General features: G+C 36.5%; 16 protein-coding genes across 20 annotated transcripts; 1 reads left to right on the forward strand and 15 right to left on the reverse strand.

The window, feature by feature from the left end:
- Positions 1-87: 87 nt before the first annotated feature.
- LOC116128265 lies at positions 88-5,655 on the reverse strand. The gene is made up of 6 exons (XM_031413984.1): positions 5,441-5,655; positions 4,816-4,883; positions 3,353-4,718; positions 1,408-3,207; positions 833-887; positions 88-420 (listed from the first exon to the last, which is right to left on the reverse strand). Exons 1-6 carry the CDS (start codon positions 5,568-5,570, stop codon positions 264-266), a joined length of 3,576 nt encoding a protein of 1,191 aa, XP_031269844.1. The 5' UTR covers positions 5,571-5,655; the 3' UTR covers positions 88-263.
- A 1,447-nt stretch (positions 5,656-7,102) lies between these two features.
- Positions 7,103-9,634, reverse strand: LOC116128793 (very-long-chain 3-oxoacyl-CoA reductase 1-like). Its single transcript, XM_031414551.1, has 3 exons — positions 8,830-9,634; positions 8,634-8,703; positions 7,103-7,432 (listed from the first exon to the last, which is right to left on the reverse strand). Exons 1-3 carry the CDS (start codon positions 9,474-9,476, stop codon positions 7,178-7,180), a joined length of 972 nt encoding a protein of 323 aa, XP_031270411.1. The 5' UTR covers positions 9,477-9,634; the 3' UTR covers positions 7,103-7,177.
- A 7,606-nt stretch (positions 9,635-17,240) lies between these two features.
- LOC116128851 (very-long-chain 3-oxoacyl-CoA reductase 1-like) lies at positions 17,241-18,717 on the reverse strand. Its single transcript, XM_031414624.1, has 3 exons — positions 18,032-18,717; positions 17,688-17,757; positions 17,241-17,601 (listed from the first exon to the last, which is right to left on the reverse strand). The coding sequence occupies exons 1-3, from the start codon at positions 18,664-18,666 to the stop codon at positions 17,329-17,331; spliced, it is 978 nt and encodes a 325-aa protein (XP_031270484.1). The 5' UTR covers positions 18,667-18,717; the 3' UTR covers positions 17,241-17,328.
- Positions 18,718-24,697: 5,980 nt separating this feature from the next.
- LOC116128305 (very-long-chain 3-oxoacyl-CoA reductase-like protein At1g24470) lies at positions 24,698-25,823 on the reverse strand. The gene is made up of 3 exons (XM_031414017.1): positions 25,210-25,823; positions 25,051-25,120; positions 24,698-24,958 (listed from the first exon to the last, which is right to left on the reverse strand). Exons 1-3 carry the CDS (start codon positions 25,821-25,823, stop codon positions 24,698-24,700), a joined length of 945 nt encoding a protein of 314 aa, XP_031269877.1.
- A 1,528-nt stretch (positions 25,824-27,351) lies between these two features.
- Positions 27,352-28,259, reverse strand: LOC116128802 (60S ribosomal protein L3-2-like). 2 transcript variants are annotated; one of them, XR_004127818.1, is made up of 2 exons: positions 27,857-28,259; positions 27,352-27,777 (listed from the first exon to the last, which is right to left on the reverse strand). XR_004127818.1 is itself a non-coding variant. In XM_031414562.1 (2 exons), exons 1-2 carry the CDS (start codon positions 28,050-28,052, stop codon positions 27,491-27,493), a joined length of 435 nt encoding a protein of 144 aa, XP_031270422.1. In that variant the 5' UTR covers positions 28,053-28,256; the 3' UTR covers positions 27,352-27,490. The 2 variants fall into 2 exon arrangements, 1 of the variants encoding a protein (XP_031270422.1); XM_031414562.1 differs by having other exon boundaries at positions 27,905-28,256.
- Positions 28,260-35,942: 7,683 nt separating this feature from the next.
- LOC116128587 (very-long-chain 3-oxoacyl-CoA reductase 1-like) lies at positions 35,943-37,211 on the reverse strand. The gene is made up of 3 exons (XM_031414338.1): positions 36,598-37,211; positions 36,425-36,494; positions 35,943-36,333 (listed from the first exon to the last, which is right to left on the reverse strand). Exons 1-3 carry the CDS (start codon positions 37,209-37,211, stop codon positions 36,085-36,087), a joined length of 933 nt encoding a protein of 310 aa, XP_031270198.1. The 3' UTR covers positions 35,943-36,084.
- Positions 37,212-49,681: 12,470 nt separating this feature from the next.
- Positions 49,682-51,180, reverse strand: LOC116128859 (very-long-chain 3-oxoacyl-CoA reductase 1-like). The gene is made up of 3 exons (XM_031414634.1): positions 50,411-51,180; positions 50,262-50,331; positions 49,682-50,128 (listed from the first exon to the last, which is right to left on the reverse strand). Exons 1-3 carry the CDS (start codon positions 51,022-51,024, stop codon positions 49,865-49,867), a joined length of 948 nt encoding a protein of 315 aa, XP_031270494.1. The 5' UTR covers positions 51,025-51,180; the 3' UTR covers positions 49,682-49,864.
- A 1,235-nt stretch (positions 51,181-52,415) lies between these two features.
- On the reverse strand, positions 52,416-54,936 carry LOC116128476 (very-long-chain 3-oxoacyl-CoA reductase-like protein At1g24470). The gene is made up of 3 exons (XM_031414197.1): positions 54,289-54,936; positions 52,828-52,897; positions 52,416-52,745 (listed from the first exon to the last, which is right to left on the reverse strand). The coding sequence occupies exons 1-3, from the start codon at positions 54,897-54,899 to the stop codon at positions 52,497-52,499; spliced, it is 930 nt and encodes a 309-aa protein (XP_031270057.1). The 5' UTR covers positions 54,900-54,936; the 3' UTR covers positions 52,416-52,496.
- Positions 54,937-57,324: 2,388 nt separating this feature from the next.
- Positions 57,325-63,045, reverse strand: LOC116128462 (regulator of G-protein signaling 1). Of its 2 annotated transcripts, none has more exons than XM_031414185.1 (11): positions 62,628-63,040; positions 61,970-62,090; positions 61,789-61,852; positions 61,582-61,666; positions 60,922-60,995; positions 59,825-60,016; positions 59,274-59,362; positions 58,907-59,142; positions 58,504-58,628; positions 58,055-58,176; positions 57,325-57,942 (listed from the first exon to the last, which is right to left on the reverse strand). In XM_031414185.1, the coding sequence occupies exons 1-11, from the start codon at positions 62,702-62,704 to the stop codon at positions 57,718-57,720; spliced, it is 1,410 nt and encodes a 469-aa protein (XP_031270045.1). In that variant the 5' UTR covers positions 62,705-63,040; the 3' UTR covers positions 57,325-57,717. The 2 variants fall into 2 exon arrangements, with proteins under 2 accessions (XP_031270045.1, XP_031270051.1); XM_031414191.1 differs by having other exon boundaries at positions 57,804-57,942; positions 58,038-58,176; positions 62,628-63,045.
- Positions 63,046-67,650: 4,605 nt separating this feature from the next.
- Positions 67,651-70,530, reverse strand: LOC116128549. The gene is made up of 9 exons (XM_031414278.1): positions 70,422-70,530; positions 70,178-70,303; positions 70,063-70,106; positions 69,697-69,966; positions 69,437-69,497; positions 69,035-69,159; positions 68,761-68,823; positions 68,551-68,675; positions 67,651-68,124 (listed from the first exon to the last, which is right to left on the reverse strand). Exons 2-9 carry the CDS (start codon positions 70,260-70,262, stop codon positions 67,983-67,985), a joined length of 915 nt encoding a protein of 304 aa, XP_031270138.1. The 5' UTR covers positions 70,263-70,303; positions 70,422-70,530; the 3' UTR covers positions 67,651-67,982.
- Positions 70,531-71,148: 618 nt separating this feature from the next.
- LOC116128278 (myosin-11) lies at positions 71,149-77,363 on the reverse strand. Its single transcript, XM_031413992.1, has 6 exons — positions 74,571-77,363; positions 73,272-74,277; positions 72,527-73,179; positions 71,853-72,006; positions 71,689-71,770; positions 71,149-71,567 (listed from the first exon to the last, which is right to left on the reverse strand). Exons 1-6 carry the CDS (start codon positions 77,334-77,336, stop codon positions 71,465-71,467), a joined length of 4,764 nt encoding a protein of 1,587 aa, XP_031269852.1. The 5' UTR covers positions 77,337-77,363; the 3' UTR covers positions 71,149-71,464.
- Positions 77,335-78,521, reverse strand: LOC116128286. Its single transcript, XM_031413998.1, has 3 exons — positions 78,336-78,521; positions 77,926-78,222; positions 77,335-77,834 (listed from the first exon to the last, which is right to left on the reverse strand). Exons 1-3 carry the CDS (start codon positions 78,396-78,398, stop codon positions 77,361-77,363), a joined length of 834 nt encoding a protein of 277 aa, XP_031269858.1. The 5' UTR covers positions 78,399-78,521; the 3' UTR covers positions 77,335-77,360.
- A 6,238-nt stretch (positions 78,522-84,759) lies between these two features.
- Positions 84,760-86,554, reverse strand: LOC116128255 (E3 ubiquitin-protein ligase AIRP2-like). The gene is made up of 5 exons (XM_031413977.1): positions 86,467-86,554; positions 86,320-86,386; positions 85,973-86,207; positions 85,590-85,866; positions 84,760-84,831 (listed from the first exon to the last, which is right to left on the reverse strand). Exons 1-4 carry the CDS (start codon positions 86,530-86,532, stop codon positions 85,656-85,658), a joined length of 579 nt encoding a protein of 192 aa, XP_031269837.1. The 5' UTR covers positions 86,533-86,554; the 3' UTR covers positions 84,760-84,831; positions 85,590-85,655.
- Positions 86,555-91,073: 4,519 nt separating this feature from the next.
- Positions 91,074-94,263, reverse strand: LOC116128556 (E3 ubiquitin-protein ligase AIRP2-like). Of its 3 annotated transcripts, none has more exons than XR_004127784.1 (6): positions 93,886-94,263; positions 93,298-93,460; positions 93,151-93,217; positions 92,804-93,038; positions 92,421-92,697; positions 91,074-91,094 (listed from the first exon to the last, which is right to left on the reverse strand). XR_004127784.1 is itself a non-coding variant. In XM_031414287.1 (5 exons), exons 1-5 carry the CDS (start codon positions 93,972-93,974, stop codon positions 92,487-92,489), a joined length of 765 nt encoding a protein of 254 aa, XP_031270147.1. In that variant the 5' UTR covers positions 93,975-94,263; the 3' UTR covers positions 92,412-92,486. The 3 variants fall into 3 exon arrangements, 1 of the variants encoding a protein (XP_031270147.1); XR_004127779.1 differs by lacking the exon at positions 91,074-91,094 and adding an exon at positions 91,591-91,662; XM_031414287.1 differs by lacking the exon at positions 91,074-91,094 and having other exon boundaries at positions 92,412-92,697.
- Positions 94,264-95,155: 892 nt separating this feature from the next.
- LOC116128498 (probable LRR receptor-like serine/threonine-protein kinase At1g67720) lies at positions 95,156-100,531 on the reverse strand. The gene is made up of 15 exons (XM_031414210.1): positions 100,453-100,531; positions 99,732-100,269; positions 99,036-99,547; positions 98,792-98,924; positions 98,359-98,430; positions 98,208-98,276; positions 98,007-98,078; positions 97,769-97,837; positions 97,157-97,329; positions 96,818-97,071; positions 96,528-96,654; positions 96,357-96,422; positions 96,088-96,274; positions 95,880-96,012; positions 95,156-95,656 (listed from the first exon to the last, which is right to left on the reverse strand). Exons 1-15 carry the CDS (start codon positions 100,529-100,531, stop codon positions 95,339-95,341), a joined length of 2,802 nt encoding a protein of 933 aa, XP_031270070.1. The 3' UTR covers positions 95,156-95,338.
- A 3,676-nt stretch (positions 100,532-104,207) lies between these two features.
- Positions 104,208-106,566, forward strand: LOC116128564 (E3 ubiquitin-protein ligase AIRP2-like). The gene is made up of 5 exons (XM_031414304.1): positions 104,208-104,300; positions 104,768-104,930; positions 105,087-105,153; positions 105,252-105,486; positions 105,615-106,566. Exons 1-5 carry the CDS (start codon positions 104,218-104,220, stop codon positions 105,820-105,822), a joined length of 756 nt encoding a protein of 251 aa, XP_031270164.1. The 5' UTR covers positions 104,208-104,217; the 3' UTR covers positions 105,823-106,566.
- Positions 106,567-117,525: the final 10,959 nt, after the last annotated feature.

The following is a 117,525-nucleotide window of genomic DNA, read 5'->3' on the forward strand; positions in this document are numbered from 1 at the left end:
AAAACAAGCCACATTTCTTATCAGCCATCAACATTAATTTTCCTTCAAAACAAGAACTCACCCCCGTTTAAATACAAAATTTCCCATATATTTAACGATTCAAAAAAGAAAAAAAAAAAAAAAAGAATTAGAAAAACATGGCTCAGATTGAATGCCATTCTCTTTGAATCTCACGATTAACAGGAAAACAGAAGAGAGACCTCTGCAGGCGACGCGAAAAAGAGAGCATAAACTCTCGTGGGACAAAATTGAAAAAACCAAACTTAACAAGCAGGAGCTGACTGTTGGTCTGCCTGGCTATCTGGAACAAATTCGAGAGGCTGGTTTTCTGTGTTCTGCATTTGTGACTGAGAAGCATTTAGCTTTGCGGCCTTGTAGCTGCTTGAGCTTCTAAGGATTTTTTCCAAGGTCCCACTAGAGCTGCTCCAAGATGAACCAATACATATTGTTAGATAAACACAAATTACTGGAAAATAGAACTTAGACAAACAGATTTGTTTTAAACTTGACCACGGATTGGATATGAATTTTTGTTCTTTCATTCTATTTCTTTTTCAAATTTTTAAAAAATTTCAAAACACGTTCAAAGTTTAAACACAACCAAAATTTACTATTTAAACAGCAGAAACATATATGTAAAATATATTCACCAAACTTTTGCATGTAAGCAGATTCACCAAATGCATAATTATTATAACCAGAAAGAAGTCTTATAGGGTTTAGACTTTTGATTGACAAAAAGTTAACCTAAATGTGCAACTAAATTGCCAACATTAGCACCAGGAAAAAAAAGAAAAACAGATTGATCTCACAATGATAAAATTAAACTTACAATGAATTTGTGATGTTTCTTCCACCACTTTCTTTCCTTTTTGAGCCACTAGTTCCTGCAACAAATTTGAAATTAAATAGAAGAAATTAGCTGCAACTACCCACCAGGGAAAAGAAAGTAGTAATAACCACAAAAAGACGAAAATATTGTACATTAGAATATGTTTCATGTCAAAGAAGACAATGTAGTCAGAAACCACTCTACAAAACACAGCTTATGAACTAAGCTTTCAGGAGAACACTTTGACAAGATTATTAGTTATCTACAAGTTCTGACAGTTCAAACAATGTCAACCAAAGATGTTGGCAGGGACTGAAACGAAACAACAGACAATCTCTCAGCTAAATTTTAAAAAGGAGACACATAATCCACCATTAACAAAAAGAACAAGTGTACAACCTAGTAAACATCTCACCAGCTGTGCAGACAGTTTTTAATCATCATCACTTATTGATTATTCATCTTATAGTCTAAGAGCAGTGACAAAAGAACAATGAAAACCATTGGTCAATAAACTTACAATACAATTAGTCTGGTAATATTAAATACATTCAAAATTCAAGATGTTAAATTACCATTCTGTTGCGCACCGCTATCCCCATCTGAGTAGTCAGATGACAAGGAATTATCAGATGGAGTTCTGGTGCTGGCATCTGAATTATATACCCCATCTTCATCATCTGAACTCTCATAACTATCTTCCTTAAAAATTGAGCCTGATGTAGCTAACAAGCTCTTCTTATGTTGTGAGCTATATACTACTTCCCCATTATAGTATTTACTGGAAACATCTCCAACGTCCAAACGAAATTGATGCCTGTCACCCCTTTGACCTTCGGGAAGTATGTTTTTAGAACTAGACAAGCTAGAGTCTGATGCAGCAATGTTTTGTTTGCTTTTATCTGAACGAGTATGTGTTGCAGAACCATTGACAGCATTGGGCCTTGTAGCTTCCTCTTTTTTTGATAACTTACCAGAGTTGTTTTTAGCCTCACTTCCAGAGACTCTTGCCAGCTTTGTTTTAGGATGAATCTTTGGGTTATCACCCTCACCCTTTGACAATGATCTCTGTGGTTCAACACTGCTAGAGTCAACAGCTTGAACTTTTCCTCCACTCCTTTGGTTCTCAAATAACTTCAGTGTATTTTGTAAATCGGGTGAGGGGCCATTAGAGTGTGCATCAAGTTTTTTCTTCTTCTTGCTGGCTTTTACCTCTTTCTCTACTCCTTTTTTTTCCGTCACCTTTTGAACAGGCATATTGTGAGAAACATCAATCAGATGCTGTTGTTGGTTGGGCACAAAATTATCATTAACGATAGTCCTATCACTTTCACAGGATGCTTCCATTTTATTATTAGCTTCATTTGAACGGCCACTTGTAGGGAAATTACCATTTTGATCTTGAAGAGGACTTGTTTCAATGCCAGTATTATTTTCAGATTCCAGATTTGATCCATTTAGCTTGTTTTCAGAACTTGTCTTCACTAAGCTTGCCTTCTTCGTCAATTTCAATGATGCATCCACCTTCGCGTCCCTAGTGCCATCAGTTGACAGCGTCACATTCTTACAACTAACATTTTCATCTTCTTCTAGCAATTCTGGTGGGTTCTTAGCAGCAGAATTTCGTTTTCTCTTGGTTTTCTTTCTTGATTTCTCATCCTTATTTTCCGCATTCATTGGGATTTCGCTGATATCCTTCAAGGATTCCAACACATTTCGAATCACATTATCAGAATCCATGTCATTAGCCAAAACAGAATTATTCACTGCTGTCATTTTTGGAATTTCTTTCCCCTTGACTGGGGACATAAAGCTTTCCTCTTTCTTAGATTTATCACTTGAATGATCGGTATGAATTGTCTCATGTGGCTCGGTTGAAGAAATGCCAATCCCAGAACCTGTTTTATGCTTCGTAACCGATGAAGAAGGATCCTGAGATTTTTTGGACTTCCTTTTTTTCTTTGAAGATTTTGGAGGTTCTAACTTTACATTGGTATCCCGGTCCACATTTCCATTAGCATCAACCAAATTAGAAGCAACTACTACTTCATCACTGCCTGAAGGGGTGACCTTTACTGGGGGCATTGCTTCTGAATCTTTACTTTGAGACAATTCTTTTCCTTCTGCAACTCTGCCAGTTTGATCACCTCCAAATTTCTGACAATCATGAACAATGACATTCTCACACTTGGTAACCCCTGAATTCTTATTAAGACTACTAGCCTCTTGGACAGGGAGGGGAGGATTGCCTTCTGCTTCACCGACATGATGATCCACTGAAATTCTCATTTGTTTTGCTGCAGATGGAGCTGTTAATTCAGGTGAAACATTCTTGCTTTCAACATTGCCGACACCTTTGCCACTTGTATCAACTTCTACAAAATGGAAACCAGTATGAATATCAGCAACTCATGTCTTTGTTTTCTCACAAATAAAGAAACTGAAGTCGAATAAAAATTTGATTTAATCAAAGACAAAAGCCACATAAAATCGCACATCAAAACAACAAAAGGACCTTACCTAATGAACAAGGTACTTTATTGTTTTCCCCCTCTTCTTGCAGGGGAACATAAAGATTTTTCTTCAAAGGCACTGAATATGGTTCAGAAATCGTGGCACCATGGACACTTTGTGAAGGAAGAACTGCTGCATCATGTTCGTTTTCCAAATTCCTGTGATGAACTCCAACAGTGTCCCCAGGGTGCACCCTCCTCTCATCTTGTGCAGAAGAAGGAACTGCAGCTACAACTTGATCAAGAAATTTTGATGATTTCTTTTTTCTTTTCTTTCTTCCACTGCTTGCATCGGTTGTCAACAAATTGTCATCCTTCGACATTTCAGAAGATAAATGGTCCAAGGTAGTGTTTGTGCCTTTTTGTTTGTTCCCAAAAGAGCACTGAGAAATTGTAATCTCTGGCACCAAGGTCTCTCTAGTAGAATCACATGCCAGAAGCCTGTTTTCTTTTGAAGAATTTCCAATCTCATCTTTCCTTGCAGTCTTCTGCTTTTTATTAGCAGCAGGCCTGGGTGAAGCTTCTTCCAATGATGTATTGCACTTCGCATTAACATCAACATTCTTAGAAGTATCGCACTCAAAATTTTTTCCTGAAGCTGCAGTTCCCTCATAGAGAACATCAGTCATCAGCAGCTCCCTGCCTGATTTCTGGTTGATATCAGAAGCTGAAATCCTGCAATGTTCATCAGCATTATATTTGCTTCCCATTTGCATATCACGAGTAACTACTGTACCTCTACCGTCAGTGACCAAAGAGTTATCCAGGACCATGTCTTGCTGTGATTCATCTTCATCAGATACATGAGCTGGCACATTCTCTTCGTTTGAAATATGGTCACTTACTTCATCCTCCCTCCTCCTTTTTGCTTTAGGTTTTTTCTTCGTCACAGATACAGTTTCTGGAGCCCCTTCCATTGCATTGAATTGCACATCATTAATTCCATTCCTGAAGTTGTTTTCCTTACATTCAGTACATGTTATGCTATCTTTACTAGAACGTTTCTCCTTTAACTTCATATCTGACCTATTATTGTTATCCAGAGCCAAGATGTTGCAAGTACTCTGAGTAGAAGGTTTCTGTTTTCCATTCTGGTCTCTGTGAACTTGTGTCAATGTTGAATCATCAATATTGGACAACCTTCTGGGAGAAGCATCAGCCAGAAGAGCAACCCCATCAGCTGAAGGATTACCTGTGATGCCACAAGAGGCTCCTAGGTGTCCAAAATTGGATTTCCCAGTATGCTGGTTTTCACTCTGCTCCTCTACAATTGAAGCATCAACAGAAAGAAACCAGCTTTTGCTGACTCCATCAAATGCACTTTTTACAAACATGGAATCTGATAAATGATAAAAGTGTCCTTTACGTTTAACCTGTTGAATTCACAAAACCCCAAACCCCATAAATGTAAGCCATGTAATCAACAGGTAATATAATCAACAGCCTTAAACTGCAAGATAAAGAAGTCACCTTTAAAGCATGAATTTTAATCCCACTAATGTTAGGAAAGCACAATGGGTATTCATGCAGTATTCTCCCTGCACCATCAATAGCATAAATAAGTCATTAGAAACAGAATCTAAAAGTTGAAAGTAGTTAAACAAAACATAAACGTTTTAAGGATTGCAAGCTATTCATAATGTAATTCAAACTTTGCTACACAACTAATTCTCAAGTCTTTAGATTGTAATAAGACAACAGAAGCTATCAACTCCCACAGATAAAATTTTTCTACTGATTCTAGACCTTGGCACAAATTTTTTTCTCAATATCTATAAAACCCAGTAACTAAATTTCTAATGACAACTTATCTACATCTTCAAATATGAAAAAATATTCTTCTTCAATTAAAATGACTTATCAAGATTGATTAATTACTACTTACTTAACACTTCAGTCTCACAAGAAATACTTTTAAACGGAAAGATAGCACAAGCATCATCTGAAAATTCACTCTTTAGTTATATTTCTCTAGTTACTCCACAAAAGAGATTAAAAAAAAAGGCAAAAATTAGGAGTCTTTTCGTATTAATTATAATCATGGAATTGCCGCAACAAGAACACTTTGGAAACACAAAGAATTAAGTGTAAATACTTTTGAGGTCCGAAACAGTGTCGGAACCGGAGACGATCATGGCCAAGTGGGTATCGAGGCTGGTGTCTATGAAGACAGTGTTGTAGGTAGTGGTTCCGCCAGAATCAGAAATAGAAGTGGGTTTCTCCATTGATAGAATCAGATAGAAAAAAAAAAAAGTGAACAATGTATATATGAAGCGAGAAGTGCCGAGGAGAAGAAGCTAAATGCTTGTGTAGAATGGAGGGGTTTTGTGTTGAGGGTTTGGCTTTGGCTATGGTGGCATAGCATCAATTGGAAGGAACCGCGCTCCTTACGTCTCCAAGTCTAAAGTGCCGAATCGGGTCAGACATGGCCCGACCGTCCACTTGGCCCAGGCCCGGGTCAACAGCAACATAATTTTCTTTTATATCTGAGATATTCTATAGTAGCTAAAATTGCATTCCTCACACATTGTTTAGAAGTGCAAACATTAAAAAATAATTTTTCATCATCTTTAAATAAAATTTCTTCTTGTGAGTATATTTTCTATTGTATTATAAGCTGTTTTTTAAAACCCGGCTTAGCTCGACCAGTTCAACCGGTTCAATGGGGACCCAAGGCCTTTACCGAATGAGTTTTTAGTTTTGATTGTTCATGATAAACCCTAGAAATTAGGACGACGATCGGCGAACAATTAGTGACTAGAATGTTGGGGTTTTTAAAGAGAAATGATCAGTGAGTCGAAAGGTGACAACAAAGGTGATTTCCAGTGTGAAATGACTAGAAATCGCAAAAATCGATCACCGAAAACAGCGGGTTGTTGTTGACTTGTTGACGATTGGTAAGGCGAAAGAGGGTGGGGTGAGATGGGTTTTGGTCAGGAGGCTGAGAGAAGAGTATTTGTGGTGACGCTGGAAACAAGCCCTATTTGGCATAGGTTGTCGACACTGGCGGTGCAATTTAGGATGTTTTTGTAGGATTTTAAACCTATAGGAACTTATGATAATTTTTAAAGGTGTTTTTGCTAAATTTCAATTCTTTTACATGATAAACCGTCAGTCAAACCGATTAACTCGAGACCTGGCCACTTTGCCAGATTTCACCCCAGTTGGGTTTTAAAACACTGGTTATAAGAACTAATCTATCAATTTTGATTTTTACATTTTTATGATAATTGGTATAATAAAAATTCTATTGGGTTGCATATAGCTGCATCTAAATTTTATTTAGTCCTCATTCATATATAATATCAAAAAGGGGGGGTGACCTTCGATGAAAACATGCAACTTACATAAGTCAATGATTGTAGATTGAGTCAAAATGGTGAGTGCTCACTACAATATGAAGGCTTAAATTTGGGCCATTCTATTTCTATCTCATTTGCAGACATTTCTAATTTGCATGAACCTGAGAAGCAACAACCCACCACGATTTCTTCCATGAATTCAAGTACCATGTATAACTTGTGATTGATGATGTACATTAAATATCTCAAGATACGAAAAAGGGTTTTCACTTTTCCATCTCAAACATCTACTACAGAATGGGAAGTTCAAGACTATTAAATAACTGCAAGGAAAATAAAGAGAAGTTTTGATCATAATACACAACTCAAAATTAACCATTAACACCAACTACAATTTGAGGAAAATGTGTGGAAGGAAGATAACTATTCCAACCATACAACTAGTTTTTTACTTTTTTAAGGTTATATCCACTAATCAGACTGCGTATCCTCGCCAACTTCCCCAACAAAACAATAGATAATAAAACTGTCTATTCCTTCTTCCTTGAATCTTTGAGTTGTCCTCTTTTTCTAACCCCAAGGTTAAACTTCAGACGCCAGGCATCGATACCACTCTCTGGCAGTAAATTCAGCAAATACCAGAGGAAGGAATGAGGCCAGTAGGGTGTGCAACGAGGTTCATAACCTATCCACCGCATAGCTGCCCGTGCATAACCATCAGTTGATGGAACAAAGAATGAAGATCTCTTGATTGACGCCATCTTGGTTGCCACATATAATGGAACCTGTATACAGATAACTCTCAGTTAGAGAAAATAAATCAAAAACAGGCAAATAGAAAAGTTAGTTCCAATAGCAAACTCTTGGTTTATGAACATCTTAATTGCTTAAGACATCACTGATTGGTGATAAGCACCGAAGTTTTTTCACATTAAACAGAACTGTCTACAGAATTTAATATCGACAAACTATAACTCACCCTAGACGTTGGCCCTACTTCTACCGGTTAGTAGCTAAAACCTCAAATGCTAAAGGATATAAGCAGGTGGGATAACAAAATGTCTATTTCCACAGCACATAACAGTCTCATTTATTTCCTCATCTTGTCTATTATTTCTGCCATCTGAAGTTGCAAAAGAGCAATTCAGTTGTAAGCAAGATTCAGTCTCACTACCCATCTTCATCTGATATGCTTATCATGAAGAGCATCACAACTATCAGAAAGCAAATCTAAGTAAAGCTGATAATCTGTTCAGTGAAAAGAATATGATTTACAGAGTACAGAGCCTTGTCAATTTGCTAGTAAACAACCGCTTCAGCTAATCTAATAAGACTTCATAACAAATGATCCTATTCATTTACTAGAATATTGACTGGAGAAAACACAAGAAAAGACAATCTCTAACAAATATTCTAATAAATGCTTCAAGTCGTGAACAGATTGAGCATCTTCATTTGAAAAAAAGAAACGTGACATTGTGAACAAAACAGCATAGTTGAATTAAATTAACCAACCATGACCAACATATCAGATTTTCAGAAAGAAAAGCAAGCTTCTACCTAATACTCCAACTAGCTAATCATCTTGTATATCTTTTTTGCGTAAAGAAATGCATGCTGGAGAGCTATTATTCATAAATATAGGTATGAACCAATCACAGCCACTTGATTCTAGAAAAACATAGAGTGCTGTTCTGCCTCTAATAAACAAAGATTTGATTGGTTAGCAGTTACTTAAGCAAGTCAAGTAGTGATGCAAAGAGTGGCTGAAATCTATAATCTGATATGAAGCTCAACAAGTTTCAACAAAATTGATCTGCTAACATTAAGCTTCTACCGAAAACATATATTAATTTGGAAACCACTCACATATAAAAACGTAAAAAAGAAAATTGATGCAGAAGAAATCATATTATTTTGCCGTACAACTCTTATACTTGCTACTAAAAGTGCTAGGATAATGACTTGAAACATTGCAAAAGGTACCTGACACTGCACATCAATTCCGCTTTTCTTATATTCAACATACAAACACCTTGAAAATTGATCGATATACCTGAAAATTACCACAAAAAAAAAAAAAAAAAAAAAAAATTACAAAAAAAGTTTTTCACCACTCGGACATTGAAAAAAATAATCGTTCTACAAAAATCAAAATGAACAAAAATAAATAAATCCTTACGCTTTTGTGGCGGCATAGACAGAATACAGAGGATCAGAAGGAATTATAATGGCAGCACCAGAACCAAGATTAACAATAGCACCTTTCTTCCTCTTCAACATCCCAGCCAAAACCGCTTGAGTAACCTTAGTAGTACCTTCAACGTTAACCTTAATCAAATTATTCAACAACTCCTCATCAACCTCGTGAAAAAACCTTGCATAAGGGTATGAAATTCCGACATTGTTAATCAAAACACCAACATCCAATCCCTCAATAACCTCTTTAATTTTATTAACACCCTCATCAATATCACCACTGAAATCAACAACAACACTCTTGATCTGGGTTTTGCCATACTTAGCCATAATAGAATCCGAAACATCTTCTAGTTTATCAGGATTACGGCCAACAAGGACAAGATTAAGTCCTTTTCTAGCCAACTCAAATGCAAAACCTTTCCCGATACCATCGGTGGGTCCAGTCACAACAGCCCACGAACCGTATTTCTTCAAATTCTTAGCAGGTCTTAGAAAGGAGACATAAACCCAGTAGAGAACACTAAAAGAAAACTTGAAAAGCGAAAGAGAACCAATAGTGAACAAAACAAGAACCCAACGTGGCTGAGTTTTGAGAGTATCAAGAAAACACTGCTCCATGATTGGCATGCAAAGTGTAATCTTTGGATCTTGAAAGAAAAAAACACGGATCTAAGAAGTGGGTATTGTTGAGAAGAGATAAATAATGTGAGTGTTGGGAGTATTGGTAATGAATTTCGGTGAAGTTGTTGAACGGAGAAGAGTCTATGATATGAGGATTAGGCAGAGAAGGATGGGGGAGGTTGGGGAATTGAAGTTAATAGAGGTGGGTGAAGTAGATGAGCTGAAAACCGCCGCATTTAACTAACGGTGCCAGACATTTAACTGGTCTGATTTGAAGTCAAACATGCTTTCGATTTTGCTATTTGTGTTTCTCAGTTTTTCTTTTATTTTTTTAATTTATTTTTTATGTTATTTTTAATCGCTTAAACCCCTGAAGTATGTTAACAAAAAGATCCTAATGTTTCTGAAAATAAAAAAATTTTCTCGGTCGTTACTCGTTAGTATATCATTTAAGAGTTAGTAAATTACCAAATTACCCTTATGCCATTCATTTTAACAACGAGAGAGTTTTTGTTACTTTATGATGATCTTATCATACAATCATACCTCATGGGGGAAAAGGTAATTAGACTTCGCAGTACCAGGAACAGCAATGGACGTTTAGTTCAAGGGCACACGTGTCAGGTAGTGGTGTGTGAAATTTACTATATTGGGTTCGGTTAGGTTTGGTTTGGTTTGGTTTGGTTTAAGTGATGCCATGCACTGTAATCAGGGAAACAGTCAGCTTTATTTATTTAGTACAGGTACAATTCATTAAAAATTTCATAAATAATATCGTCAAACATAGATATCATCGGGAATGCTTGTCTTGTTATTTTGGACAAAATTTTTGAAATAGGATTAGGCAATTGAGTTAGGTTATTATTACGGAAATAGGATTTGAATAAAATGTGTTTGGTAAAGTATATTGACTTTATTATTTATGATGAGTAAATTGTTAAATATTTATTTGATATATTTTTTTATAAATGATTTATTAATATAATATTTTGGTGTATTTTGTTAAAATAATTTATTATTATAACCTAAAAACTTATCAATTTACATTTTAATAATATTAAATATTTGATTGGTAATTTCATAACCACTAAATATTAAAAAAAAAAACTCATATTAATTTCAAGTACTAATCCAACTGTTTAAAAACATCACATTAATATATATATGACAAAGTTACTAATTATCAACCATTAGAATCGTTTGTACACATATATTCCATTAACAACTACAACATGGTCATATATGTTGCCCACAGTTCAATCGTTATGTTATCTCATACAGTCGTCATGTTGTCTATAATACTTTGTTACGGTTGACTCAATCCCTCTCCATTTTTGCCATCTTTTGCCCCGTTTTGGCCATCAAAATATATTTGCTCATTAGTTGTATTTTCAATATACCTTTGGAAGATAGGGTCTTCCATATTGTACATTCTGATAAAATTATGAAGTACATAACATGCAATAACAATCTTCTCTTGTTTGTCCAACGGGTAATTGTTCATTCCATTGAGAATACGAAACCTTCTTTTTAAAACACCAAAGGTTTCCTCGACAACATTGCGGAGTGATGCATGTCTGTAGTTAAACAACTCTTGTGGCCCTCTTCGGTTACGGTAGTGATCAGAAATATGGTAAGCCACTCGCCTATGAGAGGCGAGGAACCCCTCTCTATTTGGATAACTTGCATCAACCAAATAGTATTTTCCTGTAATAAAATCACACATGTTATTTGAATTCCAGGGCCTCAAAAGTGAAGCCAATATGCTATAATACGTCAAGAAAATACTTATACCTAGCGGAGGATGTGGGAATCCAGAATTAGGATTATCAAGAATTGAATTTAAAACTTTTGAATCATGCGCAAATCCTTCCCACCCAGTGACAACATAAGTGAACATCATCCTAAAGTCGCATATAGCCATTACATTCTGTGACAATGTTCCTTTGCGATTTCGGTACCTATCGCCAAATTCCTGTGGAACTGAAGCGTATACATGGTGCCATCAATGGCTCTAATACAGTCTTATCATCAAAATTGAATTTTAGTAATATTAACCGACTATCAACATTAATAACACAATGAACTTAACTATCCACTAATATAAAACATAATGAAAAAGTACCTTAAAGAAAGGTTAATATTTTCAGTTGGTTGATATTTCCAATGGAACATCACTGAAGTCAGGTGGCCTGATAAACTTTGTCTTCAACTCACATATCGCCTCGTAAACTTCACCAACATATCAAGAGATCATCTCACCCGAATGTTGGAAATCATCCATCATCGTTCTGATTGTCTCGTTTTTACCAACGATTGTCAAAAATATCATAACTTGTTCTTCAATACTCATTCTCTTGGTTGGTCGCAATTTCCCTTGCTGTACCAAAATGTAACATAAGTATGTAAAACAGTCTTTGTCCATGCAGCACTTATCAAAGATTCTATCATCATGACCATTGAGTATTTCCAACATGTAATCATGACCAGTTAATATGGATGTATGTCGTAGTTGAAGCCCATCTATTTCTAATGTGGCAACAACGCACAGTGCAATGGTTATATTTGTCAGTATTTCTTCTTCGTCATCTACGGTATGTTGTCTTATTCCTGTACGCCTAGACGACGCCATTTAAACCTGCACATTTGTGCACATTTGCAAAACATTGATCAACATTTAACAATTATTGTAGTATTTAGCAAAATATAACAGTCAATTTTTAATTCTAATTATAATCCCAAACTTATATGAAACATGTTATCTCACATAAAACAATAGCACAATGAATAAGTTCATACAGTAGCAGACATTTGGGGACATTTTCAAATTAAGGTGTTGAAAAAAAAAAGTTTGGTTTAGCCGTAAAAGGATAAGTGCCCACTGGCGCATACAAAAATGTGGTCAAACACTTAGCACATACAAGGTCATCTACAAATTGCGAAAGTCGTTATAAATCCAATTAGTCTTTTCCTCAGGCGGGAGTTTTACGAATACCTCCCGCCACCCTGGATTTTGATATAAGTACTTGACAACCAATATGTAAAACTCTATGGGTACTTGAATGACCGTCAAGATGTCAATACAATGGCTCATGGAAAACGGATCAAATGGAGCACTAGTGTTCTCTTCGTCCCCCTCATCTCTATTGCGATTACTACCCTCGATCTCACACTCCTCCTCTCCATAAGCACATTCGTTAATCTGCCAATGACATCCACAAGTGCCTATCCTGGGCCGCTTCTCTTCCTCCTATTTCTCAGTCTTGCATGACTAGATGTGTTTGGCCGTTTTTCTCCTATCGTTCGATCCGGATCAGGTTCGAAGTCACTATCATCAATGTCAAATTATCCCTGATTGGAAAAAGTGAAGTTCTCTACCAATTGAAACGTAGATGTGTACACATATCTCCCTGTGGCAGTTTGCTTCTCAAATATGACTTCATAAAGCTCCTTGTGAGGAAGTCCCTTGTGGAAGAATTGTTGCGCTTGTGGGTTTTGCTGGTAATGAAAAATAAACATATATTTATATCTGTCAGTCCCAAAAAAAATTCATAAAAATACGGTGTCGTTGATTAATATGAATTAAAAAATTTAAAATTTATCTTGATATATTCTTGCCAAAACTGTAAGGGACACGTTGGAGTTTGCGACTCATGATCCCAACCAAAGCCCATGCGTTGAAGCAATTTTTGCCGTGCTTGATATACTTTTCTCATGCAAAAGTACTTAGAGGCTAGTTGTGTCACGTTGAGTCTCCTCCCAGCCAATGATGATAAGTCATCCAACATTTCCTGGTAATCTGCTGTTTTTATTGAAGTACCGTGGGAAGTTTTCGCCTACTCAGACAACAGGACAAAAAATTTGTGGGTCATCTCAGCGGACTAGTTCACATTATTACTCATCTAATAATAGTACGGTGAGAATGATAACCAAGATTGGGACACCATACTAATCAGCAAACACACAACCAACACACATACGCACATTTAAACCTCATAAACTAAACACAGATAAATCGTTATCTTGTTTGATCCAACACTACTTGAAGCTGTCAATGCAGGGGAAGATACGAGCAATGTTGACCAATAGGGTGTATGACGAACTCCAAGTTCGAAAAAAGGTCGAAACTTCCTCTTCTGCTAAAAGTAGTAACTGATCTTGCGACGATGGGCCAAATTATACTGACATTTGTTCATATGATCGTAATTTGTTCTTACGATCAACTAACGATGCTGAATCTGCAAAACAAATATATAAGTTAGACAAATCCCAAAAAAATATTTGGAATAATCCCAAAAAAATTTACTCCTAAAATTTCTTCATGAACTCGCCACACAACACTCACCACACACTATTCTTTTTCTTTTTTCTTTTTTCTTTTTTCATTACCGATATTTTCTTTTTTGTTTTTTCATTACCTGTACAAGAGTATGGGTGGGCTCCTCCAGACAAGTGGGTTTCATGAGAAGATGTTGCTCCACCATATCATATCCACACACCAACTAGTAGTAATAATTAATAAAATATAACAGATTCATATAACAAAGCTTCAATGATAGGAGCCCGAACGGTGGCAGAAGCAAGTTCTGTTTAACTACCTACTTCATTGATATCATAATCGGTTGTCCTAACCTATAAACCAATCTCAATCCCAAGATTTGGTTGTCCTAAGCTACATTAAGACAATAATAAATAAAGTAAAACTCTTGCTTTACAAATCTAAGCTAGAAAGTGGAATTCTCGTCTAGCCCTAGCATGTCCACATTTGGTTACCACTTTATAACATGGAGTTTATAAAGAATTAAAGTTGAAATATAACACATGAATATAAAATGTACAAGTTGTTAGTCCCTTTCAAGATTTACATCAATTTGTTGTTTGTAATTTTAATGAATTATGGGAACAGATTGGTGGAATTATACCTAATTAACTAGTTTTTGCCCACTTTAAGATAGGTACATTTATGTTTAATTTTTGAGCTAAAAAATCATCATGTTGCCTGTATTTTTAGGTGCCAACTTGTGTAAAAAGAAAATGAAAGAGATAGGTGCCAACCAGTGTAAAAAGTAAGTGAAAGAGATAGGTGCCTAGATCCAGCAAAGAAACTCGCCTATGGAGACAACGTTGGAGGAGGGTGGCCGACGATGGTGGTGGCTGTTCAAGATCGTGCGACGGTGGACCTCGAAGCCTGAAACGTCTAGGCCATGGGTAGATCTTGAATGGTGGTGTGTTTGGAAGACAGTATGACGGTGACGAGTGGTGGTGGAAGCCGGTGGCCTGGGGTTGGAGGAGGATGGCCGGCGATGGTGGTGGTTGTTCAAGATCGTGCGACTGTGGACTTTGAAGCCCGAAACGTATAGGCAATGGGTAGATCATGAATGGTGGTGTGTTTGGAAGATAGTATGACAGTGATGAGTGGTGGTGCAAGCCGGTGGCTTGGGGTTGGAGGAGGATGGCCGGCGATGGTGGTGGTTGTTTAAGATCGTGCGACGGTGGACTTCAAAGCCTGAAACGTTTGGGCAATGGGCAGATCTTGAATCATGGTGTGTTTGGAAGATAGTATGACAGTGATGAGTGGTGGTGGAAGCCGGTGGCCTGGGGTTGGAGGAGGATGGCCGACGATGGTGGCTGTTTAAGATGGTCTGACGGTGGACCTCGAAGCTCGAAACGTCTGGGCAATGGGCAGATCTTGAATGGTGGTATGTTTGGAAGACAATATGATGGTAATGAGTGGTGGTGGAAGCTGGTGGCCTAGGGTTGGAGGAGGATGGCCGACGATGGTGGTGGCTGTTCAAGATCGTGCGATGGTGTACCTCAAAGCCCAAAACGTTTGGGCAATGGGCAGATCTTGAATGGTGGTGTGTTTGGAAGACAGTATGACGGTGATAAGTGATGGTGGAAGCTGGTGGCCTAGGGTTGGAGGAGGATGGCCAACGATGGTGGTGGATATTCAAGATCGTGCGACGGTGGACCTGGAAGCCCGAAACGTCTGGGCAATGGGCAGATCTTGAATGGTGGTGTGTTTGGAAGACAGTATGACGGTGATGAGTGGTGGTTGAAGCTGGTGGCCTGGGGTTGGAGGAGGATGGCCGATGATGGTGGTGGATGTTGAAGATTGTGCGACGGTGGTGGTCCAAAGCCGAAGTGTGTGGGCGTTGCAAGAGGTTCAACGGTCGTGGAGGAGGAAGAGAGATTCCCTGTGATGAGTGGTGGCGGAAAACAAGCAATGTGTGGTGGGTGGAACAGATTTAATTTATATGGCCGCTTTTGGGACAGAGATCTTAGGTAAGGAGAGCTACAAGATCTTGGGTTTGTTTCCTGATTTAGGTGGAAGATCGTTTGGAAATATATTTGGGAATTGAGAGGAAGATCGTTTGTGACGGTGGTGAATGAGTGAAGACAGAACAAAAAGAAAGACAAAAAAAAGTGAAGAAAAAAGAAGAAGAAAGCACTGCAAAATAGACAGACAATGGTCACAATTGTTAGAATCGAATTTTGAAGATCTTGTTTTCTGAATAATAAAACAATCACTTACTCTAAAAATAGGATAAGAAATAAGGTAGAAAATATTAAAACAAATGCACCCGATCAATATTCAGCAATACTAAAAGAAGTAAAAATAAATAAAATAAAAAATCAATCTAGAAAGCACCATGAAATAGACAGGAGCTAGTAGATTAGAATTTAAGAGAAAATATATGGGGCTACATTAATTAATGACTTGAAGGTAGGTGATGGTTGCTATAAACAATCCACACACTAGGAAGATAATCAACCCATGAATTAATAATGCATTTTAAGAAGCTCAAAATTTTGGTTGTCAAGTAATATAAAATTTTGATAATCTTCTAAAACTAATAATAATTACTGTTGGTTATATAAGTGGTAATCTGATTATCAGATAACTTGGTAATTTTAATTTTGATAAAATTTTATCCCTTATTAATAAAATTTTTGGACAATAATGTCCTTATTTTGAAATTAACTTATATGAACCTGCCATTATAATTTTACCCCTAATTAATTAGATTTTTGGACATTATTGCCCTTGTATTTAAAAGAAATTGTAGGCCACCCAAGACCCCCACCACTCGCTAGCAACCATCGTTAGCCATTTAGCAAACTTTTATGTGTTAGGGTGTTTTAACAAAATCTCAAATGTAGGGGGTTAAAAGAAATGATTCAAAAATAATAATATATTAATATTTAAAAATGAGGGCAATTTAGTAATTTATATAACATACTTACCAATTTATTCCTCCCAACCAAACATATCAATATAACATACACACTAATTTATTCTAACCTAACCAAACATATTTCTCTAAATATTTCCAGTAATCTTCAAGGTAATTTATCTTTTCATTAGTAAAACATTCTTAAAAATACAACATTCCCTGAAATAAACTTATCCTAAGTAAAGAATGATAAAATGTAAAGGAAATTCACAAAAAGCATGGGGTGACTGTGACTGTGACACTATCAAATTAATTAACTTTTTATGATTTTCCTTCAAACGCAAATATACTTATAAAAGAAAGACTAAGCCTACTTTTTCATATTATTCTCTCTCACCAATTATCTAACTGTTTGAAGATCCAGGAATCCTTATTTATAATGGACCTGGGTACTGGGTGTGGGTATTGTCAAGAAGCCACAAGTTTTTACATATTCTTAGAAGTAAACATGACCTAAGAGGAGATGAGTAAATAGCCCAATGTTATTGAAAGATAAGATGAGGAATATGTAATTATCTCCACTTAAAACAACATCAACCTTCAGTTACAGATGGATAAATTCAGGTGCTTATTACGAGATTTTTATGGCCTACTTCCTGAAGGGGATAGGATTAGGACTATCATTCAGTATGATGGTGATTGAATTTGACGGAGTCTTTTTGTTGTCCTCTAATGCGCATTCCACGAAAATATCGAAAAATCCACTGATTCAGTATCGCATCGGGGACCAGTGCATACAATAAGAACCACTGCAATGAATGAGGCCAATACGGCAAACAAAGATGATCGTAGCCGATCCATTTCATGCTTGCTTTACTATATGTTTCTGCCGATGGAATGAACAAGGAAGATCTCTTGAACTTCGTCATCTTCGTTGCAACAAATAGCGGAATCTGATATATCGCTCACACAATAAAAAATTTAATCAATTGGAGGAGCAAATTATCGATTAATTAAATTAAATTCTTTAATTAGTTACCTGGCACTGAACATCAATTCCTTGTTTCTTGTATTCTAGATAAATGCTTTTGGAGAACATTGCAATATACCTGTTACATATAAAATGATATATTAGGAGATGTAGGTGAAGTTTCATGCATCACAGCATCAGTAAAAATGGAGTTTTAGACGAAATCAAGGATGTTTGGCGTATCCAAATCCAATACGCAAGGCACAGAGAGAAATTAAGCTACTTAATATATCACTGAGTAATTCATTTTACCTAGCACAAATTAACAACAAAAAAATAGAACCATGTGTATGAATTTAAGCTCGATCCTTTGGAAAAACAGAAGTTCTAAAGGGAAGACTATTGAAACTTACGCTTTGGCGGCAGCATAAATGGAAAACAAAGGGTATGAAGGGAGACAAACGGAGGAACCGGAGCCGATATTAACTATGGCTCCCTTTTTCTTCTTCAGCATACTGGGAAGTGCAGACTTGGTTATCCAGGTTGATCCATCTATGTTCACCTTTAGAACACTGTTCATCAACTCTAAGTCAATTTCATGGAAGAATCTTGCATAAGGGAACGCAACTCCAGCGTTATTTATCAGAATTCCAACGTCTAAACCTTCAATACCGTCCTCCATCACCTCACATATCTCCTCCCCACTAGATTTTTCAAAGTCGATAACCAGACTTTTGATCTCAACTTTGTTATTATTGAATCTTTTGTGTATCTCATTTGATGTAGCTTCTAGTTTCGAAGGGTTTCGACCAACCAAGACCAGGTTAAGACCCTTTGATGCTAACTCAAAGGCAAAGGCTTTGCCGATTCCATCGGTGGAGCCAGTGATGATTGCCCATGAACCATAGTCCTTGAGATTCTTTGGGGGTCTCAAGAAAATGATCCATACCCTCCTGAAAAATCTCAGGATGAGTTTATAAAGCGATATGAAGCCTATGAGACTCACTGCTGCAACGATGAGCTCATGAAAATCCATTCCCATCATCATGCAAAATGAAAAAATTAGAAAAATAAATTAACTATGAAAACAGACTGACCACTCTGTTTGGCCTTCAATTTAGCCTTGTTCAAAGGTCATCTCTGTATAATGAGCCTTTATTAGCTTCCATAATTAATTTCGTTGACAGCGAAACAACCGACCAAATATATCTTATATTTAATTGCAACCATAATTTAAGAGTGACAGTAAAGTTTTTTTTTGTTTTTTTGTTTTTTTTTTTTTAATTAAGTCATTGTGAATGTATTATTTGCTTTTATTGTTGATGCAAAAAATACAACAATCAGAGCGATTGAATTGATCTTGACAAAATCAAAACCGATGTGGGTGTGATTATGGATAATCAGTCAGACATGTAACTGGTCGAATTTGAACTCAAACATGCTTTCGATTTTCCTATTTGTGTTTCTCAGTTTTTCTTTCATTTTTTATGTTATTTTTAATCGCTTAAACCCCTAAAGTATGATTAAATAACAAAAAAGTTCCTAATGTTTCTGAAAATAACAAAATTTTATCCGTCGTTAGCATGTCATTACTTAATCATTAAAACTTGCACTATCAAGAGTTAATAAAATTACCAAATTACCCTTATGCCATTCATTTTAACAACGAGAGAGTTTTTGTTACTTTAGGATGATCTTATTTTTCAATCATACCTCATGGGGGAAAAGGTTATTTTGCTGGTAGACTTCACAGTACGAGGAACAACTATGGACATTTAGTTCATGGGCACACGTGTCAGGTAGTGGTGTGACAGATTTACTACATTGGGTTTGGTTTAATTGATGCCATGCAATGTAATTAAGAAACAGTGGGTCCTATTTATTTAGTAGGGGTACAGTTCATTAAAAATTTATAAATAATATCGTCAAACATAGATATCATCGATATTCAACAATATCAAGAGAAGTTAGTAAAAAATAAATAAAATAAAAAATCAATCTGGAAAGCACCATGAAATAGACAGGGGATAGTAGATTGGAATTTAAGAGAAAATACATGGGACTACATTAATTAATGACTTGAAGATAGGTGATGGTTGCTATAAACAATCCACACACCAGGAATATAATCAACCCATGAATTTATATTATGCATTATATTTAATATTATAATATTTATAATTTATTACTTATAGTTTTAATCTTAATACACTTTTTTTCACCCTCTTTTCTCTTGTTCTATTTTTCTAAATTCTAAATTATTATTTTTTATAATGAGGGTGTAGATGAATTTACACGCACTTTAACTAATCTTCTAAGATTTGAAAACTATTAGAAATCGAGAAACTATGTAAACTTAGATTCTCCTTTGCTCATCAGGCCACCTATTGGTGGTTGAAATGTTTTTTTTATTCATTGTGATATTATATTAAATTCATTTGGTTTTATCAGGTTGATAGTATCACAAATTCTAAGTTCATTGAATAGGTAATTTAAAAAAGAAAAAAAATAAGTGTTGTGTGTGATTTTTCCACCAAGCTCGGGCTACTGCGAGGATATAGCTTGACCCAAGACCAATCCGACTCCACCAGTTGTCTGACTCAGCACAAGCTCGTCAACACATAGCTCGACCCAACATAAGCTAGTCGCGAATAACTCGAATGATCATTCAATCAATTCCCAGTTATCTTTAGATCCCAAATATTGCGGGAATGACCAAATCAACATCAATCTCTACACGATCACAACGCCCAATCACGAGAATATCAAAATTGTAGTTCAGATCAATTGTAATCCCTTTATTTTCGCTCTTTCTTTTGTACAAACCTTGTATATAAACCCCCACAAATGATGAAAAAGGGGTTACGAATTTGACACAGATATCTTAATGTAAGCTCTCATAGCAAATACAAAAAACAGTGGATGTACGCTCAAGAGTTTACCTCGCCGAACCACTTTAAAAATTCTCATTGCCATTTATTTTATTGCACTTAATATTTGTCTAATGTTGGTTACCCGTAATCACGAGCACATCCATTCTGGTCCCATCAAGGTCGATTAGAATTCTCCGGTTGGTACAGATTTCTGTATCAACATTTTGGCGCTAGAAGGAGGGCCTCCGCCAACATCACAGCAATTCCTACAAACAGTCGCGACAACCTACCCAATCCAAACCCATAATGGTGCACACCAGATCGAAGACTGCCACCGAAGACCTTGAGAATGTGGAAACCACCCGTGAGGAGGTACAATAGGACGCAACTGGACATCGACCACCCGTGTTGCCAACTAAGCATGTTGCGAATAACCAAGGGGCAGGGACATCAAACCCCAAAAATGGCCAGCTGGTGGAAATGATCAAAACAATAGTTGCATAGGCGGTGCAACAAAACGTGCCTGAGTTGAGGAATCAGCAACCACCTGCCCAGAATCTTAACCAGCCACGCTTCATCAGCACCACCCCAATGGGTATGAATTCCATAGGTGGCTAGTTTGGTTCATCGACGCCAAGAGGCGGCCAATACCCCCGACATCACAAGCCACACTCTACTCATGAGCGCGAGTCTCGAGGGCAAACTAATCCCGGGAGGCGGCCAAGGAAACAACCACTAGGGAGAGTGAAGACAATGGTCATCCCAGAGACGCTCGGTGATATCTCCATCGTCAACGTGTCAGTATTAACCCATGCCAAAGACAAGATTGATCCTCGCCAGCTCACGAGACGAGCCATGTGCGCCAATCTAGCAACGACTAACATTCCGATTATAATAGATGAGCATGATAGCACTTATCAGCCTCGCCAACATGACTCAACTTCGCACATCAATGGGCACAATAGAGGAGCTTCCCAAGCAACGGATTTGCAAACCCATTTGCTTGAAGTGAGGCTGAACAGAGCTAGCTAGGGCAACCACATTTAAGACAAAGATCATGTGATAAGAGCTTGAAAATGCATATTTAGATAGTGGTTTATGAGGATTAATTGTGGGAAATTAGGCTTAATTTGGTAAAGTTGCTTAATATTTTCATAATTGTCTTTTACGGGATCACAGGTGTTTTTGAGTGTTTTTTAGGCTACTAGAGCTTAAATGTTATGCTCGGATGAAGAATCATGTCGACAACGGAAAAAGTGACTAGTGGAAACAAACGGATCGAGAATCAAAGTTGAATTGAAGAAGTTATGGAAGTTGAAGTAAAGAGAAGATTCTAGATTATGTTCCAGCTTGAGCATGCCTTGGTATTTTGATAATATCTTGAGCTTTAGAACTTGGATTAAGACTATTCTTGGACTTTTGGAAATCTGATTCAAAGGGCTACATTTTATATGTTTACCACTTTTCCAAATTTCATCGTTATCATATTCAAAAATCATCATCTCTGAAGAACAATGGAATGATGCAGGAAGAAGAAGAAATTACTGTGCTGCGGCACACTCTGGCCAGTAGCTACTGTGCCATAGCACAGTCATAGAAGTTAAAAACTAGTTATCCGTTTTTAGGTAGGAGAATAGGGCTAAGAGTCCTAAACCAAATAGAGTTAAGAAAAATAAAACCCTAACCCTTGTGGGATATAAATAGAAGTCTTTGAACATTATTTGGGGGATTCTTTAGTGAGAAGAAGAGAGAAAAATCTGCAGAGAAGAGAAGTAACAGAAGTTTTGGAGCCTTGATTCACAATATAGTGAAGTTTTCCTTGTTCTTTTCTTATAAACTCATGATGATTGTTTTAATAAAGATGATTGTTTTAATAAAGATGATTGTTTCTTTCATATTTATTATGAACTAAATTTATTCTCTGGGGCTAAGATGTAGCCCAATATCTTGATTATGTATTGATCTTTGATTGTTAATGTTTATTAAGAATTCTTCCTAAGTTTTACTATTATTCCTAATGCTTTTGATTCTTAAGGGCCCAAGAATTGAATGAACTAATGGACTAAGTTGAGATTGAGAGATAATACTTAGTTGGTCTACGGTAGTAAAACCATAGGTTGAGCGAACGCTAGAGATATGTTACCGCGACTTGTGAGGTTTTGGTAAACTCCATAGAGCGTAATGATCTCTAATTGCTTAAATCTAATTAGAGATAATTCAGCTTAGTAATTAGGGGTTAATTTGATAATTGTTCGAGAGAAAGTTATTAGAAATTTAGGGAGTTTGACCTATAGGAAGAGCTTAATAAAACTAGTATAAGAGATCGATATATATATGAATAAGAGTTGGTGTGAAGTCTATGCCCTAGGTCTAGTCATCTTGTTTTTACCCAAAGGTTTATTTTAATTGTTCTATGTTCAGTTTTTTCTTTTTAATTTCAATTGTTAATTTAGTTTAGATCTTCCTTGGTACAATTTGGATTGATCAAATAGTAATAGAATAGTTTAATTGGTAATTGATAATAGTAATTTTCTTGGGTTCCATATCCGTAATTTTACACTTTATTATTTGTACGATTTCGTATACTTGCGAAAATCTATAACATTGTGTACAGAGAATACTCAACGATCTAAAAGCCCACCAAAATGGCATGGCCAAGGAAATATTAAACTTCTAGTTTCGAAGGGTTTCGACCAACCAAGACCAATTTAAGACCCTTTGATGTTAACTCCAAGGCAAAGGCTTTGCCAATTCCATCGGTGGAGCCAAGGATGATTGCCCATGAACCATAGTCCTTGAGATTCTTTGGGGGTCTCAAGAAAATGATCCATACCCACCTGAAAAAACTCAGGATGGGTTTATAAAGCGATATGAAGGCTATGAGACTCACTGCTGCAACGATGAGCTCATGAAAATCCATTCCCATCATCATGCAAAATGAAAAAATTAGAAAAATAAATTAACTATGAAAACAGACTGGCCACTCTCTTCGGCCTTCAATTTAGCCTTGTTCAATTAACTTCCATAAGTAATTTCGTTGACAGCGAAATATAACAACCGACCAAATATATCTTACATTTAATTGCAACCATAATTTAAGAGTGACAATAAAGTTTTTTTTATTTTTTTAATTAAGTCATTGTGAATGTATTATTTGCCTGTATTGTTGATGCAAAAAATACAATAATTAGAGCGATTCGATTGATCTTGACAGAATCAAAACCGATGTGGGCGTAATTATAGATAATCAGCAATATAATGAAAGTAAAAAACAGTAATATAAAGTACAAAAGGGTTTTTAAAGTGGTTTGGCAAGTTGTAATCTTGAGCCACGAAAATAATATATATAATTCCTAAAACAATTTGTTAACCTCTTCTCTATCGTTGGAGGGAGTTCATATACAAGTTTTTTTTTTTTTACAAAGGAAAGAGCAAAATTAAAGAAATTACAATTAAGATTGAAATGCAACCCCGATATTCTTGCTATTGAGCACTAAGATCGCGTCATTATTGTTGTCGATTTAATCCCTTCCGAAATATCTGAGGTCTGAGCTTATCTGTGATTTGCTTGAACAAGTGTCAAGATTGGTCGCGACGAGTTTATACTAGGTCGAGCTATATCTTGACAAGCTTATGCTAGGTCGGACAAGTATTGAACCGAATTGATTCTGGACTGAATTATAACTTTACGGAACTCTAACTTCTTCGAGCTCAATTAAAAAAATCACACGCAACACGTATAAATATGAATTACTAAAAGTATCTTATACTAGTTTTATAAAATTATGCTCCACGAGTTTACATAAAATTCGACCATTAATCTCAATAGATTGAGTCGACTTTTTATAAACACACATTGATTTTTGTATCGCGTTACTTTATATAAAGTTTGCACATATAAATATATAAAGCAGATGATGACTAACATCATTATTTAACAAAACATCATTCAAAACACACCTATATTTATATATAAAATCCTAATTTATAAACAAACTACTCCTGCATGTCAAACTTCTTTCATGGATGGATTGGTCAGTAACAGACCAGTAGCTTTATATTATAAAGGTGATGATGCAACTTTGGAATTAATTAGTCCAAACATTAGAATTTATTATGAGAATACTTAAAGCTTCTCAGTACAAACATTTTTTATGAGAATTTATTCAGCAGCTAATTAAGATAAGCCAACACACAAGTAATTATTTAGTTTATGTGATTTTCAGGGTTTCTTAATGATCTCCTGCGGATGCCTTCAGCAAGACGATTAGCGTCAAGGAAGGTGTCTGGGATATATTGAGACACACCCCATTGAAGTGCGTGAGCCCAGTAAGGCGAACACCTTGCTTCATATCCAATCATGCGAACTGAAGCTCGTGCAAAATGTTCTGCCGTTGGTATAAACAAAGACGGTTCCTTCATCGCTGCTATTCTCAATGTCATTCTTGTTATACAATATGCTGGCACCTGCAATAATATCAATCACCTCAAACGGTTTAGGCTCATTGGTTCACTATAATTTAACATTTTAACAGCAAAAGAATGGCATATGTATTTACCTGAACTTGCACATCAATCCCGTATTTTTTGTATTCAACATATAGAGATCTTGATAGTTGATCCATGTAACTGTACAATTAAAAAAACAAAAACAGTAATTACTAGTAAATGTAATTAAGTACAATATATAAAGTGTCTACAACAGTAATGAAACTTACCATTTGGTAGACGCGTAGAGAGTAAATAAAGGAGAAGAAGGAATGACAGCGGAGGAACCCGCCCCTAGGTTGACGATTGCTCCTTTCCTTTTTCTAATCATAATAGGAAGAACCGACTTGGTCATCCAGGTTACTGAATCTATGTTTACCTTTAAAAGACTCTGCATCACTTCTTCATCAACTTCATGAAAGTATCCAGCAGTGGGGTAATTCAAGCCAGCAACGTTTATCAAAATACCAATGTCTAGCCCTTCAATACCTTCCTCTATCAACTTACTAATCTCTGTGCCGCTGCTTTTCAGGAAGTCGATAACCACATCTTTAGTTTCAACGAACTTATACCTTCGGTGTATCTCAAATGAGGTAGCCTTCAGTTTTTCAGGATTGCGGCCAACCAACACGATGTTAAGACCCTTTGATGCTAATTCAAAGGCAATGGCTTTGCCCAATCCGTCAGTGCAGCCAGTGACGATAGCCCATGTTCCATATTCCTTCAGATTTTTGGCTGGTCTAAAGAATACAACCCATATCCCCCGGATTAAACTCCAAATGAGTTTTAAAAGAAAGAAGAAGCTTACAATATAAACTACTCTGAAAATAAACTCTATTGCCATTTTGTGAATTCTGAAGAGCCTGTTCCACTTCTTAAATTTGTACAAATGTATGTAAATAGAATATGATTTTTTATCTATTAATAATTTTGTTCTATATCAAAACCTTAATTTATTAAGTGTGTATAAAACATGTTGTATTTATTTATAATCTAGAATATCATTTAGTTTGTTTTTGTACTTCATTATTGGATTCAAGTATCATCAACCTTATTTGTAATTTAAAATTTCAGGTAATTTGTTTTTAGACCTTAATTATTAAGTTACGTGAAACTTCATTTAGTATATTTTTTATTTTAATTATTTGAGCGGGTCATTAGGAATTAAATAAAGCACTGATTAATCCTAATTTTTAAAGGTAAATTAAGTTAAAGAAATCAAGTTGAATATGATTTATAAGCTGATAATAATTTTGTCTTATATCAAAATCTTAATTTATTAAATTTGTATAAAATGTATTTTATTTATTAACGGCGTTATTTAAGCCTCACATAATCTCCTTTTATGCCCTAATAATAATTAAAACCATTTTAAAATTATAGTTTTCAAATATATTATATTTCATTATAAGATTATCCTTCTCTAAGTTTTTATTTATTTAGTTTGTTTTTGACTTAATAATTGGATTGGATAATTCTATTTGTGTATCGTGGGCCTTCTTTATAATTTAAAATTTTATTTAGTTTATTTTCGCACTTAATTATTAAGTTGGGTGAAATTTCATTTGGTATGTTTTTGCTTTTAATTATTTGAGATGGTAATTAGGAATTATATAAAGTAATGAGGGCTTGTTTGATATTTGAATTTAAATATAGTTTTTTGTTTTTGAAAATAAAGATACAATTACTCTACTGAAAATATGTCTAATAGAGATTAGTCAAGTTTTTCTCAAGAACAGTTTTTATATATAATCTTAAAAACTAATATGAAGTCTGAAAACGATTAAAAGTTGTTGTCATAGTTTCTATAGTCCTAAATTTGAAAATAGTTTTCTAATATTCAAAATTTTAAATCGTGTTTTAGTTTTTAAAAATTATTTTTGATCACAAGTCAAATGGATACTATATCTTTATATAATGAAATCAAATCAATCTATTTTTAATAATAAAATATATTTTTAGTAAAATCGAATTATTGATTTCTTTTATTTTATTTATTTGATTTCATTTCTTTAACCCACTCATATAAATATTTCAATGTATTTTTAATTTCAGTGTGTAAATTAAAGATAAAAATAAATCTAGTTTGGACCACCCTCATTTAATTTATATCCAACAAATCAATATACTAATCTTACAAGAAATATGTAGATTTTATTTATATAAAAACATGACTATATTCATTCATATAAATTATAATTAGAAATGTGATAATGTTTCCATGTGATGTCCAAAATATTTGATAATTAGGAGAATTTATCACGTTAATCCGAATTATTATGTATTCCATTATCCATAAACAGATCTTGATAAATGTAACTGTAAAATATATAAAATAATTATCCCAACAAAGGGATAGATTTGGTGTAGTATCGATCCAAGGATCCAAGAACTTTTCTAAATGTGTAAAGCTTCAAAATAGTGTCAACAAAGGAAGAACTCAAAATTTAACCTACTAATACCTGATGTTTAATTTAATGAACCAAATATTGAAAACAATGTTTGAGCTGATCAAGCCTTGATTCCATAGAACTTGGCCTTCTCCTGTGTAGTCTGGAACCGACCACGGCCGAACTTGGAGGATATATCAATAAACTTGAGCTTAATCTCCTCCATTGCAAGTCTCGATGTCTGCTTCAGCAATGACTGCCTCAATGTCACCACGCGCTTTTTGGGTCCAACGCAGCACCCCTTGATCAGCAGGAAATCTTCTTTCACGATACCATAAAGAGGGAATCCTGCCATCGGTGTAATATCCTTCTCAGTCCTGAAAACCGGAAAAGCAATCCTTCTCAGTCCTGAAAACGGAAAAGCCGATTAGTGAGACTTGAAATTGAACATCACTGTCTTAAAAGTGTACGTAACAGTAATTTGAACCTGTCACATTCGGTCATGGCAAAGTGAGAAGCTTGTAGATTTTCTAACCTTGCGAAGATCTGCTTCTCAAAGAAACCATATGAAAAGTCAACCTTCTGGGCAACGGTGAAGGCCTCGATATCTTTCTTCCTATCTTCACTTTCAAACTTCCTTGAGTACTTGGTGAAGGTCTTCTTCTTAGATTTCTCTCCACCATCTTATAAAGGAGTTCAACAACTTTTGGTCTCTCATTATTTTTCAGGAAACCAAAGATAAGCGTATTGGAAACTGCTTGGGACCTATTTCAGAAAGTTTTTCAGCAGCACTAGGTTTTCATGCCAAGAAATTTTATGAAATAGATTCAAAGCAGTTTCGAATCTCCTTGTTTTACACAATCCATCCTCGAGGGAATTCAAGCTTTTAAGACTAAATGCAGACTTATTATTTACTAGAGTATAAAACATTTCCACCGCTTCCAAAACACACCCATTCTTGCAAAGTACATCAAGGAAAATCTATGTCACAGAATTAGGTACAACACCAATAAGTTGCATCTCATCAACTAATTTACCTGCATCTTTGACCTTAGCTTTAAGAAAAAAGCCAGTTAACAAAGTGTTATATACAATGTTGGCCTAATTCCTTCTGAAATCATCTTTCAATAAACACAAAGAGCTTGATTGACCTCTTTATTCTTACAATACTAGTTGATTAAAGTATTGTAGCCGAACAACATTAGGTCTATATCCCTTTCTAGTTATAGAATCAAACAACTCCCTTGTATCACCAATTCTATCTGACAAGCAATAACCATTTATTAAAATGTTGTAAGTATAAACGTTAGGATCCACACATCTCGACAATGTGAGTCATCCCAACTTTGTAACAAAGGAATGCAATCAATCAGCATAGTTTGGTAGGATCGTCTTCAGGGAAAGCCTTCATTGTGTAAGCACATAACAGAGAATCAAGAATCAGAAACTAATAAAAAATATTCAAAAATGAACATTATGATAGCAACAATCCACAAACCTGACATTACAAGCAAAAAGAGTTTTGTTGCCTTGAATTACAAGGTATCCGACACACAATGATTAGCATAGCTATTCTAACAGAAAAGCTTGCTGTAAAATTACATTACAACAGAATCAAGATAACGTCAGAAAAACAATACAGCCAACTAACAGTCAAAATCAAGGGAAAAATGATAACTAGATATCAATATATTTTTCTTGACCATAAATTTGTGTTAAAGAGACAATAGAATAAGTAAAAATGGTTACAATAACCATGTGACACCAAATATACAATAGTTCGGCTGCATCAATTTACTTTGATAAAATTTTATTCTAGAAAAAAAAAAATCACAGCTGATTTTAAGAAGAGTATGGCGATTCATCAAACCATCATGCAGTAAAAATATACATCTCAATGAAATTTCTAAAAGACAATCAGCTGGCAAACAAAAATATAATCCTTCTCAACTACAAACATCACAATTTTATTTGGCCAAGAATCAAGCAAACAATTTAAAACTTCCACAGAAAAAGACTAGTAAGATCAGAAACCTTTTCCACTGTGCCGAGCAGCTCTATTTCTTAGGAGAAACCCCAAAGAACCATGTAGTGGTTGTTCGAACTTACGATAAGACATCCTTCCCTGATGAAGTTAACTACAATAATGATTTGTTGCTTTGATAGAATTATATTTCAATACATAAATAATAAACTTGAACCACACATATACACTAATAAGAACCTCAAATTCACAAAACTCATATCTAAATCATAATAAAAAAAAAATTAAATATGTTGAAATGAACAATAAACTACAGCCAAAAAATACAAATTTGATAGATTTCTCACATCTTATCTAAAAGACCCCTCTTTAATTAAGAGAGTTGAAAGGTGCATAGTACATACCACTAGCTCAAACATATGCCCATTGACGATTGGGATAGATACAAATACAACTTTAACAAGCCCAAAATAAAAGCTATCACTAAACAATAATCTTTTCTTACCATTTTGTCTTACAGCAGAAGAGATAAGTCAAAAAAGTGTAACACTGTAACCATTCTAAATGACTATCAAACACAAAATTAATATTCTGCAAAAGGCAAGCAAAACTATAACACAAAAAACTTAAATAAAAACCTCAAAATAAAATTAAGAAATGGTTAATTACCAAATCCATAACCTTAACAACACTTCTAAAAAACAATTAAAAATATAAAACTAAATTATGGTTTTTCTCATCAAAAGGAAAGAAAAACTGTAAAAAAAAAAAAAAATTGTTTAAAAACATCAAAAAAACAAAATTTTAAGGATAATTGCCAGATCTATAAATTCAACAAAAACTTTTTTAAAATTCTCGACCTAAAAATATTGATTTTTATAAAAATACTTATAACACCCACAAAAGTACATAAAAAATATGGGATTTGTTAAATAAAAGAAAGCGTAAACTTGTAAAAGAGATGAACACACGGACTGGGTTCATGCAGAGCAGGCAGACTGAACGATTGTACCTTTTAAATATAACGAGAAAACTGTAGAAATTGAGAGTGGCAGTGCCTTTGAAATTGGGGCTGGAGCTAGGGTATAGAGTGGATTTTATAATTTTTTGGTGGAGATTTGACGGCTATGATTGGTTCTGTGGATGTACATGAACCGTCTGGATCTTCGTTTCGCTATTTTCGGCTAATGCTTGACTAAGTTCCAGTTGGGTCGGCCTTGGCCCGTTTGTTTTTGGACTCATACGCATGCGATTTTGACCTCTTTCGTTTTTGTTAAAACATGAATTATCTATCCGAATATTCTCAGGAAAACGATAGAGTTATCGAAAGTTATACATCAAATTCGTAAACTGAATAACATAACAAAATCCTAACTATTGATTAATATTAACTTATAATAAATAAACGGTCAGGATTTAGCTACGTCATTCGGTGTACAAATTCAGTGTACACCCTTCGATAACTGTAACATTACTCATATACTAATATTAGGTTAACAATCTAGTCTCGTAACTTTTTCTCACAATCTTTAACGTGATAGTTTATTATTGGTCAACTCATAAAATAGGTCTTACATGCTTATATAGGTTCTAACTGCCCATTTATGAATTAACCTAATATTATTGGTATACAATAATATATGACAATAGAGTTTAATAATTCTTTTCGAGGTTTCACTAAATAACAATTATCTTCTTCAAAGTATTTGAAACGAGATATATCGCATACCATAATATATTACTTAGAAAAAGAGTTTTAAAATTCTTTTTTTAAGGTAGTAATTCTTCGCGACTTTATATTCCAACAAATATAATCAAACGGTTATCATAAATTTACATTTTAGCCTCCACCATAGCTAGTGGCGGACCTAGAGTTTTTATCTAATGGGGGCCTCCGCAGCTCTGCCATTGTTTGCCAATAAACTAGTGAAAACTTTTAAAAAACCATTAAACCTTGAACAAAGGAAATAATACAATATCAAGAAGCTGAAAAGAAAAAATATAATAACATAATACTTTTCTACTTAAATAATTCTATAAGAAGCAAAACTTTGAGCAAATGTGTTGAAAATAACATCCAATTTAAAGGAAACATAAGAAAAATTTTACGTGGAAAAACATCTTCAATGTGAAGAGAGCAAAAAACCCTAACTTAAACCCTAAATCCTAAACCCTAAATCTTGACCTAATTTGCTTTCAAATCAAATTCTTCTCTTGATGTTATTGATGTATGAAATTAGAAGGGAAGAAGCAAGGGCCGAATGGAAAAATGAGTTGAGTTGTATGCACTTTTAAAGTAATGTTTTATATGATTAAGTTCTTTAAAAAATTAAATAGTAAACAATTATGCTTGCTCTTAACACTAGATTGTCATGGTCAAAGTTCAATGAATAACTCGAATTGAATTATAATATGATTATTTAGTTTAATTATGTCATGTTATTGTCATTAATTAGATGATAGATTTGTGAAAAGAGTGTAACATAATCATTCGAAATTTATTAAAATCAAGGAAAATAATGATAATTATTAAGTAGATTATTAGTTTATAATTATATAAATTATTAACTTTTATTTCTATTAAAAATGGGTATAAGTTACAACATAGAATCTTTTACTAATAGAGAGAATTGACGTATATTAAGTAATTAATTAGGTAGAGGGATGAAAAATAGAAAGGTAAATACAAATGAAATAATGTTAGGTCATAGAATTAAAAATCACATTTAATAGTGATTTATGTGATATATTATATGAACTAAATTAGTCGAAAGTAAGAGGACATAAATGTCAAATTAATAAGATAGGTAGAATCCTAAAGCATAAAGAGAGATCCTAAAGAATTAAATTGTTTTTTTTTTTTTTTTTTTTAAATTTGAGGCCTACCCTCAAAGGGGGCTGGGTCCACCCCTGACCATACCAATTAGCAAGATACTATCTTATAAGGGTGTTCAGTTATGGGTATCCTGCATTTTTTAAAGGAACCAGAACTGACGGTTCCTTGAAATTTGAAACCAGAACCAGAACTGACGATTCCAGTTCCTAGGTACCCAGAATCGAAACCTGTAACAATGGTTCTGGTTCCGGTTCTGGTACCCTATAAAATTCCAATGACCCCCCAAAAGTTTTTAAAATGGCAAAAAAAACCCACCCTTAAAAACTTATAAATACCCCCCTACCTGGCACTTGTTAATAAAAATAAAATTACAAATTATAAATTCAAAATTACAAACTCCATTACTTTGTAAAGGTAGATTCTCAAAAGTCAAACCAACTTACTTTAAATGTTATGAAATATAAATATAAATGTATTCACATTACTTTTTCTACGAAAGTTTTTCTTAACCCCCTTACTTTTTAATTTTATTTTATATTAATCTCGGTTCCTGGTTCCGGTTCTAGTTCTTAACTATAGGAACCGAAACCAGAACCGCATAATAACGGTTCCAAAAATTTGGAATCGGAACCTACCCGTTGACGACCGGTTCCACGTAGGAACCGGAACCAAACCCTGGGTATCTGGCGGTTCCGGTTCCAACCGGTTCTTTTGAATACCCCTACTACCTTATACTCACAATTTGAGATAATTCGACCCCTTTGCCTCCGCCCACAATAAGACGGTAGCTTACTGGCCAACAATCCCTTGCAAAGTGCATGGTTTATAAAGGATTTATATTCTTGTCCAAGTTATAATACCACACTTCAAAATCAAATGTTTACAACTAGGCCAAAAACTATAATTGTTGGTAGAGGCGCAAGTTTTAGTTTCTATTAAATTCCCTCCAATGTGATTATACGCTTACCAAATTTCCATTGAGTTTAGTATGTATTTGGTCGGTGTGAGAGTAAGTACTTCCGTTAGTAATTTGAAATTCTTGTGGCTTAATGAATTTATACAAGCTAAGTTGGATTTGTAAAATTCACCTTAATGGATATGCCTTTGTAAATGGCATTAAACCATGGTATTTGGCCTTCCCATTCACTCAAACACATATATCTTAGAAGGTTTATGAAAAAGTTATTGTTACCTAAGTAGAGAGATTCAAGCAGCTTCAAGTTCCCAAGCTCATGAGGAATTAGGCCATCTTATAAACCACAGCTTTCTAGATTTATCTCCTTGGTATCCCACCTTCAAAAATATTGTAGTGACCCAAATTAATGAATCTCTCTCAAGTTTGTAAGATTCCCCAACTCAAGAGGAATTGTACCAGTGAGCTTATTGAAAGATAAATAAAGGGATTGAAGCTCCTTATTTCTGCCGAGGGTCTGAGGTATCACAGCAGTAAAATTGTTCATGAAGAGGCTCAAAAGCTTGAGATTGATGAACGAATATGGGATTTCTCCAGTGAGTTCATTCTGGGAGAGATCAAGACTAACAAAATTTGTCGAGTCGCCAAGCTGTTTCGGTATTGAACCTGAATGAAGATTTTTATACAAGAGAAAGAGTGCCAAGCAACTTTAAGTTCCCAAACTCATGAGGAATTGGACCATCTAAACCACAACTTGTGAGATCCATGTAAACCAAATTCACCAAATTGCCAAACTCCTTTGGTATCCCACCGTCAAAAATATTGTAGTACCCCAAATAAATCTTTCTCAAGCTATATAAAATTATGTTTTACTAGTTATCATAAAATTCAACCATTAATTTATATGTATTGAGTCCATTTTTTTTAAACACTGTCATTTGTGCATATTATATTATTTTAGAGTAATACTAGCCTTACAAAGAGGCATACAAAAAGCTATACAAAGAGTCAAATCTAGCAATTAAAAGAAGGGAAAAAGAGAGAGAGAAAGAGGCAATCATGAATTTCAAGGGTTAGATTTGACTCTTTGTAAGGCTAGTATTACTTTTATTTTAACAAACACATTTATTGCCAATTAATAAGATTAAGATGGTTAGTTTTACACAGGGCGGATCCCTCACATTTAAAAAAAAAATTATTTATATAGGCTTATAAAAAATTCTATTAATATATATATACATATAAGCTCATCTTCGTATTTTAAAAGAATGAAAAATATTATAGATATATCCAAACTCATAAAATACTTGTTATTAATATATATATTTCACGCTTACATTATATTAAAAGTTAAAAACTCTCTTTACTCTTTTTTATGTGCATTTTTTTTTTATGATTTTATCCCAAAAATTCTTTATTCTCTCATTCTCTCTTTCACTTTCTCTATGTTATTTTTTCTTAAAACTTTTGAAGACTGAAATTGTTGAAGCTTTCACTCATCAAGGTGCAACAATTAGCTTCGTTTTCTGTTTTCTCAATTTCAGTTATGTATATTACTCATTTCATTTTAGTTTATTTAGGATTGAATCATGCTTATTTTTTGGAGGATTTTTATTCTTTTGATGGAAAAAAGCATGAATCATGTAAGTTTGTTTTGTGTTTTATGTTTAAGAATGTTCTCGCTTTCCCAAATTAAACTTTAACTATATTTTACTGAACGTTATTCTTCACCCTTCACCCATCACTTTCCTATATTTCAAACGTCACCATTTAGCTGCTCAAAATTATTAAAGAAGTTTGAGTTATTATCTATGTTTATACTAAGAAAATTTCCCCTTTTCTTATTAAGTCATATTATAAGTCAAGGCAATATTGACTTAATTTAAGTTTTGGTTGACTTTATCTTAGGCTAGACCTGATCAAAGTCATGAAAATTTATATTATAATCTTTGAAAGAAAAAAAAAATAAAAATAAAAAGGAGAAATAAGAAATTTGTGTAGAACATTTTGGTGGATTGTAATTGTTGTAAACTCTTTTAATTATATTGGATTTAAGTAGATCGTTAGATTCCCATGGTCTTTTGCTCTCTTTAATTGAAGAGGTTTTTTCACGTAAAAATTTTTCTGTGTTTCCTCGTGAATTGAATGTTATTTTCAACATAATTTGCTCAAGGTTTTGCTTCTCATAGATTTATTCAAGTGGTAAAGTATTTTGTTGTTGTATTTTTTTCTTTCAAATTATTGATATTATATTACTTCTGTTGCTTAAGGTTTGGTAATTTTTTAAAAATTTTTACTAATTATTTGATAAACAATGGCGAAGCCATGAGGCTCTTCCAGACAAAAATCCTAAATCCACCACAGGTTTTACATGAGGATAAATTCAGGCTGTGGTGAGTAGCAATAATTATGACTAACCAATAACCATGTGACATCCTGATTTGATATATATTTTTTATAAAAGTAAATAATAATTTATTAAAATAATCAATATGCTACATTTACATCAATCTTTTACACAAATTTTATTACATTATGATGTGGTATATGTCACAATCACACAAATTTTTAATTATTTTTAATTTTTAATATTATAATATAAATTATATGACTATATCATATGTTACATCATAATATAATAAAAATGATGTAAAAAAATTGTGTAAGTGTAACATTGCTGTATCAAAAACCACTTTATCTTTTATTTAACAAAACACCGTTCCAAAACACATGCACGTATATTTATAAAATCCTGAAAGCTGCAACACAATCTCTAAAGTAAAATACTCTTATCACGGATTTAATTATTAAAACGTATTACAATTTACAACCCTCGAAACTTGATGGGCAGATTCACAAACCGTTTGAATACTCAACGCTTCTTAAAACAAACATATGTTTTGAGGATATATTTATTCAGAAGCTAAATAAGATGGTCAATATACAAACATATTAAGATAATCAACAGATGGAGAAACAAGATTAATCAGTTTTTCCTTGTGATCTCCTGCGGATGCCTTCAGCAAGACGAAAGGTGTCGAGGACGGTGTCTGGGACATATATAGACACACCCCATAGAAGGGCGTGAGCCCAGTAAGGAGAACACCTTGGTTCGTAGCCAACCATACGAACCGAAGCTCGTGCAAAGTCTTCTGGCATTGGAATAAACAAAGATGGTTCCTTTATCGCTGCCATTCTCAGCGTCATTTTTGTTACACAATAACCTGGCACCTGCAATATCAATCAGGTCAGAAAAGATTTAAGGCTAATTGGTTCACTATAATTATTGTAATTGGGAGAACTGACAGCAAAAGAATGGCACCTGAACTTGAACATCAATCCCGTATTTTTTGTATTCAACATATAGAGATCTTGATAGTTGATCCATGTAACTGCACAATTAAGAAAAACAAAAAACAGTACTGCTTAACAACTAATGTCTTTGCCTTAATTAAGAACAATACATAATGTGTGTACAAAAGTAGTGAAACTCACCACTTGGTAGAAGCGTAGAGAGTAAATAAAGGAGATGAAGGAATGATAGCTGAGGAACCAGAGCCTATGTTGACTATTGCTCCTTTCCTTTTACTGATCATAATAGGAAGAACCGACCTGGTCATCCAGGTTACTGAATCTATATTTACCTTTATGAGACTCTGCATCAACTCTTGATCAACTTCATGAAAGTACCTTGCAGTGGGGTAATTCTCCCCAGCTACATTTATTAAAATACCAATGTCTAGCCCTTCAATACCTTCCTCTATCAACTTACCAATCTCCTTGCCACTGTGAACCTGGAAGTCGATTACCACATCTTTGGTTTCAATCAACTTATACCTTTGGCGTATCTCAGTTGAGATAGCTTCTAGTTTTTTAGGATTGCGGCCAACCAACAGAATGTTAAGACCCTTTGAGGCTAATTCAAAGGCTATAGCTTTGCCCAAACCCTCGGTGCAGCCAGTGACGACAGCCCATGATCCATATTTCTTGAGATTTTTCGCCGGTCTCAAGAATAAGACCCATATCCCCCGGATTAAACTCCAAATGAGATTACAAAGAGAGAAGAAGCCTAGAATATAAACTACTGTAAGAATAAACTCTACTTCCATTTTTTAAAACTCTGATGAGCGAGACTGCTCAACTTCTTCAACTATTTATACTGTATAATGAACCGTTTGCCCCTTTAATTTGCTTTTAATTAAAAATTAAAAAGTTTAAGCACACCCTGTCATCATTTATCATACAATTGTTGTGTGGATCGAAACTAGCAAAAAAATTGAAATTATAAACAATAAACGGCTTTATAGTCAATAAGATATATAAAGAACTAAAGAAGTACAAATAACATAACACACAAACAGGTGATTCAAATGTTGGTTTCCATTAACGAGGAAATTAAGAATACTCACAATAATTTAGTATTATAAAGACATTTGATCTCAACTTTAAAGAACAAAAACTATTATCAATTCAAAACTTTAAATGTCTTTTGCTAAGTACCCAAAACTGTCAGAATATGGCAAAGAATGATAGGCAAGAGAGGCAGAGGAACAAAGATGACCGAGTGCCTAAAAGATAAAGGAAGAAGATGAAAGAATATTTCTCTTTTGTATATTTCAGTATTGTAATGTGTCTAATTTATACAAGTTTACAAGTGTAAAATATGAAAATACAATAAAATATAATCAATGTAATTACATGAAATCAATAATTGTAATTCCTTCAATCAAACCATGAATCAAGCCATAATAGTTTTTGCCTTCAATTAAGCATGGATCACAACACTCTGTAATAATCATATTCCATCACTCCCCCTCAAGCTTGTGATTTGTAGATGTCATAAACTCCAGGCTTGTGAAGAAGATAAGAGTGTTGTCTGCTGCACAATGGTTTTGTGAAGACATCTGCTGGTTATTCTGAAGTGCGGATATGTAGAGTCTTGATTATTCCTTCTTGAATTTTTCCTCTAATGAAATGACAATCAATCTCTATGTGCTTTGTTCTTTCATGGAACACTGGATTTACTGCAATATCATTTACAACTTTGTTATCGAAGTATAAATGAATAGGTGTCTTAATATGTACCTCCAAATCTCCTAGTAACCCAAGGATCCAGATGATCTCACATGTCGTTTTAGCCATTGCTCTATATTCAGCCTCTGTTGATGAGAGAGATGCTGTTGATTGTTTCTTTGTCTTCCAGGAGATTAGTGGACCTTCGACTTTTATATAGAACCCAGTGAGAGATTTCCTTTTCATGGGGCATGTGGCCCAATCAAAGTCACAATATGATGTGATGTTTAAGTTTCTATCTCTAGGTAAAAGAAGTCCTAAGCCAGGACATCCTTTTAAGTATTTGAGTTCCTTCATTGCTGCATCCATGTGTGATTGTTTTGGCCCATGCATAAATTGACTGAGAATATGGACAGCATAGCTGATATCAGGACGTGAAATGGTAAGATAAATTAGTTGCCCAACAAGTCTTTGATAATGTGAAGGATCTTGTAGTGGCAGATCTATTTCTGAGGATAACGTCCCTTTATCATATTCTTGAGTAGTAAGCTTGATATTCTGCTTGACTGGAATAACGTTTGGTTTACGTGATGCTAACCCAGAGTCTGATATAAGTTCAAGAACATACTTTTGTTGACTTAAGGAAATGTCTGCTTGAGATCTGGCAATTTCAATCCCTAGAAAGTATTTTGGTTTACCAAGATCTTTTATTCGAAAATGCCTATTGAGATGCACCTTCAAACCTTTGATTCCCTCTTCATCGTTTCTTGTGATTAAAATGTCATCAACATAAATGATGAGTGCTACAAAAAATTCACCTTTGTGTCAGGAGAAAAGGGCATAGTCATGCTTGGATTGTACAAAACCAATGTTTGTAAGAGCCTTTGTGAACTTTTCGTTTCATTGTCAAGATGCTTGTTTTAGTGTCGAACCAATCGTCACAGTCACAAAATTAAACCTAAATATCATAGTTAGCGGTAAGCAGGGTCGAATCCATAGGGAGCAAGACTAACAACCTAATGTATTTTGAGTAGCGGAAATGAAATTGGCAATTGATTAATGAAACTAAACAAACTAAATATAAATAATAAAACGTGAAATTAAAACTAATAAAGACTTTATAATAAAAATGTTGCCGTTACGGTTTTGGTTCGACACGAGACTGACTCACACAATTCTCCTCCACCCTTTACGATCCCTTAAACTTACAAGGCAAGTTAAATCAATGAAATGGCTTCCCGACACTCTAGGTATAATCTATCATGTCTCACCCGATCACTCAAGTTTAATTGGTTAAAGATTATCATTGAACGCCGATAAACGCTACAAGGCAATACCACTAGTTGGTATGCGATTAACAAATACAATTTGTCAACACATATATCCCAATCAACCAACTTCACAATAAATTCTATAATAGTAGAAATTAAATTAAATCCGAACACAACTCAATTACAATCGATGCGAAGTAATGAAAAGCAATATTCATCATTTAATTATTTTAAACCAACGTTTATCATTCAGCAAGTTCTATGAAAACATTAAATTATAATGGACAACAATATTCATAACAGATTATGCTCAAACCAATTAAAGTATCGAAATCAAACATGAAATGAAAAAAAATATAATCCGAAGCACAATACTACCAAATGTCCTATAATCGGGCTCATCCAACTAGTCGAGAGTTGATGAGCAGAGTCATGGAATCAATCTCAATCTCAATCTCGCCTAAGTTGTAACAGACAATCGGGAACTTAGTCGCTCATGGTGGTGATGACAGAGGCTGAAACGGTGGAAACGAAGCTGATCATGGCGAAGAGGAGGTAACCGACAGCGATATGATGTGAAGAAGGGCCGAAAACGACCAACGGACAAACGTTAATTTTCCGGCGGGTCTTCCAGAAAATGGTGATGGAAATGGGATTCGAAGGTACCGATGGAAAGCTCTGGCGATGGGGAGTTCAGATAAGGTCCTAGGGAGGTGAAAAGTCGTCGGAAATGAGCAAGATTTGGGCTAGAAGATGAAGAGTCGCGGTGGCTAGATGGTGGATTCCGATGGTTTTTGCGGCGGCTAAAGCTTGAGATGTGTAGATCTAGCCGTGGGGAAGGGAGATCAAGTCCTAGGGAGCCGAAACGTCGCTGGAAAACGGCAAAATCTGGCCTGGAAGGTGAAAAGTTACGGTGGTGGAAGATGAAACGTCACGGCGTTTCGCTGGTTTACGGTGGCGATTTGAGGTGGTTTTGGTGGTTGATGAAGATCAGTGCACGGGGAGATGGATCATTGCCGGAGGTCGTCGAAAAAGAAGCTGAGGAGTCGTCGGAAAAGATGGATGAACAGCCCCCCTGTATGCAACCTTTCATTTTCATTTTATAGACAACATGTAAAATATCAATTTGATCCCTACACGATTAAAAATTGACAGAATTAACCTTTGTAAATATGATAGCTTACCCCCTAAACAGCATAAATGAGACAAAATCACCCCTAATCCATAAACCACAACCTAATATCAACTCATATCCTTTCCAAAATCATTCCAAACATGTTAAATTCATAAGAAAAATATTAGGAAGAGATTTTCGTGAATAAATTCATAAATTCTTTAATTGTCTCAATATACTTCAATTTAATCACACTTGGGGTATTTTTGTCACCAAAATAGAGTCACTTTCATGACTCTAACATTTAGACCATAGAAAGACTTGCGCAGACGACATACTGTGTTCTCCCCCTGTCTGCAAAGTTCATGTGGAAGGTCCATATATATTTCTTCATGTAGATCACCATGAAGAAAAGCATTATGAACATCTATTTGATGTAGAGACCAGTTATGAATAGAGGCAATGGATAGAAATGACCTTACAGTAACATGTTTTGCAACAGGTGAAAATGTTTCTTGGTAATCAAAACCTTCCGGTTGTGTGAAACCTTTTGCCACTAGTCAAGCTTTATATCGTTCGATTGAACCATCCGCTTGATATTTGATTTTGAACACCCATTTGCAGCCAATGGGTCTCCTGTGAGTGGGGCGAGGTATTAGATCCCAAGTGTTATTGTGAGCTTGGGTATTCAATTCGTCGGCCATTGCCTTTTGCCACTGAATATGTTGGACAACTTTTGAATAGTTGGATGGTCCATGGTTGGCAGAAATCTGATTGATACAAGCTCTATGTGTAGGAGAAAGACGATAATAAGTAACATAATTGGAAGATGGATAAAGTGTACTTGATGAATTTGATAAGGTGGGGCAAACATAATCCGATGTCCAAATAGGTGGTTTGGTGGAACAAGTTGACCGTCTTTGAGGATAAACAGGAGGTGGGATAGGAGAGTATGTTGTGTGGTCGAGGGTATGTTAGTAGATGGATGGGAGTCTGTTTGTGGAGATGTGGGAGTAGATTGGTGTTGGTGTTGTGGTGTAGTTTCTAGTGATGGCAAATTGGTAGTAGGTAGTATTGCAAATTGAGGACTTGTTGGAGATTCATCTCCAAGAAACATGGGTAACTTTGTTGATGGAGTTGGAGGGGCAACATTTGTAATAAAGGAAAAGCTATCTTCATGAAAAAAGACATCTCTAGAAATAAGAAATTTATCTGCTGCGAGGTCATATAGACGATATCCCTTCTGTATCATTGGATATCCCATAAAAATGCACCAAGTGGCCCATGGGCCGAATTTATCATGAGACCCAATAATGACAGAATAACAAAGACAACCAACTACTCTGAGATGACTGTTTTTGGGTGCCTTACCAAACAATGCTTCATATAGACTTTTGCCACCAAGGACGCGGGTTGGCATCCAATTGATCAGATATGTGGCAGTGATCACACATTCTCTCCAAAATTTGATGGAAATGTTGGCTTGGCGTTTTAGGGCTTTGGCTACTTCTAATAGGTCTCTGTGTTTTCTTTCTACCACCCCATTTTGTTAGGGAGTATAGGTGCAAAAGCTTTCGTGTAAAATGTCAAGTGATAAAAACAATGAGGAGCACTGATGACTAAATTTTTTTTTACCATTATCAATTCGAACCCTTTGAATTGATGACTTGAATTGGGTGGTTACCATGGATAAGAAATTACTAATGTGAGTGAGAGTCTGTGTTTTTGTTTGCATGAGGAATACCCAAGTGCCCCTGGAGAAATCGTCTACAATGGTAAGGGAAAACCTAGACCCATCATGATTTGGAGTGTGATATGGACCTCATATATCGATATGAATGAGAGCAAATGACTATGTTGTAGTGGAAGTGCTATGGGGAAAGGTTATGCGAGATTGTTTTGCTAGTGGACATTGTGGGTGTGGTATGAAAGCATTGTGACCTAATCTTTGATGGAGAATAAATGAATTTTTATTGATATTTGTATTCTAGTTATTCTACCCAAGCCCATCAGTGTCCCAGTCGAAGCGTCCTGAAATTCACATGTATTAGAGTGAAATTTTATAATACAATGATTATCAGTACAAATTTTGGATACGGATATAAGGTTGAATTGGAAATCCAGAACAAATAGGACATTCTTAAGGGTGAGGTGTTTACTGAGTTGAACTATTCCTATATGTGTGGCAGGTGCTATATTCCCATTCAGCATGCGAATGGAAATGGATGATGTGTTGGATTTGTGGGTAAAAAAAATTTGGTTACAAATGGTATGATCACTAGCCCCTGAATCAATAATCCGAATATTATCTTTAATTGAATTTAAACAATAAGATGTACCTGTGTAGGAAGCCGAGGATGTTTGAGGAAGTTGATTCATCATTTGAAGCAATTGAGTGTATTGTTCCATGCTGATCATAGGTGCAAAGATTGAATTTCCAGTAGGAACAGTGTTGACTTGGTGAACAGATGGATTTCCAGATTTGTCAGCAAGACGCCCATGTAATTTCCAGCATCTATCCCGAGTGTGACTTCATTTTTTGCAATAGTAACAATAAAATTTGTTTTTCCCCGTTTTGTGTGCTCCTGGCCCATTTGACCAGTTTGACCTGGTTAGACCATTTGACTAAGCCAATCCATTCGGCCCATTTGAATTATGAAGACTATTGGACCCAATAGACTCCAACGATGATGTGGCAACATTTGGGCTGGTGGATTGAGAGATCAAATGGTGGCCATTGGATGGAGGAAATAGATTTGGGCCCTTGGTTTGTTCATATAAAAAAGGATGTTGAGAAGGGTTTTGAAACCCTTGCCACAGCTTATTCAGATTGTTCTCTGAATCTTGAACATTCAAAACACTCTAGCGAGCTCCGGCGAAGGCAGTGGCGTTGCCGGATCTAGAGCCAGTCACGACAACCTGTCGTTGACTCTCTTCTTGAACGGAAAGCTAAAAAACTCGACGAAGATCTGGTGGCGATGCTGCAGCTAAGATTTGTGTCTGAAACAGCAAAAAGGCCTCATTGAGACCCAAGAGGAAATGGCTGAGCTATGCTTGATCGCGAATCCTTTGGTATTGTGCGAGGGTTGCTGACGGTCCCTCAAGCTTTTCTTTTGCAATGTCTAACTCATGCCATATAGCAGACAATTTGTTAAAATAAAAAGTCACAATTGTATTACCTTGATTGATCTCAGCGAGTTGTTGCCGGAAAGTGTATATTTTTGCTAAGTCCAGCGTTCCATACATATCTCTAATATTTTGCCACATCTCTGCAGCAATTTCAGTCGGCGATAATCCAGCCACCACTTTGGGAGAAAAATGGTTGTTGAGCCAAGATCTCACGAGCATATTGCACCTTTTCCAATAATGGTGAAGGGGTGAATCCAGAGGTGGTGGTGGGATAGTGCCGTCGACAAAGCCTTCTTTGTCTTTAGTGACGAGGGCTCGTTGGAAATCTCTTGCCCATGTTGAGTAATTATCAGATCCAGTTAATTGTTGCTTGATGAGGGTAATTTCCGGTCCATCAGAGACTGGTGAGAAGAGGATATCGCCTGGTTCAGGGCGATGACCAGTGGGTTGAACCATTTGGAAGGTGAAAAGATATGGGTTTTGACCTATGGGTTGAGTTGAATCCGGGTTGTAACCCGACATACCAAAGGGAAATCGGTTTGGGCCTATAGTGAGAGGTGGGCTTGTTGTGAGAGTTGGGCCTATTGTTGTTGTTGGGCCAATTGTGGGATTTGGACCATTTGTGGGGTTTGTTTCATTGTGGGTTGGTTCAGTAGTGCGTGTGTTGGTTGCCATTGGGGTGTTGGATCTGATAATTTTCTGGAAATTGGTTTTGGTGATTGACGGGTTGAACTCTAAGAGAAACTAATAGAGTTTTTGTTTGCTTTTGTAGGGACAGAAAAAAAAAAATAAAGTTGCGGAAGCTAAAGGAAGTATAGTGGCTCTGAAACCATGTCAGAATATGGCAAAGAAAGATAGGCAAGAGAGGCAGAGGAACAAAGATGACAAAGTGCCTAGAAGATAAAGGAAGAAGATGAAAGAATATTTCTTTTCTGTATATTTCAGTATTGTAATGTGTCTAATTTATACAAGTTTACAAGTGTAAAATATGGAAATACAATCAAATATAATCAATGTAATTACATAAAATCAGTAACTATAATCCCTTCAGTCAAGCCATGAATCAAGCCATAATAGTTTCAGTCTTCAATTAAGCCTGGATCACAGCACTCTGTAATAATAATATTCCATCAAAAACAAACAAATCATTTTTCATGGGTTCATATCATTATTTTTTCATTGCACTCTTATGCTCCATACTGGCTATAGCTTTCATTCATATCTTCATATGTTTTAAGCATGTATGGCATACAACAAAAACTTCAAAATATTCAACTTTTGATTAACTCTGTCTCTCGCTCTTTAAGGGGGTGTTTGTCTAAGCTTATAAGCTGATCAAACTAGCTTATAAGCTCTAAAATTAAACTGATTTGTTTGTTTATAACTTTTTTGAGTTTATAAGTAAAAAAAAAAAAGTTGTGGGGAGGTACTTTTTTTNAAGGAAATAATACAATATCAAGAAACTGAAAAGAAAAAATACAATAACATAATACTTTTCTACTTGAATAATTCTATGAAAAGCAAAACTTTGAGCAAATGTGTTGAAAATAACATCCAATTTAAAGGAAACACAAGAAAAATTTTACGTGGAAAAACCTCTTCAATGTGAAGAGAGCAAAAAACCCTAAACTTAAACCCTAAATCTTAAACCCTAAATCTTGACCTAATTTGCTTTCAAATCAAATTCTTCTCTTGATGTTATTGATGTATGAAATTAGAAGGGAAGAAGCAAGGGCCGAATGGAAAAATGAGTTGAGTTGTTTGCACTTTTAAAGTAATGTTTTATATGATTAAGTTCTTTAAAAAATTAAATAGTAAACAATTATGCTTACTTTTAACACTAGATTGTCATGATCAAAGTTCAATGAATAAATCGAATTGAATTATAATCTGATTATTTTGTTTAATTATGTCATGTTATTGTCATTAATTAGATAATAGATTTGTGAAAAGAGTATAACATAATCATTCGAAATTTATTAAAATCAAGGAAAATAATGATAATTATTAAGTAGATTATTAGTTTATAATTATATAAATTATCAACTTTTATTTCTATTAAAAATGGGTATAAGTTACAACATAGAATCTTTTACTAATAGAGAGAATTGGCGTCTATTTAGTAATTAATTAGGTAAAGGGATGAAAAATAGAAAGGTAAATAAAAATGAAATAATGTTAGGTCATAGAATTAAAAATCACATTTAATATTGATTTATGTGATATACTATATGAACTAAATTAGCAGAAAGTAAGAGGACATAAATGTCAAATTAATAAGATAGGTAGAATCCTAAAGCATAAAGAGAGATTCAAAAGAATTCAATTGTTTTTTTTTTTTTTTTTTTTTTTTTTAATTTGAGGGTAGGCCTGGCCCTACCGTCAAAGGGGGCTAGGTCCACCTTTGACCATACCGGGCTGTTCAGTTTCGGGTACCTTGCATTTTTTAAGGGAACCAGAACCGACGGTTCCTTGAAATTTGAAACCAAAACCNAAACTAGTTTGACCAAGTATATTACCATATTATTCTTGTTTAATTTTAAAATTCCATAGTAGACCCTTGTTTAATGTAGTACCCTTTTTAGTCATTTTATAATAAAATGTACTTATAAGCCATATTTTACCAAACACGTCAGTTACTTATCAGTCACTTATAAGTACTTTAACCAAACACGTAATTGTTTAAATTTTTAAATGCTTATAAGCTAATATTCATAAGTTTAGACAAACACACCGTAAGTTGCTGCTATTAGTGGGACTTGCAAATTACAAAAAATTATCAGGGAAAAGATTTTCAAGAAAAGAATTTTAGGTAACATTATAATTAATATTTAGTTAACTTCATGATAGTTGATAAATGTAACTGTAAAACATATAAAATAATCACCCAAACAAACGAAATGGTAATGGCCAACAAATGTATAGATTTGGTATTAATTGGTATAGTACTGAAGGATCTATGAACTTTCTAAATGTTTACATAATTTAAACCTTCCAACGATCAGCAAAGGACCTTACTAAAAAACTCATATAAAAGCTGATCATAATTCATAAGACATATAGCAAACCTTTAAAATATTCAAACTATTAAGTTCTCAGCATAAACATTTATCTCGAGTATTTAAGCACCAGCTAAGATATATATAGTCCTCCTTTGCTATTAAATTAACGCTGCTAAAGTTATGATTCAACGGTCGACAGTAAAGGAGATTAAGCTTGAAAGTAAAGTGTGAAAAACAAGAAAGTTTCTTAGTTAAAAAATTCAAAAAACTTCTTTTGACCATCAAACTTCTTTTGACCTTGTCGTCAAATGATTTACATGACAAAGTCTTCTTACGCATTGTTCTAACTAATACGTGCATGTGCCTGACCTGCAATTTCCTTGTTGGGTCCATCTTACTGGTGGTAACATATCTCCCTAATAAACCCTTGAATTAGAGCAAGCGACATGTTCCCATCCAAAGATAAGCGAAATGCCAAGTTTTCACCCCTGGTTTTACATATTCTAGGTTTTCACCCTTCAATTAACATAAAATTGTTTTATATAACGGTCAAATGGTAAAGTGGTCGTTTGTAAACACAAACAAACCCAAATTCAAAACACAAAAACCCTCAAATAGTCGACAGCCATTGCAACTTGGTTGACTCCAATAACTCCATGATCGCATGGTGAGCAGTGACAATGCGAGGTGCGATTGATCGCAATCAACCAGTATCACGACACTTCGCACAAATAACACCAGAGCAATCAAAACTTCCAACAATTAGCTCCCAGAAAACTGTCTCCAAGCCATTTAAAATACAACTACTTGCGAAACAGCCAAATAAACACTAGCTGACAAACAATGAGCGATTATGTGCTAGAAGGTTAGGGTTTTGTTAAGGGGTTGATGGTAAATATTGGGGTGGTGTCAATTTTGATTTTGGTCGCCGGAGATCGTTAAAATTCGACAAGAAAGAATCACACGAGCCTTAGCTACAGTCGGCGAATGGTGAACGATTAGAGGCTAGAAGGTTAGGGGTTGATAATGAGTCTAGGGGTGGTGTCAATTTTGATTTAGGCCACCAAAAATTGCCAGAATCTGGCAAGAGAAATCACTCGAACCCTAGCAGTGGTCAACGTAAAATCGGGTGGAATTAGGTGGGGACAATGGCGATTTTGGAGATGGACGAACAGTGGTGCTTGTGGTGGTGAGAGGGAAGGCCAACAAAGCCGAAATCAAGTGAAATTGGCCTTGAACCGAGAGATGTGTGGCCAGTGAAAGGTTATAGGTAATGGCCAAAATAAGCCAAAAACGACAAATTGTTTTAGTTTTTGGATCTAGGGTGTTTTGATTTTCGGGTATAAAGTTTGGATCTGGGTTTTGATGTTGGTCATGGCAGCCTCGATGATAGTTGATAGAGATTTTGGCGGTAGAGACTAGGTGGTGGTGGTGGTGGTGGTGGTGGTGGTGGTGGCAGTGGTTGGAGATGATGTGAATGTTGAAAAAGAGGATGTTATTGAAATAAATTTGAAAGTAAGAGGGTTATTTTTCTAATTCTACTAATTTGTAAGTTAAAAAATAATTTATTAATTTATTTGTCAAAAGTGTAGTATAACACCTTTTACATCTATGTCAAAATCTAGCATTACTTTTAAACATGAGGATCTGGAATATATGAAATTAGCGTTGAAAACTTGTCATTTTGCTAATTTTTAGATGGGAACATGTTTGCTCATAGTCAAAAAGTGCGATAGTTCACATGACTAATTGTGCTCCACACCAGCAATTATTGCTCTCACTTTGTGTCACATTTTTTATATTTATTTTTTTATTTACAAACTTTGATTTCACCGGCTTGCATCTTTTGTCGAGACCTTGTGAGGAGAAATGGCAACGGGGTGGGCGGGGGCGGGGGCGGGGACCCCTTTCCCTTCCCCGGACTCATCCCTGTCCCCAAGACCAAAGCTTGTCCCGGCCCAGCCTATCGAGGATTTTTAAACGCTGCGTCTCCACAATAAAAATGAGAATTTTTTAGCATGAATCTTTTAAATTAATAAAAAATTTATATTTAAATATAAGTAATTCATTACATTTACAGTTTGGAAGGAGATTATGATTATATAGTTGGCCGAAAGCTGATTGTTATATCTAAAAAAATAGGACATAAAGCCCTGTCAACATAAACGGTCAGAGCTTAGGTAAGTCCTGTAACCATTCAGACGCAGCCACATTATACATTGATACAAGTGACATGCTCTTGCCAGTGTAGTGGGTGTGTGCCAGACTGGTGAAAGACTGGAGACAATCCACGTGTCCAATCCCTGTACACGTCGAGTAAATCACTCGAGCAGGTAAACAACGGATGCAAAGAAGGATTTGCATGGTAATCTGATCCACTCATAGATTTAGTAATCATTACCTTAACTCATCCCACTATAAATAGAGGGTTATTCTCCTGTTTATAGAATTAGCTAATTTCTCTCTAGAATAGCACATATACTCTCTCTCTCTTAATCACTTGTAAATCAGCTCGTTGAACTCAACCTGATCTCATATATTAATGCAATACCAATGGGCGTAGGATTCGCTTGTTTAAGCATCCGAACTACTTTAAACATTGTTTTTCATTTTTATTCAGTTCAATACCCCTATACACATGTCTTTTGAGTCAAGTATTTCTCATATGTGTTTAGTTGATGCTAAAATCAATCATACTGACAAAATTTAACACAATACAAAATATATACACTAGTTACCCTTAATCTCACAAACAAAAAGACCAGGGCTAAAGACAAGATCCAAAACGCCACTAAAGCCCAGTAATTAAAGCTGCTCTTTCTTATGCTATTCTATAACATAATTTTCCAATTTTTTTCTTCTTTTATTTTATCAACATTCTATTTCTTTAAATAATGCTACATTCATTCAAATTATAAATATCTAAATTTTTATTTTTATTGCAACTGATATGGCTAAATATAACTATACTTCTATGTGGATTTTGATTATTGGTTATTATTAATGCCTTAATTATATTACAAAAAAAAAAAAAAGAAGGAATCCCCAAACTTGTAATTAATTAATCTTGTAAAGAGTAATTATATCTTATTATCTTTGAGAAAACCTACAAAAAGTTCATATAACGAATTAGCAAATACGGGATCTTATACACGTCCCACACCAAACTTGATTAACATTTATTATGAGGATTTATTCAGCAGCCAACACAAGGAGAAATAAAATAGTATTAATTAATTTTTGTGTGATGCAGTGTTTCCAAGTGATCTCCTGCGGATGCCTTCAGCAAGACGAAAAGCGTCAAGGACGGTGTCTGGCATAAATTTAGTGAAACACCATTGAAGTGCATGAGTCCAGTAAGGGCAGCACCTTGGTTCATAGCCAATCATGCGAACCGAAGCTCGTGCAAAATCTTCTGGCATTGGTTTAAACAAAGATGGACGCTCCTTTGTCGCTCCTATTCTCAACGTCATTTTTGTTACACAATATGCTGGTACCTGCAATATTAATCACCTCAAAAGATTAAGGCTAACTGGCTTCAGTAGTTTCGAACTCGGGCATGTAAAAGAAGTACGGGGCATTTCTTACTCTTTGTTTACATTTTTAACAGCAAAAGGATGGCATAAATACCTGAACCTGCACATCAATTCCGTACTTTTTGTATTCAACATGTAGAGATCTTGATAGTTGATCAATATAGCTTTTAAATAAAAAGAGTTCTGGTTATTAACAAATGTCTTAGCCTTAATTAAGTAGAATACAAGAGTAGTGAAACTTACCATTTGGTAGAAGCATAGAGAGTAAATAAGGGAGATGAAGGAACAACAGCGGAGGAGCCAGAGCCTATATTGACGATTGCTCCTTTCCTTTTTCTAATCATAATAGGAAGAACCGACTTGGTCATCCAGGTTACTGAATCTATATTTACCTTTATAAGACTCTGCATCAACTCTTCATCAACTTCATGAAAGTACCTTGCAGTGGGGTAATTCAACCCAGCAACATTTATCAAAATACCAATGTCTAGCCCTTCAATACCTTCCTCTATCAACTTACCAATCTCCTGGCCACTATGTTTCAGGAAGTCGATAACCACATCTCTGGTTTCAATCAACTTATACCTTTGGCGTATCTCAATCGAGATAGCTTTGAGTTTTTCAGGATTGCGGCCAACCAACAGAATGTTAAGACCCTTTGATGCTAATTCAAAGGCTATAGCTTTGCCCAAACCCTCGGTGCAGCCAGTGACGATAGCCCATGATCCATATTTCTTGAGGTTTTTCGCCGGTCTCAAGAATAAGACCCATATCCCCCGTATTAAACTCCAAATGAGTTTACAAAGAGACAAAAAGCCTAGAAAATAAACTACTCTAAGAATAAACCCTATTGCCATTTTGTAAAACTCTGATAAGCCAGACTGCTCAAGCTCAAATTCTTCAACTATGTATAATACATAATTTGCTTTTTATAGAAGTATCAACAAACTCACAAACACTTGATTCAGTCAAATTATGCATGTGCGATGATTGCTTGTAAGAAGATGTCAGTGTCCATTTTCAACTGTAGGAGATACGAACAAGTCTTAAAATGCTCTCTTCTAAAGCCAAATATCTGAATCAATAAATAAATCCCTAATTGTTATGACGAAAAAGGTAGGGCTGATATGGAGCCTCATCAGCAAAAGATAGTTAGAGTTCAGAAGGGTTCTGCACTGTTCAGGTGTTGCCACGTCGTGCCTAGCGCAAGTGACATGGCTCCTATCACTGCAACAGGTGAGTGCCAAGCCAGCAAGCGGCTGGAGATTGCAAACGTGTCAAAGCCCTATTTTAATCGAAGAAATCTCCCGGGCAGGTGATCAATGGGACGTACAGAAATGATTTGCACGGCACCTACCAACTTGCAGTTTTTATAACATTACTTTAAACTTTCCCACTATAAATAGAAGACTTCCCTCTCGTTTGAAGGGATTAGCTGATTTTACGTTGAAATAGCTCTCTCTCTCTCTCTCTAAACTGTAACTCAGCTCGTTGAGAGCGACCTGATCACTCTCTCTTATTAATACAATAGCAATGGACGTAAGATTCGCTTTAGAGTATCCGAACCACTTTAAATATTGTTCTTCACCTTTATTTGATTTAATCCCCTCATATCACGTGTGACTTCTAAGTCATTTTAACATTTTACACGTACGAATAGTTGATGTCAAAATCAAGCGTCAACACTAATATATTATTTTATAATATCTATAACCGTGTATTGGGAGATCTGAATCTAATATTGATATCAGTACCAAGGTAGTAATTAACATAAAAATAATACCATCTGTATATTAATTAATCTGGGTTAATATTTTTCTTCGAACCAAACTCTATAGTGATGTTTGACTTCAAATATCTAGCTTTCCACATTTTCTACGTTGGCTCCATATAATCACGCTCACGCAGACATGTTCATTTTTCCATCTGTCACCAACTTTCGCTCTTTACTATTCATATTTAGAAATTGGAAATGGAGCTTAAACCAATTATTTAACACATTATAAATAAGCCTGATGTCTTTTACACCACAATTGTTAAAAGAATCTCATTTAAAATTTAACAACCACACGCCTGTATTATCTTTCCTCCTATTATATTCACAACTCTCTTAATTGTCCATACCAATGGGAGGTCTAAGGTCTTTGTCATTTCAACAAATATTAAAAAAAAAAAAAAAAAATGTTAAAGCTATCCGATTATATCAATGTGACAAATCTTAATGATGCTACTACTAAAAGAAGTTATCTTAATTTTAACAATTAAAAAGGGAATAAATCAATAATTAAATTCATTATTATTTGCAGAAACAAGTAAAGAGTAATTGAGGTCATGTGAAAGTAGAGTGTGATCTCCTGCGGATGCCAATGGAAAGACGCCAAGCATCAAGGATGGAGTGAGGGAGCAAGGAAGCGAAGCTCCATTGAAGAGAGTGAGGCCAGTAAGGGGTGCACCTTGCTTCATATCCAATCCAACTAATTGAAGCTTCAGCATAATCATCTGGCGATGGTATAAACATTGATCTTTTCTCTATCGATGCCACTTTCGATACCATTTTTGTTGCAACATACAAAGGTACCTGCAAATATATACAGTATATATCATTATAGATTTGGAGATGATGTACAATAATTTTGGAAGTGCAATTAAGAATGTCATACCTGACACTGCACATCGATTCCAAATTTTTTGTATTCCACATGCATAGATCTTGATAGTTGATCAACGTAACTGTACATTAACAAATTAAGAAGGAACTGATAACAAAGCGGGAAACAAGGGATTTCAAAGGGAAAACAATATATATATATTAATTTGTTTCCAAACTGTAAATAATGTCATAAAAGATGTAGCTTAATCTGTTCACTTTGCCCGCACAGATCACCTTTGTCTTAACCTCACATCCACATTGGCCCATCTACTGTATTTAATTTGTCCCTCTTCTCTTGTTTCTTCCTTCTCTTTCTCATTTATGTGAAAATGGTGATACACGTTTTGCTGATGAATTGAAAACGATCGTTCTGTTGGTGAGAATTTTATTTTTAAAAATGAAATAAAAAGAGAGGTGCTTAAAAATTTGACAAGCCTTGCATGACATGGCTTTCACTTTCCAGTGCATTAAATTTTGTAAATATATATTTACAATATTTAAGGCTCCTATTATTAATAGAAGATATATTTCTTCTTATTCTTTTTTGTTTTTCTGAAAGAGTTATTTTCATCAATTAAGGAATAGTATTAAAGAAATTGGATGGATGCATACATATTGAATAGAAAATAAATGGCTGTGGGTCGGTCTTTTTTGCAGGCGTCTTTTTCTCTGAAACTAAAAGGCAGACAGCTGTCGAGATAGTTAATTCCAAGACCAATACTGTACTGATTTGTTTGGCTTCAGAGTTAAAAGTTCAAACTATAAGAAGGTTGAATAGATGGATCCAGAAATTTCTATTATAACGGGCTAAAATAAAAACTAATTATATATTAATATTTTTATTATAGAGGACCCAAATCTAGAAATTATACATATTAGTATTTAAAAAAAAAAAAAATTGAGGGTGGGCGAAAACTAGGCTGGATCCGCCCCTGAATATAGGTATACTTCGAACCTGACAAACTCAGACTATGTAATCTACTTCTCTCCTCACTCAATTATCTATAGTATACATAGCTATCAGTATAATATTATAATCAAAATGTTTAAAGTTTGAATTCTTTTTTATGATCATAGTTTTTGGGTCAGCTTACGTATGCCTCAATTAATCCTCTAGAACCTTGAAACTATCGATCAGGTAAGAGTTCTAGTGGCTATCCCTATTAACAATCGATAAAAAACTCGAACTTAGAATCATTGAATAATACATCAAAGAGTCTTCATCGAACCACTCAACTACTAAGAGGTAGTTAACATCTACTAATTTTGATCCATGAACCCTTACTAACTTAAGGATCGATGAAGGAAAAATTAAAACTTTTATTTAATTTCATTTTTTTAAGGATAAACTAAAATTATAATTCTTGATTTACTTTAATCTAAAAAAATTAAGAGAGAGAACTTAGCCAACTTTTGTCTACAACTCTAAGATTTATAATAATATTAGTAGAAGAAAGGAAAATTTACGTACGCTTTTGTAGCGGCATAGATTGTGAAGAGAGGATGTGAAGGTACAACAATGGCCGCACCTGAACCGATGTTCACAATGGCACCTCTTTTCCTCTTTATCATCCCTGATAAAACAGCTTTCGTAACCCTAGTTGTTCCTTCCAGATTAACCCTAACGATGTCCATCCATACTTTCTCTTCAACCTCGTGAAAGAACATGGCTGATGGGTATGTAATCCCCACGTTGTTTATAAGAATTCCTACTTCCACTCCATCAATGGCTTTCTCTATGGATCTAACACCGTTTGAGATATTACCAGTGAAGTCAAACTCCACGGTGGTGATCTTGGTGTCGGGATATTCAGCTCGGAGCTCAGTTTCCACTGCTTTGAGCTTGTTGTGGCTTCTACTGACGAGGATTAAGTTGAGGCCTTGCTGTGCACATTTTTTGGCTAAGGCTTTCCCTATGCCGTCAGTGGCTCCGGTTATGAGAGCCCATGAGCCGTAGTGGGTGAGGTTTTTTGGTGGTCTCAGAAAAGTAGTGAAGATCCATTTGAGAAGAGAGATGAAGAGGTTGAGGAGGAAGATGAAACCGACGGTTGAAGGAAGAAGGACCATCCGTGGTGGCAGCATGGTTGCAATTTGATGGATGAACAAAAGTGGTTTGCTTCTCCAGTAGTTATTTTAGTTAGCCTATGCCATACTATATCCACAAACTTTATGCATTAATTAATTAAGTGACATTAAGATCAAAAAAAACCTAAAAACAGTAAAATAATTGCTTCAGCAATTTAGATGATAACAGTAAATAATATTTTGGGTGCGTTTGGCTTATTATTTTTATCCATATTCTCAATCCTATTCTTCAAATGTTGTTTGGCACGGTATTCCCAAAATATTAGTCTATTTTTTTAATTACTTTTAGACCCCATAAGTTTATTAATCTCAAAATACCCCCCAGAAAAAAATTTAAAAACTAACAGAAACACCCCCACCCACAATACTTGCCAGATTCCGGCAACCACCACCGGTGGTAGCCGGAATCTATCACAACAGTCACACAACCACCGGAAATGGCCAGATCTGGCCTTTCCCAGCCAGATCCGCCACGTATCTGCCCGGAAAATTCCAGATCTGACCGTCAGCGACGGCAAAAAAAATGACCATCGTTGACAGACAACGACGGCCATATCTTTGGTCGTCGCTACCGGCCAAAGTTGGCCTTTTTCGGCCATCGAAGGCCACATCCAGCCAAATCCGTGGTGGATCCGTGGTGGATATGGCCGGAAAAGGCCATATCGATCGAATACCCGTCAGATCCGATCGGATTTTGTGGTTATCCAATTTTTCGGCTAGATTCCGTCGGTGGTGACCGGAATTTGGCACTTTGGGTGTTAGGGGTGTTTTTGTCATTTTATAATATTTTAATATATTGGGGTGTTTATAAATTAGCAAACCTTGGGGGCTTTTTCATAAATTTTTAAATTTTATCTCGTAATACTCCCCTATTCAATTATCCAATACTATCCCCAAAATCCTACCCAAAATAATAAACCAAACGCTGCCTTTACCTTTCATAATAAAGAGTAATCGGCTCGGTGGCTAGATATATCAATTTATTTATTACACGTGAAACAGTACTGCATCGATCGACTGATAATACATGTGACATTAACAATAAATTAATAAAATAAAGATAAAGTAAATGTAGTTTCCGTGAAAGGTAAGAAGTAGCAGTAAACAAGGAGGAAAGCAAATGCTGAATTTCACAAGAACACGATGACATGGATGATGATAGAAGTCTGCAGAAACAGCAACAACAAAAGAGTAAACCAAGCTCGCTCTCTCACGCCATTCCCAGATGTGTAAAGACAAGAACCATTTCATTGTACGTGGTATTACTCTCAACCTAACTCAGTTAATAGTAAACTTACTCACCTAACCACCTCTTCTGCATTTACTTGGCCAACCTAGCTACATCCCTTTCTGGTTTATCTCTGTTATACCTTTATTTTTGTCTCTGTATTTTCGTAAAACCTACCGAACCATTCATGAAAATAGCAATGCACATCTTTTGAGACCAATAATCTTGACATAGTAAACTACCCTTCTTAATTTGGAGATATCTTCAATATTTATAGATTCTGGTTACTATCTATAATTTGATTATTGGTTTTAAATGCTACATCGCTGTACTATATATTATACAAACGCATATTTATGTTTATATGTTATGTTAAATCTTTTGATTGATCAAAATCGCAACAATAACACTATATTTACAAAGTCTTTATACAAAGATGTTTATACAAAATCAATCCCTGGGTGGTCGAGTGATTCAATAGAAACCTTTGGATATATTACTCAAGAGGTCTAGAGCCTCCTCAGTTACTACTTACTAATAAATGTGGATATTTGAGCTTTTACTCAATCGATAGTTTTAAGATCTTGAAAAATTAGTTAAGATACGTATAAACGGACTCAAACACCTCGGTTCATTTTAAAAAATAAAAAGGGTAATGCTATGCGTACTAACGGATTTTATTAACCAGTGTACTAACTTTTGTTAAAATTATATATGATATCCATACTACGCATATGATACACATACTATACTTTAAATTAGTACACTGATTAGTAAAATTGGTTAGTACCCAAAGTATTATTAAAATTAAAAATTGTATATACAAAGTGACGTGGCTTACTTTATAAGTTAATGATGTGACTTTGAAAATTCACTCTACCAATAATATTTTGTCGCATCACTTGACACATCTCTTTCTAAGAAAACTTTGTAAATGCATGTATTGATTGGAAGAAAAGCTGACCCCAAAAAAAATAAAAAAAGATTGGAAGAAAAGGAAACACGTCCTGCAACAGTTATTGTCAACTTATTGCTCCAATTTAATATGAAGAATAGCTCTTCACTCTTTAGATTTCTCATTTGCTGAGTTATTGTTATCATCATTCTCATAATTATATATTTTGTTTAACTTACCTGCTAACAGTTAGTGTAGTAATGGTTTAAATAATTTTGATTCAAGACACCATATTCCACTGGCTCCAACAAGAACATTTTTAGTCCTCTAATTCACTTTCAAGATCATATTAAGGTATAAAGGTCTCAGAAAAAGTTTGGCAGAATCTTGTACAAGATACATAACATGTAAACAAAACGAGCCTCCTCCATCAGTATTGCTCAGCTAATTCAGAGAACACATTTACAAATTGGGGAGACCTTTGATAGTTGTCTCTGTATAAATGTATTGCAGGCTCCAAATTATCACACTTGATTTTTAGTTCAGCCTCCTTTCTTTTGTTTTATCTTTCAGTTTTCATCCTTTCTTTCATATTTTGCTTCCCAAATCCATTTAAGACTTGGTGTAAAGCGCCCTGATCATGTACTCAATAAGTTATACCTATGTGAGATAAGGATTCCCAGCCACCGTAATTAACAATTCTTGGCACTTGACGGGTCTGAATCGTGACTATTATGACCGGAGGTCTTGGGAAATTGTTCCTGCTGAAAGGGATCATCGTGACAATTTACAGAACTCAACCTAGGAGAGAAATTCCAGCCTGTCATTTGTTCCAGCTCATGGCTGGCTGATCTCATGTTGGCTTCTTCTTTTAATTTGATGAAGAACATGGATGACCAGTAGTCTCTTCCTAAGTTCTTCGCAGTCAAAAAGAAAAAGAAAACTTGAGACATATATGCTATATTAGGATACAATTAATACTGATCTAAAGCGAATGCAGAATCGAGTCTACCTTAGTAAATGACTCACCGTTTTCATCAACTGGATCAACTCATTTACTGCATTATTAAACAGATCAGGATGTGCCAGATTGGCAGTAGTCAAAATTTCTTGTCGGATTCGATGAGATATATTCACCTCCATGGAAGCACCTGTACCATGCAGAAGTGAGCAAGATACAAGATTTTATACGCCCGGAAGAAAAACAAGATACATATGAATTGCTGCTCCACATAAACCAAACATAGAATTGACCCTTGTGGTGTCGGAAAAACTTCAGGTTAGAGAATAAAAACCAATGAACATGAAGTTTAACACTCCAAGAGAAAACAATTAGCACTCAAATTTGTCATTTAACTAAAAAACCATTGTTGATTATATCAACTAGTACTTTATATGAGATCTAAGGCTGAAGTAATGCAGAGGAATGTGATAGATAAAATTTTAGTACAAATTGCCACATCATGGAAATCACAAACCTGCAACTATGTACTTCCCAATAATATGCCGGGCCATGTAAATCCTCCTTACATGGTCATCTGCAGGAATTTTTCCAAGCTCATGCACTTCATCATAGAAATGAACACTCTCTCCAGCCAAACAACTACAATTAAGAGAAAGCAATGATATCAATTCTGTACTTCTCATTATCTCCAAATGCTTCTAAAGAAAAGTGGAGCCTCTGGAACTTTTTTTGCCCAAAAATTTTAAATTCTGAGGCACCAATCATCTTGAATTAATATATTGACTATGAAGCTTAAAAGAAATCATCAGGCCCCTCAGTTGGAATATCAGATATTTGCTACATTTATTATCTTTTTTCCAATAAAAAGAATTTTAAATAGATGATAAATCAGTGGACTTTAGGGAGGAACAGAATACCTGTCGGCAAATGCCATAAAAGACTGCCTGAATTTTTTGTTCAGAAGAAGCTGGTCCAGAGGTTTATTAGGATCTATGACTGGAGCTGGTTCTCTTTGAGATAGTACTCCACTGTCAGGTATGCCCAGAGCCTCACCCATCGTTTCAAATTCTCTAGGTTCTCTTCTCAGGCTGATTTGAGAGAGCAGAGGCTCTGAACTTGATATAGAGAAGAAAACCAGTATAAGAATACTTGCCTGTAAAAAACCTCAAAATTGTTAGCAAATATGGTTATGCTGAAGACTTCAATACTCAAGTATCAATAATCAAGTGATCATAGCAGTTGCATAAAATTAGGAAAAAAGAACACTCTAATTATAAAACATACCGTAACTAAAAGCAGAAACCTGGAGCAAACTTGAAGCCATGCAACATCATCATGAATTTCATTTAAAATATAAGCAAGGACCCACAAACCTGGAAGCATAAAAAGCACACCTTAAATGATGCATGCCAATAGGAAGGAGAGATACCCTGTTTCACTTTCAAAATCAAGTTGTTCACACTCTATATTGTCAACTAACTTACGGGTAATATTGACATCGAGCTAAAAATAGTTATCTATGCTGCCAATGACAATCATAATTTACATGTAAGTTTTTATGAGAAAGATAGAAAGAAAACGTTTCAGGAAATGTGTCTGATAACCAGCGAATAAATGTCAAACATATCAACACTGTAATCAAGCCTGATTACATTAGTGACTCTGCATCACATTCTTTCTTTCCCAAACCACAGATTGAACTTGATTGAAGTTCTTGCTGGATGATTTGAGGAAAGTATGTATACGTAGTTCAACAGTGACAGTATATCAAATCCAAAATTTTACAAAGTAAAAGATAAACTATGCAGCCTTGTAGAACATAGAAGAAAGAGTACCAAGGGATGTGGCTGAGACTACTATTCCCCGCCAAAGGTCCTTGAGTTCATCAAACCTGAACTCTATATGCCGAATTGCCCCCAAAAATACAACCAAAGTGGCAACATACAATGCATGGAGGAACACCACTGGAATGACCCAATGAACTCCAAATTGACATCTATCATTGAGAGGCTTCCTCAAATGGATAACTACAGCACAAATAGCCCTTCCTGTTAGAAACAAGTGATCACTGTGGAGATAAAGCAGAAAGTGTGAAAAATTAATTAATAGCAATGATTACCAAGACCTGATTAGGCTGCTGAGTATGACATATACGTAACCATTATTTGGCAGTAAAGATTACTCACTCAAACTGGAAGGGAAAATTTCAAAATAGAATGTACAACTCTTATGATGCTTTATAATTTGGTCACAACTACGTGAGTCAAATTATTATTGAAGTTGAACCAGAAAAAATATATATAGAATTGATGGATGGTCAAGAAGACAGAAGACAAAAGACAAGAAAAAAAAGGTCCTTGTAGTTAGAGGGAGGATTAAGTGGACATTCTAGTAAATCCACCAACAGTAGGATGGCATTCTCAACAGTTGGGAATGAAAGGAAAGAGAGAAAAAGAAGACGTGAACTCAACTAAGGAACAGGATAACAAATATAAACGAAGCAACACTTTTTCATTTTCATGATCCTTCATTTTGTAACATGATTACAAACAAATAAGCAGTATGCAATGACGGTAAACTGAGGGGCTTCACAGATAACCTAAGTCAACTATAAACTGAAAAAGAAAAGGCAATAAGAGCTATGGCACAGGCAAAGTCAGATTTTAGTGAAGATATGACTGGAAGAAAGAAGAACAGATAACAAGAACAAAGCAAGCAAATATATAGAAGAAAAAGAGTGGACTTAATATCTGTAAATGATGAGTTGCACACGTATGCAAAATACAAACCAGCAAAAAGAGGCATGGGCAGAAAAATATTATGAACTCTACAGAATTACTGTTCCCAAACTAGATTAATGTCATTGCTGTAATTCTATAAGCGCACAAATAGAATTCCAGAAAAATAATTGTATCTATTTAAAGAGTCTTACACGCAGCCCCAGTAATCCATGGAACGAGAATTAGTGGAAGAAAAATATAAGATCTGACTGGTGGTAAACGCTTCCTGAAACATCAACAGCAAATAATTGAGCAAGATTGGGAGAAAACTTGTATAGAGACAGCAAATAGTAAAACCTCTACAATAGTTAAGTACACTTAAGGACATGCAAGGTCTTTGGAAAATTTGCATGTCAAATAGTCATCAAGTCCTAGGTCTATGACTATGTGTCTTGAATAAAACATCTAGTGTACCCTGCAGCAAATTTGGATTATTGAGAAGAGTCCTGAACCCCTGGTAAGTCTTAAGGCTACCTTTTGTTGTATAAAAAAATTTCTAACTTTGCCTGAACCCACGACAAGCATTTTATGCAATGGTTTAACCAACAGTTTACTGCATCTTGTCAAAGACAAACTCTCCCTTAAAAGCTCTCACTCAGTTTTACCTGGCATAGGAGACTGTTCTTAAGTTATCTGTGTTAGCACACATGCATGTCTGCATCTAAGAAGTCAGGAGATGCATATTATGAGGGGCTATCTACCAGCCAAATGGTCAGATTAATTGAGGTTAGGTGTTAGCACCACAGGATAGCATGGTACATTGAACTCGACTAAACAATGTAATTTCTTCACTTGGAAAGATGGTTATTTACCTTACAAAAATGTAATACAGTTGGAAGGCCTGTGCTATACGACAACTCAGCAGCAAACCAAATCCAAGTGGACCTTCAAACCATACTGAGAGCAAGAGATACCTCAGCTTAATATGGAGACATGATTAAATCCACAGTAAAATATCACTACCAGATTGAACAACTTGAAATGCACAAATGAAACAAAAGTAGTCAAGATTCAAGAACCTGCCCAAACATAGCAAAACTGCCACGAATGCCGCCTTCTAAATTTAAAGAAACTGGCAGACATCTGCACAAAGCATAGTTTCAATTTGGTAAAAATTAATGCAAAAAATCCCATATAAAGGTTTTGGTGAATAAGGTTATAGAATAAATTTATAAGATCAACATGAAAAACAAAGCCTACCATAAGTGACAGTAGAAGGTTGAAACTAGCAAAAACTTGAATCAGTGGAATCCAGAAGCCACTGCCTTGTATTCGAGGAACCTTATGTACCAGAAAGGGTAATAAAGATTTCGATAGAAGCCTGAAAGAAAGAAACTAATCAATAAAAAGGGACAGGAGTTGAATTGTTAACTTGTTCACTTGGCACTGATTTACAGTCTGAGCAATAAGCGCCAAATAGACTAAATTATCTGTTTTTCATGTCTCAGTGCTCAAAAACAAGTTGAGGGAATTCATAATTTACTCGAGGAAGTCTAAAATCGAGATAGACATATCATCAAACAGATACCCATCAATTACAATTCACCGCTTAACGAATGTAATCTCTACATCAACAGTAACACGATCTACCCTTTCACAAACTAAACACAACCCAAATCAACAAAGTCAAAAAAGAAGGTCAGGAACAGAAATTCAAAAAAAATCAAGTGGACAAACACCCATCAGAGATATTAATTTCCTTACAAAGAATATGACCAATTAAACTGAGGAATCACAATTGAAAAATGATACTTGTCTTAAACCCACTAATATATAACTAAAACTTGTAAATAACAACAGCCAAATACTAAAAAAGAGATTTAAAGAAAAAAAATGATAGAACAGATTAAAAACATACAAAATGAAAAAGAGGATGGCTATAGCAATAGCCAAGTAATCCGAGGGACAGCCTCCTTGTTCAGCACAGGTTCCCATGTTCTTGCATTAGCTTGCTAAATTTGTAATTATGACATAACTAATGAAAGAAATCTACGGGGGTATGTAAGGTTAAAGACTTGAGTTAAAGTGTTAGTCGTTAGTTACTTGTCAGAAACAGAAACATAAACAGAAACAGAGAAAAGCAGATTGGCCTGTTCTTAAAGTCCGATGAGTCTGTTCTCTCACGTGATGGTTGACTAAAACATGCTAAGACTCTTATTAAGCTGCGATACTTGGCTTCTAAATTTTACAGATCACAGCCATTATTGACTACCACTTGAAGTGAATTGCACGTAGCGAGAACTGACTCATTTTTCTGTACTATTTTACAAAATATTAAATATTAATTTTAGAAAATGACATTAAAATCTGCCCCAACATTTTATCCAAGAAAAGGAAAACGATAGCATGACTCAATATGAAAAGAAAAGATATATTTTTCATTTTGTGATAAAATAAGCTGTGTCTTTGAGCTCTGCCTTCTTTGATTTTTAATCGAGTAAAATCCACGTTAGTCATACTGGAACAACGAAATATTATTTATTTGAGACAATTTTCTAGATTAGTTGAAGACTCTAATTTTCAAGATTTGATTTATACAATACATAAATGATTATGTATTTGTTTTATGATCATCGGGAGTGTCTGGTCAGCTTGGCACCCTTTTAATTAGTCCTCCGAATCTTGGAAATGTCGGTGGAGTAAGAGTCTGAGTGGTCAATGGTCATCTCTGTTAGTGTCTGCGAAAACTTAAACTCAAAAATTCATGAAACCTCCATTTTACTCTTCTATCATCAGGTTGATAATTAATATTAAGTATTTTTAGAGTTAATTATTATAAATTTATTACAAATATATGGTGATTGATTATGCTACCTTATAAATATATGATGAATATTAAGTCACCATAGATAACATTATATCTTAATTAAAAGAAAGGGTTCTTCTGAATGATAATTCAGGGAAATCAATCCATGCATGAATTGCAAATTAAGATTGACTCCGTTTGGTTCAAAATTTTGCGTTTTTGGAAAAAGATTTTTTAAAAAAGTTTAAAAAAAGCTGAATTGAGCGGGTATTACGATGAAAGAATTACAAATTAATAAAATACCCTCTATGTTTATTTATTTACAAAAACACCCTTATATAAAACATTAAAAGTTAACAAAAACACTCTAACCAACCCTCAAATACGAACAGTCGGCCACCACCGCCGGAGTGTGGCCGGAGTCACCGTATCAGCGCATGACCGGCTAGATCTTGCCGGTCGTACGCCGATATGGCCTTTTCCGACCATATCCACGGTGGATCTGGCCAGCAAAGGCCAGATCTGGCCGTATTTGCTTGTCAATGATGGCCAACAAACGGTCATCGTTGATGGTCAACGACGACCGTTTGTTGGCCGTCGTTACCGACTGTTACGGCCAAAGACAGCCAGATCTTTGGCCTTAGATCTGGCCGAAAAAGGCGAGATCGGCTCACTACCGGCCAGATTCAGCCGGTAGTGCGCCATCCTAACAGATTCCGGCAGTGGTGGCTGGTAAATGTGAATTACTGGGGTGTTTTTGTAATTTTTAAAAAAATATTTAGGAGCATTTAATTAAATTATCAAATTTAAGGGGTTTAAAAAAAGTTGAATAATATTGGGAGTAGTATTCCCAAAAATCAGAGGCTGCGTTTGTTTCAGTTTTGGGAATACTACTTTTAGTATTCCCAAAAAAGTTAAACAGTAAAATACCAAAAAACTCATATTTTTGGGAATACTACTCCCAATATTATTCAACTTTTTTTAAACCCCTTAAATTTGATAATTTAATTAAATACCCCTAAATATTTTTTTTTAAATTACAAAAACACCCCAATAATCCACATTTACCAGATTCCGGCCACCACCACCGGAAAATGGCCGGAATCTGGTAGGATGGCGCACTACCGGCTGAATCTGGCCGGAATCTGGTAGGATGGCGCACTACCGGCTGAATCTGGCCAGTAGTGCGCCGATCTAGCCTTTTTCGGCCAGATCCATGGTGGATCTGGCCGGAAAAGGCCAGATCTAAGGCCAAAGATCTGGTCGTTGACGGCCAGATCTTTGGCCGTAACAGTCGGTCACGACGGCCAACAAACGGTCATCGTTGACCATCAACGACGACCGTTTGTTGGCCGTCGTTGAGAGCAAATATGGCCAGATCTGGCGGTTGACGGCCAGATCTGGCCGTATATCTGGCCTTTGCCGGCCAGATCCACCATGGATCTGGCCGGAAAAGGCCATATCGGCGCATGACCGGCAAGATCCAGCCGGTCATGCGCCCATAAGGTGACTTCGGCCACCTCCTTTGGTGGTGGCCGACTGGGGGTGTTTGAGGGTATGTTAGGAGTATTTTTGTTAACTTTTAATGTTTTATTATAGGGGGTATTTTGTAAAAAAATAAATATATAGGGTATTTTATTAATTTATAAATCCTACATCGTAATACCCGCCCAATTCAACTTTTTTTTAACTTTTTTCAAAAAACTTTTCGCAAAACCCCCAAATTTTGAACCAAACGGAGCCAGAGTTTTTAAATATTTTACTGTTTAACTTTTTTGGGAATACTAAAAGTAGTATTCCCAAAACTGAAACAAACGAAGCCAAGACATTTTTAACAAGTACACAAATTGAGTTATTGACTAATGGAACATTTGTTTATTTCTTATTTAAGCTAGTTGTTATGCCTAAAAAATCAAGGTTGATGTAAACTTACATCAGCTCGCTCGAATCAGAGTTCAAGAAGGTTTTGCATCGTCTAAGAACTGTCACGTCGCCCCAAGACAGAAAGAATACGGTTGTTGCCAACTTGACAGATTCAGATAAGTGAATGAGAGTCGCACACCTATCCAAGCCCTAGGTAATTTGAGGATATATCTTAAGTTATTAGCCAATGTGAGGTAAGGAATGACTTACACGGCATCTACCTACTTGCAGATTTGTAATCATTACCTTGAATTCATCTACTATAATTTGAGGACTCCCCCTCTCATTTTCGAGATTCTAATACAAAAAACTTACACTTTGATTGTAATCTATATTCTCAAAGCAAAGATAATTTATGAGAAAGAGACTGACTTAATATTCTGTCTAAATAATCAGTTATTGTATCTCTGCTTGCTGTTCGCTATACGCGGTCTCTTGTTCTCTCTCATGTATAAAAGAACAGTGGACGTAGGACTTGCGTTAAGCAACCGAACCACTTTAAAAATCGTTTGTCATTTATTATTAGCAATCATTTACGTATAACTTTTAAAAAACAACTTAACATTTTGTCGTGCGAGTTGTTAGTGTCAAAATCAAGCACCAACACTAGTTAATCACGGATCAGCAACAGCATTGGACGCAGACGGGTGGGATCTTTTCAATGTTGCAATCGCAGCAAGCTCGATTATCAGCACAATGGCTCACACAAGCTGTTCTTTTAAACCACATAAATTTTGTTAATCCAAAGCTTCTAACATATAACAATAGGGCAATGCTAGTTTTACAAAAACACATACAAATAGAAAATACAAAGACATTCCCCACCCTTGATTTTCATGATTTCTCTCTCTCTCTCTTTTTTTTTGTTTTTTTTTTTGTTTTTTTCTTCTGGACGATGTCACTTTGTAACCCTCTTTATATGGGTCTTTGTAAGGATAGTATTTTTCATAACAATATCGCTACTCTATAATTGATATAACGTTACATATTATCAAGAAGTCATCATGCTGAGAACAATTTTCAAGTTGTAAATGGAACTTCAAGTAGAAAACAAACACTTGATCTTTCTTTTGGTATATATACTTGGTGATGCATGAGAAAAGAGAAGATAGTATGAGATGTTAAAGTGAAAATAGGAAGATATACGTACGATAGACAACAATAAGATCAAGTGGATAGAGATGTTGAGTATTAATGGTGGATGGGAAACGAATCAACGATCATCAATAGCTGCATCTACAGTGATAAAAGCCACAAGAAGATGGAGAATAACACACACTATTGCCAATGACTTCATTATCTGGGAAAGTTGGTCGATCAGTTAAGAGAGGGAGAATATACAATACATAAGTTCCCAGCAGTGGCATTTATATTATGAGATGTAGGGTTTTGGGATCGGATTAAGAATGAATGTAAAATTTTGGTAAGAAATCCAGTAATTTCATTCTTGCCAAATGAAATTTCCAAGATTGTTTAAACCCAATGAAATGCAGATAATATAAAAAAAAAAAAAAAAAACAGTGAAATACAGATAATCAAGTTCCCATGTTTGGTTCATGGATGAGTTTATAATCCTTGTCATCAATGTTGATTTATTGATATATGCATGTTTGTTCAGGAAATAAAATTAAAACTAAAAACCTCTCCACATATATAAATTGGATAAACTATATTTATTTATTTAAGATATTAACCATTGGAACATGCATGGAACATTTATTTAAGAAACCATTGAAGTTAAGCACAGCAGCTAGCTAATTGATCATCAGCCATCAGCGGCAGCATTGCTCGCAGACGGCTGGCACCTTTTGGATGTTGCAATTGCAGCAAGGTCGATTATGCGGACAGTGGCTCACACAAGCTGCTCATCATCATTTAATATTTAAACCACATTAGTAATAATTTATCTCCGGATTCATTATATATTATCATGTTCACGGAGCTTCAAGTTCAGACAAATAAAACACTACTTTGGGTAATGGAAATGAATTTTTTTTTTTTTTTTTTTTTTTTCCCTGATAAATTTGGTTATGGATGACAAAAGATAGTATGAAATGTTCGAGGGAAAAATAGGAAGATACAGTACGATACATAACAATAACATCATTTGGGTCGAGATCTTTCGTATTAATGGAGGATGGGAAGCGATCAATGGCTGCATCCGCAAGGATAAAAAAGTTATAGGTATTTGAAAAAAAAAAAAAATTCCTCTTTCAATCCTAAACCCTAATTCAATAAATCCTAGTTCTATTTCTCAAACAAACTAAATCCCAGAGATGCCATAGTTGGGAAGATTTCAGAAAATGTTCATAAACTGAATGCTTATATTACATGCTGAAGAAGACATAAATACATAAAATTTGTGCACGTATTTACCTGGGTCCTGTGCAGAATTCAGTTTACATGAATGCATAAATATATTTGAACATATCACACTTGGGCAAAAACACCTAGCAAGAATATAAAATTGAAAGCTTTTTGTCGTGTGATTTTCGGAACTTGAATGACAAGACACTACAGAGAAAAAGTAGTATCGCATGATATCTACTTAGAGTTTGATGTCTTTGATGTGTAGCGCCATAAAATTCCTCCAACCAAATTATTCAACGAATGAGAAGCCATCGGCACAATGACGCTGTTTGATACAATAGTTGCATAACCATAAAGGAAGCCAACAAAGGTGGCCCTGAAACAAGTAGCTAATAAAATCACAATTGTTGAAAAAGTAAGTCAACAGTTTCAAATAATCAACTGAACAGATTGAATAATTATGGTTGTCTATAATACAACCACCTTTGTTGAAATATTCTTTGCAAAAAGAGGAACAAATACCATAGTCTTTCATATTTTTCACTGTATTACAAACTAGGGTTTCTTGAAATCCAGGCTTGGAAAGTTATAAGATGTGAAAGTTGTTCATATAGTATATTTAAGAATGATTAGTAGTTAAAGAATTACTAGAGTGGACAATTTATTTCAATCATCAAATACAGAAGATGTGGCAGAAAATATCAGTGACAGAATCCAAATATAAGATGTGAAAATGGGAATTTCAGTATGATCAAAATATGTAACACTTTAGAAAAAAATTCCATTAAATCAAGATGAGTACCAGACTGCGAAGGAATATTTTCGACCATTGCCCAAGTGTAGAACACCGAAAATAGTAGCAACCACCAAGATACTAGTCCAATTGGTTCCAAAAAGTGGTAATAGTGCACCTCGAAAGAGGAGTTCCTGGACAGCCCATACATACAGGCAGCATTAGAATACCAGTTAAATTTAGAAAACTATGGGAAGCAAATATAATTACACTGCTTACCTCACTAACCCCAGGCAAAAAAGCAACAACTAAGTAATCCAAAGGTTCAAGAGAAGTAAGTACCTGCATCAGAAAACAGGTAGCCATTTGAATTCAATAAAAAACTGCACAGCTTTCTTCCAGTGTGATAGCCCAGCATGCAGTGGATGTGGAACAAGTTCGACTCTTATACCACCTCTTACGAGTAAAAAGTATATGACTGTTAATAGAGATGATATATATGAAGTTTGATTAAGTTGCTTCCTAGACAATGTTAGAAAATGAGTTGAGCTACCTGTTGATTGGCTGCTTCACTAGACTCGGCAAAATCTGGCCATGCCTTCAATAGTAGATATCGGCACAATGATATCAGTATAACTAATCCTGATATCAACTCAAGATGCCATATCTCAAAACCAACTGTACACATGGGAAAAAGGATGACTCAATGGAATTACTACTCTCAGATAATAACAAAAAGATCTGCCTAAATCGAAAACATCAAACAGATCAATCCACTTTAAAAATAAAATCTCAAGCAACTTGACAAAGCATGAGTAAAACTAATTTTTTACTGCCCCATCAAAGTTGCCTCTTTATGCTTTCTTATTTGCAAAAAGAGGAAGAAGTAGCATGTTCCTTTCATAATGAAACAAAACTCCCTATAAGCAAAAGAGGACGAACATGAAATTTATACATGATACTTCGTTGGAGCAGTCATGGATCGGAAATCCTTCCACACAGGCAACATGAGATACCTACAATATATAACACAACATTTAATAAGGAGAAAATTTTTCTTGAGCAACATCTTCCCACAAATTTCCTGTTCAAACTTTGATAGAAGTAAGAAGTGATGTCTTAGAAACAAGCCTCAAATTCATAATTCAGCTTCAAATTGTGAGGGAATCAACAAATATGAGCAAAGTGAAGCAAAGCAGTAGAACCATATAAAACCTGTCGAATTATTAAGCCAAGAGTAGCTAATATTCCACATGTGACAGTGCATGCTTGAAGCACACTACTCCTCGCAGGGAAGGTAGCCAATTTCTGTGGTGCAAAATCATCAACAGAGGACACCTGACTCCCATCTTTAACATAATCATCTTCTGCCGTAGACCCATTTGCTACAACATTGGTTTCTTTTGTTAAACGCAATTGTTCATCTCTTTTGAGTTTCTTCACCGACTTCCTGCTCGCAAATGCCTTAATGCTAAATTTTAAAGCCTTCAAAAAACAAGTTTACCGTCAGTGACAAGAATTTTGTCAATGTCATCGTTGTTATAGGATAAAGAAAACACAATAGAAGGTTGAGAATCTCACATTTTGTGATTTAACACCACTACGAAGGCAATTAAACTTTGGACCTACTCAAATGTAACAACTTTGTTACAATAAAGAAGCAAAGACCATAAAATAAACCGTAATTAAGACTTACAAAATAATGTAGAAACTGGGGAAAGTAAGTGAATGGTAGAGGCATGGTTTGTTATCTGCCAATGGTTGATAGTGAGTAACCCCATAATCGATGTCAGCCCCCAACTTCAGATGGGTGTTCTTTAATCTGTTGAGAACAGGCTTCGTTCATATCAATATGACAATATGTATACTATAAACAAAGAAAACAAGAAATGAAAAAGCAAAATAATAATCTTCACAAGAAGAAGAAGCTCTGCTCGTACCGTTTCAGGTACTTGGTTTTTGGTCGTTGCTTGAGTTGTGTTCACTGTTGAGCTTGAGAATGCAGAAAGAAATCAACAAATGGACATAACCATATTTGCTTTAATAACTTCCGAAATTTGCCCGTCTCGCCACGTGGTTGTTTTGAAGGGTGGAATTGGAAATTCAGCATTCAAGAGGAAATGAAAGGTCTATAATTGCCGATGAAAGCATTAATCAATTTTGGATTTTAAACACAATTCACAATTGTGCCCTCACCCTCTGCTTCCCTTGAGCCAATGGACCAAATCTAATATATTTTAACATTGTATATATTTTAGTATTGGATGTCCATCCCATCCAGTTTATGCTTACATGTATTTTCACAATCGGACTATTTGTACCAACCTCAACTAATCCGTCAAATTTATTAAACACCTCAAAGTAAATTACAAATATAATAGATAACCACCTGATGAAACTCAACACAAGACCTTTAGATAACCTAAGGTCTTGCCATGATTCCATCCGGCCATTATAAATCCATAAGGAAAATAAAATTGATCATATTTTGTATGTAAACGTATGTGAAATCTTGAAATGTACTCGAAAAAAAATAGGATATAGAATTTATATAAATGCATATTGTCATTGTTGTTGTGCAAAGTGACATTCCATACAACAGCAGAAAAATGGTACGAAAAGGTAAACAAAATTACAGTTAGAATTATCTTTCTCCATCATCTATCATGCATAAATCTATTGCTTAATATTTATATCAAAAAGAGGACAAATGTGAATTATTTCACAACTTTAGAGCATTCCCTGCAACCCCTAAAATGCAATTGCAGAGACCTAAAATAAAGAATGAATAGCTTTATATCAACACATTAGGCACCAGCACTGGCGGGTACCTGCACCTGCACCTCTAAAGATTACAAAGTGTGGGTAAGGAGTAAATAAGAGAAAAGAATGACAATATTACATCTATCTATGATACAAGTTTCAATCGCTGACATGAAACGAGGATGTGCTTGGTCCAAATGGTACATGATCACAGAATTAGTTACAAAATGGTTCCCAGTAGCCATATATGCAAGAAAAGCCAATAGGCAATAAGGCCTAGCCTTGCTCTGGGACGGTTCATCAAAATTCGACCACCAGATACCCTGTGTAATTATAAACCGACTCACTGTTAATTCGGTGCACTATAATTTATCATGATAATACACCATATAAACTAATTTCTTTACTTTGATATCAAATTTGAATAGAAATTTAGCACTTTACCAAATTCCATCTATTCGATCTGCAACCATCTTTCCTTGTCTTGGGATGAGACCTGTTGTGTTAAGAGACTTGAATACATGACCTGCAGAAAAGAAAGAAAAAAAATTGGATAAAGTCTCCAAACTACTATTTTGGAAATTAGGAAAGCCTATAATGATGTGTACCTTTGTCCTCATCATCAGTTTCCTCACTGTTATTAACCAGGCGAGCAGATTCAGAGTCAATATTGATTGCGAGATGGTCAGTGGATCCCTTCCGCATAGATCGTACGTGAGCAGCGGAAGCAACAGGAGATATTGATTTCTTTCCAAGTGCTCCCTGCATAAGCATCAGAACACAACGGATTTTTACATGCAGTTCTCCATCTCCAACGAAATCAAGAAATAATGAGAATCATACCAAAATGAGATTTGGATACAAGCACAATCTTTCTATAGAAATATATAACAGTTAAACCCTACAATAATGATGCCATATATTATTACTCTTAAACACAAATTATGCTATTATTATTTATCATCCATAGCTAGATTAAAATTTTCATGAACACAAAAACTGTAGCTTTACATATGGCACACGTAAAACAAAGAGCAAGCCAGATTATCATGAAACAAGATGTAAAGGAAGCAGAAAAGTTATGATTCTTTTGATGCATAAATTATTTATGTAACCTTATTTCTTTTTGGTCCAATCAATTAAGTCTAAACCTCAGACACCCATTTGACTAAAATTGTACAAATATCAGATAATGAGCAAATAAAACATGCCCTGAATTTTGGGTGGTGCTCGCTAATAAATTTGTGTCAAGTTATAAAAAGATTAGAACAAAAATACCAACCGGATCTTCAATTTCAGATATCTCTGAGCCAGTGGGCACTGAAGGTGCTTCAGAGATGCTCCTTTCTTGGACAATCTCTGGCTCAACAGTCCTAACTTGAATGGAATCTTCAAGTACCTTTATTTTGGTTGCCAATTCATCTACAACCTTTTGGCTCCCAAGCAACTTGGTACCAAGTTCTTGGATTTTGGATTTTGAGTTTTCAGATTCTGAAAGCAAGGTCATAACCTGCTTCTCTACTACTGCTAAGATCCCTCTTGGACCAGCAGATTTTTGGTCAACAACATCTTCATCGCATCCCAATATATTAATCATTTTCTCCAAACCAACTGTGAGGTCAGAGAGCTCACTTTTGAGCTTTTCTGAGTCTGGCTTATTTGTAATGTGTGTTTCAACATCTCCCTTTAGAAGTTCAATTTCAGCAGTTTGTGTTGATAAAGTTGACTCCAGTTCTTCTTTCTCAAGGTTTAGCGAGTTTACTTGATGCAGCAACTCAGCAACACTATCAATAATGCAAAATAACTTCTTCACATCAGCTGAAATTTCAGGCTCCACGTCTCCCACCTCTGATTCAGGAACAGGGATTTCGATTCCAGTTATCTTGTCAAAAAGTTGCCTGACCTGCGAAGCTGACAATAGAGATTCCTCTGCCTCTGTAAAAAGTAAATTGCAAATAATTAATTAAGACAAGTAAACGATAACAACTTATCTATATGTTCAACAAGATTAGAACAATTAAATTCACCTCGTTCTTTCAGTGACAATATAGCGTACAATGATGAAATTTCTGCCTCTTTTTCGTTCAACTTTTCTTTGATGGCTTGGTAATCCTCTACTTTGACATCCAGTTCTCTACACGAATCTTTTAATGAATCAACATCAGTCTCCAACTTGGAAACCATATTTTGGTATAAATCTCTTTCTCCTATGGCTTTTTCAAAAGCTTTTGACGTTTCATGCAATTTTTTCTGTAAATCTTGAATTGTAGAGGCTGTCTCAGTACTTGAATCTTTTAACGAATCAGCATCAGTCTCCAACTTTGAAACCATATTTTGGTATATATCTCTTTCTTCTATGGCTTTTTCAAAAGCTTTTGAGGTTTCACGCAATTGCTTCTGTAAATCTTGAATTGTAGAGGCTGCCACAGTACTTGTACTCTCAAACAGTTTACTCAGACTTTGAGCTTTCCTAGTGGAAGATAGCAATTTTGCTGCTGTCTCTAAGTATTTGTTGCTGCCGTCAAGCTTCTTCTGGTGCTCTGCTGTGTCACCTCCACCAACTTCTCTCACTTCTTGGAAAATACTGTGGTTCAGTTTTCCAAGCTCGGGAACTGAATTCAGTTCTAGTAGATCATTCTTGATTTCAAACTGCAGTTCTCTAGTAGCATCACTACAAGCAGACAGCAGCATTGTAACATCATTTTCTAAGCTTTCCATAGCTTCCTCATGTTCCTTTTTATACACTTCCATAATCTTCAGTTTTTGGTTTAAAGATTCAATGCTCTGAACCATTTTTATAACTTCGTCCCTTGTTGTCTGTAATTTTCTCAACAGAGCAGCAATAAACTCATCAAGGAAAGTTAAGAAACCTTCTAACTTATCAGCAAGAATTTTGTTTCTCATCCGGAACCCTTCTGCCATCTTTCTAAAAGATGAAGATATATTGTCGGCATCTGCCACTAGTACCTCATCATCCTCTATTTCAATGTTGTCAAGGTCATTTATGAAAAACTTGTTTACATCTGAACTTCCCTGAAACAAGTTGAAAAGTTAAGCCAGTTAATAAGAGGGAATCCATAACAACTTAGCCAAAGAGAAACAAAGTAATGTCTTCATTTTATGCACAGACAGACAGAGAAGAAGGGAGAATAGAACAGAGTTGAAAAACATAAACTATTTTCTAGAATAATGAAACCTGTCCTCTTTGTGTGCAACATAGTTTTAATATCAGTGCATGGATTGTCATTGAAAATCCCAACTATAAGTGAAATTATATGTCACTGTATGAGATCTAATTTCTGAATACATTTTGGTGGCATATTTACCTCATTGTCAGGGGGATTTAGCGGCTCTCCTGGACCTATGCCAACAACCTGGTCCATTATGTGCTTAATGACGAGGTCCATATCCTGTAAGCCCTCAATTTTCCTCTCACAGCACTGTTTCACAATCGATAAAAGCCTCTCATCTTTCACAAGCATTCGAAGATCATTAAGGTGCCCAATGAGCTCCACAGACCTACTTTCTAAGCTGCCACTTGTTCCAGCCAACTCTTCAAGGCATGCCTTCAACTTGGAATTAAGTGTTGATATCTCCTCCTCCGCAATTCTCTTTTCGCCTTCAAGTACAGAAATATCTTTCTCTGCCTTTGCCAATGCATCTTCCAGTGATTCTATAGTTGTGTGTGCATTTGCCAGCTTAACAGTATGAGACTCAGCTTCATCTTTCAGCTTTTGCATCTCACTCTCCAAAGTGGTTCTGCCAACTTGTACAACATTATTTTTTTCCGTAAGTGATGCAACAGTAGTCTCTACCTGAGATAGTGCATCTTCAAGAGACTTTATCGTTTTATATGCCTCGGTTAGTTTGCTCGTCTGAGATGCAAATTCCTCCGATACTTTCCCTAGTTCCATTAAAGCAGCCGCTCTGCTGCCCTGAGCCTCTTCTTTCTCATTGGTGAGCACAGATATATTCTTTTCTGCCCTCAACAACTCATCTTCAAGTGACTTGCTATTCGCACAAGCTTCAGCAAAACTACTAGTTTGGGATCGGGCTTCTTCTATTGCTTTCTCTAACTCTTGTTGAACAAATTCTTTACTAGCTTCTAATTCCCTCTTTTCTTCAGCAAGTTGAGTAATCTTCTTCTCAGCAGTTGACAAGGCATCCTCCAGTGACTTCATAGTTGCTTGGACTTCTGTGAACTTGCTAGCCAGTGAACCGGCTTCCTCCTTCACTGTTCCCAACTCTTGCTCTAAACACATCCTGCTATCCTTGCATTCATTGATGTACCCCGCAATCCAGTTCACCTTTTCCACAGGCTCTTCAAAAACCGAATCAATGGGAAGAACAATGTGATCAACAGATTCAATAACTCTCTGCAACATTTTATTGCTCTCCGATAAAAACTGCATGAGTTGATTACGTTGATCATTCATAGCAACAATATCAGCCTCCAACTTCGGGATGCGCTCTAAATCAGTTGACAAGCTATTGGTGTGATTCTTGTACTCAGAAACTATAGATTCTTGCTGCTGTAAGTTGAGCCTTATCTTGTCAATTTCAGAGTTTTTTTCATCTACTTGAAGTTTCAAGTCTTCTAACTCAGTTAACAAATTGTTGATCTGATCCTTGCACTCAGAAACTGTAGATTCTTGCCGCTGTAAGTTGAGTCTCAACTTCTCAATTTCTGAGTTCTTTTCGTCCAGTTGAAATTTCAAATTTTCTCGATCTTGAACCAATCCCTTTCCTTTCTTAACTGCCATGGATAACTTTTCCCTTAGCAAAGCAGATTTCTCCTCTGACCGTTCAAGATCTTTCTGCAGAGAATCTTTTTCCGCCTTAAGTGCACCAAGTTCTTCAGATGCCACTCTTAATTCATTTGACATATCATTCATCTGCAAACTTACCAGTGCATCTTCCTCCAGTAATTGCTCACACAGCACCAACTCCTGTTCCCTCACATACAAAAGACTTTGCATTCTTTCAAACATTTCAAGATCAGCACCAGCAGTATCAAAAGAGGCATGGGTTTTTTCTCTTATCTTCCCAAAGCATTTATTAACAAGCGTGGTCAGATCAGAAGTCTGATAGAACACATCTTGATCTTCCATTATTATTCCACATTCCTCCAGCAACATCCTCATCATCAGATCCTTCTCCAGTGTGACTTTATCGGTCTTTTGAACAATTTCTTCATATTTCATCGTCAGGTCATCCAACTGCATTCTAACATATTCCTTCTCTTGTAACTCTGCTAAAAGTGAAGCACTCAATCGGTCAATCTCATTGCGCGCAACTTCCTTTGTCCTGCCAAGTTCATCTAGCAACATCTTTGCTTCATCTTTGACCTGATCAAGCGATTCCTTAAGCCAACCCAAACGAGACTCCAAGTCAGAAAATGAAACAGTTTCTGGTAATTCAATCAAAGAAATGGCCTCTTTCAATTTGCTAAATTCCCGACATACAACGTTCAGTTCATTTCTCTCATGGACCAGCCATTTAACTCTCTCAACCATATCCATTGATTGAAGTTCCTTTGGCACATCAGACTGAGAAATGACTTCTTCAGATTTTTCAAGAATCATATTCCTCTGCAAGAGCATATCTTGTAGTGATGCAACCAAATTTTCACTTTTGACCAACTCTTCCTTACTCAATTTAGCAACCTGAAGGGCACTGGACTTCTCTTGCAACTCAGATAGGCATTTCTCAAGCTCAGTTGTTTTCTCCGCCAGAGATTGTTTCAGTGAGTCCCGGTGCTGAACCAGTGCCTTCCCTTTTGTTACAGCCAAGCTAAGCTTTTCTTTGGTATTAGTACACCTTGTCTTCTCCTGCTCAAGTTCCGTTTTAGTTTTGGAAAGTTCAGCATTCACTGCTTCAACCATTTCTCTGTCCTTCTCAACTTGTTCAACAAACTTTCTATTTTCATCTTCTAGATGGCTTACTTTTTCCACTAACTCCACTTCCCTTCTTTTGAGCTCTAGTAACTCATCACGGGCAGCAGCAAAGACTGTACCAAACTCTTCTTGCACCCTAAAGTCAACCTCGGTCTTTGACAAACAGTGTCCAAGTTGATAAATTTCATAAAGCATCTGATTATACTTCTCAATCAACAATTAAGTGCTTTTCTCAACATTAGTGATTTTCCCAACAATTGAATAATCCAATAATTCCTCTTGATTGACTACCGTTGCAAGATAAGCCAACATCCTATCTGCAACAGCCTCAACATACTGATCCCTCTCAAGCTGAACCTCAGATGCCGTGCCAGCTTGTGAAACAGAGAGCTCAGTAACCTTTGCATTGAGATCCTGAATCTCTTGATCCTTCATATGAAGAACTGCATTGAGTTCCTGAATAGCATTCTCACTCTGTGTCCGCAAATTCAGAGCACTTCTAAGAAACTCTGAGCATTCACTCATCAACTCATGCAACGGGGCATCTACCACCTCAGTCTTTTTCTCACTTTCACCAACCCCTTGTTCAAACCCACCATCATCACTGTCACCTGGAAACAACTCTTTTCCAGTCAAAACCTTAAGCTGGTGACGAAGATTAGCAAGTTCTTTCACAAGGGTCTTTCTTTCTTCCTGCAAGCATCACAAACTCATTCAATACCAGAAACAAATTAATCAACAAACATCGATGAATCAATTCGTAACTGAAACGAAACCACTTAACCTTGTATTCCTTTTCGATACTATCTTTCTCATCAACCGTCTTATCCAACAAATCACGCAAACGTTCCAGCTCAGCCACCAAGTGATCATCTCTTGCCCCATTTTCAATTCCAGCAAGGTGGTGATTCTCCCTCTTAATATCATCAAGGTCTTCCTCAGAAACCGAGGTTTCAGCTTCATTACTCGCAACTAGTTCTCTATTATCAGCACTTCTAGAATCATCTAAATCATCCGGTGCATCAACAAACAAATCATCTTTACCATCAGCAAATTGCAAAACACTCGCAGCCTCATCTTCCTACATTCATAATATCATCAAAACCACATCAACTTTGAGCAATCAAACTCATCAAATTAAAACATAATTTTTTTCGATACAACCAACAAGAAAACCTTTAAAATATATGATACCTGACTAACTGATGATTCAGAATTATCCGGACCATTTGATTCATTATTCTCCGACATTTTCATCGATCATAATCAATTTGATTCCCTCTTCAGATCTTAACTTATTCTAAACCAAAATTAAAAACATAAAAATAATAAACCCTAGAGAATATTGACCTTGTGAAGTAAGCAGAAATCTACGGTGTACAAATGCAAAGCACAGTAGTATTCCGCCTTCCTCTAGTTTGGCGTTACTATGTTTTTATTGGTTCATGTGACAGTGTTCCAACCAATGAAAATGTTACACCGCTGAAGTGAATAGAACTTGTAACGGTAAGAAACAGCCAGGTGTTCCGCGGCTGTACCAGTATATTAAACGTGGTCGTCTTAAACTCGCACTCGCTCGCAGCTGCCTGCCTGCCCATCGCTCCATCAAGCCGTCAGTTTTAGATTTGGTTTGTGCAATTACTAAAATATCCAGTTGCTTTACAATTCATTAAACAGATAATAGTAAATTAGTTACTATCACTATCAATATAAACTAACGTTAAGACTTCATGGTCTACATTTATTCACTTTATCATTTTATTTTGAGTTATCGGCATGTTCCAGAGCTGTGCAAAACTGGATACTCGAACTGGTTTTTCTCAAACAATACCCCCAAAAAAGTACCCGTAAACCGAACCGTTTTTAAGGATACCCAATTTTTCGAGTCAAAAACTGGATATCCGGTTTTATAACCCGAATTTGCATAACTTTACATGAATTTTAATTTTTCACATTTCAAATTTCAATTTATGAATACAATTCCTTCCATATACTAAATCAACTTTTAATTTAATAACTTAAATACTTTAGATTTGGGACTTTTGCCTCTTGCTCTTTGAAAGTTAAAGGAAAATAAGTTTAAAAACTACGTTTTTTATTTTTTTTATTTCTTAATAAACCGGATACCAGGTTCTCTTAAAATAAATACCCGATACCCAACCAGAAATTCGGGTATCACATAATAAATACCTGAAACTGTCCCAAAAATTCGAGATCGGTTCGATTCAGTTAGCGTGTTCAGTTTGGTTAACCTTTTTTTTGTGCACAACCCTAGTTCCCACCCAAAAAATGACCATTGACAAATTCATTCCTACCCACTTTTTAAATACCCTTTTACTAACCCGAGCATAAATCTATTCAATTTTCATTGTGATAAAGGGTAGTATGGTTATAAGACATTCGTAAGTAAGGGTAAAATGGTTAGTTGACAATTTGCACAAGAAATCAAAATTTCAAATTGCAATATGGGGGAATGGGGTGATGAAGGTGTGCTCTACATTGATTCCCCACCCTCCTTGACCAACGCAAGTTTGATTTAGGTCGTTCTCAATCGGAAGCAGTCGTCAGGCCGAGAAATGGTAATAGTATGCGTTTTTTCTTTATTCATACATTGATTGAGAGATGCTTTGAATAGTAAGGAAGTCAGTCAACTGGAAGTAGCATGATCTAATTGTATTGTAGTCTTCGCTTGTTAGGCATATAGCTAGTCTTCTTTCTGAGCGAATGCTTACCTCAGGGCATATCATATAAGTCCTATGGAATGGATTTGATAAAGCAATTCTATTCTTTCGAAAGCGGGTTTGAAAGAAAGACGTTGAAGAGGCCATTTGCATTAGGGCTTCGGATTTCTCAGCCAAATTTTGATCAATTCCGACAACCAAAACTACCCCCGCCACCACTCTTGGCATCATCGATGCCTCCTCTTCAAAACCCCCATAACCCTAACTCTTGGCAACTCGTTGATCGGCGTCTGCGCTAGCACCACCTATCGCTGTATTTGGGTTGTTTTTCTTAGTTGTTTTGGCTTCGATTTGACTAGATTTTGGTTTGATTTAGAGGTTGTTTGTGTTGTGGATTTGATTGTACAAACCCCTTAGCCATTTTCCCTGTTGTTGGACATCACCTCACCTGCCCCCTCCACAATGCCCACCACCTGTTCGACCATTTGGCCCAACTAGTTTCGCAAATACAAATCTAGCAACGGTCGGTGATTGGTTGGGGTGCGAACACAAAAATAGAAATATTTTCAGTCAAACAATCAAGGGCATTTTCGTCTTCACAATAAAAATATTTGCTTTTAATGGATAACTGTTAACATAATTTCTTCTTTGAGTAGTAAAGGGGTATCTAAAAAGTGGGCGGATATGAATTTGTCAATTGGCCATTTTTCGGGTGGGAAGATGTCGTTAACTCTTTTACTTTAACCTTCTAGTTTTATACTATTTTTACTTATCTGTAAAATTAATGTAAATCCATACTATATACTTAAAATCATCCAAATTGCAATAATCCATATATAAGTTTTTTTTTTTTTAAATTAAAAAAACCAAGGGAAAATAAAATAAAACTCATTTGTACAATTTTTTTTTTTTACATAATTAGTTAATTAGTGTTCTGATTATTTTAAAAAAAGTATAGAGATAACTAAAATGATATATGTTTCAGGGTTTCGAAAAATTAATTGAGGTGCGTGTTAGCTAACCTGCACATTCTCAGTCATTAAAAAAAAAAATTATATGGTTCCTGGCCAAGAAAAATAATCCTAATGTAGAGATGGCAATGGGCTCGGTATTTCCGGGTACCCAGCTTGGCCCGTCCTGAAAAGGTCGGGCTTTACCCAGTGTTAACGAGCTTGGGCTTGAGACTGATTTTAAGATCCACACTCGAGTACGAGTCGGGCATGGGTATGTCTTCAGTCCTAGCCCGACCCGACAATTTTACTATTAATTTTACTAAATTACCCTTATACTATATATCTAATCACAAAATTATCCTACATATATATAAAAAAAATTGAAATTTATTAATATTTGGTGAGTATTAAAAAAATTAATATTTAAAAACTGTTTCTAGAATTTAAAATATAAAAAGAAATTGAAATTTATTAATATTTAAAAATTCACATTATAAAAATGGACAAGCTTGGGCCGAGACTGAGATTACAAAAAGTTTGTTGGGTTAGGCTTGGGCTTTACCGGTCATCCTCGTGACAGGCCCGAGTCAAGACTGGACATTTGTCATGGGGTCGGGCTTGGGCCCGGGCCAAAGGATACCCAGTCCCAGCCCAGCCCAGCCCATTGCCATCTCTATCCTAATGCATGGTTAAGACTTGACCTACAAATTCTGAAACTCTGAGAAAGTAGCCAAGCAAAGGCAGAAGAATGAGGGCCTTGTATGTCCTGCAACCACGGAGCTTCACTCATGGAAATCCAGAAAAAGAAAGGCACACGAGTGGGTATGAATTTGTCAATGGGCCATTTTTCAGGTGGGAAGATGCTGTTAACTCTTTTATTTTAACCTTCCAATTTTATATTATTTTTACTTATCTATAAAATTAATGTAAATCCATATTTATACTTACAATCACCCAATTGCAGTAATCCATAAATAAGTTTTAAAAAAATCAAAAAAAAAAAAATCAAGGGAAAATAAAATAAAACTCATTTGTACATAATTATTTAATGAGTTCTGATTATTTAAAAAAAAAAAGATTATAGAGATAACTAAAATGATATATGTTCCAAGATTTTGAAGGATTAATTGAAATGCACGGTATTAATGTTAAAAAAAAAAAAAAAAAATTATATGGTTCCTGCCCAGTGAAAAATATTCCTAATGCATGGTTAAGACTTGACCTACAAATTTGGAGACTCTGAGAAAAGTAGCCAAGCAAAGGCTGAAGAATGAGGGCCTTGTATCTCCTACAACCACGGAGCTTCACTCATGGAAATCCAGAAAAAGAAAGGCACCCGAGTATATAAATATCTTCAACTCGTTCTCTGAAATATATCAAAACAATACGTTTTCATCATCTGAACTTACAAAATGATGCATTCTAACTACATCCTTTATATTTCAGTAACCTTCTCCCTTCTCTTAACTTTCCCACTTTCTTCAGGTCATTTTAAGCCACCTCCAACTTTCTCCGATAAACCTAAACCTCCAGCATTTGATAATAACAAGGAAACTCCTCCGGGTAACACCAATACTCCCACCACTCCTCCAGATGACAACGACTGTCCTCCAAGTGATAAAAATAATAATCCTCCTTCAGAAAACAAACAACCTCCCCCTGTAGATGACAAAATAAATTTTCCTCCCGGCAATGACAAGACTCCCACCAATCCTCCAGGAAATACCAAAAATCCTAACAACCCTCCAGGTAAAGACGATGATTCGCATGTGAGCTTCAAAGGTTGCTTCTCCAAGGTGTTTGCCTTTGGAGACTCGTTCACAGATACCGGGAATGCTCAGTTGTTGGGTGGTTTTAAGCCCTTCGTTGATAGTATAATCTCTCACTTTCACAATGGCCCATTCGGCAAAAATAAGCTACCAGGATTCCGCCAAAGTAATGGGCGGTTGATGGTTGATTTCCTCTGCGAGGATCTTGGCTTACCCTACTTGCCACCTTTTAAAGTGGATTCCTCAGACTTCTCTTCCGGTTCCAATTTTGCTATCGGCGGATCAACTGCTCTTGCCAGTGAATTTTTTGACAGACTTAACATGAGTGATTCCTTGATGTGGAAAGGGACTCCAATGAGCTTCCAAACACAAATAGATTGGTTCAACAAGTATGTTCAGGATATGGCATGCAAGGGCAAAGATGAGAAGACCTGCAGGGCTGAGATGGGAAATGGCCTCTTCTGGATTGGTGATATGGGTGGAGATGACTATGCTCGTTTACTTGGTTCATCTGGGTCTCCTTTCTCCATGCGTTCGATTACAGAAACAACGTGTGGTCAAGTTATCAAGCTTCTTAGTGTAGGACTCCCTATTTATCTACATATTTTGTTTTGTAGTGATTTGATTAGATTTATATTGGAAGAATGTAGCTAACTATTGCATGTTTTAATGGCAGAAATTATTGGAGAAAGGTGCAAAGTACATGGTGGTTCAAGGAGTACCACCAATGGGGTGCTGTCCATTACAGCTATTACTATGTCAATCATCGGAGCGTGATGCTAATGGGTGTTCATCAACCGCCAATGCTGTAATAAAGTCCCACAACGACCGCCTAATAAAGTCCTTGAATGAATTGCAGAAACGATTTCCCAATTGTACCATTTTATATGCTGATGTATGGGGTGCATTCAACCATATACTCCAAAATCACCAGAAATTTCACTTTTCAGAGCCCTTCCAGGCATGCTGTGGAGCAGGAGGTGGCCCTTTCAACTTTAAGTTGCATTCTCTTTGTGGATCAATGGGCACATCCACTTGCAAGAACCCCGCCACTCATATATCCTGGGATGGAATCCATTTCACAGAAGCAATGTATAAGGCATTATCAGAACTCATCATTCACGGAAGCGGCTTTACCTCACCAATGTCATTTGCAGACCTCATTGAACTCAAATCGGGCTCACTTAACAGAGATGCAAAAGGCATGGGAACCGATTTGGGTGACGTCGGTACCATTGGAACCGGTTTGGGTGCTGCCGGTTTCGTTGGAGGAGGCAGCGGCAACGGCGGTTCCGTTGGAGGTGACGGTGGTGTCGGTTCCATTGGAGGCGGCGGTGGTTCCTTTGGAGGTGGCGGTTCCTTTGGAGGCGGTGGCGGTTTCCTTGGAGGCAGCAGCGGTTCCGTTGGAGGTAGCGACGGTTCCGTTAAAGGCGGCGGCAGTTCCTTTGGAGGCGGCAGTGGTTCCGTTGGAGGCGGCGGTTCCTTTGGAGGCAGCGGTTCCTTTGGAGGCGGTGGCAGTTTCCTTGGAGGCAGCAGTGGTTCCGTTGGAGGCAGCAGCGGTGGCGGTGGTTCCTTTGGAGGCGCAGGCGGTACAGCCTCTATGTTTCCCAATCCCTAACTTAATCCTATTAAAAGGAAAGGGAGAGAACAAAAACCGGATCAAAAGAATTAAGTGTTGTTTTAGGCGTTTCTTTTTGAGCTCTGAATGGGCTGCTTCAGCTGCATTCAAGGAGCGAGATATCAGAGTTTCATTTTACAATTTTTTCATTTTTGTTTTGTTGTTACTGAGACAATAAGGATTATGTCATTTCTTGAACATACATTTTGAATGTTTACAAGAATCACAAGTCACTGAATGAGATCTTACTGGGAAACTAATTTACGTTTGCCTGGTTTGTAATTCAATAAAGTAGTAAAGTTTATCTCATTTCTTTTCTCTGGGCTCTGATTCTGATCATAATACCAGTTTTTGTTTATACAACAAAAGTGTCCATCAACCACAAGTTTGAAATGAAGGTAAATCAAATATCACTAGGGCCTGAGGGATCAACTAAGATTTTTGGTGTATTACTCAAGTGATCTTAAGTTCGATCCACTTCGGCTATCTAATAAGAGTAACCATTGGAAACTTACCTGATCGTTAATTTCAGAGTCTCAGTATGCGTAAGACCCAAACACCCCGTTCATAACAAAAGAGAGGATAAATCTTACTTACAAAGGAGATTTGAAGCAATAAATGGGATTCCATTTATTGACACATCATTATCCTACCTAATCCAAGTAAAACCTGCAAAAATATTATTAGCAAATCAAACTTTAGTCTAAACAAATTTGACTGTTCCATTTTACAACGCTGAGCCCTATTTATTTTTTCATCAAATCTCAAACCCAGTTGGGAACTCAATATATTTTTAAAGAGCTACAATTAGCACATGCAATTGCATCAGAAGGAAACAAAAAATATTCCTTCAACTAATTAAGTTTAATACTCGCAAGTCAAATGCAATGCAGAGTTGTGCTGCACATGACACAAGTATGTGAGATATCCTCTGTTTTTCTCAGGAGGCTTGAATTACACTAATAACTTCTTATTTTATCACGGCCTTATCAGGCCAGCATAACATTAAAATGTTGCTGAAACAAATAGCAGTCCGTATTTGACACTCAAGATATCAAACAGCAATATATTATATGCTTTGATTGAAAATTGGCAAATGTATAGTAGCAAGAATATCACAAATCTAAACTATAAAGAGATGCTTAATCCACATTTGCAATTGCAGGAACAGTACAGTGAAAGCAATGTCCAATGCAGCCATATGAATTTTATACAGGCATTCATAAAGAGTAGAAGATGATTTTTATCTATTAACTGACATAATTAAAAGTGGAATATCAACATGTTTGTAAGAAAAATGTACTTGCCAGCTTTGAAATAGAACTTTGACAACAATAATTGAGAAACACACCCCAATCTTCGTAATGTTCAAATATGGGTGGTCATTTTTGCGTAAAAATGAGAGAATTTTCGAGAATTTTCCTTACCAGACTCTATTTACTTTTACAGGTCGGCCTTCCTATCTGTACATCATTCTTCTCATACGTTCCTAATCAGATTAAGTGTTCATAATACACTAAAAAGAGAGCATCTGGACAATATTTCGGCAGGCTATTGATATAGAGGTAGAAACGCAACAAGTCTTCTTTGGAAACTGTTTCAGGATCAATCACATCGTCATCACAAGTAAGCACCCATAAGTCTTCCGAGTTGACTCTCTTTAAACTACCACGACAAAAAGGACATGACTCAGACTTTGTGTTCCTGTAATGTGAAAGAATTTATATGAGTGAAATGAGTAATAATAATTCTTTTTGACACCAAGCTTTCACAACAAGAGACAAGTCGGTTGACAAAGATTTGCACTTACCAATTGCGGTAGCATTTCATGCACATTGCATGACAACAATTAGGCAACACCATTTTTGTACAGGGCTCTAAGCAGATACCACATTCGTCTTCTCTCTCCAAATCAACTTTGGAAAAACGGCTATCTCCTTCCACTCTTCTTCTATCAAAACGCAAAATGTCAGTATGCCTTTCCTCAGCATCACCATACTCACCCAAACTACCATGAAGCCGTTGAAGAGATGGTAATATAATGCCTGCAAAATGGTTTCCATTGAAATGACAAAGTCAGAATATATGCATAAAACAAAGCCAAAGGGAGTTCATCTAAAAATATAATAACATTAACCAGAAGGAAACTTTGCATACCATAGAATTCCCTAATTGTGGCCTTCCTTCCGTGTGAAGATAGTCTTGATTGACCGTCAGCATATACCTATACAAAATAAGAACAACCAGTTAATTATTGCACCAATCATACTTCGAGAATCAATTTGCTACAGAAGCCAAACCAACCTTATATACAAGTATGTTGAAGAGGTTTAGATATCTGGGCGGTAGACATACACAGGAAGAATTCATCCATTGTAACAAAAACCAAAAGAGGGGAGCGAAGTGATTGTAAACCAATTTCATTTGAAGACGTGTGCCACCTTTTTTTGTTAGATTTATATTGAAGAATGTAGCTAACTATTGCATGTTTTAATGGCAGAAATTATTGGAGAAAGGTGCAAAGTACATGGTGGTTCAAGGAGTACCACCAATGGGGTGCTGTCCATTACAGCTATTACTATGTCAATCATCGGAGCGTGATGCTAAGGGGTTTCATCAACCGCCAATGCTGTAATAAAGTCCCACAACGACCGCCTAATAAAGTCCTTGAATGAATTGCGGAAACGATTTCCCAATTGTACCATTTTATATGCTGATGTATGGGGTGCATTCAACCATATACTCCAAAATCACCAGAATTTCACTTTTCAGAGCCCTTCCAGCATGCTGTGGGCAGGAGGTGGCCCTTTCAACTTTAAGTTGCATTCTCTTTGTGATCAATGGGCACATCCACTTGCAAGAACCCCGCCACTCATATATCCTGGGATGGAATCCATTTCACAGAAGCAATGTATAAGGCTTTATCAGACTCATCATTCACGGAGCGGCTTTACCTCACCAATGTCATTTGCAGACCTCATTGAACTCAAATCGGCTCACTTAACAGAGATGCAAAAGGCATGGAACCGATTTGGGTGACGTCGGTACCATTGGAACGGTTTGGGTGCTGCCGGTTTCGTTGGAGGAGGCAGCGGCAACGGCGGTTCCGTTGGAGGTGACGGTGGGTGTCGGTTCCATTGGAGGCGGCGGTGGTTCCTTTGGAGGTGGCGGTTCCTTGGAGGCGGTGGCGGTTTCCTTGGAGGCAGCGGCGTGGCAGTTCCGTTGGAGGTGGCGACGGTTCCGTGGAGGTGCGACGGTTCCGTTAAGGCGGTGGTAGTTCCTTGTGGAGCGGCAGTGGTTCCGTTGGAGGCGGCGGTTCCTTTGGAGCAGCGGTTCCTTTGAGTGGTGGCAGTTCCTTGGAGGAAGCAGTGGTTCCGTTGGAGGGCGGTGGCGACGGTTCCATTGAGGCAGCAGCGGTGGCGATGGTTCTTTTGAGGTGGCAGAGGTTCCGTTGGAGCGGGTGGCGGTGGTTCCTGATTCCTTCAAAAAGTGTAGGGTACCCGGAACCGAACACCCCTACTTACAATCACCCAAATTGCAATAATCCATATATAAGTTTAAAAAAAAAAAAAGGTCAAGGGAGAATAAAATAAAACTCATTTGTACAATTTTTTTTTACATAATTACTTAATTAGTGCTCTGATTATTTTAAAAAAAATTATAGAGATAACTAAAATGATATATGTTTCAAGGTTCCGAAGGATTAATTGAGGTGTGCGTAAGTTGGCCCGCACATCATCGGTCATTAAAAAAAAAATATATATTGTTCCTAGCCAAGAAAAATAATCCTAATGTAGAGATGGCAATGGGCTCGGTATTTTCGGGTACCCAGCTTGGCCCGTCCTGAAAAAGTCAAGCTTTACCCAGTGTTAGTGGGCTTGGGCTTGGGCCTGAGACTGATTTTAAGACCCGCCCTCGAGTACGAGCCGGGCATGGATATGTCTTCAGTCCCGGCCCGGCCCGAAATTTTACTATTAATTTTACTAAATTACCCTTATACTATATATCTAATTACAAAATTATCCTACATATATAAAAAAAAAAATTAAAATTTATTAATATTTGGTGAGTATTAAAAAATATATATTTAAAAACTGTTTCTAGAATTTAGAATATAAAAAAAAAATTGAAATTTATTAATATTTAAAAATTCACATTATAAAAATAGGCGGGCTTGGGCCGGGACTAAGATTACACAAAGTTTGTCGGGTTGGGCTTGGGCTTTACTGGTCATCCTCGTGACAGGCCCGGGTCGAGACTGGACCTTTGTCATGAGGTCGGGGTACCCGGTCCCAGCCCAGGCCAAGGGGTACCCGGTCCCAGCCCGGCCCATTGACATCTCTATCCTAATGCATGGTTAAGACTTGACCTACAAATTCTGAAACTCTGAGAAAAGTAGCCAAGCAAGGGAGAAGAACGAGGGTCTTCTATGTCCTACAACCACGGTGCTTCACTCATGGAAATCCAGAAAAAGAAAGGCACACGAGTGGGTATGAATTTGTCAATGGGCCATTTTTCAGGTGGGAAGATGTTGTTAACTCTTTCATTTAACCTTCCAATTTTATATTATTTTTACTTATCTATAAAATTAATGAAAATCCATATTTATACTGTCAATCACCCAATTGCAATAATCCATAAATAAGTTTAAAAAAAACAAAAATCAAGGGAAAATAAAATAAAACTCATTTGTACATAATTTGTTTACATAGTTACTTAATGAGTTCTGATTATTTTTAAAAAAAAAAAAAAATTATATGGTTCCTGGCCAATGAAAAATATTCCTAATGCATGGTCAAGACTTGACCTACAAATTCTGAGACTCTGAGAAAAGTAGCCAAGCAAAGGCGGAAGAATGAGGACCTTGTCTCTCCTACAACCATGGAGCTTCACTCATGGAAATCCAGAAAAAGAAAGGCACACGAGTATATAAATATCTTCAACTCGTTCTCTGAAATATATCAAAACAATACGTTTTCATCATCTGAACTTACAAAATGATGCATTCTAACTACATCCTTTATATTTCAGTAACCTTCTCCCTTCTCTTAACTTTCCCACTTTCTTCAGGTCATTTTAAGCCACCTCCAACTTTCTCCGATAAACCTAAACCTCCAGCATTTGATAATAACAAGGAAACTCCTCCGGGTAACACCAATACTCCCACCACTCCTCCAGATGACAACGACTGTCCTCCAAGTGATAAAAATAATAATCCTCCTTCAGAAAACAAACAACCTCCCCCTGTAGATGACAAAATAAATTTTCCTCCCGGCAATGACAAGACTCCCACCAATCCTCCAGGAAATACCAAAAATCCTAACAACCCTCCAGGTAAAGACGATGATTCGCATGTGAGCTTCAAAGGTTGCTTCTCCAAGGTGTTTGCCTTTGGAGACTCGTTCACAGATACCGGGAATGCTCAGTTGTTGGGTGGTTTTAAGCCCTTCGTTGATAGTATAATCTCTCACTTTCACAATGGCCCATTCGGCAAAAATAAGCTACCAGGATTCCGCCAAAGTAATGGGCGGTTGATGGTTGATTTCCTCTGCGAGGATCTTGGCTTACCCTACTTGCCACCTTTTAAAGTGGATTCCTCAGACTTCTCTTCCGGTTCCAATTTTGCTATCGGCGGATCAACTGCTCTTGCCAGTGAATTTTTTGACAGACTTAACATGAGTGATTCCTTGATGTGGAAAGGGACTCCAATGAGCTTCCAAACACAAATAGATTGGTTCAACAAGTATGTTCAGGATATGGCATGCAAGGGCAAAGATGAGAAGACCTGCAGGGCTGAGATGGGAAATGGCCTCTTCTGGATTGGTGATATGGGTGGAGATGACTATGCTCGTTTACTTGGTTCATCTGGGTCTCCTTTCTCCATGCGTTCGATTACAGAAACAACGTGTGGTCAAGTTATCAAGCTTCTTAGTGTAGGACTCCCTATTTATCTACATATTTTGTTTTGTAGTGATTTGATTAGATTTATATTGGAAGAATGTAGCTAACTATTGCATGTTTTAATGGCAGAAATTATTGGAGAAAGGTGCAAAGTACATGGTGGTTCAAGGAGTACCACCAATGGGGTGCTGTCCATTACAGCTATTACTATGTCAATCATCGGAGCGTGATGCTAATGGGTGTTCATCAACCGCCAATGCTGTAATAAAGTCCCACAACGACCGCCTAATAAAGTCCTTGAATGAATTGCAGAAACGATTTCCCAATTGTACCATTTTATATGCTGATGTATGGGGTGCATTCAACCATATACTCCAAAATCACCAGAAATTTCACTTTTCAGAGCCCTTCCAGGCATGCTGTGGAGCAGGAGGTGGCCCTTTCAACTTTAAGTTGCATTCTCTTTGTGGATCAATGGGCACATCCACTTGCAAGAACCCCGCCACTCATATATCCTGGGATGGAATCCATTTCACAGAAGCAATGTATAAGGCATTATCAGAACTCATCATTCACGGAAGCGGCTTTACCTCACCAATGTCATTTGCAGACCTCATTGAACTCAAATCGGGCTCACTTAACAGAGATGCAAAAGGCATGGGAACCGATTTGGGTGACGTCGGTACCATTGGAACCGGTTTGGGTGCTGCCGGTTTCGTTGGAGGAGGCAGCGGCAACGGCGGTTCCGTTGGAGGTGACGGTGGTGTCGGTTCCATTGGAGGCGGCGGTGGTTCCTTTGGAGGCAGCGGTTCCTTTGGAGGCGGTGGCAGTTTCCTTGGAGGCAGCAGTGGTTCCGTTGGAGGCAGCAGCGGTGGCGGTGGTTCCTTTGGAGGCGCAGGCGGTACAGCCTCTATGTTTCCCAATCCCTAACTTAATCCTATTAAAAGGAAAGGGAGAGAACAAAAACCGGATCAAAAGAATTAAGTGTTGTTTTAGGCGTTTCTTTTTGAGCTCTGAATGGGCTGCTTCAGCTGCATTCAAGGAGCGAGATATCAGAGTTTCATTTTACAATTTTTTCATTTTTGTTTTGTTGTTACTGAGACAATAAGGATTATGTCATTTCTTGAACATACATTTTGAATGTTTACAAGAATCACAAGTCACTGAATGAGATCTTACTGGGAAACTAATTTACGTTTGCCTGGTTTGTAATTCAATAAAGTAGTAAAGTTTATCTCATTTCTTTTCTCTGGGCTCTGATTCTGATCATAATACCAGTTTTTGTTTATACAACAAAAGTGTCCATCAACCACAAGTTTGAAATGAAGGTAAATCAAATATCACTAGGGCCTGAGGGATCAACTAAGATTTTTGGTGTATTACTCAAGTGATCTTAAGTTCGATCCACTTCGGCTATCTAATAAGAGTAACCATTGGAAACTTACCTGATCGTTAATTTCAGAGTCTCAGTATGCGTAAGACCCAAACACCCCGTTCATAACAAAAGAGAGGATAAATCTTACTTACAAAGGAGATTTGAAGCAATAAATGGGATTCCATTTATTGACACATCATTATCCTACCTAATCCAAGTAAAACCTGCAAAAATATTATTAGCAAATCAAACTTTAGTCTAAACAAATTTGACTGTTCCATTTTACAACGCTGAGCCCTATTTATTTTTTCATCAAATCTCAAACCCAGTTGGGAACTCAATATATTTTTAAAGAGCTACAATTAGCACATGCAATTGCATCAGAAGGAAACAAAAAATATTCCTTCAACTAATTAAGTTTAATACTCGCAAGTCAAATGCAATGCAGAGTTGTGCTGCACATGACACAAGTATGTGAGATATCCTCTGTTTTTCTCAGGAGGCTTGAATTACACTAATAACTTCTTATTTTATCACGGCCTTATCAGGCCAGCATAACATTAAAATGTTGCTGAAACAAATAGCAGTCCGTATTTGACACTCAAGATATCAAACAGCAATATATTATATGCTTTGATTGAAAATTGGCAAATGTATAGTAGCAAGAATATCACAAATCTAAACTATAAAGAGATGCTTAATCCACATTTGCAATTGCAGGAACAGTACAGTGAAAGCAATGTCCAATGCAGCCATATGAATTTTATACAGGCATTCATAAAGAGTAGAAGATGATTTTTATCTATTAACTGACATAATTAAAAGTGGAATATCAACATGTTTGTAAGAAAAATGTACTTGCCAGCTTTGAAATAGAACTTTGACAACAATAATTGAGAAACACACCCCAATCTTCGTAATGTTCAAATATGGGTGGTCATTTTTGCGTAAAAATGAGAGAATTTTCGAGAATTTTCCTTACCAGACTCTATTTACTTTTACAGGTCGGCCTTCCTATCTGTACATCATTCTTCTCATACGTTCCTAATCAGATTAAGTGTTCATAATACACTAAAAAGAGAGCATCTGGACAATATTTCGGCAGGCTATTGATATAGAGGTAGAAACGCAACAAGTCTTCTTTGGAAACTGTTTCAGGATCAATCACATCGTCATCACAAGTAAGCACCCATAAGTCTTCCGAGTTGACTCTCTTTAAACTACCACGACAAAAAGGACATGACTCAGACTTTGTGTTCCTGTAATGTGAAAGAATTTATATGAGTGAAATGAGTAATAATAATTCTTTTTGACACCAAGCTTTCACAACAAGAGACAAGTCGGTTGACAAAGATTTGCACTTACCAATTGCGGTAGCATTTCATGCACATTGCATGACAACAATTAGGCAACACCATTTTTGTACAGGGCTCTAAGCAGATACCACATTCGTCTTCTCTCTCCAAATCAACTTTGGAAAAACGGCTATCTCCTTCCACTCTTCTTCTATCAAAACGCAAAATGTCAGTATGCCTTTCCTCAGCATCACCATACTCACCCAAACTACCATGAAGCCGTTGAAGAGATGGTAATATAATGCCTGCAAAATGGTTTCCATTGAAATGACAAAGTCAGAATATATGCATAAAACAAAGCCAAAGGGAGTTCATCTAAAAATATAATAACATTAACCAGAAGGAAACTTTGCATACCATAGAATTCCCTAATTGTGGCCTTCCTTCCGTGTGAAGATAGTCTTGATTGACCGTCAGCATATACCTATACAAAATAAGAACAACCAGTTAACTATTGCACCAATCATACTTCGAGAATCAATTTGCTACAGAAGCCAAACCAACCTTATATACAAGTATGTTGAAGAGGTTTAGATATCTGGGCGGTAGACATACACAGGAAGAATTCATCCATTGTAACAAAAACCAAAAGAGGGGAGCAAAGTGATTGTAAACCAATTTCATTTGAAGACGTGTGCCACCTTTTGCTCTTGGAATTGAAGCAGCCCTAAAACCCCAGAAATCTAATTAGAAAAAATATAATATAACTGAACCACTAATAGCAACATAAGCCCTTAAATTTAACATGGATACTTACCAAATCTCAAAAAAAAAAAAAAAAAAAAAAAAAAAAGTGTTCCTAAAATTCAAATTTGCTTGCTAACCAACTGTTAGATTACAAAATAACACTAACAACAGAGAAAAAAAATCAATCTTTCCTATTTGGGAATATCTTCAACAATTCCAAAAGTGCAGTAGTTGCATACAAAAAATAAAAATCCACCACAAAAGGTTAGCTTCTTTTTCATCAATTAGCATGGCAGCTTAAAACTTATAATGTTGATCATGATACTGATAAAGTACATAAACAAACGAAAATTTACAAAAACAACCCATTTCAGCGAAAACAAAAGAACTCAAATTGTAACTTACAGATCATTTGCATGCTGTATATCGGCCTCCAAAACTTTGAGCGATTCCTGGTAAGAAGACTTGGCCAACTGATAATACATCATCTCCATCTCACAAAGAACAAAAAGAGCCTTGTAAAGGAGGATAAATAGCAACTGGGTTTTGTTTGTTTATGGTTTCTGAACACTTCTAAGAAACCTAATCCACCAAACAAACATACAAACAACGGGAAAGGTAAACTAGAAAAGAAGGTAGCCTTCTTTTCTTTTCTTCTCTTTTCTCTCGCTTTTATCTTTGCTTTTATTCTTGATGATGAATATAGGGGGCGGCTCTGACAATGACTTGCCTTTTCATTTATCTTCAGAGATATAATACACAATACTGACAAGAAAGTTTCCTTCTTTTTTATCTCTTTCTCTACACTATCTCAGTCCCTGGGGATGCTCTCATTTAATTTCTATATTTTGTTCTTATCTAATCATTTTCTTTTGTGGTAGGTTCGCTTTTGAATTCGCCCAACTCTTTCCTTCTCTCATTATTATAATTTAAAAATACCATATTTTATACACACATTATGGATTGTATCAAATATTTTATACGATATGATGACAGATTACAGTATTCTTTGGGAATATTTTATGTGGGGTTTTTATATTATGTGTGATATGATCACCCAACATTGCTTGATGAAGTGTTTATCTTGGGATATGATTAAGTTGTTGAATTATTTGAGGTAGATTAGTCATTAGTGCATAACCCTTTATTTAATTTGCCTCATTAAGCATGATTGTGGAAGACAGTTAGGTTTTGAACACAAAAGAAAACCCTGAAATTTAGGTCAAATCATATTTTAATTTGTTTTGTATGATTGAATCAAATACTTGCGTGAATTATATTATTGTTTTGCGTACGCGCCAGTTAATCAAAAATTCGATACCAAATAGGAAGAGATTGTTAATTATTTTTGCTTAAATTATTCTGATCTTTCTTAAGGGGAAAGTTGATTATTGAAAAACCAAACACACATAAGGGAAACAGATGTAGTTATTTTCCATTTTATTTAAAATAAGCATGTTCAATTTTGTACAACAATCTAATAACATCACGGCTCATCAGCACCTACTTTATTAATTATTTGTATGTTAGGTTTTCCAACTAAATCTTTAATTATATCCAAAAAGTCAATCTTTAAGTATTGACTGCTACCCAGTAGAGTAAATGATTCAATGATAAAATAATAAGAATAAATTATGTAATTTGCAGAATACAAACATCAAACTAATTCAACAAGAATCAGAATACATGTAACCCTGTACATATTTGTAGTTTGTTTTTACAAAAGCTTGCAGGTGAAAGAGAAGTGAATGTCCTGTTAAAATGAAGTAAAAGTAATACCTTGCGGTTCCAATCTCCATAAACATATGATAAAGATGTACAAATTAAGTAGAGTTGAGATGGTGGGGATGGTACAAAATTATCTAGCAGATGGGACTAAGCACCCATTTGAAACGTCAGGACTCTCAATTTCAAGAAAGCTTGTCAGTAAAGTTTTCCGTGAAGATTGTCCCCTGGAACTACCAGAAGATATTTTTTGGTCGCTTCCTTTTTCTATCTTGATTGCATCTTGTATGGCTAACTCTATTTCCTGCATCCTTGGCCTGGAGAAGCCACGTTGTTCAACACATTGTATTGCTACTTCAGCTATTCTCCAGATGGATTCCATTTTCACATTTCCTACCAGAACAGGATCTACTATGCTTATCACATCTCCTTTCCGAATCAATGATCTTGCCTGCAAAACATCAATGTTTCAGTGTTCGGTATTTAATTCATTTGATCATCGCTACATAAAAATGGCTTAGCTTCTAATGACTTTGATACTTGTATCACAGCGTTGTGGCGTATCAGCTGAGTAGTAGGACTAGGATCAACAAATACTAGCAGTTCCGCTTGTACTACAGTGATGCTAACAAATGCACATCTAAATTGATTGAAAGTGATTAAATGAGGCATACCCAGTGAACGATGTTCATTTCAGCACCAAAATCTTCCACTGAGACTGGCTTTCGTCCAGAGATCAATTCTAGGAGAACAACCCCGAAGCTATAAACATCACTCTTTTCAGTCAATTGCTGACTTGCATAGTACCTGCTAAATGACTAAGTTAAGCACATATAAGGAGATTTTTGGTTAATTATGACAAAAATTTTGAGTATGGCTTACTCAGGATCCAGGTAGCCTACTGTTCCTCGTGCTACGCTTGATATATGTGTTAGATCTTCTTCAGTTTGTCTTGAAAGTCCAAAATCTGACACTTTTGCTCTCATATTAATGTCTAGGAGAATATTGCTTGTTTTAACATCTCGATGAATGATCCCAGGGTTGCAGCCAGTGTGTAAGTACTCTAGCCCTACAAAAAATCTAAATTTCTGTTATAGCTGAAATTTGATTTATGCACGATTACCAGACAACTGGTAAGTTTGAGTCTAAACCTTTAGCTGCATCTTCTGCAATTTGTAGACGAGCAAGCCAGTCTAAAGGCTTCTGGTTGACAGAACCTGGCAGAATTTTTTTTTATAAATTTTAGTTCTATTATTTGATGTCACAATGAGTAGACTAGAAAATAGAAAATAAACAAATAGATTTAAGGATAGACAGCAGACAATGTATGCGGTCCCGCAAGGTTCCATTGTGCATATACTCATAAACCAGAATTCGTTGTTCTTCTTCTTCACAGTATCCAATCAAAGGAACCAAGTTTCTATGATGAATTCTTGACAGAAGAGCAACCTGCAAAAGTGTTCTGATGGTTAGAGACCTTCATTTTTATAAATTGTTGAGTGGCTTTCTATTGGGATGGCCCATCGCTAACGTATAAAACCGGTTCCTTTCTGTGCAAATAAACATATTTGGATATAGATGAGCAAAGAGGTACAGTTGAATCTCAAACTACCTCAGTGACAAATTGCTTTGTTGCATGGCTGGAGGAATCAGCCATGGTCTTGACTGCAATCTCTTTTCCATCTTTCATTTTTCCATAGTAAACAGAACCAAAACTTCCTTGGCCAATCTTCTTAGAAAAGTGTTCTGTCGCTATTTCTAGCTCAGAAAGTGAAATATAGTATGCTACACCTTCATCCATAAAAGGTCCACCCCGTGCTATTGAATAGGCAGTTGAAGGTTTTGCGCTAATTGGCAAGGAATCACCTGGTGGATACAGCAGAGTCGCAGAAACTACTGGGATGAGAATGTCAATCAATGTAACAGTAGAAAAACACCAAGCTATACACACCTTTGTCAACACTTTTTTGATTAGATAATTTTCTCCTAAAGTTACGCAGCAATAATAAGCTTCCCAATAACAAAACTAAGAGAATTGCAAGTACTGCTATTGAGGTTCCAAGTATTATCTTAAAACGCCTCTTTTGCTGTGCCCCGTTATTTAATTGAGGATTGTTTTCATATCTGCCAGATAAAATAAGTAGCTGTTAAAAAAAATCCTCTGAGTCAGGCTATCTGATATCAATTATATTTTATGACAGTGCGATTAAATGAGCATTTTCATACAATTAAACCATTGATATCTCGGATTCCAAAAGTGTTTCCCCTGATATATATGCAATTCACTTGGTTCTCTTAAGACTTGTATCATATTCTTTTGTGCAGCTGACAACTACTTGGTAATTTCACACAATACTATGTAATAATTTCTTCATGTAGTTTTTTGTGTTTGTATGTGCCCTATGGCATGTTTTTACTGTAGTTTAAGTTATCAGTGGAATAGTTGACAAGGATTCAGTCCAAGCCCTTACAAGTTAACAATTTTGTTCTTAAGATAGTATTAACGTTTATATAATATTACTCAGAGGCATATAGTAGTCAAAGAAAATAAAAGCATACTCACTTAAAGTTCACTTTTCCAGTTAATAGTGCTTGAGGTATATCTCCACTAAAAGAGTTGTTCTCTATGTGCCTGCCACATGTGGATCTCACAGTTAATAGTAAAACATGCACCAGAAGAAACTTGCCTACATTGGATTGAACAACATTTGTTTATTTTTTATTAAATTTTCAATAATTATGCACTTTCAAACCCCAATTCAATGGTTACTTCTGTAAAAAAGCACTACGATAGCACATACAATTCCTGTAAGCTTGGCAAACTACCCAGGTATGATGGTAATGAACCAGTTAATTTGTTGTTCTCCAGATGCCTGCAGGTGCACAAAAGAAAGATGTTATGGACTAGTTAGTTTTCCTTTATATAGATGTTAACATGATCACAGAAAAGTACTGTCTTAGCATAACTAAGTGAATGATAAGGCATTAAGTTAAGAGCTTACACAATTTGCAGATTGATAAGATTACTCATATCAGGAAGTTGCCCTGTGAGAGAGTTTCCATCCAACCACCTAAGGGAAGCAAAGTCATTAGACAGAACAGCAAAAAGGATATATCGACTAATAAATCATCTTGCAGCATGATAGCACTTACAGCTCTGTCAATGCCTCCATACTATTTAGGCCAGATGGGATTTCACCCTTCATATTCTTTCCTGACAAGGAACTGTTCAGCTGGTTAGAAGAATCCATCTCTTGTATAGCTCTTACAAGAAATTACTATCACTAAACTTCTAAACAGGAGTTTCTACATTCATGCTTATGCTTTCAATATATAACATTCCATAAGCATATATGAGATTCTACAGTCTACATTATATCTTTTAATATCAGGTTTTTAGTTTCATCCCACTTGTCTGATATTTCTATCCTTTCAAATGGCTATTTACAGAGTCCTTGCAAACTGCATTGAATCGATTTTGGAAAAGTATGTTTCTAGTTCAGAAATCTATCAAATAATTGACCACCAGAATGATCTTGGTATGAACCAGCAGAATTTTTGAAAATAAAAAGTGTGATGACATTACATTTTTGTAATTCTTGGCGGAGTAGTTGAGCTACATGTCACCCATTCCCAGTGAGCCGGGACACAAGGATCACCTCTGTCATTTGTCCATTCACTTCCATCAGACATGGATCGAAGAGCCTCAAGTACAGTCACTAAGAATGAAAAAGGCGCAATTAGCAATTATTCATCAGATCATACTTGTCATGCACATTTAAAGGCTGCAACATATTTGCAGTGAACACTGACTTATTTGTAATCCTTACCATCTTGCCAGTCAGTTTTGGTAGCAATCTTTTGGTATTTATTGATCTCTATCGCATTTAGGAGTGGTCCTTCAGTAGAATCTTGGGTCTTAGCAAAAACGAATGACAGGATAAAACTGAAAGTTACATTCATGTAGCTGGGTTCATAAAGAGTGTAGCTCCCATTAGCATTCTCTGCAATATTTACTACTGCATTGCTATAGTCAGGCATGTAAGGGTGCTGCAATTTGAACTTTCGAGTCTCATTTGCACCTAAGTCTTCAATTTCTGCAAAGTATGCATAAGCACGAGCATTGGCTGGAAAATCTTCAAGGTTTAATCTATAGCTCAGTACACCTTCTGTGCCAACAACTGCAGTTTGCATTACTTTAACAGGAGGGTATTCTCTTGTCCTTACATCTATGTCTTTTGATGTACTGATCCTCACCGTGCCAGGGGCCTCTCCAACAAGATAATTTTGCCTTCTATCAAGATCTGACTCCCAGATTCTGTCATAAGGATCATCCGGGTACCTGAGAGGATAAAATCATGTTGATAAATCAGCACTGATGATAACAAACAGCTGAATTCCACAAATTGATTACGACTGATGAGCATCAATTAGTTCTGTTCAGTCGGTGTCATCTTTTAACCGTGGTTTTTTGCTTGTATTGAGCTGGTTGTACCTGAATTTATGAACATTTATAGGGAACTTACCTCACATCATCCTTGCTTGAAGCACCAAAGTTAACTCTAGCGGCTACTTTTAAGAAAAAACTATCCTCAAAATCCGTGGCATACATGGAAAGATTCAAGGGCCTTAGCTCAAGAGTGGATATGAATGGAGAACCAGTAATTGCACAGCATATGCACACATCAATAGAATCCGAGGGTGCTCTGATAATCATTTCATTCACATAAACTCTTGAAGCGTCCAACACTGTCACAGTTGACCACCGGGTTGCATCCAAATAAAGTTGAAATTTCGGATATGAGTCTACACTTTCCGAACCTCCATATTGAAATGTTGCACGAACAAGATACCTCCTTCTCTCTTTTGTGCTCAAAGTATAACAATATTTCTTGTTGTCTATGGGAAAATCTCTGCGTGTCCGATACTGCATCCGGTTCCCATTTGGATTTTCTCCTATTACAGATTTTCCATACTTCATAGTACCCTGGTCTGAGATCCATGCTAATCCAGTACTTGGGTCAGTGTAGTTACTTGTGCCTCCACAATCTACACTAATAAATTCTGCATGCATGTTGAATTGATAAAGTATTACTACCTTGTTATAAATTTCTAATCTTTACCCTCTACACTATAACCAAACAAACATTTATGTTATACCTCTCTTCACTCAAATAACATTCAGTTGAATAAAACGTAATTTAAAAAGATTCTATAAACAAAACTTGAGAAAGAGCAATAGCATACCTGTAACTTGGCATAGTACAACAGCTGATAAAAACAGAAGATGTGTAATTGTTAGCAGAGAGTGAGAAAATAAAACCATTGAAGAGCTGCAGGCAGATAAAACCAATTAATGGGGGGTTTGATGTTTTCAAGGTTGAGAATTTTGAGGGAGTGAAAATAAAAAGTGTTGTGTTAAAAGAAGTTGAGCATCTTTACTGGGTTTCTCCTGTCCCCCACTTTTGGTCACTTTTTTGATTGATAGAGTTTGGCTTTGGCAATGCTCATTCACGTCTGTTTCTGCTTTTGATTTTTGGAATCTTCTTTTCCCAAGAGGAATAAAGATCTCATGTTCACCTTTTTCTGCCTTTGAAAAACAAACTTATGACACAATCTGAACCCACAAAGACACCAAAATCATAACCATTCATTTGTATTTTACTGCTCACAGAACATCCATGATCGATAACCTAAAAACCATTCATTTCCTTCTACTGTCACAAACTCAGTACATAATTTAAGTCTGTTGATGGTGGTGGGGACTAGGGAGAGGGAGAGAAGATTTGGCCATGCAAAAAGCATCCATAAAGAAGGAAAACGAGTAACACCAGTAGCATTACAATGGAATAATTAAAATTAAATTTAGTATCCTTTTGCTTTTTTGCAAATCACAAAAAAATTTCCGCTGTTCCTTTAGACCAACTCATCTTTAACTTTATTAACTTGTCTTCAGCTTTATTTAAGTAATGGTCCCATCTCCGTCTTAATCCATGCTTTACTATAAACCAAATTCATGGCTACCTAATTGCCTTTTAATTTTAATCATTAAAAGGGTTAGTGGTTTTGTGCATAATCTTAATCACTTAAACCTTAATGCAATGAATCTATGGAGTTGGGCTCGTTAGGATATCTAGGTGGAAACCCTTTTGACACTTTGATTGAGGGGAGGTTCCAATGCAACCACATTAAAGTATTAAACACAAGTGAAAGCAATATTTCAATTACCCAACCAACAATGGGTTGGTCCACCAGTGGTAAAGACTTGTGGTTAAGCGGTTTGCTCTGCCTGTGGTCTCAGATTTGAATCACAAGAAGAGTTGCTAATATTATTGACCACGAACCGCAGGGTTTGTCCTGTTTTGAAAACTTTGTTCAAGGTTGAGGGACTAATCGAGGTACACATAAGTTGGTCCGAACACTCCCGATAACCAAAAAGAAAAAAAAAATTTCAATTACCCATTACATTACCTGTCATCTAACATTACCCATTAAATATCTATCTTCTATCAAACACATTGATGATTCAATATTTATTTATTTATTATTATTTTGATAATTGAGATGTCCGCTTAACTTGAACGCACCTCAACTAATCTTTAGTACTCGTTAAATACCTTACAAGGTAATATTCTAAGTAAGCTACAAATGTGATAGGTAATTCCAAAGTGATTTGAATCCAGAAAGTCAATAAATGAAGCAAATATTCTTGACTCTCTGGCTAACTCCTTAGGGTTATGATTATTCAATCTGAAAAATGATATCCTTACAAAAACTCATACAAACTATCACCGACCCACCAGCCTTTACCTGTGGTTCTTTATTACTACACAGTAGACACCACCTAGAATGAACCAGACAAAGAAGATGACAACAATGGCCACATTTATGATCCATCACATGAATAGCCAGCCAGAATGGCGAGAGCAACAGATTTTGATATGGGTTTTCTGGCCCAAGCTATTAATGGGCTGAAGCTCATCAAGAGTATTGTATTGATTTGTACGGACATACAATACCGAACTTATAAGTTACTTTGATTATGGGCCTACTTAGACCCATCACCTTCAGCTTCCACATGTACTCAATTATTGCCTTTTTGAACCCAAACTCATTCATTACCACTGCCAGTGTCTTTTCACTTGACACGCTATTGTCAATTTTTATGTTTTACTTATGAGTAATGCTATAGTTGTTGACGGGTGTGTATCGAATTTGTGCATCGAATGACGTGATACAATCCTGACCGTTGATTTATTATCAGTTAATATTAATCAACGATCAGAATTTTGCCACGTCATTCGGTGCACGAATTCGGTGTAAACTTTTCGATAACTCTATCATTTTCCTTTACTTATTCATTGAGTTCACTTCTTTTTCCCAACTAAATAATAATGATTTAACGGCGTTTTTTCATTCACAAATTTTTAAAATATTATTTTTCTATTTAAATTTATATTTTGACAAAAAATAAAGAACAAACTCGGTCTAAACTATTGAGGTTTTTGAAAAGAGGAGATGATGAGTCTTTTGGTAGTAGAATGTTGAATTTTGGTGATTAGGATATATTAGAAATTGACTTAGAAGGGATAACTACGCAAACCATAATCGCTCGATTGCTGGCGATTGACGAGGTCAATGCGAGAATAGGGTTTGAGAGATTTTGATGAATAATAATAAGGGAAGAAAATTATGGTGGTATGGAGTAGCAACAATACCGGAACTGGAAACAGAATATAAATTTGGGTAGTAAAGTAGTGTTTTAAAAGTCAGTGGTAGAGAAAGTGTCATTAAACCATTATTTGGGTGGGAAAAAGTCGATTACTCTTATTTATTTAATTAAAGGTTATTTTAGTAAAACTATTGTATTTGGTTACGTAATGAGTACTTGCTTGTTTTAGATATACAACTCTTATCACTCTCGTGTTTGGTCTTTTTTTGTAATGAACACCCATTAATTTCGAAACTGTGACCTTAACCCCCATTTTTGTTAGATCGTTAGGTTATTCCGTGTAAGTTTGAATTAAGTGGCCTTTTTACTATTCACCCAAATTCAATCAACAATGTTAAGGCTAATATATTTTTTACAAATAAAATTGTTGAAAATTTTGAATGTCGAATTGACAAACGTTTCTGAAACCAACGAGTACTTATTTCAAAAAGAGGCTAAACATATAAGCATTAGTGTCGTATTTCCAAAACTAGAGGATACTTACTTAAAAAAAAAAAAAAAAAAAAAAAAAAAGCCAAACACCCCGGATTAAAAAAACCCTTTAATTAAAATTTTCTATATATACATTTTGTTTTGGGAACATAATAAAATAAAAATGGTTAATTTAATTATAGGAGAAATATGTTAAGACAAATTTATCATGTATTCTGACATCAACCTATCATCTAATCGAAGAGTTTATGATGATGCATAAATAATGTCAATTGAATCTTTAAGAAAGAAATATTATTACGATTGGGCCCCCTGGCCCACAGCAAAAAAAGATGGGCCTGGTTGATTGAGTAGGTTGGGGCCTAGAATTGCCATTTCAACTGTCTTAATTAAGCTTTATCACACAACCACAACCACAGACAATAATAATAATAAATTAATAATAATAACTTAAAAAAAAAAAAAAAATTCAGACTTTGGCATTTATGTAAACATGATGTAAAGTGGTGTAGCAGGAAAGTGAGAGGTTAGAGATAAATAAATGGAAATGAAAATGGGAGTTGGAGTTTGGAGGAAATAATGAAGGCAAAAGTAGAAGGGTTGGAAAGTTAGCATATTAGATAGAGAAAGAGAAGGTATCCCTTTCTTTTCTTCAAGAATGAAAGGTTTAAACACTAAGCAAACAATCTAAACTACTCTCTCTATATCTATCTATCTCCATCTCATCTTTCTTCTTCATATTCCTAAACTCTTTCTTTCTCTACTACCCAAAAGCCTCTCCTTTTGTTTCCCTTTTTTTTTTTTTTTTTTTTTTCTCTTGCAGGGAAACTAAGAAAGGCCTGAACCTGATGTTGCTAAAACAACCCAACAAGTCTTCTTTTAGAGAGTCTCTCAAAGCTCTTGAAGCTGATATACAACATGCCAATAGCTTGTAAGTTCTTTGATTATGTTATTGTGCCATTTACTGTATTTGGAATGGAAATTTTTATAGTATCAAAGCTACAGAAATTGTTTGCATTTTATTTACAATGTCCTGAAATAGTAAAAAGATCAAAGTTCTGGTTTTGTTCCTTCCTGTTTTGCTTTTTAATAGTGATTGTCTTGATCAAATTTTGGTGGTTGGATGGAATTTCTTTATTAAGGTAGGTAAAGTTTCAGAATTTGATTATTGTCAGAGATGGCTTTTATTAAGTGCCTAGAATTTAGAAATGACATTAGTACATTTAGATTATAGCTTCCAAAATTCATATACAGTTTTGCATTTTGATTGCCAAGTTTTGTCGTGGAGTTTGGTTGAGTCTCAAATTTGTTACTTTTGGTATAATTTTATGTTTCCCTTAGCAAGTGTGAACCAAGAAGGGTTTATTGGTCTCTAAGTTTCGGTTGGGATTTTTGCAGGGCGGCTGCTATACCAAAAGATTATGGCGGGGAATATGTTCAGATGAGATTATCATATAGCCCATTTGCACCCTTAGTTCTGTTTTTAATTGAATGGATGGATTATAGTTGTACAGATAGCCTCCCCAGTTACTTAGGCCTGCTCCACATACTAGTTTACAAGGTGGGTAAAAGTTATTTGTAGTTAGTTATAATTAGGTTGATGATTTTCCAAATATGTGAGGATAAACAAGTGTATACTTTTCCTTTATCTTTGATTTTGCGTTTATTGAAATGAAGCTCTTCATATATATATATATATATATATATATATATCCAGGTTTATGTTGATGGAATGCCAACATTGTCCTCAAAAGAAAGGAACGCTTCTCTAAGGGAATTTTATGGTCCTTCTCTACACTCTTGACTTCTTGTTCATTAATATTCAATTTCCTTTCTCCTGTTTTTCCACTTACGTTCGAATGCATTTAAATTGCTGTTGCAGCTGTTATCTATCCTTCACTTAGGCAACTTGAAGGTGAATTTATTGAGCTGGAAGAAAACAATAAGAGAAACCGATGTACAGAAGTTTCAAGTGGGAGGAGAATTGAAGACAGAAGAAAGCTATCTGATAAAGATTTAGAGAGAGACAATGAGTGTGGAATATGCATGGAAAATTGCACTAAGATGGTACTACCTTACTGCGGGCATTCATTGTGCATAAGTTGCTTCCATGACTGGTACCCTCGATTCTCATTTCTACAATTCCCCTTTTAATAGATAATTCAAAAAATATTTCACATAAAGAGATTGATAAATTATAGTACAAATATTTTACACCATAATGTACTCTGTTGTTGAACTACAGGAATATGCGATCTCAGTCCTGCCCTTTTTGTCGTGGTGGCCTAAAGAGAGTAAGCTCTAAAGATTTATGGGTTCTCATTAGCAACATTGATGTCATTGACACAGTTACTATTGCAAAGGAAAACCTGAGGTGTTTCTACCTTTATATAGAGAATTTGCCCCACATAACACCTGAAACACATCCATATGTACATGATTACATGATCTGACTTACAGAGGAAGGGTGAAGTAGTGAATTATGGTATGTGCTGGCCACCCATTGTTCATAGAGTATGGTTATGGGGAAGTTTGATCTCATTTACCTTGGCTGGTTGAAGAACTATTTAGTTGTAGATGTATATAATTAACTGAGCGTCTGGATTCCTAGTTTATGAATATGGCGCTGAAAAGCAGGCAGCTTTGATGATGCACGATGTACCATTATGAGCAGCTTGAACGAAAACAAAGATTATATACCAACGAGTATATGGCAGTAGCAACAAATGTAAATATAAAGAATAAGGTATGCTTGGCATTCACCTCAGCTTTTTGGAACCTGAGTGTTGGAATGAACATGCAAGGAAACTGCATCATAGTTGGTTTCTGCTTATATCAGATGATGTATAACTAATACCATATATCAAATGTATTGTCTTTCCCCCCTTCTCTTGATTGAATGAAGAATTACTATGATGCATTACGATTAGAATGCTTTGTACCATAAGTGGAGCATCACTGCAATCTCAGCAATGCAAGATGACTAGTCATCAATCAATAGTTTTCGCCAAAATGTAGCTCCATGGTTAAATGGTAAATACACATGGGCGGTTAATATCTCACTATGGTTTCTGATGGAACAAGCTGTGATTTTCAAGTAGAAATTCGGTTGCTTTGGTGATTACATAATGTAGTTTAATACCTTGTAAGATTTCTTTGGTATATACTTACCTTGTAATGGACTACTAGTGAATAAATACTCATTATTTTCTTAACCACAAGTTTAAGTTTTTGCTTATATGTTAAGCTGAGTTTAATTTGGTTATCTTATATTACATTTACTGCTGCTTTAAGAAACTTTTACCCAAGGTTCTGTTCTCAGATTCTGCTTAACTTGTGTTCTTGTAAAGCTGAGATTATTTGGTCATGGACATATAGGCTTCACAGTCATAATAAGAGGCCAATTTGGCTCAAATATCAAAATAGAGGCTACATCAGGAGTCCAAGGATAAAATATAACTCCCAATTTTTTTATTTTTTTATTTATTTTTTTTTTGTGGTGGGGGTGTGATGTAAACCCAGAATTGTACTGGTGTACAACAATAGAATCACAGATGTCAAGGGGCTATTATTGTGTGGTACATAGCCATCAATAAAAAAAGACAAGGAATAAAAATGATGAAAACAAATTCAAGCTAGAAGGCCTCTAAACAGGTGCCACAATGTAGGGAATGGGGCATTGCCATATTCCCAGAATAAAATTTTGATTGCATTATTCAGCATCTTGATGATGGTGCTAGTTACATTACAAGAAGAAGGTAGTAAAAAAAATAAAAATCTAAAAGGAATAAAACAGGTAAGAACAAACGCTCACACCCTGAAGCATCATAGGAGAGAGCACAAGAGCAGAGGCTATATTCTTAACTTTTAATTAAACTAATAAAAAGCAACACCCCACTTAATTGAAGTTGCATGGAGTTCATCCTCCCAATTTGTTTATAACCAATCATGCTTACCCTCTCTTTAAGTAAATAATTCTCTTCCAGATAAAGTAGTTGTTAGTGGGCATTTCCTTTTACAGCCATTCAGGTTTTTTATTTTTTGTTTTTGTTTTTTCAATGTCTTTCTCTACCCCACTTCCAAAAAGTATACCTTTTAGCCATCATTATTCAAAGTTGAAATCCCCACAATAAAACAAAGATATTTTGCGAATGAAATGAACTTGTGAAATAGAAAATGGATTACATCCCACTAATCACCTTCATTATCATCTACTACTTAGTCCTTGACAAATCATTTGGTTCAGTGGGTAACGGCTGTGGATACTTTACGGCTGTGGATACTTTACTCTGTTTGCTGCTCACGAGTTAATGAATGATTAGCGCAGAGAAATCATTCTTTAAAAATGGAGTTTCACAGAAGATGCCACTATCATGCCCTTTTTTTTTTTTTTTTTTAAAAGAATAGGACGAAGTCACCTTATTGTGCCTTCCTCCCAATTTTATTACCAGGCCTCACTTTTGGCTGAGGAAAGCCGTGGAACAACACTGGAAAACAAACTGGAAAACATAAACATCAAAACGAAACCAAACAACCAACATATGGAAAGAACCATCTGGAACCAGACTCCCAAAATCAAGTTAACCGTCTGAGCTGAGGCAAACCCGCCTTGTCCATCCGAAGCATGCCTTTCAACTCCCTAGGTAACGACATAAACTCCAGAAATGTGATAGAATTACCTTCCTCTCCCCGTCGAGCGAGGAAGTCAGCTGCAGTATTCCCTTCGCGGAATTGATGAGTGATGGTGAAATGAACTTCTCTTAACAGTGTCAAAAGCTCATCCCAGTAGTCCCATAAATACCAAGCCGTGCACGTGCGACTACTCAACCAGGAAACAACCAAAGTGGAATCACTCTCGATATTCAACTGATTAAAACCCAGCTCTTTACACAGAGAAACACCCGCAATTAACGCTTTCAATTTAGCTTCATTATTAGTTCCCTGCCCGAAATAAGAAGAGAAAGCCCCTTTAAAGTTCCCTAGCATATCTCGAATGACACCTCCTCCCCCACAGTTGCCCGGATTGCCCCGGCAACCGCCATCAACATTCAGTTTAATCCACCCGTCGGCCGGTTTCCTCCAATAAATCAACATCGGAATATTCCGTGACCTCCCCACATAAGGCACTTCAAGATCCCGTAGTATAACCTCATCCCTCGCAGATATCGGCCACTGTTTCACCATCAGAGAGGATATTTTACGTATCCAAACTCTCACTGCCAACCATACACTTTCCGCTGATTCAGCTGAATTTTCCATGTGAGCTTTGCAACGACGTCTCCAGAGGCGCCAGGAAATGATAGAGGGAATGAGACCGAGAAGGACCCCTCTGTGGCTCGACTTCGTTGCCGAATTAAACCACTGCATTACAGTCAACCACCAAGGAAGACCCTGAACATATTTAATACCCAGCATGATGGCTGCCTTTTTCCATACCTCCGCAGCAATACTCCCATTACAAAGTACATGATTTAATGTTTCAATGTGTCCCTGAGCACAGCAATTACACCGAGATGCCAACGGGATTCCAAGCCTTTGCACCCGAGCGTCCAGCGCTAACCCATTAAACCGAGCTTTCTACATGCATACAGAGATTTTTCGCGGAAGAGAGTGATGCCAGATCCAGCCCATGCCAAGATGCTCAGTTCCTTTCACACGTATAAGGTCCCACGCAGAAGCCGACGTGAAAACTCCCTTAACCTCTGGTTTCCAAATGGTAATATCTGTTCCCACCTTACCAGCCACCACTCCATTCATTATTTCCTCTGTTTTGTCAATTCCGACAAGATCCACCAGAACATTCTCATCCCATGAGCCATCAATCCAAACATCTTTGATCTTGAGCTGAGAGTGCCCTGATTCACGACTAGCACCTAAAGGTCCACTTGCTAGCCACCTATCAAACCAAAATGAAGAACTGCCCTCTCTAACCTTAACAAGCACATTTTCGGCCACATCAAGAAACACCTTCATAATAGACTTCCAGAAACGGGAAGCATTTCTTCTGGTCTCAGCTAAAAAAATGTGGCCGTGTTTCACATATTTTGCCCGGAAGAACTTGGTCCAAAGGTTATCAACAGTAACCAATCTCCAAGCGAATTTCATGTGAAGTGCCCGCTGCACCTCATGAAAATTCCTGATGCCAAGACCCCCTTCCTTGTATGGTTTGCATATCCTATCCCAAGCACACCACTTCATTTTTTGTTTCCCATTCGTATCACCCCAGAAAAATGTCGCCATCAAAGAATTAAGTCTACTAAAAACCTTCATTGGCACATTTAAAACTGCCAAGAGATGTGTTGACATACATGTTAACACATGTTTCATGAGTGTAAGCCTACCACCTTGAGAAAGAAGTTTTGACTTCCAACCAGCAATTCTCCTCCTGACTTTCTCCACGAGCGGTTCCAAATGCCTAGATGTAAGTCGACCAGAAACCATGGGGACACCCAAATAAGTGAACGGAAACTTTCCTTCCACAAAGCTTGTCGTTCGCATTAGAATACGTCTCCGGGCAATCGTAATGGACTTTGAGAAATAGACAGCCGATTTTTCCTTATTGATAAGCTGCCCTGACCACTTCTCATAAACTTCCAAAATATTTAACATTCTTTGAACAGATCGTTTACCCCCATTCACAAACACTAAGAGATCATCAGCATAGAGAAGGTGAGATACCAAAGGCGCACCCACTGGATGTGAGTAACCTCTAATACGACCCTCTTCAAAATTCTTACAAAGTAATCTAGACAGAACCTCTTCCATAATAATAAATAAATATGGAGAAAGTGGGTCACCTTGCCTTAGACCCCGAGCTGGCTTAAAGAAACCTTTTGACGTCCCATTCATCATAATAGAGAACCAGGGGGATGTAACACATTCCCTGACAAGGTTACAAACCTGAGAGGAAAACCCAAAGGATGTTAGCACATTTAACAGGAATTTCCAGTCCACACGATCATAGGCTTTAGCCATATCAATCTTCACCATAATGTTTCCACCCTTTGTTTTCTTATTCAGAGAATGAACCAATTCTTGTGCTAGGGTAATATTCTCAAAAATGCTGCGGCCGGGAATAAAAGCTCCTTGTTCCTGAGAAATCAACTGTGTTAAAAACGAAGTCATCCTATGAACTATCACTTTTGAGAAAATCTTGTACGCGACAGAACAAAGGCTAATCGGCCGAAACTTATCAAAACTCTTAGGCTTCTCTACCTTCGGAATCAACACCAAGTAAGATGCCGTATAAAATCTAGGTAACTAGTACCCGAAAAGAAATCCTTTGCAACATCGAGTACATCCTCCTTGATCAGATCCCAACAACTTAGATAGAAACCCAAACCAAAACCGTCCGGTCCAGGTGAGCTCTCTTTCGGTATAGATTTCAGCGCAGCCAAAACCTCTGTCTCTGTCGGGGCTAAAACCAGTGCCAAATTATTTTCCTCAGATACAGACTTCTGGATAAGAGGAGTCAGATCCACCTGTTCCGCCAAAGAAGGATTTGAGAGAAAATCTTGGAAATATTTTAAAGCTCCTTGATGCACCTGCTCCGTAGAATTCAGACTCGTACCATTCTCTAGCCGCATGTGTGAAATGACATTGCTTTTCCTCTGTTGATTAACAACTGCATGAAAAAACTTAGAATTTTGATCACCTTCTGAAAGCCATTTCTGTTTCGCCAATTGAGAAAGCCGAAGTTCTTCACGTTTTTCCCAAATATCCAATTCAAGTTTTGTAACCAAGTAATCACATTCAACTTCTTTATCATAACGCCCTTGTAAATGGCTGTCTAACACCTCCAATCTCTCCCCCAATTCTTTAATATTCTGCCCAACGTGCCCAAACACTTTCTTGTTCCACGCCCGTAACGCAAGCTTCGTTTTCTTTAATTTCTCCGCCAACCGATGTAAACCCACAAAAATAGTAGGTTCCTTCCAAACTTCTTCAACACATCTCCTGAAATCTGTATGGGTAACCCACATATTTTGAAATCGAAATGGATGAGGACCGTAGCCTACCTCTTGCTTTTGGACATGAATGAGCATAGGACAATGATCCAAAGTCTTCCGATTAAGGTACTCGAAGCAAGCTGAAGGAAATTGTTGGCATAATGTATATTAATCAGAGCTCTATCAAGACGTGCCCAATTACGAGTATGCCCCTCATGGCCATTACACCATGAAAGGCGTCTTCCCGTAACCTGCATATCCAATAACCCACAGTGATCAATACAATTATTAAATTCTTCCATTGCCCTTATAGGCCTTGGATGACCCCCTACTCTTTCACTATCTTCCCGAATAACATTGAAATCCCCCACCACCAGCCATGGGTCTTCCTTAGAATCAACCAACTCCAAGCTTTGCCATAAATCTCTACGTTCAATACTATTGCACTTAGCATAGATAAAAGAAATGAAAAGGTTCTCTTCCCCACACCGAAAAATCCCTGAAATTGATTGGTTAGTCATAGATAACACCTCCCAATCACAATCATCACTCCAGAAAATCCAAATCTTACCGTTAACAACCGCATTACTACAATGGTTCGGTAACCCCAACACAAAGGCTAGACGACTCCTCTTATCATCCGTAGCAAAAGGTTCCAGAATTCCCACAATAGACACACCAAACTTCTTAACTAAACTTTTTAACCGATTACGAGAACTACCTAGCCCTCGCAGATTCCAAACCAAAATCTTTTTAATCATAAATCGAGTTTGGAAGGGCGGGATAAAACCCGTTGGGATTGTCTCACTGTATGTTTTTTTGATTCCATCTTACGGCTCGTTTGCTTACTCTCCGGCTCCGAATTATACTGTTTTTGTCTAGCTAGTGCACTCGGTTCATCTTCACCCTCCGATCTGAAAGTGTCCCATGATTGTCCTCCCTTCCGACAACCTCCTTTCTATTTTCGCTCCTCGTCCTACCTTCCACTTCTCGAACTTCGGAAATTAGATCAGTGTTACCCCCCTCATACGAACCTTGGTGCGGATCATCTTCCTGAACCAGCAACCTCACCATTGTACTACCTGCATTCAACTTCTCCTCCCTACGTTCCCCCTCTTGTCCCTGCAAAGGATCTGACTCTTCGTTAATCACTGGTTCCACACTAGCTGCATCCGCCAGTTCGACCTCTGCGGCAGAGTTGTTTTGTGCCACAGCCCTATATTCTGAGACCTGTGACGTAGGCATGTCCTTTCGAGACTTCTCTGCAATACCATCTCCAACCAAAGATGATATTTGGTCAATCTCTGGGACCTCGTTCTGTCTCCCTTTGTCAGACCGCACCAGATTTCCTGTCTCTAATCTATCCACAACACGCTCTGTCTCCCTATTTTTCTCACTTGTTTTCCTTTCCTCACTGACTTTTTCTTTCCAAACCTGCTGGTACTGGATCAATGATCTATTATTTTTTTCCTCTCCTGCCTTCCGTCCAGCCTCCCGTATCCGACAAACCACTTTTGTATGCCCCTGTCTACAGCACTTGGTGCAGTAAAAACCTGGTTTTTCATACCTGACTTCTTGCCAAATATTTCTATTTGCTGACACGGTAATAGGGAACCCTTTGATAGGCTCCTCCTTGAGATTCATTTCAACACACAACCTTGCACCCGTAGCTCTCGTTTTATTCAATGTAGCATTATCAGTTCCAAGGAAACGGCCAAACCGAGTTGCTAGAATTTGAAGACAATCCCTTCTGTACAGATGCATCGGCAAACCTGGTAAGAATATCCATTGAGGAGCCAAAGGAGATTCCTTCTCAAGGTCAAAGTCCCTAGTCCATTTGAATAGCCGAAATGGGTTCCCCTCCACAGATCTTCCTTCCCGTGTCCAACCGTGATAAAATCACGTTCATTTTTCATGTGAATTAAGATATGGTAGTCATCCATGAAACTAATCTGTGGGATCTCTATCAGACCCCAGTTTTTCACCACATGCAGACGTAACTTGTCAATGGAAGGCCTCACTCTCATGAATTTCATCACTAAGGCAAACTTCAAATCTTCCGCAGCCTTCACCATCTCTGAATCCGAAAACACAAAGCCCAACTCTCCATCAATATCCACCGGAAAACGCATTGGTAACTTGAATGATGAGTTTTCTGCATGTTTAGAAACCTTGTCTGTAAGTTGAGAAACTGCCTGAGCATATGAAAAATTCACAAGATCACTAAAACCGCCGTTCCCCGCCGATGGCAAAGCCATCAGAGGGGCAGCGCACGCCTTGAAAAGGCAACCCTAGGAGCGTACGCACCCAGACTAGGAAATCCGAGATTCTCGGACTTTCCCTAACCAGCGAAATCTTTTTTCCAAAACAGAGAGAATTTATAATTTCAGCCCCGGTCCTCGAAAAATATGGAGTAAGCCCACTATCATGCCCTTGATTTTTAAGTTTATTTTCTTTAAGGCTTGGCTGGCATCGTGGCCTCATTCCATGACATATATTTTATAGAGATTGCGCAAGTGATTTGGTAAAATTCAGAATAATACTTTGCATTACAACGAGTCTTAATATATTACAAGACTACGGCTAATTAAGGAATGTACAACCATAAACAGAGCTACAGTTATTTAAGGAATATACAATCAAAGAATATAGAGTTGCTATACAAAGGTATTAACAAAGAGGAAATCACAGATAAACGTGATTTATGTAGGTTCCCTTATACGACCCCTCAAAATGGACGTTCCATCAGCAACGTTGATTTTTCCACATAACAAGTTGAATCGAGACCGAGCAAGAGGCTTTGTCAGTAAATCAGCAAGTTGGTCATCCGTGTGAACATGGGCAACACGCAATTTTCCACGACTAACAAAGTCACGAACAAAGTGAAGATCGATAGCAATATGTTTCATCCTGGAATGCATGACAGGGTTGAGACTAAGCTGGGTTACGCCAACGTTATCACAGAGAAGTAGCGGTGGTTCACGTAACATAAGCCCAAGTTCATCAAGAAGATATTTTATCCAAGCTATATCTGAAGCTGTAGTGGCCAATGCACGATACTCTACTTCCGTAGCGGAGCGAGCCACGGCCTTCTGCTTCCTAGTGCGCCAGCTAATGGGATTATTGCCCAGAAAAATTATATAAGCCGTGGTAGACTTACGATCATCAAGATCACCACCCCAGTCAGCATCAGAGAAGCCTCTAAGCACTGGGTTTGATTGTCGACGCAGTAGGAGACCAAAGTGAATGGTCTGCTTGACATAGCGCATGAGTCGTTTAACATGTTGCTAGTGTGTGACCGTTGGTTTGTGCATGAACTGAGCAAGTCAATTGACTGCAAAACCGAGGTCTGGGCGAGTGAGCGAGAGGTACTGAAGGGAGCCAATTGTGCGTCTGTATTCAGTAGCTTCACAGTTAGCAGAACCATCATCAAGCATGAGCTTAGCAGTCACAGACATGGGGGTTTGAACTTCCTTAGCACCAGCCATCTTCAACCTGGTAAGGAGATCATGAATGTAACGGTTCTGAGAAAGAAACAGACCTTGCTGAACTGGAATAACTTCCACCCCGAGAAAATAATGCAGATCAGTGAGTTCCTTTAGAGAAAATTTTTCACCTAAAGATTTGACAACATGCTGCAAGAACTGGCTATTATTACAGGTGAGGATTAAATCATCAACGTACACCAGCACATATAGTAAAACTCCATCCTGATTGAAGATAAATAAGGAGCTGTCAGACTTGGAATTATAGAAACCCAATTCAAGAAGGCCGGAGCGCAATGCATTATACCAGGCTCTAGGCGCCTGCTTGAGACCATAAATGGATTTCTGGAGAGAACAAACATGATGAGGGTGGGACTGATCGATGAAGCCTGCAGGTTGCTACATAAATACTTGCTCAGTTAACTGGCCATGAAGAAACGCATTATTGACATCGATTTGCTTGAGGGGCCAATTGTTTGACAGAGCCAGTGAGAGAATGAGCCGAATGGTGGTCGGTTTTATAATAGGGCTGAAAGTCTCAGCATAATCGACACTTGGGCGTTGATTGAACCCCTTTGCTACAAGACGTGCCTTAAACCGATCCACTGTACCATCTGGATGACGCTTAATCCGAAACACCTATTTACAGCCAATTAAATTGGAAGCTGAAGGCTTAGGAACCAGTTTCCAAGTACCATGTGAGACTAATGCAGTAAATTCATCTGCCATGGCTTTACGCCACTTGGGGTCCTTGAGAGCCTGAGAGACACAAGTTGGTTCCAACGGTGGTGCAAGAGGATGCTTGGTAGCAACCAAGAGCTGCTTGGGACAGAAAATATTATTCTGAGCCCGAGTGACCATGGGATGAGTGCAAGTAGGAGGTGCAGGTGCTATGGGCAGAGGCGACTCCGAGGAGGGTGGATTACTAGTAGGAGAAGATGAGACCATACCTGGTGTAGGAGACGAAGTCACGGTTGCCGTGTCATCAGGCGCTGTAGGTGTAACAGGGTGATCATCCAATGGAACCATGCAAACCGGGGGAACATGAGTGGGATTGGAAGAAGGAGGACACGGTGTAGCAACTGTTGCAGGAACAGAGGTAGTCGCTTTTGTGAAGGGAAAAATGTTTTCATAAAAAATGACATGACGAGAGAGATAAATCTTACCCGTGTGAAGGTCCAGACATTGAAAAGCATGTTGAGACAGGGAGTAACCGAGAAAAACACAAGGTTGGGACTTGGGTTGAAATTTATTTGCACGATAGGGAACAAGCCAAGGGTAGCATTGACAGCCAAAGGTGCGCAACTTATGATAGTCTGGAACTCGTCCAAATAACACTTCAAAGGGACTTTGACATGAGTGTAATTGAGTAGGAAGACGATTAATAAGGTAAATTGCTGTGGCCAAGGCATATGACCAATAAGTGGAAGGAGCCGAGGCATGATGTAAAAGGGTCATTCCAGTTTCAACGATATGGCGATGGCGACGTTCGACAGTGCCATTTTGTTGGGGAGTATGCGGGGCTGTGGTGAAATGGCTAATGCCACGAGCAGCCAGAAGTAGTCTGAGTTTGATAAATTCACCACCGTTGTCGGAATAAAAATTTTTAATTTTTCCGGTGAATTGGTTTTCAACCATGGTGATAAATTGTTCAAAAATAGAAGACACATCCAACTTATTACGCATAGGATAAAACCAATAGTACTTTGTGAAATGATCAACAAGAAGTACATAATAGCGGTAGCCATCAACAGAAGGAACCGGGGATGGTCCCCAAACATCGGCATATAAGTATTCAAGAGGAGCATGGCTCGTAAGGGAAGTGACACTAAAGGGCAATCGGTGCGACTTATTACAATGACATGAAATACAAGACAATAAGGACTTAGAGGAGGACACAGGCAAGTTATAGCTACGGAGAAGAAATGATAAAAGCTTTGGAGCAGGGTGACCTAGCCGATGATGCCAACGATCAACTAAAGTACGAGTTCCAGCCAAAGTGACAGCATGAGCTTGAGGTGAGGACCGACATAGTTCCATAGGATAAACACCACCTTCGCATCTACCGCGCATGAGCACTGCTCCCGTCATCCGATCCTTCATAAGGTAAAAGGAGGGGTGAAATTTAACAATAACATTGTTATCATGAGTAAACTTGTGAACGGAGATTATTTTTTTTGTGAATAAGAGGCACATGCAGAGTTTCTTTTAAAGTAAGAGAGCAAGAAGGGGATGAAATGGTAGTGGAACCGATGTTAGCAACTTGCAAGCCTGTACCATCTCCAAGAACAACCTCATCTTGTCCATCATATTCTGAATGAATGGAGAGATTAGCCAAATCAGACGTAATGTTATGAGAAGCAGTGGAATCAAGAAGCCATTTGCCATTCAATGGAGCTGTAGAAGTAGTGCAGTTGGCAGCAGGTCGAGACTGCAGTTTGACACAATTCTTTGCAGTGTGACCGAGGTGATCACAGATTTGGCACACAACAAAGGACTTCTTTGAAGAAGCTTTGTTGGAGAAATTTTGTTTGGGACGATTCTTGTTTTTGAATCGAGGATTTGATGGCTTCCGTTGGGAGGAATTTGCAGTGACAACCAGGGTCGAAGAATTTCCGTCCATGCGTTTGAGATAGTGTTCATGATCGAGTAACAGATCATGCAACTCTGCAAAAGACAAGGCAGTTTCTCTCGTACGGATGGGAGCCACCATATCTCGAAA

This window comes from Pistacia vera, unplaced genomic scaffold (genome assembly GCF_008641045.1).
Source record: "Pistacia vera cultivar Batoury unplaced genomic scaffold, PisVer_v2 Contig1055, whole genome shotgun sequence".
Classification (NCBI taxonomy): domain Eukaryota; kingdom Viridiplantae; phylum Streptophyta; class Magnoliopsida; order Sapindales; family Anacardiaceae; genus Pistacia; species Pistacia vera.

Bases quoted from the DNA above. Each gene is read 5' to 3' on its own strand.
- LOC116128265 (XM_031413984.1), bottom strand. From the start codon at position 5,570: ATGGAGAAACCCACTTCTATTTCTGATTCTGGCGGAACCACTACCTAC. The intron at 4,719-4,815 runs GTGACTTCTTTA...TGAATTCAACAG, and splicing joins TTAAAATTCATGCTTTAAAG to GTTAAACGTAAAGGACACTT. The intron at 421-832 runs GTAAGTTTAATT...ATCTTGGAGCAG, and splicing joins AGAAACATCACAAATTCATT to CTCTAGTGGGACCTTGGAAA.
- LOC116128793 (XM_031414551.1), bottom strand. From the start codon at position 9,476: ATGCCAATCATGGAGCAGTGTTTTCTTGATACTCTCAAAACTCAGCCA. The intron at 8,704-8,829 runs GTAAGGATTTAT...GGTAATTTTCAG, and splicing joins GTCTATGCCGCCACAAAAGC to GTATATCGATCAATTTTCAA. The intron at 7,433-8,633 runs GTACCTTTTGCA...ATCTGTATACAG, and splicing joins GAATTGATGTGCAGTGTCAG to GTTCCATTATATGTGGCAAC.
- LOC116128851 (XM_031414624.1), bottom strand. From the start codon at position 18,666: ATGATGATGGGAATGGATTTTCATGAGCTCATCGTTGCAGCAGTGAGT. The intron at 17,758-18,031 runs GTAAGTTTCAAT...TATATGTAACAG, and splicing joins ATTTATGCTGCCGCCAAAGC to GTATATTGCAATGTTCTCCA. The intron at 17,602-17,687 runs GTAACTAATTAA...GCGATATATCAG, and splicing joins GAATTGATGTTCAGTGCCAG to ATTCCGCTATTTGTTGCAAC.
- LOC116128305 (XM_031414017.1), bottom strand. From the start codon at position 25,823: ATGGCAATAGAGTTTATTTTCAGAGTAGTTTATATTGTAAGCTTCTTC. The intron at 25,121-25,209 runs GTAAGTTTCATT...TTAATTGTACAG, and splicing joins CTCTACGCGTCTACCAAATG to TTACATGGATCAACTATCAA. The intron at 24,959-25,050 runs GTAAATACATAT...ATATTATTGCAG, and splicing joins GGATTGATGTGCAAGTTCAG to GTGCCAGCATATTGTATAAC.
- LOC116128802 (XM_031414562.1), bottom strand. From the start codon at position 28,052: ATGGTGGAGAGAAATCTAAGAAGAAGACCTTCACCAAGTACTCAAGGA. The intron at 27,778-27,904 runs GTTAGAAAATCT...TTCCGTTTTCAG, and splicing joins GAGAAGCAGATCTTCGCAAG to GACTGAGAAGGATTGCTTTT.
- LOC116128587 (XM_031414338.1), bottom strand. From the start codon at position 37,211: ATGGAAGTAGAGTTTATTCTTACAGTAGTTTATATTCTAGGCTTCTTC. The intron at 36,495-36,597 runs GTGAGTTTCACT...TTAATTGTGCAG, and splicing joins CTCTACGCTTCTACCAAGTG to TTACATGGATCAACTATCAA. The intron at 36,334-36,424 runs GTGCCATTCTTT...TTGATATTGCAG, and splicing joins GGATTGATGTTCAAGTTCAG to GTGCCAGGTTATTGTGTAAC.
- LOC116128859 (XM_031414634.1), bottom strand. From the start codon at position 51,024: ATGGCAATAGGGTTTATTCTTAGAGTAGTTTATTTTCTAGGCTTTTTG. The intron at 50,332-50,410 runs GTAAGTTTCACT...TTTATTTAAAAG, and splicing joins CTCTATGCTTCTACCAAATG to CTATATTGATCAACTATCAA. The intron at 50,129-50,261 runs GTATTTATGCCA...TTAATATTGCAG, and splicing joins GAATTGATGTGCAGGTTCAG to GTACCAGCATATTGTGTAAC.
- LOC116128476 (XM_031414197.1), bottom strand. From the start codon at position 54,899: ATGCTGCCACCACGGATGGTCCTTCTTCCTTCAACCGTCGGTTTCATC. The intron at 52,898-54,288 runs GTACGTAAATTT...GTTAATGTACAG, and splicing joins ATCTATGCCGCTACAAAAGC to TTACGTTGATCAACTATCAA. The intron at 52,746-52,827 runs GTATGACATTCT...ATATATTTGCAG, and splicing joins GAATCGATGTGCAGTGTCAG to GTACCTTTGTATGTTGCAAC.
- LOC116128462 (XM_031414185.1), bottom strand. From the start codon at position 62,704: ATGGGAACCTGTGCTGAACAAGGAGGCTGTCCCTCGGATTACTTGGCT. The intron at 59,143-59,273 runs GTATGTTTTATA...GGTTTTTTACAG, and splicing joins GGTTTCTGCTTTTAGTTACG to GCAAGTATTCTTATACTGGT. The intron at 58,177-58,503 runs GTTTGTGATTTC...TGCATGGTACAG, and splicing joins TGGGAAGTACATAGTTGCAG to GTGCTTCCATGGAGGTGAAT.
- LOC116128549 (XM_031414278.1), bottom strand. From the start codon at position 70,262: ATGGGGTTACTCACTATCAACCATTGGCAGATAACAAACCATGCCTCT. The intron at 69,967-70,062 runs GTGAGATTCTCA...TGTTTTTTGAAG, and splicing joins GTGGTGTTAAATCACAAAAT to GCTTTAAAATTTAGCATTAA. The intron at 68,125-68,550 runs GTACTCATCTTG...TACTTGTTTCAG, and splicing joins AAATATTCCTTCGCAGTCTG to GGCCACCTTTGTTGGCTTCC.
- LOC116128278 (XM_031413992.1), bottom strand. From the start codon at position 77,336: ATGCTTTATGAAATTTATCAACTTGGACACTGTTTGTCAAAGACCGAG. The intron at 74,278-74,570 runs GTAAATATGCCA...AACTTGTTTCAG, and splicing joins TAAATCCCCCTGACAATGAG to GGAAGTTCAGATGTAAACAA. The intron at 71,771-71,852 runs GTACACATCATT...TCTTTTCTGCAG, and splicing joins AACTGATGATGAGGACAAAG to GTCATGTATTCAAGTCTCTT.
- LOC116128286 (XM_031413998.1), bottom strand. From the start codon at position 78,398: ATGAAAATGTCGGAGAATAATGAATCAAATGGTCCGGATAATTCTGAA. The intron at 78,223-78,335 runs GTATCATATATT...TTATGAATGTAG, and splicing joins CTGAATCATCAGTTAGTCAG to GAAGATGAGGCTGCGAGTGT. The intron at 77,835-77,925 runs GTTAAGTGGTTT...TGATGCTTGCAG, and splicing joins GTATCGAAAAGGAATACAAG to GAAGAAAGAAAGACCCTTGT.
- LOC116128255 (XM_031413977.1), bottom strand. From the start codon at position 86,532: ATGAATTCTTCCTGTGTATGTCTACCGCCCAGATATCTAAACCTCTTC. The intron at 86,208-86,319 runs GTATGCAAAGTT...ACCATTTTGCAG, and splicing joins CACAATTAGGGAATTCTATG to GCATTATATTACCATCTCTT. The intron at 85,867-85,972 runs GTAAGTGCAAAT...TTCACATTACAG, and splicing joins ATGAAATGCTACCGCAATTG to GAACACAAAGTCTGAGTCAT.
- LOC116128556 (XM_031414287.1), bottom strand. From the start codon at position 93,974: ATGGAGATGATGTATTATCAGTTGGCCAAGTCTTCTTACCAGGAATCG. The intron at 93,461-93,885 runs GTAAGTTACAAT...CTGGGGTTTTAG, and splicing joins ATACAGCATGCAAATGATCT to GGCTGCTTCAATTCCAAGAG. The intron at 92,698-92,803 runs GTAAGTGCAAAT...TTCACATTACAG, and splicing joins ATGAAATGCTACCGCAATTG to GAACACAAAGTCTGAGTCAT.
- LOC116128498 (XM_031414210.1), bottom strand. From the start codon at position 100,531: ATGGTTTTATTTTCTCACTCTCTGCTAACAATTACACATCTTCTGTTT. The intron at 96,423-96,527 runs GTCTGCTGTCTA...AAATTCTGCCAG, and splicing joins CTTGCGGGACCGCATACATT to GTTCTGTCAACCAGAAGCCT. The intron at 96,275-96,356 runs GTTTAGACTCAA...GATTTTTTGTAG, and splicing joins TGCAGAAGATGCAGCTAAAG to GGCTAGAGTACTTACACACT.
- LOC116128564 (XM_031414304.1), top strand. From the start codon at position 104,218: ATGTTGCTAAAACAACCCAACAAGTCTTCTTTTAGAGAGTCTCTCAAA. The intron at 104,931-105,086 runs GTGGGTAAAAGT...ATATATATCCAG, and splicing joins TCCACATACTAGTTTACAAG to GTTTATGTTGATGGAATGCC. The intron at 105,154-105,251 runs GTCCTTCTCTAC...TTGCTGTTGCAG, and splicing joins TTCTCTAAGGGAATTTTATG to CTGTTATCTATCCTTCACTT.